We start from the raw sequence: 141,972 nt of genomic DNA, 5'->3' as shown, positions 1-141,972 counted from the left end.
TCCTGCAAACTTATTTAACTCCCTTATTATTTCTAGTAGCTTTTTTAGGCGGTGTAAGATTTTCTACATAAACGATCATGTCATCTGTGAATAAAGAAGTTTAACTTCTTCTTTTCTAGTCTGTCAGCATTTTATTTCTTTTTCTTTCCTTATCATACTGGCTAATACCTCCACGATAATACTTAACAAAAGTGATAGAGAGGTCATCCTTGCCTTGTTCCTGATCTTAGAAGGATTCTGCTTTCTTAGAAATCACTCAGACTTTTGCCATTACGTATGATATCGGCTGAAGGTTTTTTGTGGATGCCTTTCATATCAGGTTGAGAAAATTGCTGTCTGTCCTTAGCTTGCATGAGAGCACGAGCAGAGACTAGATTTTGTCAAAACATTTTTCTTGTATTAAGATGGTCATATATTTTTCTTTTTTAGTCTGTTACTCTGTTAAACTCTCCTTATATTCCTAGGATCGACTCCACTTAGTCATGACGTTAACCTTTTTTTATATATTGCTGGATTGTTAAGAATTTTGCAACCACGGCTGGTGAGGAACACGAATGGTTCCCTATTGTACATGAGGAACATCAAGTCCCCTGCTCCTTGTGGGTGGCTCTTTCCCTAGACTTGGGTTGTTCCTATACCACAAGCCCTGGTCGGTTCTCAGCTGAAAGCATGAGTGAAACAGATTTCCAGAACTTTCTCTCTGGACATCTCTCCTCTGGCGCCAGTGGACATTAGTGTCACAACTCTCTAGACTTTGTCTCCTCAGCTCCGGGGGGCCCAGGCTCTGCCTGGATTCCTTTAACTGTACTGCGGCCTGAGCACACTTTCCAGACAGGAATGCTGAGGTAAGAAAGGCTCACTCTTCAGGGCAGTTCTTCTCTCAGAAATCCATTGTTTCATATATTCTACCAGCACCGGTCAGGTGGAAGGGTAAATCAGGTTCTCGCTCTTCTGTCTCAATTGGACACAAAGTTCCTCTTTTCAGGGAGAACTGGTTTTGGGTAGTCCAGATTCTCTGTTTTTCTTACTCAGCATTTTAACATAAGCATTTTCATGGGACCATAAACTGTCCACAGATGTCACTGTGAGGGAGACAAAAATCTCCTGTCAAGGGCATGGCCAAGTTTCATCGATCTTGTCCCTGAGTCTGGATAATCCCCAGCCCCCGCCAAGTAGAAAAGGCGTGACCCTTCCCACAGCAGGGACTCTGCCTTCCCTCCTCAGACTTTGCCCATCATTCTGACGCACTTCCTAACAGAACACATTCTGTGCCACGAACTTCAATGAGGTGGTGATTAAAGACTGCAGAAGAAGCGTTTTTCAATTTAAACCTATTTTTTTCCTGAATGGAGCAGGTGTCTGGGAGTCACAGTTACACGAATGAAAGGATCACATTATTCACAGTTTTCCTGTAATTAAACTCATCCACTTTCTGAATGAGGCCCTGTGCCCAAAATAATAATAACTGGAGCTCCCACCAGGCAACTTCTTGGGCACCAGAGCTGGGCAGGGGTTTGCTCCAGAGGCTGGTGAACCCCAAGAACGCCTCTCTGGGAGCCTGGAGCAGGCCAAGGCCTGTTGTTAGCCCAACGCCAACACCACTTTTGTTTCCTGTGGCGCTGGTGGAGACCTGGGGGAGAAGATAAAAGGAGCACGTTATGAGGGGGTTGATAAGATAAACTCAGCAGCCAGGCAATACTTAATTACAATCATTTATTGACTCAGTGCTCAGTGTGTAATCCTTACAAAAACGATGTGAGGGTTCGATTGGGAAATTACAGCTCAGGGAAGTGAAGTAACTTGCTCAAGGTCACACAGCGAATTGGTGGAATTCCCCGACGGCCTAACTCCACAAACATTTCTCTGAAGCACTGTGATTTGTTTAGCTAATAGAAGTCTCCCCACACACACTCCCAATTCCCACCCGCCCTTCTCCCCCACAAGAATTCCAGGGGAGCTTAGGTGACTGGGGTAGTCTGAGAAGTACCGAGCCCTAAGAAATCCTGACTGTGAGTGGCCTGAGTAGGTCCTCTGCACAGCGCAGATCTCTCCTGTCCCCGTACCCACAACCTGCCCCCAGGTCCCAGAGCCCTTCAACTGCTCTGAGCTCTAAAAGAACCAGAAAATTCTTTAGTGAAGTCTGTCAATTGTCCTGCTAACCGACACTCCCAGTGTGGTATAGGCTCTCTTAGAATCCTCTGGGTATCATTCTTCCAACTTTACTGATGAGGAAACCAAGCCCAGGGGTGAGGGATAATTTGTCCAAAGAAAGTAAAAGGAAACGGGTTAAATGGAGGCCTGCTGAGGACCCCCTCATACCAGGCTAAGAGACGACCCACCGGTGGCCAGACTTTGTATTTATCGTCTCCTGTGTGACTCTACACATACTTACCGAGTGGAAAACAGAAGGCGCTCTGTCCCTCCTGGGGGGAGAGGGGATATGGAGGATCAGACAGATAACGGATATTATACTCTTAATCCAAGGCTGCCCTGACCACACAAATTGATTCTGAGGCTTCTTCTAAACCACTCTGTGGATTAATTATGACATGTACCCTTCAGGGTCCTTGGTCAGGACAACAAAAATAGACTTGAGCTGCTGGAGCAGGAAAGGGGTTTGTTAGAAGGATATTCTATAGTAATAGCTGACCTCACTGAGCCCTCACCGGGGGCTCCAGGCACATACCAAATGCTTGATCCGAGTAATTCATTTCATAGATCAGGAAACCAAAACATGGTGAGGCGAAGCAAGTTGCCCACGATTAACAGCTCGTACACGGAAGAGCCAGGATTCCATCTGGCAGGCTTGTTCTGAAGCCCACACTCTTCATAACCACAGTTGGCTTTCTGGCTATTATCTCTGATGGTCTTCCTGCTTTGGGTCCCTCCTCCAGGAGCCAAGGTCCCAGCAGAGTTTGGAGCTAAGTCCATGTCCCGCCTTTCACGGCAAGGAGAGGAGAGGGGATCATCTGTTCTGCCTGGATTTCCACAGTGGGAGGCATGGCCCTGGGACTGTCTTGATAGTCCCCCACATGTGGAAGATGTTTCAGATACTGGCTAATCAGTGGCCCCTACAGTCCTAATGAAGACTGTCTGCCATGTACGGCCCTCAAAACCTTAGGCCCCCAGGTGGGGAGCTAGGCACACAGACTCTAGGCTCCTTAGCAAATAGGGTCATTTTTGGGTTTTGGGGTAGAGTGGGTAACTTGGAGCTTGGGCTGGTTGTCCTTGGTGGTGACAGTAGAACTGGGTCCCCTCGATGTCCAGGAGCCATTTCCTGGAGCTATTTCCATAGAAGCTGGGAGCCATGGTTCTCAGGATGGTGTCTGCATCCTTTACCCTGTTTTCCTGAGAAGCGGCGGCGGCTGCCTCCCCATCCCTGGAGTCACATCTCAAGGACAGCAGAGCTGCTATCTTTGTTTGGCATTTTTCAATGTCAGCAGCAGAGAAGCAAAATCAGCCCAAAGGGCTGTTTAATTGCAATATAAAAAATCATGCTTTTTCAAGGGAAAAAAGGAGAGTCCCCACCCCTTCGGTTTCCAGCGCAGTACCGTATCTGCTGATTCGGCCTCATTCAAATCCAAACAAGCACATTCATCATCGTAAAAAGTGCCATTCAAGTGAACGCTCTCCACAGGCCTGTGTTTCGCCTCAAATGTTCCCAAGCCCAATTAGGCCTACTGCAAGCTCCTGGACCCCGGCAGAGCGGCGTGGAGGGAGACGTTATGGTAGCTCCCTGGGAAAGGCTGGCTGGCTGCTCTGGGTAACCCCGCCCTCTCACGGGCAGAAGGAAAGTTAGCAGGAGCCCTGGACTGAGTCAGAGGTCTTAGCCCAAATGCCAGCTCGGACCTAGGACACATCCCTTGCCCTCTCCAGGGCGTGGTTCTTTATCTGGAAGATCAGAAGTCAGGCTGGATCAGGAGGAGTGAATTTGGGAAGCTTATACCCCCATATCGCCCTCTCCTGCCTATGTCCACGTCTCTAAGTGCTCAAAGATTTCTATACTGAGCCCAGATTTGGTCTCCGAATCCTCCTCAACATAGCACTTCAGGAAACTGGCACTTGAGATGAAGGGCATTGCTACCGCTGGGCTAGGAGAGGCTCCTGGGTGTCTTCCTTGTCATGCACTTGAACTTTGAGAGTAGTAGCAACAGGCACCAGACCCTCGCTATGTGCTTCCTGGGGGCAGGTCTACATGAATACTGACTTAACCCATAGGACTACGTCATGACTATTACCGCTGCCTCACTTTATGGAGGAGGTCCAGATTGGGGTAGGAACTTGCCCAAGGTTACTCAGGTGGTAGGCAGAGGAGTCGGGATTCAGACTCATGTCATCGGGTTAAGACTCTGAGCTCTAACCCTTTTCGACGAGTTAGGTCAGGCAACAAAGAGCCAGCCTCTGAATGGGGTGGGGGGGGCGGGTGTCCACACCAGATCACCTTGAAGGTCCCAGCATTCTGTACTCAATAAATATTCGTCGAATCAGCAGATGAATGAATGAATGAATGAATGAATGAAGTGAAAACCAGACTGTGAGGAACAAGACAATAATAAGGACAATAAGTGGCTTCCATTTATTAAGTGCTTACTGTTTGCCAGATGGACCCAAGCCCCCCAACTCAGAGGAGCTCACTAAATATTTGTTCAAAAATGATAGTAATACTTGTCTCATCCAATAACCCCACACCTTTCTGAAGTAAGAACCACATGGCCTCAGTTTATCTAAGGGAGAATGTGCCCCCAGTTAGTATCCTGTGTTAGCAAAGAGCAGAGCTGGGTCCTGCCTGCTCTGGACTCAACCTAAGTGGTAGGGGAGGACCCAGGAAGAGGGTAGTTGGAAAACTTAGAGCCGGGTGTGTCCTTGTTAACCTGTTTGGGGAACACCCCCCCCCCAGTAGCTGAGAGAAAAGCCAGTTAGTAGCCTGGGGCCTCCTCCTGGTTTCTGTCATCTGCATCTGGTTCTGGCTCTGCCTGGCCTGGCTGGGGTGCTGATGGGGGGCACAGAGTGTAGCCATGCCCTCGGTGCCCCCACACCTCCCCTCCCACCTCACCAGCAAGAGCCAGCCGCGTGGGGAAGGGAACAGCCTGACCACGTTCAGGCAGCGGCTTTTCAGTCCTTTTGACTGTGACCACAGAAAGAAATTTGTTTTACATAAACACGCTGAAACAACAGTCCTGCAAAACAATATTTACCCTTTCTCATTGCCAAGTATTGTGATGATTTTCTAGTCTGTCCTATCCAAAGACATTGCTAGTAGTGACGCACGAAGTTGATTTCCTGGCCCATAAGTGGGTTGTGTGATTTGAGAAACATCACTGTAAGGTCATACTATAATTAACAGCTAATATTAATTGAGCAGGCAACCACTGTACAGCTAGGAACTCATATGATTCCTACAACAGCCCTATTGCTAGGTCCTTACTATCTCTATTTTTCAGAGGAGGGAACGGAGCCGTGGAGAGCTCCCGTGACTTAGCGGGGCATCCCCAATGTACCTGTCAATGATGGCCATAGAACTCGCCACCTCTCCACCTCAGTGCTGCGGAATAATAAGCATTTACTTTGCCCTCCCCAGTCCATGGGGGATGGCTGCAGCGGCCCCAACCCACGGTCTCATCCTTGGCCTGCGACGTCAGGCCCGCCAGGACATGTCCTCTTCCCAGCCGTGGTGGAGACACGCAAGCCCCATGGCAAAGCACACTTCGAGCTCCTGCTTTCTTCACGTCTGCCGACCTCCGAGTCACGGGGAGGTACCGGTACACTTTGAATTAAGGCTTTGGGGCTCTTCAGAAGAAAACAGCCAGACCCATGCATATCAGCACGGCAGTAACACATGTTCCACTCAGACTGCTTTTGGGGTACAAAGGCGAATAAAGAGGAAAGAAGGGAGGGATGAAGGAAGGGAGGGAGGGAGGATCCAGAGGGTGGACATGTGAGCAAATGGCCTCACATCTCTGAGCTGAAATTTCTTCACCTTTAAAATGATGACACAGATGAATATGTTTTAACATGCTGTTGAGTGACAAAATTAGGTTATGGCACAGCATGGAGAGTGGAATCTCATTTTCACAGCTTTGTATTCATATTTAATTAATATATGCATGTGCATATGTATTTGGGCGCATCTATGTCTGAGAAAGGTTCACCTAAATCTTACCAGCGGTTTGCTAGGAAGTGGGGTGATCTGCGGGTTTTTTTTTTAATTTTTCCTGGTCACTTTATCTACATAAATATTTTTACCGGGAGAATGTATTACATATGTCATCAGAGAAAGCAATGAGAGCAATTATATTTTGCTAACCAAAACCCAGGTCCCCAGTGCTTCTGTCCTGTGCCAGTGGCCTCTGATGGAGGCAGCCCAGGACCTGCTCGATGTCCCTCTTTTGGAGCCCAGGGCTGCTTATCTCTCAGAGAGGGTGCAGACCCATACACACTCCCTCCCTATTCTGGCCTTGTGTCCTTGTTCTTCCTGCTCACTGCCCTGAACACTCTGGACATCTTATCTGGCATACTTCATTTTCCTTCCCTGTTCCCATGATCTTTAGCAAGATGGAGTTAATCTCCACCAATACTCTGCGAGGTGGGAATTCATTCATTCTGTGGCATCAACAAAGGATGATAAATATGTGGCCGATGTAGCATGTCCTCTCCCAGTCCATGACCGTGGCAGACATTCCTGATCAAACAGGCTTTCCCCATCAACCTGGGGTACCTTTGAGTCAATGTCTGCACCGTTCCAAGCAGCCATACCATGCATCTGGAGTTAGTCTGTTCTTTATCAAGTTCAATCCTGGGTTGGGGAATAGAGACTCGGGCTCAGGGGCACTGAAGGTCATTTGACAAGGTAATCTCCTGACTCCTTCCTTCAGGCACAGAGAGCACAGACCTCAGAGGGGTTGAGCCCGGGTGTACTGTGTGCCGTTCCAACCCGCCTCCCTGCATGGACAGGTGAACACTCAGCTTTGTCCATTCCCCGCCCCAGGGCAGGCAGGGAGGAGAGACAATCCCCAACTGTGGAAATCCAGGAGGCGTGACAGGATGGCTTTTTGGCGTACCTGTAGATTGCCAAATGGATTAGGAAGGATACATAAGCCGGAAGATGCCAGTCCCACAGATGGTAACCAGCCCAGCTTGGACGTATTTCTTTTCTGATCACCCTGGAACAGAACAAGAATTACAGACAAATTGCACAAACCCAAGCAGTCATGCTTGATAATTTACTCTTCTCACTGTCATTTTTAATGTGCCCTGTCTGCTCTCTCCAACCCGGAAAACACTAAACCCAGGCTCTTAGAGAACCTTGGTATGCCAAGAGTCTTTCTCAAGATTTGGCATGGTTCCCATGGCTGCTTCCCTAACCTGTGACCCTACTGTGGGGACTAAACACGAGGACAAGTCTGGCAGGGGGAGGTGGAGCACTTGACATATGGTCTGTAAGTTAATATCAAGCACACACACATGCCCATATCCACACTCCTTTCTCCAAAGCCCCATCACATTTTAGGCATAAGAATGTGTTGGGAGCATAGGCTTTGGGGTCATGCGGACTTGAACTGGAATACTAACCCCAACACCTACAAATGGTGGGAGTTTGGAGGAGGCACTTCATCTCTCTCAGTCTCTGTGTTCTTATTTGTAAATGGACTAAAGACATGTACCTCGTGGGGTTGTTGTGTCCATGCTGAGAACATGTGTCTGACACTTAGCAAAGTTCATGGTATCCAATTAAGACTTTAAGCATGACAGTTATGATCATGGCTTTGTCCAGACACAGGGTGATGGACCAGTCCACTGGGGCCTGCAGAGATGCCTCCAGGCTGAGGTTCACAGAGCCCATGACTGGACACAGGATAGACTCTGAATATATTGGATAGGTGGATGGATATGGATGAAGGGACAGTTGGGTAGATGAATGGTTGGATGGATGGAGATGGATTGGTAGATGGTTGTATGGTTGGATAGATGGATGAATGGATGGATGGATGGATGGATGGATGGAAGGATGGGTAGGTAGACGAGTGGACAGGTGAAGGGCTAGATGGAAGGATGTCTGACTAGGTTCTATTTTGGGAAAGCATCAAAGCAGGGGTTTGAGAAGGCTCAAGTGTGTTCTTACTGACATCAATCTCAAAAGGGACATTTCCTGCTTCCCTCAGTAACCCATCATTCATCCACCATTAGAGAATTTCCCCAAACTCTTCCCAAACTCGTCAGCAGCACTACACGGATTCAGGTACATCTCTCACTTTGTTCTGCCTCATACAGTCCCAAATCCTTACCCTAGCACTCAGGCCCATTCAAGCCTGTCACCCACCCCCTGAGTCGGGCACAGCAGCGGCCTCCATGGAGGGTGGGGATGGCTCTGGGAGGTGCCAGGAGTCCTGCTTTGCAGTTCAACTGAGGCAGATTTGGGAGGGGGGGGAGGTTCTGCTAGCAAGTGTGAGTGGGGTGAGGTTCTGGGCCCCTTCGAATCTGCAGAGCTGTTCAGAGTCTCTGGTTCTCATCTCAGCTGGGCCCGTGGGCACCATTCCTTTCCAAATTTAATCAAAGGCTGCAAGTCGCCCTGCTTGGCAGCCCACCGTCTCAGCAAGATGCCCAAGGCGGCGCAGGGCGGGGCCTTCCGTGTAACTCCTGCGGTCACTTGACACACAGTAAATTGCTTTTCACGAACTCAGGCAGGAGGCAGTCCAGGGGGAGCCACTGTCTTGTGACGAGTGACATTCGGAAGGTGCAATCTTTATTCCAGGCAGGCAAGGCTGGGGCTGACTGGCACGGAGAGCCCACGGCGGCAGCTGGCTGCTATTCCCAGCACTGGCCCAGGGCCGAGGCCATCAGCCCGGGGGGCTCCACGAGGGAGACATGAACAAAGACGCAGGTGGAGGTAGGTGAGGTGCCCTGCAGGAACCAGTGCTGGCTGCCCGCTGCTAGCTCCGAGCTTTGGCTTCCCTCTCTTGCAAACAAGTGCAATGGCTTCTCTCATTTCACTGCAGAATTCCGGGGATCGCACAAGCAGATGCCATGATGATCGGAACAACGCTTGCATTCGTACAGCATCCTACAGTTTACCAAGGCCCTTTCCTTGCCAGGAATCTGATTCAGTGAATAGTCTCCCCCCACCTGTGAGCGGCTGCCTTGGATTCCACTGTGAAACTCAACTTGCTCCAGCTGTTACTGCTCCCCTCCTGCCCCTTCCCAGAGGCAGCGCTTTCCATGCCCCGGAACAGAACATCGGGGAGGAGAAGCTGAAGCAGCAGCTGGTGTCTCCCTAGCCGGTCACTTTCCATCGGGGCTATAGGCAGGTTTGATGAGGAGCCGGGGGCGGGGGGGGGGGGGGTTGAGGGCCTCCCTCTGGGGGAAGAGGGTCAGGACAGGGGTTCTGGGATGCCACAGAGGAAGCTGGCTCTTCTACCCCAGGGAGGATGACAGAGACGGAAACATCTCTCAAAGGCCAGCTGTTCCCAGGTATGTGTGGGATGTTTCACCAAGTTTCATGTGAAGCTCCCAACAACCAGTCCCAGGTAGATACGGATGAATAGCCCCATTTTACAGAGGCAGAAACTGAGTCCCAGAGAGGCCAGGGAGCATGTCCCCACCAGAGGCTGGGAGGTGGCCACACCAGTATTTAGATCTGCTCTGTCTGAGGTGGGGGTGGGTCTTGGAAACATGAATGGGCATGTGAGATGAGAACGGAAGGGCAGTGGACCACGAAGGCCCCAATGTGGAAGGTGCAGCTTAAGCCATGAGTTAATGGTGGAAGACTGGGTTAGGCCTCACACCCCAGCATCATGTTCTCTGGACTTCTCCAGTCTGGGCTCCGAGGGGCCTCTAGTCCAGGGCAGGAGAGGTCCTTCCCTGGGCACGGTCTCCAGGAAGCTTGGGGGGCCCCAAGGGAGGTGGGAGGGGTGGGGGCAAGAACAGTAGAGGGGGTTGACTTCTTTCCAGTCCAACCAAAACTGGAAAGGTCTCCCCCTCCTCCTACCTCCTGTCCCCAGAGATGTGAGGGTACATACAGGTAGAGGGACTGGTGGGCGGGAATGCTGTAGTGGGAAATTCCTCCTGGGTAGAAGTCATATTAAAAGGATTCTGGTCTTCTAGAACATTCTCAGCCTTGCTCTTGCTAGAATAGAGGATGCCTGCCTAAGGGGGAAGGGGTCCTCTGGGAGTCCTGGACCGATCCAGCTCAGAACTATTTCCACCCTGGCGGCCTGCAGCCTCTTCCACATCTCCTCAGGCTGGCTGGCCCCCCACAACCACATGCCCCTGGGTCAGTCTTCCCCTGGCTCCTTTCACCCTGGGAGACTCTCACATCCAACGCTTCTCTCTCTCTCCTCCCTCCTCTGCTTCCTCTTCTCTTCATCCTACCTGCAGGATTTTCCTCCCAGTGGCCTAGGCTAGACGTTGGGATCATCCTGGAAGATTCTGTCCTTCCCATTCACATCCAGTGGGTCAGATCTGTGGCTCCTTCAGGTCCCAGTATTTCTCCCCACTCCCACCACGGCTCAGCCCCACACCTGGGCCCAGATACTCACCCTAGCTGCCCATTGGTCTCTCTGCTTCTTCCCTGTCCCCTGCAGTCTCTTCTCAGATTAGTGTCAAGAACAAGCCGGATCAAATCCACATCAGATCACCGTCCCCCCTGGGCTCAGAACCCTGAGGGGCTCCCAGCTCATTCAAGCAAAAACCAAAATCCTTCCCATGGCCCCTGGGCCCCACATGACACGGTCCTATCCCCTCACTGGTTCCCCCTTGCCTGCCCCTTGCTCACTCTGCTCTCATGTCCCTGGCCTCCCATTCGTTCCTGGTGCTCTCCAGGCACATGTCCCCCCCCTTTAGGTCTTCACCCTGGCTCTGCCTGGAACGCCCACCACCCTCTTCGATAATGTAACCCGCCCGCCACCCCCGCCTCCCCCGGCCCAACACAACACACCCAATCTCCTTCACCTGCTCTCCTCTTCCTCTTAGCACCTTCTAACAGCTACATCATTTACTTACTGACTGTGTCTATTTTGCATGGTTCTCCTGGTCAGGTAAGGCAGAGGCCAGGGGCTTTGTCTGTCTCATTCATTCGTTTTATCTCCAAGCCTAGAAGAGGGTTTGGCACACTGTAGGCTCTCAATAAATATCTGTTGAATAAATAAAAGTCATTAGAAATGTACTCACTGTATAAGTAATCAACTGTGTTATAAAAAGTATGAAAAATGGCAAAGAAAGAAGAAAATTAAAATTACTCATCATTTTACCACTTAAACACAGCTTTGTCATTAATATTTTGGGATACTATCTTCTAGTCGTTTTACTAAACTGTTTATGGTAAGACCCATGAATTACTTGTCTCCTACAGACACTATCCTAAACCATATCCAGAGATAATCTTGTTTTTTTTTTTTAAAGATTCGGACTGAGGGCTTGATCCCAGGACCCTGGGATCATGACCTGAGCTGACGGTGGACACTTAACCAACTGAGCCACCCAGGTAGCCCAAGATCATCTCATTCTTTTTTCACAATAAGCCATGTGATAGGTATTGCTCCTATTTTTCAGAGGAGGAAAGAGAAGCTGGAAGAGATGAAGAACTCTGCCCCCAACTTTAAACATTATCTTAACGATTGTGTTAGTACTGGATACAGCATTTTTTACTCTGTCCTTTTCACTTTACGATGTCATGATCATGTTCCCTGTCACTAACACTATTTGTAAACCTAATTATCAATGACTACAAAATATTCTTCCCAGAGGACATGCTATCATTTCCCTAACTACTCCTTCGCTGTTTAGAATTTTGGCTATTTCTAACTTTTTATTACTTTAAATAAAAAAGCATTAAGCCTTTCCCACATTTCCTTGTTGTTGTTGTTAATTTAGATTTCAGGAGAGGAAAACCCAGGGGTCAAGTCATATAAACTTTTTAGAGAGTCTCTGGCTGGCTGTCACTGAACGCTATGTTGACATCTCTGATGGAAGGTTCCGAATGTGTGAATTTGTGTGTGCGGTGGTCATCTCAGATGTCTTACTGTGGTGTCTTTGTCCTACGCACAGGCCAGAACGGCTCGTGTTTCTCTGGGCGAGGACCTCGTTCATTATTGAAGCCCCAGCCCTCAGCATGGCTCCAGCCCCAGCCAAGGCCTCTGACCAGCCACATTAATATTGCAGGCAGGGCTCCCGAGGTCCTAAATATTTGATCAGAGAGTGTGTTTGGGCTGTCAGTGAGCCACACTTGGAGCAAATGAGACCCTCCTCCCCTCGCGCGGTACCCAAGTGGCGTGAGGCCTGGCCACCATCGGACAGTGTGGCCAGCTGTCGGTGGAAAGCGACTTGCTGTGGGGAAGGCAGGTTAACAATAATTACACGCATCACAGCCGCCTCCACGTTTGCTCTTTGATTCCACATCCCACAGCTGGCAACAGCGTCCCGCCCTTCGGGTGGGAAGGAAAGGCAGGGTCCGTGACACCCAGCGCGGGAGGCCCCGTGTGTGATCGTCTGAGGGTATATGGCTTATCTTCGGAAAATGGGAATGTTCATTCGGTTCAGTTACTCGCTGCTTATTAAGCACCTACTGAGTACCACGCTCCATGCTCTGCACTTGGCAGTGATTATTTTAATGGCTTTTAGAAGGGGGACTAGCATGCAGTGTTTTAAAAGGGTTAGTTATTATAATAATAACACATAAATACTATTATTTGTTACTCTTATTTAGTATCTCAGTTCTACGAAGGAGGCATGATTGTTATGCCCAGTTTACAGATGAGGAAACAGAGGCTCAGGGACTTAGCTAAGGAGCCGGAAGGCTGACCAGAGATCCCGACCATTTGTTCTAGATCTAGAACTGGGCATGAATGCCGTGGCCCTGGCTCCAGCCTCACGACCCCAGCACCTGCTCCTTGCCCAGCCTTGGCTACAGGGAAAGAGAAGCAGACAAGCCCTGGGGCCGGTGGACCTTCCTCACACGATAGGCATGGTTCTGAGAAAAGCCCCTGTTCTCCCAGAGAAGCACTCACACCTCAAGCAGGCATCTGACTTCTCACCCATTATGGAGCTCCAAGGCCTGGATGACAAGGTCCTGGAAGGCAAGAGTGAGTGGTGGGGATGACTGGGGGGTGATAGAGTACAGAGGTTGGTGATGGAGGAGGCCGAGGCAGAGAGCTGGCCCACATTTGGCCATGTGCTGGGCTGCAGCACGAATACAGGGCCGGCAGCTCCAGATGAGGCCGCCTGGTCCTGAGTCCCAGTGAAGAGTGAACATCTATTCTACAAGTGACCAAGGGGAGAGGCCAGGACTCACTGTCCATCGAAGGGTCACCATCTCGTCACCCTGCACAGCCTCCCGACCCATGTGTCCTACTCCCCATGCTCTCCAGCTCTCTCTGTGACCCCACATGCCCCCCTCATGTCCCCAAAATACCAAGTGGTACTACCATGAACACAGCGGTGTTCGTCATGGTGGGAGTAACGAGATCGCTATAGCCTTACGCCTCTTCTCCCACACACGGTCACTGGCTCTCTCCTTCCCTCCTTCCTTCATCAGACAGGCTAAGAGTTAGCAAAATGTCTCTCCTCTCCTCTGCCTTAAATCCGGGAATGACTTCCTCCACACGTAGAATAAAAATCAAGGGGCACCTGGGCGGCTCAGTCTATTAAGTATCTGCCTTCAGCTCAGGGTCCTGGGATTGAGACCTGCCCCAGGCTTCCTGCTTCTCCCTCTCCCTCGGCCCCTCCCCCTGCTTGTGCACACTCTCTCTTGCTCACTGTCAAATAAATAAATAAATAAAATCTTGGGGGGGATAAAAAGAATAGAAATCAAACTCCTTCCCTGGCCTACCAGGCCATGTGTAATCCGTGCTGGCCCGCCTTCTGCTGTCTTTGTGCACCTCCATTAGCATCAGCCGTTCCCTTTGTCTGAAGCTCCCCTCCCCACTTCCTCAGTAGTTCTCATTCTCAGCCCAGCGCCCCCTCCCTGGCAGGGCTGGTGGAGATGGCCTCCCTGCCCGCCCCCCTGCACTCTACCCCAGTACCCTGTCTTAGTTTCTCTGTAAATCCTTTTTCAGTAATTTACTTGTTTGGTGTCTATGCTGATTTTCAAAGTCCCATGAGCACAGGGCCTAGTCTGGTTCCCTGCTGTACCCCCAGCGTGCGTGCTGCCAACTGGCACTGCAAAAGGCAAAGGGGAAGGAGGGAGGACCCCAGACCAAACAGGTTCTCTGGGAGCCTGCCCTCCAGGGTACAGCTGAGTGTCTAGCCAGCAGAGGCTGTGAGGAAGAGCAGGGAAGGTTGCTGCACGCACCCACCCGTGGTGCCCTGGCCTGTAGGGTCTTTTTCTCCCAAGAGAGGAATGGGACAGGCAAGACTTGGCCCATTCTAGAGAGCCTCGGAAGGAGGAGATGCACAGGTCCTGGCTCCCCCTCCCCCGACATTCCCAACTCCCATCTCCACTGCCAGGTGCTCCCCTGGTTGGAGGAGCGGGCCTGCCCTGCTTGTCATTCCAGCCGCGGCTTCCTTCACTCGCGCGCTTCCCACAGCGCCAGGAGTGGGTTTGTGATAACGTCCGAATAAATTATTTAAGCAACCTTCCGCGAGGCAGGGATGAAACTCCAGGCTGATAACCGAGTGGGGGCTGGAGGGGAAATTCAGGGCTCCTGCGCTGGCCGTGACCATGCGCCCCACGCCCCCTGCAGGTGGATGCAGGGGGTCCCCAGCCTCTGTGTGTTAATTAAACCAGGGCAGGCGGGGTGGGGGAGGTGGTATGGTGATGGTCCCCACTCTTGGGCTCAAGAACCTCGGGCCAGCCACCCGCCAGGGAGAACAAACCGGGGTCACAGGCTGAGAGAACCAGAGGGAGCCCCCCAGAAGCCCCCCAATTGGGAAAAGATTCCTGATACAGGCAGAGCTGGCCTGGGTCCAGAAGACTTGGGGTGGAGAGCCCCTGGGGGAGTGGAGTGCAGGGAGGGGTGGAGAGTGGAGGACCTCCAACAGGGATGTGGTTGTTGCCAGAGAAAACCTCTGAATCAGGGGCAGAAATAGAGCTGGGCCTTGCAGGGCCTGGCCTTGTTACAGTTAGGAACCACGAGTGCCTATGGGATGCTAGCAGTCCTTCTGCGCGACCCGCGGGGGCGCCTAACCAGGAAACAGGCCTGCTGGTGACTTGCTACCTGTCCATGGAGGATAACAGCACAGTCCCCTCGGGTCACCCAGTGCGGGGAGGTGATGTAAAGCCCGGCCTGGGGTCCACTGAGTGGAGCTCGGGCCCAGCCCACATGCCCAGGTGTGTGAGTAGCACCTTCCTGTTTTTTTCCCTAAGAATCAACTTAATCTGCATGAGGTTGTAAGAAGGGCCTTGTGGCTTAGGCTGAAGTATAAGTTGCTCCACACCTGTCACTACCCAGTCCTTCTGTCCCCAGCTCCTGGTGCCAGCTGGCCCCAGGGCTCTGGGCCATGTGGGTCCTCAGGCCTTGAAAGGGGCTAGAACCACGTACCTACTCCTGCCTGAGGTCCTGTGGATTCAGGGCCCACATGTCCCCTCCCGTGAGGGCTGCTCTCTCTTCCCTCTGTGGAAATTCCTTCCTTCCCTCTCCCTACCATTCCCTCACAGCCCACCCCCTGCCAAGCAAAATTTCCCTAGAAGCTTTTGAAATCCAGGCCAGGAAAGGAAATGTCTGGCAGGCCAATTCTGCTTTGGGCCCTGCCACAAACCTCCCCTGAGCCAGAAGAGAGCCTTTGTTCAAAAGACGGAAGGGTGGAGAGAGCAGGGCAAAGACAGACACCAGTACCTCAAGTGCTATTCCTGCCCTCCAGAAGCACCCAGAACAGCATCCTCTGGGGACGGCCCAGACAGCATCCTTCCTCTGCACTGAGGTGGGTGACAGGGCAGCCTGGGGGCTGCAAGGTTGGCCCTGGGCAGAAGTACTGGTGGGAAGAAGAGGATTCTTGGCTAGGGAATGGGCACCTAAGCCCTAGGTTTCTATCTGAGGGTCAGGGGAAGTGGGTGCCTATTTGATGGGCTCTAGTCAAGATATCCTTGAAAAGTTTCCGTTTGGGAGACTGTCTGAGGCAAAAGACTCAAGCCAAATGGGTTTAAACCCTAAGCTGTCATGAGCCAGCTGTGTGACCTTGGACTAGCGTTCTGATCTCTCTGAGCCTCCACCACCTCGTATGTGACTTTTATGTAAGCCACTGTCACACTCCTCCTCCTGTGGGCCTAGACCTGCCCAGTTGGGCTGTGTGAGTCTTTCCAATGCTCAGCACCCTGGAGGTGCTGTTGAGTCCCAGAGGACGGTGAGGTAGAGAGCTGGTGTGGTGGTCGATGTGCTTCTAGAAAATGAGGAGGCCAGGAATGTGTGGTGTGGTGATCTTAGGAAGCTGTTGCCCCTGTCTGGGCCTCAGTTTTCCTTCTGTTAGCAGGGATCGCAGTCCTTGCCCTGCCCACTCACAGGACACAGAATAGTAACAACTCCTCCTCAAGCTGGAGGCTCCTCGGCCCTGAGCACCATACACGTGGGACGCATTTAGTCCACAGACAGCCCTTTGACGTAGGTGCCAGCATCCCACTTTACAGCCGAGAGCTCAGACACAGAGGGTGAAATAATTTGCCCAAAGGCGCAGCCAACAGTGGCTGACGGTGGCCCAGGCTGGCTTCAGAGTCAACCCTGAACCATCACAGTGTGCCCTGGGAGCAGGGGAAGAAGGGAAAGGATTTGCTTTCCAAGTTCCTGGGTTGTCAGAGAGGGCGCTGGACACCCCCTGAGACCCAGAGACTGGCAGGAATTGCCAAGGTCCCAAAACCTGGTGGTGAGCTCTGCTTGGCCCCCTCGAAGTGGACCTGGGTGAGCTGAACGCAGGGACTGAGGCAGCTGGGGTGGTGGGTGGGGCTGAGGGAGGAGTAAGGAGGGGAGGTCTTGGTGGGGGGGAGGACAGACTGTCAGCAGGCAGCCCCCTCATCTCCACCCCCCCGTCAAGGCGCAGATCTGTGTCGAAGGCAGGGCCTCCCACCTCCTGTCAGAACCCAACAATTGCTCCCTGGTGAAGAGGGGTGGCTGCCTTAGGAGGCAGGCCTGCGGCTGGTGCCACGTGGGAGGCCGGGGCATCAGGGCCCGCCTGGCTTCTGCTGGCAGGGTGAAAAGAAGGAAGCACCACTCCCACCGAACCTCTGCTGGGCCAGGCCCCAGCACGCATGGCTCATTTTGCTCATTTACTCCCAACAACCACCTGCAGCCTGCGACTTTGATGACAGCCCATTTAGCAGAACAGAAACTGAAGGCTAGCGAGCGTGGGAAGAAAAGACACAATAGGGGCGCCTGGGTGGCTCAGTCATTGGGCATCTGCCTTCGGCTCAGGTCATGGTCCCGGGGTCTTGGGATCAAGCCCTACATCGGGCTCCTTTCTCCGTGGGAAGCCTGCTTCTCCCTCTCCCACTCTCCCTCCTTGTATTCCCTCTCTCAATGTCTCTCTCTCTGTCAAATAAATAAATAAAATCTTGGAAAAAAAAAAAAAAGACACAACGGACAGCAAAGGGGGCAGCTGAACGTGCATGTTTTGAAGTCCCCGCGGGTGGTACAAGGTGGCAATGTGGTGAACGGCTCAGCACTCGCAGTTAGCGAGCGCCTACTGTGTGCCTGGCAACGCCCGGGGGCCATTAGCTCCACTTTACAGTTGAGCAAACTGAGGTTCAGAAAGAGGAAGTAGCTGCCCCTCCCCACCCCTAGTTGCACTGCTGACTGCTGACAGCTAACTTGAAGCTGTCCTCTGCCCTCCTGGAAGTTTGAATCAGCTGGGGGAGACATTCATACCAGAACCAAGGCAACTGAGCTGTGATGGAGATATAAACTGATTCCTTTGGGAGAATGGGCCTGTCGGGGTGCCTGTCAAAAGCACTTCATGGGGGGCGCCTGGGTGGCTCAGTGGGTTAAGCCGCTGCCTTCGGCTCAGGTCATGATCTCAGGGTCCCGGGATCGAGTCCCGCATCGGGCTCTCTGCTCAGCAGGGAGTCTGCTTCCTCCTCTCTCTCTCTCTCTCTCTGCCTGCCTCTCTGCCTACTTGTGATCTCTCTCTGTCAAATAAATAAATAAAATCTTAAAAAAAAAAAAAAAAAAGCACTTCATGGGAACGCCTGGGTGGCTCAGTTGGTTAAGCAGATGCTTTCGGCTCAGGTCATGATCCCAGCGTCTTGGGATCGAGTCCCACATCGGGCTCCTTGCTCGGCAGGGAGCCTGCTTCTCCCTCTCCCTCTGCCTGCCTTTCTGTCTGCCTGTGCTTGCTCTCTCCCGCTCTCTCTCTCTGATAAATAAATAAAATCTTTAAATAAAAAAAAAAGCACTTCATGAAGAAGGAGAAGGAGGTGTCTGACTGGGACATCTGGGCTGCCATGTTTGTTTGTTTGTTTGTTTACTTTAAAGAATTTGTAATTTTTATTGTAATTTTTTAAAGTAAACTCTACCGTTAAGGCGGGACTCATAACCCTGAAATCACACTGTACTGACTGAGCCAGCCAGGCCAGGCACCCCTCCCCTGCCTTTTTTACAAAGAATTTGTGATATTTTATTTTATTTTATTTATTTAATGCTATGCACCAGCTTAAAAAGCAAGGTGGGGGGTCCGTTTCAAGTATGGCAACAGCAGGAACAAAGCACGGAGGCAGAGCAGGTCAAGGCAGGGCTCTGAGAAATGTGCAGTGTCCAGGGAGGCTGGAGCACCCGCCATTGTTGGGGGTCCCACAGAGAGTGGAGAACCTGTCTGAGGTTTGAAGCCAGGGAAGGCCAATGGGACATTGCTGCAAGGAAGAGGAGCAGGGCACAAACCACAGAGAAGTGAGAGCTGGGCACACAGGCAGGCACCCATGGGACTCTGGGGTCAGCTGGGCCAGTTGTCTGGGGCTTACGCTCTGGCACCCAGTACATCTGGGTTTGAGTCCTGGCTCTGCCCCTACTGCTGGGTGGCTTCAGGGAAGTTACTTGCCTTCTCTGAGCCTTGGCTTCCCTCTGTGTGAAGAACAGCCTCCCTGGGGCCATTGTAGATGGCCGCTGTGAACCCACGGCTTTCCATTTAATCCTCCCGACCAAGGAGGTAGGTGGTCGCATCACCCCCATGTCATGGACGGGCAAACCCATGCCTGGTCATGGCTAGGACATAAAGGTCCAGAATTTTGACCCACAAGGAGATGACATAGAGGGGCTGGATAGGGGTGGCTGAAGCCCTCTGCTGGGCCAGCACTGCCCTTCAACTTCTCTTCTATCTAATCTCGCTTCTGTCTCCTCCCTTCCCTGGGTGCTGGCACCAATAAAGAGCCTCCGCATCAAAGCCCTTCTTGGGGTCTGCTCCTGGACAACCACACCTGCCGCCGGTCTCACTGATATTCCAGCCTGCATGACAATCCTAAACCCTGGGTGGGGCGCAGGCACTGCGTTTGTGAACAGTGTGGCTTCAGAGGCCAGTGCTAAGATGTCCTCCCTCCCACCACAAGGAGGAGCAAGGACCGATCTATGGAAATTCAGACCCAGCTGAGCCAGGAAGGGGTCTTTGGAGCCAGCCACTTTGGGTCTTGTTGTGGGCTGAATGGTAACTCCCCAAAAGATTGGTCCATAACCTAATCCCAGGAGCTATCAATTTTACCTTATTTGGAAAGAGGGTCTTGGTAGATATATAAAGATTTTGAGATAGAGATCACCCTGGATTATTCAAGTGGACCTTAAATCCAATGAGAGTGGGATGGAAGGAGAAAGACATGCATTGAGAAGAAGGGGCTATGGAGATGGGAGCGATGGGGCCACAAGCTGTGAAACTGGCAACCCCCAGAAGAGGCAAAGGGAAACCATGTCAAAGCCCCGGAGGGAGGCAGCCCTGCCATCACTTGGATTTCTGAACTTCTGGCCTCCCAAACTGAGAGGGAACATATTGTTGTTTCAGGCCACGCGGTTTTTGGTCCTTTGCTACAGCAGCCACAGGCAAGGATACAGGCCCCGCATTCATTTCCCATCCCACTCCCTTGGGAGGCTTTCCAGGGAATCCCCAGAGGCCCCTGGGGTCAGGCACTATGCTAGCCCCAGGCTGGGGGGCAGGAGAGAGACACTGGCTCTTCAGAGGAAGTCTTCTTGACCTGGAATTTTGACTTTGAGTAGGAAGTACTCATCAGGAAGAGAAGGGAGAAGAATATCCAGGGAGACGGGTATCGTTTGCCTGAAAGAATTGATCATGGTGCTTTCTAGCAAATTCGACTTGGAGATATGATGGGAGCAGAATGTACCAGGAGGAGAGAGGAGGGAGACAGAACAGAGGACAAGGGCCTGATCTCAGAAGTCACTTGACACTCACACAAGGCTTGTATTTCTAAACTATGTTTTAGAACAGTTTTAAATTTCCAGAAAAACTGTGAAGGTAATACAGAGAGTTCCTTCATGCCCAGTTTCTCCAATTATGATTTTCTTAGTATGGTACATTTGCTATAACTAACAAACCGGTATCAGTATATTATTAAGTCCATACTTTATTCAGATGTCCTTAGTTTTTGCCTCATGTCGTCTTTCTGCCACAAGATCCTATCCAGGCTATCCTGGTTGTCCCAGTCCATCTAGGCACGCCTTGGCTGTGATGGTTTCTTAGTCCTTCCTTGTTTTTGATGACAGTTTTGAGGAGAACTCGTCAGGTATTTTGTAGAATGTCCCTCAATTAGGACTTGTCTGATGCTTTTCTCATGATTCGTCAGGGGTTATGGGTTTTGGGGAGAAAGAGCACAGAGATAAAAGGCCATTTTCATGACTGTGTAACAAGAGTCCTTACTCTCCGTCCGACTTCTATTCTCTTGATGTTGACCATCATCTGGCTGCGGCCATGCTCATCAGGTTTTCCTACAGTCACTGAGAAGAGACCCTCCCCTCCTTCCCGGACTGTACTTTTTAGAAGGCGGCTAGGATGCCCAGACCACACCTGTGACCTTTTTCAGAAGTGAGGGGTTTCAAGCAAGAAATTCACACGGCTAGGTTTTCTTCTTTAAACCCAGTTTTGGGGCGCCTGGGTGGCTCAGTGCGTTAAGCCTCTGCCTTCGGCTTGGGTCATGATCTCAGGGTCCTGGGATTGAGCCCCACATGGGACTCTCTGCTCAGCGGGGAGCCTGCTTCCCCCTCTCTGCCTGCCTCTCTGCCTACTTGTGATCTCTCTCTCTCTCTGTCAAATAAATAAAATCTTTAAAAAATAATAAATAAATAAACCCAGTTTTGACAAAGATGTGGGGAAACAGACCCCATCACCTTCTGCTGGTGGGAGTGTAGATTGGACCGTGTTTGGCAGGACAATTGGACACATCTGTCCAAGCACACATACTCTCTGACCTAGCAAGTCAGCCCTCCAGAAATGCGCACTCATGAGCACAGCAGTATCTGGACAAGAAAGCCCGTGCCAGCAATATCGGTAGCCATCAAAAATGTGAAATTATCAGACACCCACGGACGGGGAAATAGATGCAAAAGTCATGGTAGATTCTTGTCACACAAGACTAAGCAACCAGCTAAAAAGAAAGAGGTAATCTATGCATGTGATGTGCGACGTTCTCCAAGATGCGTTAGAAATGAAAAATACTGGCAGGCTCTTATTTATGGTATGATTCCATTTGCATGAGTAAAAAAGACGTGCTTTTATATATGCATGTATGAGTAGAAAACGTGTGCCAGGAACCACAGGAACCCTCAAGCATGGTGGCTCTGAGGTTAGGGGATGCCGTGGGGGCCAGAGAAGGAGGGCGATTTTTACTTTTCACTTTATAACTCTCTTTGACATTTTGCATGGTAAGCAAGTCCTGCTTTCATGAGAAAATGTTTTCAATATTCAAAATATCTTCTTTGAGATTTGCGTTTTAAGACTCCACTGTGGCTGCTGGGAAAGGACGAGTCGGGGGAACCAGAATGGGGTGGAGAATCCAGTTTGCAGATGACAAGTGGGGGAGACGAGAGAAGGGGGTGGGTTTGGGAGTGATGGAGTATAATGGGGAAGCCTGGTGACTGTTGGGGGGGGGGGTGAGGGTGTTTCCAGCATTGGCTTGGCTAGAAGCAGAGGGCATGCTCAACAAGGGGGAGGGGAGCATAACAAAGTGGCTGCTTACAAGTCTACAGAACCCCTCAAGGGGTGACACAGCACCCAGGTGAGCTGCATCTGGGAGCCATCATCACCCCTCGGCCTGGAGGTAGTGGGAGGGCAAGCCTGCTGGAACAGGACAGGGCAACTGTGGGAGAAGGTGCCTGGCCAGAGCTGCAGCTCCAAGGAGCCTGGTGGGGAGGAAGCCTGGGGACCAAACACCCCAACCTCACCTCCTTCCTCAGATGGTACCTCCCATTGGCCAAACACACCTGGAAGCCAGAGGGCAAGTACAGAACAGGGTAGAGAAGCGTGGGAGGGGGCCTAGGTGCCTGATAGATGGATGCTTCCCCTTGGAGAAGGGGGGCCCAGAAAGAGGAACAGGGTTTCAGAAGGATGAAGAATTCAATTTATCGTCCAGTTCAGGCAGTATAAGTTACCTGCTTAACAGCCGCTGAATGAGATGCTGGGCTAGAGCTTAGATGCCAAACGGTCTAGCTTCCTGTGGTGGTCCCTGGCCCCTTGGAGATCACCCATCTTTCACCTCTACCTGCCTGGAGCTCTGCCTGGCACGCAGGGTTGGAATCTAGAGGACTTCTGTTGGGGGGCTCACACCAGAGCCGTTGGGTCTCCCCTAGTACTATAGGGTCAAGTACTGTACCTAGTACTGTAGGTCTGGCCGGGCCTTGTGAAGGCAGCCTAGGGCTCGAGGGCTCCAAGCTGAGTTAAGTTGGGGAGTGGGGCTTACCCAAAGCTCGCTCAGACCAGCCTTGGCTTGGGCTGGGAGGTCTTGGGTCACCCCATTATTCCCAGATGGGAAAGATCTTTAAAGACAGTTTGGTTTTCTGCGGAGTGGTTGACTGCAGAGAGTGGGGGAGGGGCACAGTCACCTAAGCCTCTAAGGGATCGAGTGGCCACCAAGCCCTGGGAGGAGGACAATCCCAGAACAGTGCAAACAGGGTGTTTGTCCGTAGAACCGGAACCCGCTGGCACCAATAGCACATTCCACAGAATTCTATAATCAGATTAGCTAGCTCCCAGGCGGGTCCGGGAGGACTGAGAAGACAGGTGGGGAGAGAAAGTGGGCCAGGAGAAGGCCTTCCCTCGGAACTTTCCTACTCTGCCTCCCCACCACCCCCTTCTAAATCTTCACATCTCACCAAATTGCCCTCCTCAACATTCATGTGGGGAAACTGAGACCCAGTGGGGGGGGGTGGACTTGTCCAGGGTCTCACAGTGTCAGAGATAAGTCACGCCCTCAATTCTGCCCTCTCTCTGTGGGATGCTGTTTCCTGGCCCCTTGGGGAACAGGCTCATCCCCATTCCATACGGGCCTGGTACCTAATTTGCAGGGCCTGGTGCAAATTGAAAATGTAGGGCCCCTCATTCAAACGTCGTTAAGAATTTCAAGGGGCAGGGATGCCTGGGTGGCTCAGTGGATTAAGCCTCTGCCTTCAGCTCAGGTCATGATCTCAGTGTGCTGGGATCAAGTCCCGCATCGGGCTCTCTGCTCAGCAGGAAGCCTGCTTCCTCCTCTCTCTCTCTCTCTCTCTCTCCCTGCTTCTCTGCCTACTTGTGATCTCTCTCTGTCCATGAATAAATAAAAATCTTTAAAAAAAGAAAAAAAATTTCAAGGGGCACTTGGGTAGCACAGTCCATTAAGCCTCCTGCTCTTGGTTTCAGTTCAGGTCATCGTGAAATCAAGCCGCGAGTCAGGCTCGACACTGGGCATGGCATCTGCTACAGATTTTCTCTTCCTCTGTGCCTCATTGCCTCTCTCTCTTTCTCTCTCAGATAAATAAATAAACCTTTAAAAAAAGAAAAAGAATTTCATGATTGACTACAGAGTCCTAACCCCTCTGACTTGAGGGCAGAAAATGTAGGAAGCAGGCCCTCACCCCACACCCAGCTCAACAGCTTAGCGCTGCTACTCCTCTCCCCTTCCTCATGGTGCATATCATCCTGCGTGGTCCCGTAGGTCCCAACCCCTGGGGGGTCCTTCAGCAGTGCTGGGGGAAGAGGCATCCTCATTGGCTGTCTGGAGGCTTCTTGAGGGGGCTACTCCAGAGTCCCCATGCCCAGCACAGGCCTGTGGGTATTTGTAAGTGATGAAGTGCATGTCTTCCCGTGAGGACACGTTGGGGGAGAGCCTGAAAGCCCTCTCCCACTCTGGCTCCCGTGAGGCACAGCAGGGAGAGATCTCAGACACAGCGCTTCCTGCGAGGCTCACCCAGGACCAAGACAAGGCAGGCTTCCCTCCTTCTCTGGGTGAGCGCATGTGTGTATGTGTGTGTGTGGAGAATGGGAATGAATGGGAAGGGCAGAGGGAATGGTAGACTAAGGAAGATTAAGGTGATAAGGAGATTTCACAGAGAACAGCTGTAAAGCTCTATGACAGGGGTAAGGATTATTAGATTACTATCTGGGGCCAGGCCCCTGGCTCCAGGCTCTAAACCCAAATCTTTGCTAAGTGTGGCTGAAGTTCAAGGAGTTCACAGAGTACAATCCCTCCAGACAATCAATCTGGGACAGATCATTGGTATTATTCCCATTGTACAGATGAGAACCCGAGGCTCAGAGAGGCCAAAACTCTTTAAAATTGGCTGAGATGCAGATTAAAACTAGTTCTGGCCCAAACTGCCTCCCTGAGACTGCCCCCACCTCGGAGTGAATCAGGGCCTATTACCAGCCTTGTGGCACTCACTGTCTGATGGCTGAGACCTACAGGGAACTCAGAGGAAGGAGAGGTCACCAGGGGCTAGCGTAGTAAGATGAGGCTTCCTGGAGGCAGTGGAAGAGAGACGTGTAAGCTGTCTTTGAAAGCTTCACACCACTCTCTCCAGGAGACAGTGTCACCTGTGCACAGAGCAGTCTGAGCAAAAGGGTGGAAGAGGACCAGTCGTGGCGGGTCGGTCTCTCCACAGGGCCTGGTAGAATTGAGGTTCTAGCAGGGATCCCCAGGTGGGCAGCAGCCAGGCTGAAGAGTTTTGCCTCAGCCATCTTGGCCAGGAAAGCTCTAGATGGGGGCAGGCTGGAGCCCCTGGGGGGAGGCTAGGACCAGGCAGAAGGCTCCACTCTGGGCTGCAAGGATCAGGACCAGCCCAGCTGCAGAAAAGCTATGGGGTCAGATGTAGGTCATCTGCAAGTGGCCAAAGGAGATCATCAAGGGCCTGTTTCTGCAGAGTTCACCCTGCCAATTAATTCCTGGCGCTGGATCAGGAGTCTGCAGAAATCTCATTCCTCAACAGATTCAGGTGGGAGCAGACCCAGAAGTCCCTGGGTCTGTCCTCTTTAGCTTGGGTGCCTCGAACTTGCCAGGCCCCAGGATGGAGTTACAGAGAGGAAGATAGCGACCAGCATGCCCTCAGGAATGCCCATTTGGCAGATGCGATCACTGAGGCTGGCAGTAGGCAAGGACATACCCCAGGCTGTACAACAAATGAGAGGAGTGGCGGGCCAAAAACCTTGATCTAGGATGGGCATTTTCATTCCCGTTGGGGAGAAGAACAGTTATCAGCGAGCAGGCACACGTCAGGGGCCCATGGAGCAGGCATTATTGTCCATCCTGACTACTTACAGTGACATCCAAGCTCAGAGAAGCTAAGGCCCCTGCCCAAAGGCACACAGGTAGAAAGTGGGCAGGTGACTTCGTTGTTGAGCCTGTTTCCTCATCTGTACAAGGTGGGGGGATCAGGCTGGAAGACGGTCCCAAGGAGCAAAGAGGGCTTTGGAAACCTCTCCACATTGTCTATGAGAACAGCCTCTTGGAAAGCAGAGTTCCAGTGGTACCAGGCCCTGGCACCCAGCCAGAATCTCCCTGTCCCTGGGACAGAGGCAGGGAACAGCCTCTTCCCTCCTACATAGACTCTTGCTCCTTTAAAGTCACCCCCAGCACTCAGTGGCTGCCCTTGGGGCTGTAGTTGATAGCCTCTATAAGAAGGCCTATGCTTCCCAGTCATCCCTGTTCCCTGATGTAAAACACTCATGGGGGCCGGGAAACACTCATGCAGGCCCTGAAACCAATACCATGTTTAAACCAATGGGAGGAGTCCCAGTCCTAAGGAACTCACTGTGTGTGGGGTAGGGGAGGGGGAGGTGTTGCAGGGTTTCAGGAGTGGAAGAAGGATTCTCCAGGAGAAAAACATGAAGTGAGGTGAAAGTTTATTAAGTGGAGGTGAGAACAGAAAGGAAAAAAAGAAACCTCTCTAGAGTGAGAGAACTGGTTGCCACCAAGGGCTTTTATGCTGTCTTTTATAGGAAACTGACCAGGGAACTTGGTAATTTTCTTGTCAATATCATGGCAGAATTGTAAATATCATGTCTATATTTAGAACTAAAGTGGTAGACTTGTAACAGTCATGAGAACAAACAAGATGTTCTCTTCTCTCTGGTTAGTATCTCCTCTATAACATTTCTCCACATCTGGGATTTCTGTGAGCCTAGTCAGAACCCCCACTACCTGTCTCTCCCGCCCTAGCCTGGCCTGTCCCTTACTCCTGGTGAAGGGGACACATGTGTGCATGTAGATGGAGGTGGGGAGAGACGGGGATCAGAGAGTGGAGGAGAGAGGAAGAGCAAAGATACCCATGGTCACTACAAAAGTCAGTCAGCACCAGGAAACAGAGGTAAGGAAGCTGGGAGGAGGCAAACTTCCCAGCTTGGAGATAAGGGAAGTCTTCTTGGAGGAGGAGACTCTGGAGGAGGAGACAAAAAGCAGGGGAAGAGCATCAATAGCAAAGGGAAGAAAGGTTGGGGTTTGAGGACTAGCCTGCTGTGTCTGGGGAACAGTGGTGAGTTTGGTGGAAGCTCTAGGCTGAAAGGGGGTAGGGAGGAGGCAAAGATGTGGAATGAAAAAGGGTCAGACAGTTGGAGTTTAGTCAGCAAGTAGGAAGCCTCTAAGGAGTAGTGTGTTTTAAAAAACAAAAGTTTCGTTATAGACAATTTCAAATATATATATACAAGTAAAGAGAATGGGATAATTAGCCCCTATGTGCCCATCTTTCACCTTCCAACAGTTACCTGCTCATAGCCAAGTTTGTTTTTTACCTCTACAGCCACCCTCCTCTGCAGACTGGACTCTTTTTTTTTTTTTAAGATTTTTCATTTATGGGCACCTGGGTGGCTCAGTTCATGATCCCAGGGTCCTGGGATGGAGCCCCACATCAGGCTATCTGCTCGGCGGGGAGCCTGCTTCTCCCTCCTTCTCTGCCTGCCTCTCTGCCTAGTTGTGATCTCTGTCTGTCAAATAAATAAAATCTTTAGAAAAAAAATTTTCATTTATTTCTTGGACAGAGAGAAATCACAAGTAGGCAGAGAGGCAGGCAGAGAGAGAGGGGGAAGCAGGCTCCCCGCCGAGCAGAGAGCCTGATGAGGGTCTCCATCCCAGGACCCTGAGACCATGACCTGAGCTGAAGGCAGAGGCTTAACCCACTGAGCCACCCAGGCGCCCCTGCACACTGGATTCTTTAAAAGCAACCCCTGGATAGCATATCAACGAATACATTATAATGTTAGTGTAAAGCTTTAAAAATAAGGATTCCTTAAAAAGAAACCCAATCACAGTGGTTACAGGCTGAATTCATATGTTGAAGTTCTAACCCCAGTGCCTTAGACTGTGACTATTTGGCAATAGGGTCTTGAAAGGGGTCATTAAGTTAAACTGAGGATTACAGCAGCTTTAGTCCAGTGTGACTGCTGTCCTTCCAAAGAGAGAAGATGCACACAGATGGAAAAAGATAGGAAGACACAGGGAGAAAATGACCATCTACAAGCCAATGAAAGAGTCCTCAGAAGAAAACAATCCTGCTGGCACCTTAATCTTGGATGTCTAGCCTCCAGGACTATGAGAAAATAAATTTTTGATGCTTAAACCACTTGGTCCATCTGGCATTTTTCTGTGGCAGCCGGGCAAACTATGGAAGATTTCTGTTTATTTATTTAGGTGTTACATGGTTATACTATTACAACACCTTAAATATTAATCAGAATCCCTTAATATTGTCAAGAATCCAATCCCAGTTATCTCATAGTTTTAGCAGTTGGTTTGAAGATCCGAATAAAGCCCATACATGGCATTAGATTACTGGATCTCATAAATCTCTTGATCTGAGGGTTTCCCCTTTTTATCCCCTCACCTCACCATCTGGAGTTTTCTTATTTGCATTCCAGTTACATTATTTAACATGTTCCTCTGTCCCCTGCATTTCCTGTAAATTGATGATTAGTTATAGCTCCTTGATCAACTTCATGCTGATTTTTCTAGAAAGAATAATTCATACGTAGTATTGTGAGTTTCCATCAGGAAGAATAAAATGTCTGGTTGTCATTTTGTGATATTAACAGTCACTGATGAACATTAACCCAAACTGTTATTTCATTAGGGCTTGGAAAATAAAGATACTCTGATTCCATTATTCTTTTTTTTTTGCTAGAATATTTCTACCAAGAGGAACTTCCCGTTATCAGCTATTAGGTTACCCTGAGGAACAGTCACTGAAAGTGTTAGAGTTGAAACAGGTGTGGGATAGGATGAAATCTGCCTTTCCTAAAAAAATTTTAAAAGACCAAATAGCACAGAATAAACCAAAGACATTGTTAAAGAGTTATTCTCCAAGACCACCATCCTCTAAATGTTTTTATTACTTATTTAAAATATGTTTATTTTAAAGTAAGTGTTGGGGTGCCTGCATGGCTCAATTGGTTAAACATCTGCCTTCAGTTCAGGTCATGGTCCTGGAGTCCTGGGATGGAGCCCCAAGTCAGACTCTCTGCTTTGTGAGGAACCTGCTTCTCTATCTCCCTGCCACCCCCCACTCCTTGTGCACGTGTGCTCTCTCTCTGTCATATAAATAAATAAAATCTTTAAAAAATAATAAAGTAAGTGCTATAACCAACACGGGGCTTGAACTCACGACAAGATCAAGAGTCACACATGCTCCCAAATGTTTGGCTTCAAATGAGCCAGACAGGCTCCCCTAAACATTTAAAGATGGGTTTTTTCTCAACTTTTAAGGAATAGATTGCTAATGCCAGGTAGACTGTTCTGGAACATAGAGGAAGGAGACCTTCCAGTTATTTTCGTGAAGGCAATTTAATACTGACAACCCAGCAAAACACAACATAGAAAATAAGAATCAGTCTCACATAAATATTGGGGGTGCAACTATCCTAAATAAAATGGATTTTAAGAATTGTGGTGGTTTGTTTTACATGTCAGATTGGGCCACGGATATATAGTGGAACATGATTGTGGGTGTGTCTATGAGGGTGTTTCTGGATGAGATTGACATTTGAATCAGTGGCCTGAGTAGAGCAGATTGCCCTCCCCAATGTGGGTAGGCCTCATCCTATCCACTGATAGCCTTTATAGAACAAAGGCTGAGAAAGGGAGAATTCTTTCGGTCTGTCTTCCAGTGTCTGGGACACTGATCTGCCTTCACGCTGAGACTAGAACTGAAACTTAAACCATCAGCTTTCCTATTCACAGGCCTTCAGACTCAGACTAGAACTACACCATCCGCTCTCCTGGTTCCAGAATTTCTGCCTCCATAACTGCATGAGTTAATTCTTTATAATAAATCTCTATCTACACACACGCAAGTGCACACACATCCTGTTCTGTGCTCTGCTTCTCTGGAGAATCCTAATAGGGGAATATAGTTTAGAATCTGGAGCATAGTAAGAAAACGGTAGGTGTGTATAACAAATCTTTGCATGGTTCAATTTTAGAAAAACCTATTAATGTAGATGAATATCAAGAATATAATATTATAAAATGTCATCATTAATAGATCAAAAGAGGAAGAAAAGTATATTATTCTCTATCTAAATGCTGAAAAGGCATTTGTTAAAATGCAACATTAATTCCTGATTTTTAAAAACCTCTTGATAAAATAGAAATAGAAGACTACTTCCTTAATAGGATAATACATATATAAGGGCAAAAGCATCACTATGTATAATTGAACAGCTTGAAACATGGCCAATAAATTCATGAGCTAGACAAGGATGTTCCTTCTCACCAGGCTTGTTTACCATCACTCTGAAGATACGAGCCACTGTAATTTCTTAGGAAATAGGGGGCATAATATCAGAAAGAAAGAAAGAAAGAAAGAGGAAAAAAGGGACAAAAATATTGTTTCTGTGTAGGATTGATTCTGTGTAGGAATCAGTAAGAAAAAACTGGTACAAAATTAAGACATAAAAAATAATAACTCTCAGGGTGCCTGGGTGGCTCAGCAGGTTAAAGCCTCTGCCTTCAGCTCAGGTCATGATCCCAGGGTCCTGTGATCGAGCCCCACATTGGGCTCTCTGCTTGGCAGGGAGCCTGCTTCCCCATCCTACCCCCCACTCTTTCTCTGCCTGTCTTTCTGCCTACTGATCTCTCTCTGTCAAATAAATAAATAAGATCTTTAAAAAAAAAAAACCTTCTTATATATGAACAGTGAATTATAAAATTTAAAGAAAAATAGCAATTACAAAAATAGCAAAGAAGACAAGATAAAAAAGATAAAATATCTAGTCATACATTTAATAAGAAAAACACAAGATCTAGAAGAAAAAAAAATGCAAATGTTACTGGACACCTGAAACAAAATAGAAGTAAATGGAAAGTGATACTTAGTTCTTGGATGGGAAGACAGTAAAAAGAAATCAGTTTTTCCCATATTGATACACACATATATATTTATATATATTATAATATTATAATATATAATATATTTTTATATATTTGAAAGATTCCAGTAAAAATAAAGATAGGATTTTTAGTTTTGTATATTAATTAGTGTAAGCCAATTGCTTGAACAAATAAACCCAAGTATATAATAGCTAGAAAATGATGGATGTTTATTTGAAACAAAATAGATCTTCCTGTTGGTGGATGTATATGTGTGTGTGTGTGTGTGTGTGTGTGTGTGTGTCTTTCTCTCAATCAGAATTCTTTAATTTTTCATTCTGCTATTTTCATCACATAGTTTCTAAGGTGACTGTACTCATGTGCCTGAAGCTGGCAGAGAAACATGAATGCTTAAGCATGGGATTTTTTTTTAAACATGGAAAACTTTCATGGGCCAGTCTTAGAAGTGGTACTCACCTCTTCCACTCACATGCCATTGGCTAGACCTCCGTTGTATGACCACGTTTAATTTCAACCAAGTCTAGCCTATATAGTCTGTCTGAGTGCCAGGAAATAGAAGAATTGAGTTCAAAGTACTTTTTGTCACAGAAAAATTCTAAAGTTCACATGAAAAACATGCAAGAATAACAGAACATTAGAAACAAGTTTATGCAAAGCTCAACAACTTTGATGAAATGGACAAGTCTTTAAAAATGCAATTCTAGCAAAACTGACAAAAGAAGAAACAAAACCTAAACAGACCCATTACCTGTTAAAGAAATGGAATTTGTAGAGGTGCCTGGATGGCTCAGTTGGAAGAGCATGAGACTCTTGATCTCAGGGTCATGAGCTCAAGCTCCACATTGGGTGTAGAGATCACTTAAATAAATAAATGTTTTTTGAAGAAAAGAAATGAAATTTGTAGTACAAATCCTTCCCACAAAGAAAACTCAAAACCCAGACGGGGCTCACTGGTGAATTTTTTCAAACATTTAAAGAAGAAATAACACCAACTCTACACAAACACCTTTGGGAAATAGAGCTTTAAAATCAGCAATAAATTATGAATTTTATCACCTATGGAGAAAATAGTATGAGCCCTTCCCAGCTTGTTATATGGGACCAACATAATGCTGATACAAAAGCTTGATGAAGATATTATGAGAAAAGAAAATGCAGACAATGAATACAGATGTGAAAATCTTTAACAAAATATTAGTGAGTAGAATCCAATAATACAGTAAAAGAATAATATATCATAACCAAGTGAGATTTGTTCCACAAATGCAAGGCTAGTTTAACATTCAGAAATCAATTAATATCATTCATCATATTAACAAAGGAGAAAACATGACCATTCCAATAGTTGCAGAAAAATCATTTGAAAAAATTCAAAAAAACTGCTCATGATAAAAACTGTCAGCAATGGTGAAACACTAAGTTTTTCCCAAGTACAGGAATGAAGCAAGGATGTCTACTCTCACCACTTCTATTTGATATTGAACTGGAATTTCAAGATGGTGCAATAAAAGAAGAAAAAGAAACAAAAGTCATAAAGACTAGAAAGGAATAATCTAAACTTAGAATCGGCAGATGATATGGTATTTACATAGAAAATTCTATGGAATCTATAAAGAATTAAAGCAACTAATAAGTAAATTTTCAAGGTTATGGGATTTGAGGTAAGTTGATAAAAATCAATGTTACATCTATATGTTAGCCAAAAAATTGGAAAATGAAATTTTAAAAATACCATTTGCATTGTCATCAGAAAACATCAAATACTAGGAATATATCCAACAAAGTCTATGTAAATCTGTATCTGAAAACAGCAAAATATTACAAATCAAAACCACAATGAGATACCACCTCACACCAGTCAGAATGGCTAAAATTAACAAGTCAGGAAATGACAGATGCTGGCGAGGATGCGGAGAAGGGGGAACACTCCTACACTGCTGGTGGGAATGCAAGCTGGTGCAGCCACTCTGGAAAACAGTGTGGAGGTTCCTCAAAAAACTGAAAATAGAGCTACCCTATGACCCAGCGACTGCACTGCTGGGTATATATCCTAAAGATACAAACGTGGTGCTCTGAAGGGGCACGTGCACCCAAATGTTTATGGCAGCAATGTCCACAATAGCCAAACTATGGAAAAAACCTAGATGTCCATCAACAGATGAATGGATAAAGAAGATGTGGTGTACTTATGTGTGTGTGTATATATATATTATAGATATGTATATATAATATATATACAATGGAATACTATGCAGCCATCAAAAGAAATGAAATCTTGCCATTTGTGACGATGTGGATGGGACTAGAGAGTATCATGCTTAGCGAAGTGAGTCAGTCAGAGAAAGACAACTATCATATGATCTCCCTCATATGAGGAAGTGGAGATGCAACATAGGGGGTTTGGAGGGGTAAGAAAAGAAAAAATGAAAGAAGATGGGATCAGGAGGGTGAAAAACCATAAAAGATTCAATCTCAAAAAACAGACTGAGGGTTGCTGGGGGGAGTGGGGATGGGATAGGGTGGTGGGGATATGGACATTGGGGAGAGTATGTGCTATGATGAGTATTGTAAAATGTGTAAACCTGGCAAGTCACAGACCTATACCCGGGGATAAAAACACATTATATGTTTATTTAAAAAATTTACAAATAAAAAATTTTTAAAAACAGCAAACTATGACTGAGAGAAATTAAAGTGTAACAAAATGAATAGAGACATGACCGTGGATTGGAAGATCTGATATATTTAAGATGTCCATTCTCCCCGTTGACAGATTCAGCACCACCTCAATCATAATCACAGTAAGCTTTTATGAAGAGGTTGACAAACTGATTCTAAAATTCATATGAGAATTTAAGAGTCTAGAATAGCTAAAACAATATTAAAATGAAGAAGTCTGAAGAATTAATACACCTTAAAGACTTACTTTAAAACTGTAGTAATTAAGACAATGCAGTATCAATGTAAGTGTAGACAAATAGATCAAAGGAACAGAATAGAAAATCCAAGTCGACTTTGCATATATGGTTATCTGAGTTCCAGTCAAGGCACCAAAACAATTCATTGGAGCAGGAAGTTGTTTTTTAACAAATGATGTTGGAACAACTGGATATTTACATGAGAAAAAGCTAAACTCAGCCTTACTTTTATGCCACACATGAACATTAGTTTGATATGGATTATAGACCTAAGTGAAAATATCAAAATTATAAAGCTTCTAGAAGAAAACATAGAATATTTGGGGGGACTGTACAGGTAAGCCAAGATTTCTTGGACAGGACATAAAATAATCATAAGGCAAAAAATTGATATAGACTTGGGAATTAAAAGCTTCTGCCATTGTAAGACATCATTGAGAAAATTAATAGGCAAGCTACAAATTGGTAAAAAAAAAAAAATGTGCAAACATATACATCTGAAAAAAAGGTTGGTATCCAGGAAATATAAAGAACTCCTACAACTCAATAAATAAAAAGACAGTCCAATTTTTAAAATAAGCAGAAAATTTGAACAGATACTTCACAAAGAAAGATTCATAGATGGGCAAAAAGCAAATGAAAAAGAACTTGACACCATCAGTCATTAGTCATTATTAGTCATTGACACCATCAAACCACAATAAAATAACAACCACACACCCACCAGAATAATTAACATTTTTAAAAATTGGCAACACCAACAATTAGCAAGGTTGTGGAGCTCCTGAAAAAAATTTTTTTTCCTTTGGTAAGCTCTACACCCAACGTGGAGCTTGAATTTGTGATCCTGAGATCTAGAGTCACATGCTTTACTGACTGAGCCAGCCAGGCTCCCCTGACATTCTTACACACTATTGGTGGGAATGTAAAATGGCACAACCACTTTTGAAAAAAAGTCTGATAGCTTCTTATAAACTAAACATACATCAACCCTCTGACCCAGCAATTCTGTTGAAGAGAGATGAAAAAAATGTCTTCATAAAAAGGATTTCATAAGAATGTTTATAACAGCGGGGAGCCTGGGTGGTTTAGTTGGTTAAGGGGCTGCCTTTGGCTCAGGTCATGATCTTGAGGTTCTGGGATCGAGCCCCACATGGAGCTCTCCACTCAGCAGGGAGTCTGCTTCTCCCTCTCCCTCTGCTTCCATGCCCCGTCCTGCTTGTGCTCTGCCTCTCTCTCAATCAAATAAATAAAATCTTTAAAAAATATAAAGAATATTTTTAACAGCTCTATTCATAGTAGGTCCCAAGCTAGAAATAGCCCTGGTGTCTACTGATAGATTGACTAAACAAACTGGAATACCCATATAGTACAACAGCAGAGCAATAAAAAGATCAAACTATGGATAACCCCAACAACTTGGATAAATTTCAGAAACATTATACTGAATGAAAGAAGGTGTGCATAAACATGTGCATACCACTTAATCCCATTTATGTGACACTTTAGAACAAGCAAAACAAATCCACAATGAAAAAAACTCAAAAGTTGTGGCCTCTGGAGTGGTGGGGGTGGAGACTGGGACGGAACATGAGGGAATCTTCTGGGATGATGGAAATGTTGTCTTATTCTAGGTGGTAGTCACATATGTAGGCAATTGCCAAAATGTATAATCTGAACACTAGAAATCTGTGTATTGGGGTGCCTGGGTGGCCTCAGTGGGTTAAAGCCTCTGCCTTCGGCCCAGGTCATGATCCCAGGACCCTGGGATAGAGCCCCACATCAGGCTCTCTGCTCAGCAGGGAGCCTGCTTCCTCCTCTCACTCTGCCTGCCTCTCTGCCTACTTGTGATCTCTGTCTTGTCAAATAAATAAATAAAATCTTAAAAATAAAAAAGGGAAAGGAAAATAAATCTGTGTATTTTATTATATTTAAATTATACCACCAAGGGGCACCTGGGTGGCTCAGCGGGTTAAAGCCTCTGCCTTCGGCCCAGGTCATGATCCCAGGACCCTGGGATAGAGCCCCACATCGGGCTCTCTGCTCAGTGCAGAGCCTGCTTCTCTCTCTATCTCTCTGCCTGCCTCTCTGCCTACTTGTGTTCTCTGTCAACTAAATAAATAAAATATTTTAAAAAAATTTTGCCACCAAAAAAACCCCCAAATCAAAAAACGAACAAAGAAACAAACAAACAAACAAAAGAACAAAACCAACCCAAAAAGAAAAGCTGGGAAGAAGATAAAAAAGAATCCAGAATTAGACAGAAACACATATGAAACTTTAATTTGATAAAGATGTCATTGCAAGTAAGTGGGTGAAAATGGATTATTAAATAAATGATATTGAGGTAACTGGGGAAAAAGCAGGTTGGAAGCAGCTGTCACTGCTGACACCAACACCAGTTGTGGATGGATCAAAGACTTAAAGGTAAATAAATGAAACCGGGAAAGTACTGAAGCAAACATGGGTAATTCATGATTCTGACTCTGGAACTTTCTCTAAGTGATTCACACGCAGAAGCTGTGAACGAAAATATGAACATGGCCTCTAAAATCGAGCAGGTCTGATTGGAAACAAATTCTGCAAATACAATTAGAAGAAAATAATCACACATTTCTGTACATATGAGCCCACAGGTCAATTTTTTAAAAAGTTTTCCAAAAGGAAAATGGGCACAGGACGTGGACAGATTGCTCACAGAGTGTATATACAATGGCTTCTAAGTCCATGTTCAAGGATGGCTCAAGAAATGCCAGTAAAAATCACGTCAAGGGGTGCCTGGGTGGCTCAGTCATTAGGCATCTGCCTTCGGTTCGGGTCACGATCCAGGGGTCCTGGGATTGAGCCCCACATTGGGCTCCCTGCTCAGCGGGAAGCCTGCTTCTCCCTCTCCCGCTCCCTTTGCTTGTGTTCCCTCTCCCCCTGTGTCTCTCTCTGTCAAATAAACAAATAAAATGTTAAAAAAAAAAAAAAAGTCAAGTTACCATTTGCCCCTATTGGATGATCTAGGCCACATTTTTTTTTTTTTTTTGGTAACATCCCACGCAAGTAAGAGTGTAGGGCAGCAAGCTCTCTCATGCATTGTTGACGATGGTATAAATTGTTACAGTTCTTGGAAAGACAATCTGGAGAGATCTATCAAATATAAAACTGCACATACCCTGTGACCAAGCCATTCAACTTCCAGGAATTAATTCAACAGATACACTTCCACATGTCCAGAAAGACGAATGACAGAGATATACAGTGCAGCCTTGTTCGCAGTGGCAAATAATGGACATCGAAAGGAGGCTGGTTGAATAAATGACCATGTCTGGATATAATGGAATCCATGAAACTGCCTGAAGTGCACCCAAGTGGATTAATGTGGTCCCTCCGAATGCGGACTCTGCAGCCAGAATGCCTGGTCCCAGCCCCAGCTCTTCCACTTACTGGCTATGTGACCTGGAGCCAGTTATCCGACCTAGCCTGTCTGTGCCTCTGTTTCCATATCTCTAAAGTGGAATTAGTAATTAGCATTAATAACAACAACAACAACAATAATAATAATAATGCCACCTACCTCAAAAGGTTATGCTGAGGGTAAATGAGTAAAAAACAAGTTTTAAGACATTTAGACCAGTGCCTGACGCATGGTAAGTAGGTATAGACTATAATTATTACAAATATGAAACAATCTCAAAAACAAAGTGCAAAAAAACCAAGATGCTGTCCCAGTTGTATAAAACTGGGGTGTGCAAAATAGTTCTAAATATTCATACTCGTGTATGCATAGGAAATCTCTAGAAGAAGGAACCGGAAACTGGAGGTTGTCTCTGAGGAGTGATCAGGAATGGGAGGCAATTCTTACTGAGTAACTTTTATACTTTTAAACACATTTTTAATAGAGTGTACACATGATCTATTCCAAAATTTTAAAATTAAAGAAATACATATATTGAAAAGAAAGTCCCTTAGGGTGATGGAACTGTGTCCTCGTTTGGGGTGTGGTTAGATAAATCTATATGTGTGTTAAAATTCATGGAACTGTACATTAAAAGAAAAAAGCAAATTTTACTGTCAAATTGTTTTGTTTTTAAAAAGTCCCTTTGGCTCCAATGCATGATACAGAGAGAGCCTGGAGGCCAGGAGGCTGGTGAGGAGGTGATCGCATTTTGGAAGAAAAGAAACTCTTCGAGCCCAGGGAAGGAGCAACAGTAGTGGAGACAGATAGAAGAGAATTCAGAACTGTACAGGAGAAAAGCGTGTACTTCATTCTTTCCCGAAACACAGCCTAACTTAGGGCACACTGTTTGCTGGGCACTGGGCACACACCCACTCAACGTCATCCCCTTCCCAAATGAGGTTTAAGGAAATTGTCCAAGTTGTAAGTGGCAGGGCCTTTGAACCAGGCCTGTCTGACTCCAATATCTACACTCTTTTCAGCACAAAAGACTCCTTTTTCCTAATAAGTTAGATCCAGGGAAGTCTGGGAAGGCTTCACGGAGGAGGTGATGTTTGAACCGGGGCCTTGAAGAGCTTATCCAGGGTTCTGTCCTGCACAACCCCAAACACTGCCATTCACAAGGTAATCTCTGGGACTGGCTTCCCCGGCCATTGTGCTGTGCCTGGGCCACGGCTCTGGGTTCTTCACACAGAAATGGAGAAGATGCTACAATTAGATTTTGCTGTATAACAAACCACCTCTCAAATTTAGCAGGTGGTTTAAAACAATAAACATTTACAGGTTGGCTGGCGACTTCTTCTAACCCCAGGTGGGCTTATTCTTCTACTTATTCCTCTATTCCTTATCCCAGTCAGCTGCCGAGAGAGCTGTGGACTGAGCAACCATGCTGATTTGCTAGAACTGTCCCAGGAACAGCACTTCTGGACTTGCATGCCGGGAAACCTGTTAGCTCTGGGCAAACTGAAACAGTCAGCCGCCCTGGTTTAGGGCAGTCAGGTCTTGACTGGTTTGGGCCAAGATGTCTCCCTCCATCGTGTCTTTCAATCTCCAGCAGGCTAGCCAAGGCTCATGGCAGCTGTGATGGGGGCCCAGAGAGAACAGAAGCATGCAAGGCTCCCTAAGGCCCTTTCAAGCTCAGAAGTGGCCCATCATCACTTCTGCCCACATTCTGTTCATCAAAACAAGTCATAAGACCAGGCTGGATTAATGAGGTAGGGAACACCTCTCTTACTTGATGGGATGAATTGTAAGGTCCTATTGCAAAGGACACAGAAATGGGGGCAAGGGTGGAGAACGGGGGCCAATTTTGTGATCAGTCTGCCACAGTCTGCTTGTTGTGTTAAACCAACTACTCAATTTGGGAGATGGTTTGTTATACAGCAAAACCTGACCAATACACCTTCTCCATCACATGGGCCCTATTTGGGGAGTGGCAGGGAGTTCCATGTGGCTGCAGCATGGTAGGCTGTCAAAAGATGGGGAGAGACATAAGAATGGCTGGGTCGACATGCTTTCTCGTCTCCTGGACTGGAAGGATGGGGACAACAGGAGAGGGATCATTATACAGATGAGAAAGACTGGGGCCCTGAGAAGGCAGGAATGCACCCAAGGGCACACAGCCAGTTTGCCCAGGCAGGGATTGGAACCAGGGCTTTCCCTGCTGGGCCCAGAAAAGCCGGGGGAGGAAGAGGGGCTCAAAGGTCCTTTCATGGTCTCTATACTTAAGACCCAAAGGCCATCACACATCCATAAGAACGGGGAGGGGGGTGGCCTGCTGGACACAGGTGGGTGCTAAGATCACCAAAACTCCCCTTGGCACTTACACTCCTACAGGACTATACTTATTTATTCTTTCAATTTGAACGATTATTTTCTTTCCTCCAAAAACTCCCTGGGGCTCCCTCTATATCATTAGCAGCAAATGCATTTGCAGGTGTTTAATTAGGCTAGAAAATTATAGACAGCCAGGAGCCTTGACCAGGACTCTTTCGCCTCCTGAGGAGGCCCTCAGGCCAGGAAATCAGGCCAGTTTCAGGGAAAGGAAAGGACATCCCTGCCGATGTCCTGGCCAACTGGGTCCCTGTAAAGCCACTCAGCTGCCACTAACCTTGTGGCTTTGGACTAGCTGCTCACCTTGCCGGGCCTCGAGCTCCTGGTCCGCACCCTGAAGGGTAGACAAAGTAAGAAGCGGTGTGGTGGGATCTGAGACAGCAAGGAGACTGTGTGGACAAACTGGCACTGGCCATGGACAGACCCACCATGGCTCTGCCAAGTGCACTGCAGCCTCAGAGGTGGGGAGGTGGCTGTGAGAAGCAGGCAGGGCACGCAGAGCAGGGAGGACATGGGAGGGGCTCTATCCTCTTAGAAAAGCAGATGATCTTCTGGTTGCCCAGCAATCCTACGTGTGCCGGTGGCCCTTAGTCAGCACTGACTCACTTTAGCTTCTTGGCACTCCTGGGGGAACGTCTGCTACCCCCGTGGATGGAGGGGAGTGACTGTTCTGTACGGCACAGCAGGTGTGAGGCACAGGTCTTCAGGCCTGGGTCTCCAGGATCTTTCCACAAACCTGCTGAATATTGGTGGCAGGCCTTCCACTGCCAACCGCCCAGGACTGCACGTTCTGGATTTGCCCCTGCTCTCTGCTCCAGCAGCTACATCCCGGGGGCACCCATGCCCTCTGGCTTCTGGTTGGTTCTGAGGGTGGGAAGCAGCAGCAGTTGCTGGGAGGGTGGGAGGAGAGAGAGGCTGGGGATTTGTAGCTGGGTTCCCTTCCTGTTGGACTAGCTTGCTCCCTCCAGCAAAGCTGGCTGATCAGACTGGCTCCCCGAAAAGCTGTTTCCCACCCGTCAGTCTCTGTAAATCTCTAGAGCCAGTATCTTGCATTTTCTCTTGCATTTTCCCTTAATCAGTTCAATTTTCTGTAAAATCTTGTCTTTAAAAAACTTGAATCTGGTTTTTTAAAATAAAATTTCTATTTTAGGGCAGTTTTAGATTTACAGAAATCGTGTGAAGGTACATCAGAGACCCACTCACTTCTTAAACTTCATTTTAAAGGGGAACTTTTCATGATTCCTGCAAATGGAAAAGCAGCACAACTTGCCTCACATTGACTTTAATCTTAAAAATGAACAGTGAAAACAAAACGTTATTAAATTTTAAAAATTGGAATAAAAAATCAACAGTGCCAGAGGAATACTAATAAATCTTATTGATTTATTAAAATGCATTGTTGTGCATAATTGGACAGAATCTCTATGCACATGTAGACAAAAGTAGAGGCAGGCTATGAAGCCCTTCACGGTGCAAGGCCATGGCCAGGCATCAGGTGGTTTTCGACCCAGACCCACTCAATGGCCCTGCTGAGAGTTCCTGGGAGGAATGAGCCAGCCCATAGAACAGCCAGCGTTGATGGAACACCTGCCTCTGGGGGTGGGGTGGGGTGGGGTGGGGGCGGATAATGCTCTGAGGACTTGTATCCATTAGATCATCAGAGCCTCAGGGCAATCTGATGAGGTGTTCGGTAATATCATTATCTCACTTTTCAGATGGAGAGATGGAAGCAGGTCGAAGAGCCGGTTCAAGGCCACAGGCAGAAGCAACGCTGGAGCATGGGGAGGGGGGGACGTGGAGGCAAGCTCACACTTGCAACAGCTGTGCCCTATTCCTGAAAACAGAGAAGGCAGGGACTGTCTTTAAAAGGGGATTCCTGGGGTGCCTGGGTGGCTCAGTGGAGTAAGCCTCTGCTTTCGGCTCAGGTCATGATCTCAGGGTCCTGGGATCAAGTCCTGCATTGGGCTCTCTGCTCAGCAGGGAGCCTGCTTCCTCCTCTCTCTCTGCCTGCCTCTCTGCCTACTTGTGATCTATGTCTGTCAAGTAAATAAATAAAATCTTTAAAAATAATAATAATAATAAAATAAAATGGGATTCCAGGAGGATCTCCTTAGCTTTATTTCCACCAACTTTGTACTCTGAAATTCCTTGATTATATGGAAAGGGGAAAGCCTAGAAATGAGCACCCTAAATCCTTCCCCAAGATTCAACGATTATTAACATGCTCTGTATCTCCGTATGTGTTTTTCCATTTTGAATTGAGATAACAAAGCTTCTCTGTCACGTGGCCTTGGCGATAATACCAGGTTTGGCGTGCTTGTGATTTTTTTTTCTAAATGCATTCAAGAATAAATACCTTACTGTGAAAACAAGGAGCTATTTGCTCATGCATCTCCTAAAAGCATCTCATGTGCTCCTACAGGTATGACTGCCATATCCTGGGAAAACTGGGCCTTGAAATAGGAGGGATGGCCAGGGATCTCCATGGTTATTTTCAACACAGGCGCCACCCAAGCCCACCAGCTCCCTCAGGGACGGGGCTGGGGACTGCATGGGGAGGATAGTGTGGGTTCTGGGCGGAGAAGGCCAGGGGAGGGATGTGAGCAGTGCAGAGGTGGCTTTGCACTGGCTGTTCCCTGTGCCTGCACACTCTTCCTGATTATGTGCAGGCCCCCTCCCTCCCTTTAGTTGGGTAGCTGCTTGGATGTCACTCTCAGAGAGGCCAGCCGCAGTGCTCCCCACCCCTTCACTGGCTTCATTCTTCAAGGTGCTTCAGACGGTTATGCTGTTTCCTACATGAGGCTGTCGGCTCCACACAGGTGGGGACATGTGCCTCCTTACTCAGCACTGTGTCGCCAGCCTGGTGCAGACCCGACACCAGCACGTGTTAAATAAACGATTGCTGGAGGAACAGGTGAAGGAACCTCTGGCCTGAAGTTCAGATTCAGACTCGAAGCCTGGTGCCAACACCAGGGGCCACTTAGCCCTTGTCTGCAGAATTTCTGCGGTGGGGAGCTCGGTCCCTACACTCCTGAAAGGTGATTGCATTTGAGGGTTTCTTTCTAGACTTTTCTCTGTAGATATGATTTTTTTTATGCCACTTCAAAAGCTGAGACTTAGATTTATTCCCTGAGGAACATAAGAGGGAGTTTTTGCCTAGTACAGACAGCCTGGCAGGGACTCGGGGAGGGCAAGGACCCTCTGCTTTCTCCTGACCCCCATTCTGCATATTTCTGAGCAGAAGTCCAGTTTCCCAGCAGGCTTGAGGCCTGTGGGTTCCTCATGTCCCCCACAGCTTGCTCCTCCTCCCCACACTTCTCTACTGGTGAGGAGATGGGAATGTCCTCCTCTCGGCTTAGAGGCCTCATTAACAAAATCCTGGGCTGGGTGGGGCAGTGGAAAGCGCTCCAGCTGAGAACAGCTGTCCCAGGTTCTTCGCCTCTGTGAGTCACTGTGTAACCTTGGGCCTTGCCTTCCACACCTGTAAAATGGGGACAGTGAACTTGTTCTGAGCCCAGGGATAAGAAAACATTCTAGGTCAGGTTTCCAAGCCCAGGGACTTTCTGCAAATAGCAGCCAAACCACCCCATCCCCAATGGCCTCTGGCGCAGATCAGCAGCAGAGAAACACCACAGCCTGGTTCACCTGAGCACAGACAGAATTCCGGCCAAGGAACTAGGCGAGGGGCCCCACAGCAGCCCAATTCCGAGCTGTCCATGTGATGCAGAGAACAAATCAAGTTGATATAGTCAGAGAGGGCTGTGGCAACTCGACTGCAAACCACTCCTTGGCCACCTGAAGCAGGGGCTAGCAGGGCAACCCCTTGAAAGGCCCAGTCCAGTGTCTGCCGTGTCCACCTGACCTTCCCACAGGCCACACGGAGCCTGGGCACCAGGCTTTTGCTGACATCATGCTCCTGCCTGACATGCTTTCCTTGAGTGGCTTAGCCCTACGGTTTCTAATCCAGGAGAATGGGGTCTGGCTGGGAGTCGAGGCGTTCTTGGAGGTGAGGTACCCAAGCCAGTAGTCTAGGCTCAAAGCCCAGACTTGGGGTGAAAACGGTCCTTGACATCCAAAATTCAGGAGAGAATTAATTCCCAGGCTCCATCAAGAATCTCTCCTATTGGGACTCTCACACCTGCACAATAACCACTCAGCCTTCAAGGTCAGTGTCAGGACACTTCTTCCAGGAAGCCCTGCTGGAATTGCTGGGATTCAGCTCCCTGGTTCCTCCAAGATCTTCAGTGGCCACCCCGTGTGAAACTCTGGCACCCCCCTGGCCTCAGCACGCCCGGCCCCCAGTACCCCCTTCTGTTTCAAAGCACAGTCCCTATCGCCATCTGCTGCACTTTCAGTTTGCTTATTTGTTTATTTTCTGGCTCTCCCGCTAATGCAAGCTCTGTGAGGGGAGGGGCGTTGTCTGTTTGTATCTCTGTGCCTAAGCAGCGCCCAGGAGCAGTAGCCTCAAATATTAGTTAAACAGAGAATGGATCGAAGGAAGGCACACAGCATACACCAAGACTTGGAGGTATGAAGGGGCAGGGAAGTAAGAAGGTGCTTCAGAGTATAAAATGGCAAAAGTGAGATCTTCGAGAGGCAGGGGGTGCGGGGGGATGGTAGTAAGACCTGAACTGAAAGGGTTGTGAATGCCAGACCCAAGGTTGGTGTGGGGGGCTTGGCAGTGTGTTAGATGGGGGAGCAACAGGTCTGCTCTGGGTTTGGAAAGACCCTTCTGGCTGAGTAAGAGGAAATACTATGGGGGAGAAGAGTAGAAGCAGATAGAACAGTGAGGAGGCCATGGAATTTGCCAGGTGAGGGAAGGTGGGCACCTAGCCCACAGTGGGCAACATGGGGGGAGAGTCGTGGTGGAATAGGGAGAGGGAAGAGGAGGCCAGGGCCAGGCTGAGGACAGACCAGTGGACAGTCTGTTGGACTGCTGTCCACCTGGCAAGCCTCACCCATAGGCTGCCCCTACGGGGCCCAGGGAGCTGGAGGCCCCATCCTGGACTCCAGGGAGGCCCAGAACCTTCTGTGAATGGCAAGAAACTGGATCCACCATTGCCCACCTCGTGTCTGCTATGTCAAGCGTGGGACAGGCAAATTAAACCAGTGGGGGAAGCTCAGCTGACTCAAAGGGCCATGTGAGGGGCAAATGAGGTCACGGAAGAGCCTTACTTCGCGCGGGCTGAGCCCTGTTAAGAGCTACGTACGTATTTGTTGTTATTATTATTCCCAGAACCTCAAAGTTTGTTTTACTTTTTTTTTAAGATGTATTTATTTTAGAGAGAAAGAGAAAGCTTGAGTAGGGGGAGGGGCAGAGGGAGTGAACCCTCAAGCAGACTCTCTGCCCAGCAAGGAGCCAGTGTGAGGCTCCATCCCAGGAACCTGAGACCATGACATGAGCCGAAATCAGGAGTCGGCTGCCCAACTGATGGGGCCACCCAGGTGCCCCCTAGAACTCAAAGTTTATTAAATACTAGGCCCCTCCTCACAGGGCCTTAGGAGGTGGGGCCTCTTCTTCCCCAGGGAGGAGGGCTAACAGGAAACTGGATGCCACTTCCAGGGCTGGTGGAGGATTAATTAAATGCAGGTGAAGTGCTGGAAGAGCCTGGTGCCCAGCGGGTGCACGCCGAGTGGTAGTCATCAACACACAAGTCAGGCACTTCTACCAGCAATGAGCTCCCCCAATGAAAAACGAGCCCACCGAAGCCCTCAGAGAGATTGAGACTTGCCCAAGGTCACAGGGCAAATGGCTTGGAGATGATTCTTGAGATGGGATACAGGTGACTTCTGGTAGCTGGGACAACGCCATGATGTAGGTTCTGGTGAAGGGGCTGGGTTCAGGAGAGGGTCTCCAGGGAGGGGCAGGGAGACAGCAGGACAGAGGGCTGAGGCCATGGTTTGGGCTTTGGCAATTTGGGCTTCCCCCACTCCTTTCCAGCTTTGCAGCCTGAACCCAGTGCCCTCCATCCCTGCTTACCCACCCAGCGGGCCCCTCCCAGTCCAGCTCTTTGCCTTACAGATGGGGAAACCAAGGCCCCGACAGGGTGGCAGGAGGTGCCTGTGTTCTGATCAGACCCACCATATTCTCAACCCAGCCCTGCCCACCTTCCTAGCTCTGAGATCCTGGCCAAGCCTGTTACCTACCCTGATTCTCCCTTTCCTCATTTTCTAGGATCTGTCAAAGGTGTTTACCCTGTACAAGGCACCGAGCTGAAGGCTTTGGATGTACCAGTGCATCTGTTCCTGACAACAATCCCATTTCCTGGATGCGGAGATGGAAGCTCAATCTTTCCCCAGGTCACACAGTGTGTGTGTTGGAGGGTTGGATTTGGAGTGAGGATTCAGACTCAGGTCTGGGTGATTCCAAAGACTGCATTCTTGAAATGAAGAAAATCTGGACCTCATCCAGTCCTTGTGAGAACATAGAGATAATAAAACGTAAAACAGTAGTTATGGCTTCCCTAGCCTTTAATGGCTGGGCCAGGTACTGTTCTAAGTACTTCACTTATATAATTCAATTAATCCATGCATCAACGCTCTCAGGAGACACCAATTTTACTATTACCATTTCCCTGTTACAGGTCAGGAAACTGAGGCACGGAGTCTAAGTGACATACTCAAAGTCACAAACTAGTGAGTGGTAGAGTCAGGATTGGAATCCAAGTCCTTTGGCTGCAGACTCCTTGCCTCTACCCCCTTCCCTAAACACATCCAGCACCACACAGGATGGGACATGCTGGATCCTAAAGCCACATGGGCTCTTCCCAGCAAGGTAGACACAGGGCTCGGGACTGTTTTCAGCCACCCTCACTGCAGCCCCATCCCAGGGTCTGGCCGGTGCACAGGCCACAACCACCAGGACAGAGAGTTAACAAGCTGAGAACAGCACAGGAGACACGCCATCCATCTCCCTAGAAACCACCTGGGGCAGGGCTGGCCCAGCTTCCTTACCCAGGGACCCCCCTCCCTCTCAGGTCTCTAAGGCCAGACCTGTAACCCTACAGCAGGCCCCATGGCAACCACAGCCATACCCTTTGCCTTCTCCTGTCCCATAACCCACCCCTCTAAGTCCTCTTTAAAGGTGAAGACACCTTTAATACATTATTTCAACACGTCCTCTCCAAATCTGAGTCTTGGCTCAAACTATCTCCTTTGCCTAAAGACTCTCCCTCTGGAAAGACTTTCTTTTGCTGTGAGCAGAGTTTCTCTCAACTGCCTCTGAAATCCATGGCCCCCATGGCCTCCATCATGCCCCCCATCACACACCACTGTAGTTGTGTGTCTGGCTATCTCAAACTCTGGTCTGAGTACCCAACCGTTTTCGTTTTTGTTTTAATAGATCGATTTATCTATTTTAGAGTGAGCAAGCAGCAGGGAGGGGCAGGGGGAGAGGGAGAAAGAATCCCAAGCAGACACCACCCCCAGACGTGGAGCCCAATGTGGGGCTTGATCCTGCAGTCCTGAGATCATGACCCCAGCCAAAACCAAGAGTCAGATGCTTAACCAACTGAGCTACCCAGGTGCCCCTACCTATAAGTTCTTTTTTTTTTTTTTTTAAGATTTTATTTATTTATTTCACAGAGATCACAAGTAGGCAGAGAAGCAGGCAGAGAGAAAGGAGGAAGCAGGCTCCCCGCTGAACAGAGAGTCCAATGTGGGGCTCGATCCCAGGACCCTAGGATCATGACCTGAGCTGAAGGCAGAGGCTTTAACCCACTGAGCCACCCAGGCGCCCCTACCTATGAGTTCTATGCAAGCACACAATCCCCTCCTAACACGTAGCAACAGTCTCAGAAACACACAGCCACACAGAAATGCACCACAGCTCTCTTCTCATGGGTACACACAGGCACCTAAACCCCAGTTACCACAGGCATGTCTGACCCGCTAACCAGGGCCCCCAGGCTCACACGTACACTCAAGCCAGCCACAAGGTAAGGTCCGAGAATGGACACACACTCACACACACCCACACAGACGCACCACAGCATGCGTCCAAGTGCACAGGGGTAAAGCTCCCCTTGCAGGATCACGTCTTTGCATAAGTTGCCTCCACAGCCTACGCTCTACACCCAAGCACACAGAGCAGTATACAGTCATGCAGAAATGCGCCCCGCCCCCCAGCAGTGGGCTCACTCACAGTCGTGCAGAAGCGCAGTCATTCCTGGGGTGGGCTGGCCTTCTCTGGCTGAGGCTGGGAGGACATCTCCCCGAAGACAGGCTGGAGGCCCCCGGCAGGGCCTGAGAAAGCAGGCCACCATCCCCCGCCAGAGCTCGGGACTAGAGGGGAAGAGAAATGATGTGTCTACTGGGGTCCTGGGTGGAGGGTCCTGGGCGGGAGAGGTCCTCTTGGGCTGATTCCCGGCTCCCATTTTCTTCTTGCTGCTGTGCCTTCAGACCACCGAGCCCCACCCCCACCCCGTATACCACACATGGCCCCCATGCCAGGCCCCAGCTGTTGCTCCAGCCACCCTTGGCAGTCTTGTCCTTAAATACTAAGAACATGCATTGACCAGCATCTGCTGAACACAAGGCCAGATGGGGAGAATTCCATGCCAGGGGCCCCCCAGGCCTCACTGTGGTCCTGGCCCTGTCAGCACTGATGGCATCCCAGGGGATCCTCCTGTCACCTCTGGCATGAAGGATCATTCTGCTCATTTTAAAGGGGTGGAAATGGAGGCTCAGAGAGATGAAGGGACTTGTCCGAGGTGACACAGCCAGTGAGTGATGGGGCAAATATGGACCCGCTTTCCCAAGGTAGCTCCTGGTCTCCAGGCCCCCAGGCCCCCAGGTCGGCACTGGGTCCTCTCAGCCCTCCCCTGCCACCCGGAGAAGCAGCAGGTGCAGGGAGATGTTGGGTGGGGTGGAGTCTTTCTTTGGGTCCGGGAAGGCAGCAGGGTAGATTTTGCTGGGGAACAGCCCGGCCTTCCTGGCTCTGGGACACCACCTCCTTGCACACCAGGATAGGGCCTTCAGGTGGGCAAGCTGTAGACATCAGTGAACAGCTCGTCTCCCAGCCCCACTTCAGCCCCAGTCCTGGAAGGCTGTGGTCCTAAATGTTCCCCATTTAGGGAGCAGGGTTGGGTGGAGCCGTGCCAGCTACGCGGGGCCCTAGGATTCCTCTTCGGCCTAACAACCACGGGCTCACCAGCCTTATTTCTTCTTCCTGGGCGTTCAGGAAGATTGAATTTCTTACCTAACTTGCCAATGTGACAAAAACCGGGAACTGGGATTTTTGGAAAGGGTGTAGGCAGAAGGAGCACACGCTGCTTTAAGGCCCCCGGGGTGGCACTCTGCTCTCTCCTTCTCCTTCTTCCATGGCAGTGTGGCAGATTTACCTTACAGATGGTGGCACTCTAAGATGGGAGGAACTTGGGTCCCTGAGTCATCACGTGGAAAAGAGATGCTCAGGAGAGCCACTGACCCACATTGTGAGAGCAAGAAATAAACTTTTATAGTGTTACCCTCTGAGATTTCAGGGGCTGTTACCCTAGAAGAACCCAGACTAGCATGACTAATATATTCCTCTTGGAGAGACTTCACATCTCGAGGTTTCCTGCAGATTTTTATTTTTTAGTTTTAATTTGATTTTTTTTTAAGTGGGCTCTATGCCCAATGTGGGGCTCAAACTCACCACCCCAAGATCAAGAGCTCTATGCTCTACGGACTGAGTCAGCCGGACGGCCCCCAGATTTTTATTGAGGAAAGAAGTCTGTGACTAAAACCCCACATCCAGGATGTCCTGTCTCCAGGTCCCCTGCTCTGATGTTTTGAGAGTCTGTATTCAGACAGCTGTGGGGCAGTGGGAGCCAAGAGTGTGGAGCATGCTCACGGACCCTGGCTGTGTAGCCTTGGGCAGGTGACGTACTTCTCTGAGATGCAGTGTCCTCACCTGTAAAGTAGAGGCCGTGATGCTTCATCTTCAGGGGTGTGGGGAGGATCCAAAAGGAACTGTAAACTGTGGAGGGGGGAGATGGTGCTTCAGGGAATGCACTTCACCTCTTTATGCACATTCCCTCCCAACCACCCCCCCCCCGCCAAGGCAAGGGCAGGGAGAGACTTTAGGGCTTTATTTCTAAGTGGGGTATCTGGGCTCCTGAAATTTCCTTCATCTAGTCACTGAATAAGCCACTGCTCTAGCTGCCAAGGGCCCAGCAGCAACACACGGGAAGTCCTTGCACCCAGGTGGGGACGCGTCCTGCTCTGTGCTGCATCCTGGGCCGCAAGTCTAGTGTCTGCAGTCAAACTGTCTCTGCTCCGTTAACAAGGATGAGAATTCACTATGTTCCAGGCCCTTTGTGAGTCCATTAGGCCTCCACGAGGTAGAGGCATCCCCCATCCAAATTTTAGAGTAGGAACCTGGAGTCACAGTGAGACTGAGTCCCTCGCTCAAGGTTACAGAAGTAGGATGCATGGTAAGGCTTGTGTGTGACCCCAGGAAGCCCTACAGCAGGGCCCAGGCACAGGATTACTGAGCATTTCTGTAGCTACTGCCTCTGTAGCGTGTGTCTGCGTGGATGTGCACTGGCCACAAGGATGGGGGAGGGGAGGCTGGCATGTGCTGGGGATCCAAGGCTTAGCACAATAGTAAAATTTCTCTGTTGCTTTGTCTCCTTCTGTCTCTCTGACTCTCCCCAGTTTTCTTCTTAACTTATTTGGAACAATGCTCCGTAGCTTCACAGTTCTCTGTACCTCACTGATTCTTTCCGTGCCCTTCACTGCCTGGACTTGGCATTCAAGGTTCCCAGGAGGTACTCTTTGCAGTCTTGCTTCCTGCCCCAAGTGCTGCCCTGTGCTCTGAGCTCCACTTAGTGACCTGTGCGAACTGTCCTTTCTGAGTCTGGCTGGCTCTTTCCCAACCAGTGTTCTCTATCTGTCATCTTCTCTACTGAGACTGTTCTTCCCCACTTGTTCCCCCCCATCTTCCAGCAGCCTTCCTGTGTCTTGGGGTTGGACTATGTTCTCACCCTTGCAGGACCACACCACAGGCTATGTGACTGCCATGATATGCTGGCTTGTCACAGCCTTTACCTCCCCCTGAACCTTGACAGCTCCTCAAAGGCAAGACCCAGGCTGGGTCCCCACCACTGCCCCACAGGGTCTGGCACCGAGGGGATGTCAGACATCCTGGGTAGGCTTGCATTGTGAGTGAAATTCCAGGGATCCCTAGAGGATGACCCCACATTGAATGACAGGTGGACAAGGGGGCAAGGTGGGACCTGGTGTAGGGTGGGGTGTGAGGACCAAGGAATAGGGAAGTCAGAATGGCCAGAGGGGTTCCTCTGAGGTCCCGAGGACAGATATCCAGACTGGTTCAGAAGAATGCCAGGGCCAAACCACAAATACCCTATTAGACTATGGCCAGACCGTGGCCCTGACATTAAAACTGCATATATTATGTAATAATCGATACATACAAACTGGATGTATGTTGCATTCTTATAAGAAATAAATAGACTAAGGGCGTCTGGGTCGCTCAGTCAGTTAAGTATCTGACTTCAGTTTAGGTCATGATCCCAGGGTCCTGGGATCGAGCTCTGCATCGGGTTCTCTGCTCAGTGCGGACTGGAGCCTACTTATCCCTCTCCCTCTGCCCCTACCCATACTCTCTCTCTCTCCAATAAATAAATAATCTTTAAAAAGAAGTAAATAGGCTAGTCATATAATTTATTATCCATATCAGGACCTCTATGAGAAAGAGGTTGTGATAAATAATTATGTTGGGACAACAAGTGCAAATCAGGACTGTCCTGGGAATACAGGATATACGACCATCTTGGATATGAAGCATAATAAGGGAAACCTTTGAACCCAATGAAATGATGAAAGCATGACTAAAATATGGGCTTCAACCTTATCCCATCCCCCTGCCTTCCCTACAGAAGTAACTGCTCTCTAGAATTTTGTGTGAATTATTTCTTCAGTGGGGAAAAAAAAAAAAAAAACTTGTATTACAGATCACATGTATATGAAAACCTGAAAAATATAATTTATTTTTGTTTGTTTGGGGGCTTTACAACTGTCGGATCATGTTGTATGCAGTCTTCTGCAACAAGCTTTTTTCACTCAGTATTATGTTTCTAAGATTCCTTTGCAAAGCTGGCTGCGGCCATGCTTGATTCATCTGCATGGCCGCATAGGATTTCATTATATGGACATAGCAAGTAATTTATTAATTTATGAGTTCACTTTCCTGCTAAGGGCATTACCTTGGTTTCTAAGTTTTTGCCATTCTCAGCGGCACTACTGCAAACGCCCTGGTACCGTTCTCCTGGTGCTTGGATGAGTGAGTTTCTCTAGGGTTTACACTCAGTAAATCAGTAATCGAAGGTTCCAAAGCGGTTGCAGTTTTCACTGCATTAGGAGCATAAATGAATCCCTGTTTGCTTCAAGCCTTCATCAACACTTGTCACTGTCACTACTTACTCTTCTGTAGAAAATCTCATTGTGGTATTAATTTGCATTTTCCTAATGATTACAGTGTTGAGCATCTTTCCTTCCGGTTTATGTCGCATTCATATTTCCTGCTGTGAAATGCTTGCTTGTAGCTTTCTTTTCTTTAATTGAGTTGTTTGTCTTCTCTTATTAAATTTAAGAATTCTTGGGACGCCTGGGTGGCTCAGTGGGTTAAGCCTCTGCCTTCAGCTCAGGTCATGGTCTCAGGGTGCTGGGTTGAGCCCCACATTGGGCTCTCTGCTCATTGGGAAGCCTGCTTCCCCCTCTCCCTCTGCCCGTTTCTCTGCCTATTTGTGATCTCTCTCTCTCTCTGTCAAATAAATAAATAAAATCTTAAAATTAATTAATTAATTAATTAATCAAAGGATTCTTTATGTATTCGGGGTAGTGCTGTTTGTTTGTTGTTGTGGGATGTCATATATTCTCCTGATTTCTAACTAGTCTTTTCAATAGTCAGAAAAAAGTTAAGTTGAAGGAAGCAGAGACTGTGCATGCTGATAAACACCTTAACCAAAACAAAAACAAACATTGTTAATATTAACATCCTCAAAGAAATAGGAAAAAATACTGCACCCCGACAAGATACTATAAAGAAGGAGCAGTCAGAGAACAAATAAGGAGCTCTTGGAATTATTATAAGAAAAGAAAGAGCAACTCTGTAGGGGGTTGAAGAAAATTTTTCAGAATAGAAAACATAAAGAGGTAGAAAAAAACATATATATATATATATGTATATATATATATACATATATATATATACATATATATATATATAAAGAATTTGAGGGGTCCTGGCTGGGTCAGTTAGCAGAGTCTGCGAATCTTGATCTCAGGGTTGTGAGTTCAAGTCCCACATTCACTGTAGAGATTACTTAAAAACATAAAAAAATAAAAAAGAATGTAGAAGACCAGTCCAAGAGGACCAATATTGAAATAATTTAGGAGAATCAGAAAAAGAAGAAAAACCAACAATACTAACAGAGAAAATAGAGCTAAGGAAATCATCATAGAGGTAGTTCTAGAAAATTGTCTCCAAATTGAAGATGAGTTTCCGGAATGAGAAGGCCCACTTTATGCTCGGCACAATGGATGGAAATGGATTTACTCCAAGACATATCGAGGATACTGGAGACTAAAAGCTTCCAGAGAGAAAGAACAGGGTTCCTATAAAAGATTAAGAAACAGAATGACGTTGAACTTTTCAACAGGGACTAGAAGACAATAGAGCAAGCCTTCAAAATTCAGAAGGAAAATTATTTCCAACTTAGAATTCTTTACCTAGTCAAACTATCAATTAAATGTGAGGCACTGTTAGAAATGCAAGGTCTCCAAAAATATACCTCAAATATTTCCTTCTAGAAAGCTATGATGTTCCTCCAAATCCAACAGTGAGTATAAAAAAAAGAAGATGTGGGATCTGGGAAGCAAGAGATTCAACATAGAAGAAGTGCAGAGAAGCTTCCAGGTGACAGTGAAGGGACAGTCCAGGATGAGAGCTGAGCAGCTGGCCTTGCCATCCACCTGTCTGGGCAGAGCAGTCACAGATCTGCAGGGACTTATTCTGCATGAGTAAGTCAGTAAATACTTAATTGTGAAGAATAAAACAATAAAACCAAAAAATCAATCATTAATTCCAGGAAAGACACAAAGTTGTGCAAGACAAAAATTCATCATGGCACACTGGGAATAGCATTTGTTGTTCTGATCACATCAAAATCCTTCCAGCATATGCCACCAAAAGCACATGGAACAAAGAAAACATAGAGAAATTGGGCTATATAAAAAATAAAAACTCAACAGAGTGAATAAGCTACAGATGGAATGGGAGAAAATATTCACAAATTATACATACGATAAGGGGCTAATACCCAGAATATACAAAGAATGCCTACAGTGCAACAACAACAACAAAAAAACCCAAACAACTTGATTTTAAAATGGGCAAAGGACTTGAATAGACATTTTTTCCTAACAAAATATACAATAGCTAATAAGCACATGAAATGATGCTCTACATCACTAATCATCAAGGAAATACAAATCAGAACCACAATGAGAGACCACTGCATACCCATTAGAATGGCTACTATCAAAAAAAGTAAAAACAAAAGCAGACAATAGTGTGTTGGAGAGGATGTGGAGAACTCAGAACTCTGTGCACTGTCGGTGAGAATATAAAATGGTACAGTCACTGTAGAAAACAGTGCGGCAGTGCCTAAAAAAATTAAAAGTAGAATCATCACGTGATCCAGCAATTCCACTTTTGGGTATATACCCAAATTAATTGAAAAACGGGGACCGGAAGAGATACTTGTACACCCATGTTCATAGCAGAATTATTTACAAGAGCCAAGAGATGGAAGACACCCAAATGTCCATCAATGGATAAATGGACAAAATATGGAATACGCACACAATGAAATATTATTCAGCCTTATAAAGGAAGGAGATGCTGCAGTATGTTACACACAGATGAACACTGAGGACAATATGCCAAATGAAATAAGCCAGTCCTAAAGGAGCAAATACTATGGGCACCTGGCTGGTTCCTTGGGTGGAGCGGGAGACTTCTAATCTCAGGGTCGTGAGGTTGAGTCCCATGGTGGGTGTAGAGATTATTAAAAATAATAATAACAACAACAAAAATAATAACAACAATACTAATAAACTTTTTTAAAAGGACCAAATACTTTTTAATTCCACTTACATGAGGTACCTGGAGTTGTCAAATTCATAGAGCCAGAAAGTAGAATGTGGCTGTCAGGGGCCGGGGAGAAAGGAGAATGAGGAGCTGCTGTTTTATGGGTACTGAACTTTAGTTTTGCAAGATGGAAAGGGGTCTGGATGCACAGCGGTGATGGTAAAAAACAGTGTGAGTGTACTTAATGCCACTTAACAAACTGTACACTTGAAAATGGTTAAGGTTGTACATTTTGCAGCCAAGTGTATTTTATCGCAATTAAAAGTAATTTACAAATAAAAAAAACTTTTAAAACCACATAATCGTAATGATATTGGAAGGATGGCCAGGGGTTGACTCAGAGAGTGAGTGCACAGGTGTCTATATGGCTGGTTTGGGGGTGCTGGTGTGTGTGAGAGAGCCAAATCCCTATCTTCACAGTGGGAAGTCAAAGAGAATGCCTGAAACTGAGAGACCAAGACATAGAAATACGTGTGTTATTTAATGATAGGAGGTAAATAGCAAAAGAGTCAGCTGGAAGGGCTGGAAACGTTTGCCCCGGGGTTCAGGGCGGGGACTCGGGGAGAAGAAAAAGGAGGTCGGGAGAGAAGACATAAGACTTTTCATGATTAGTCTTGCAAAACTGTTTGATACTTGAAACTATGGAAAGTAAAACTTTGATAGGAAAAAATAAAATAATAACAAAACCCAAAAGCACATGGAAAATTGCTGAGCCTCCCCTAGAAAGCCCTGTGACTCAGGCAGTGGGCACCCAGGTCCTGGGTGGCCTCCAGGTCACCTTGAGAAACTCATTGTCATGGACAGAGCGGTCAGAGCTCCCGCCCTCCACCCTTTTCCCCACATTAAATGAAGGACCCAGAGCAGGGGACCATTAAAGAAGCAAGAACCATCTGGATGGACAGACAGAGGAGCACTGTTTATTGGAATAGCCATGAGGTTCTTTAATGTGTATTGGAAAAATATAATTAGCATCCCAAAGCTATGATTTCATGGAGGTTGTTGCTTAGTATGAAGCTAAGTTTATTAAGTGAGAGGATTTAAAGGAAAATCGAGGCTGGCAGGAGAGAGAAGTGAAAGGGAGGAAGTCATTTGGGGAGGGTGAGAAGGAGCGGTCATGGAAAATTCTGACTTGTCGGTATGTGAGGGACGGGGATGCCAAGCCCAGAGAGGAAAAGGTACCTGCTCAGTGTCCAACAGCAAGGCAGCAAAGGAGGGAGAAGTGACTCCAGCTCTCCTAAAAGCACATGGCCAGGAGGTAAGAAACCCAGGCTGGGCTGGTCCTGCTCGGCCTGTGGTCTGCTGTGAAACCCTGAAATGCCTTCATCCTCTCAGGTCCTGGGTGTCTTCGTCTGCATAACGAAGGGGTTCTGTGGCTAATAGCAACGAAGTTCCTGGTAAATAGATAATCATTATGCAGTGTGTACTCTGTACTCTTACTCACAGAAGCAACAACAACAATAACAACAGCAAACACTCACGTAGGACGTGCTATGTACTGAAAACTCTTCCAAGCACTTTATATATGGTAACTTAGTTCATCCTCACTAACTCTTTGAGGTAGTGTAGAACCTGTCTCCAGGAGCCTCCATGTCCTGCTTACAGAACTGCTAGGGGCCCAGCCCACACCCACTCCACTCCCTTACCCTACCCCCCTCAAAACCGGAGTTTTAGGCTTTTGACAGTCTGTACCCTCTGTCTAGAACACTTGTGCACTGACTGACTTCTATTTCATCCTTTGGGCCTGAGTTCAAATGCTTCTTCCTCCAAGAAGCCTTCCAGCCTCTTCTAAAGAGGTCCCAGTCAGGGCTTTCTATACCTCCGGAGACTCCCTTGACTGGCCTTATGCTAGGTGAGGGGCATGGATAAACAAGACTACGTCCTTGCCTTTGAGGATCTCTGATCTTGGGGCCAGACGGTGAGTGTGCAGGGTAATGGGAACCTCCGATAGGGCTACTTAGGGATGTCAGATTCCCACACCCAGGTACCCAAGGCTAGGTCCCCCACCCAGCTAGGGTAAACACACGGGCGACCTGAGTTAATCACAGCTGAACTGTAAGGGCACCAGGGCTCTCCCACTGTCCGTCACCTTCACTTCACAGAAGTCTAGCCCCAGTCCTTCATATTGGCCTGAGCCAACTGAGCATTTCTCTTTGCCCCTGTCTCTCTGTATTTCTTTCTAATTCTCTCTCTTTTTGACTAGACAGAATATCTTCATTCCTGTGAAAAAGAGATTCTAATTCATTACATGAACTTTATATAGATCCAAACTGCTAGAGTTTAAATCCCTTGCTAACTGTGTGACATGGGTCAAGTTGTATGAACCCTCAATATCCTAATCTGTGAAATGGGGGCCACAATGTTACTTAATATTATTAATTATCTATTGCTACATAACAAAATATACGCAAAATGAGCAACTTAGAACAACAGATATTTATTATCTCTCTCAGTGTCTGTGGGTCAGAAATTTGGGAGGAGCTCAGTTGGGTCAGAGTGTTAGCGGGACTGTGATCTTCTGAAGGTTTAACTGAGGCTGGAGGCTTGGGGTCGTCTCACTCACATGGCTGGGAAGTTCATGTTGGCTGTTGGCAGGATGACTCAGTTTTTCACCACACAAATTTCTCCATGGGGCTGCTTGAGTATTCTCAACATGGCGGCCAGCTTCCCCAGAGTTAGTGATACAAGAGAGAGACAGAGAAAACAAGGAGGTATGATCTAACTATGGAAGGTGCACCACATCATTTCTGGAATGCCCTACTGGTTACCAGATGCGCTCTCGTCCCTGTGGGAAGGGTATAAACAGGAGTATGATGGCCAGAAGACAAAAATCACCATGGGGCTCCTGGAGACAGGTTCTACACTACCTCAAAGAGTTAGTGAGGATGAACTAAGTTACCATATATAAAGTGCTTGGGAGAGTTTTCAGTACATAGCACGTCCTACGTGAGTGTTTGCTGTTGTTATTGTTGTTGTTGCTTCTGTGAGTAAGAGTACAGAGTACACACTGCATAATGATTATCTATTTACCAGGAACTTCGTTGCTATTAGCCGCAGAACCCCTTCATTATGCAGACGAAGACACCCAGGACCTGAGAGGATGAAGGCATTTCAGGGTTTCACAGCAGACCAGCCTGGGTTTCTTACCTCCTGGCCATGTGCTTTTAGGAGAGCTGGAGTCACTTCTCCCTCCTTTGCTGCCTTGCTGTTGGACACTGAGCAGGTACCTTTTCCTCTCTGGGCTCGGCATCCCCGTCCCTCACATACCGACAAGTCAGAATTTTCCATGACCGCTCCTTCTCACCCTCCCCAAATGACTTCCTCCCTTTCACTTACTTCTCTCTCCTGCCAGCCTCGATTTTCCTTTAAATCCTCTCACTTAATAAACTTAGCTTCATACTAAGCAACAACCTCCATGAAATCATAGCTTTGAGATACTAATTATATTTTTCCAATACACATTAAAGAACCTCATGGCTATTCCAATAAACAGTGCTCCTCTATCTGTCCATCCAGATGGTTCTTGCTTCTTTAATGGTCCCCTGCTCTGGGTCCTTCATTTAATGTGGGGAAAAGGGAGCTCTGATGAGGGGCTGTTGAGAAACAAGGGGTTGTCCATCTAGACAACTGGATCTGGGGGAGACCATATGAGCAAAGGTCCTCCTTTGGAGGGGAGGTCAGTGACCGCCTGTGCTCAATCTTTATTCTTTGAGTATTGGGAAGTCATCAGGGGTTTCGAACAGGGAATTCTGTTTGAATAATAGTAACATACCTAAGTTATAATGTACCAGCTTTATGCTTCATGCTGTCCATGCATAATCTCTCCATTGACTATAATCCTCACAGCCCTGTGAGAGGAATTCTGTCATCATTCCCATTTTGGATGAAGAAACTGAACCAGAGGTAGGAACTGATTTCTTTAGATGATCCTATCACCCTGTTTTATTTTTTCTCATAGCAGTTATGATTATCTGAAATTATGCTTTTTTGTTTTCTTGCTTTCATGTCTGTGTCTCCCAAGTAAGTTGTAAGCTGCAAGAGAGCAAAGAGGGACCTCCTGTATTTCTACACTCTACCCCTGGGCCGCAGATAATGCTGGGCACGAAGGGGGGCTCCCTAAGTTTTTGTTGAAAGTGTGATGTCCTTCGTTGCCTGCGTGTGGATGGTTGGTCTCCCTTCCAGTCAGGGACTTCACCATCCTGGTACCGTGTCAACCCATGAAGTGTTGGCACAGAGCAGGGCTGAATATGCTTGTTAAATGACTGAATGAACAAAAGCTAGAAGGGCTAATGGCAAGAATGCCTGCTGGGCTCTCTGGGGTCTGTGCCCCTCTCATATGAGGTAGTCGCAGCCATTGCCAAAGGGCTGTCCTTTGTGGGAAGGAATAGGGCTCAGGAACAGGGCTGCTGGCAGACAGTGGCTTCCAGGACTGGGACGAACAGCTCCCAAAGCTCCTTTTTCTGCACCTCTGCCATGGAGGTGAAATGGCAGGAGGAGATGGGAGGGTGGACCTACACTGGGCCCAGACACCTGCCAGTCTGTCTCTGTTAGTGGCCAATGCCCTCAAACCTCATTCTCCAAAGAAGGTTGTGTGGGATCAGCCTCACTGACCAGCAGGCAGGGAAAATCTAGTCCCAGGCCGGCTCTCTGCACCGTGGCCTGGGGGGTGGGGGGTGGGGGTTGGGGATGTGACCTTCTAGAGAAGGGGAATTCTCCTTTATACAAATGGTGAACAAAGGCCCTGGATCTGAGTTCCCTATAAGCAGGGATAACACATCCCTTTTGTAGAGTGCCCCAGTCCCCTCCCTTCCCTATCACAGCAAACCCTGCGTGTTGCCCTGCAGGTGACCCTCATCACCCCTTTGCCTGACGGAGAATGCTAAAGACGATGAATGTATAAAGTATGTGTGCCAGGACCAAGCCACCTGCCTCACGTCCTCAGCCGTGGTCACATGAGCACATAACATGCACAGAGGCACATGGGCACACGAACCTGCTACACGCATGCATCGTATCTGGGGGGCAGCGGATGAGGGGTGCAGAGGGCCAGTGCAGCTCCCAGAGCTTCTCTCTGATCTCACACGTCCCGGTATGCTAACCTTTATCCACGACCATCACCTCTGCCCCATGTGCACATTGCACAGCCTGCGCACCAGGGAGCATCTCGCCTCCCACCGAGATTTACTCCTACGCACCCCTTAGCCTTCTCTTAGCCTCCAGGCACCCAGTGGTGCTTCCCCTGGCCTGTCTGCTTCCTCTGGGCCAGGGACCTCGCCCGGCTCATCCCAGCATCTGCGGCGCCTAGCGGGTCCTCAGCTAGGTCCCCGCGCACCAGCTGAGGGAGGAGTGGACCTAGGACTAGAGGGAGGAGGGAGAGGCGGCTGCCGCGGGAGGAGCGTGGGGGCGGAGGCGGCAGCGGGAGGGGGCGCGCGCGCCAGCGGCGGCCGCCCAGGGCCGGGGCCGCGCGCCCAGCCTGAGCCCGCCCCGCCGCCGAGCGTCACGGAACCTGCTTGAAATGCAGCCGAGGAGCCGGGGCGGGCGGCAGCGGTGGCGGCGGCGGCGGGGGCAGCGGCAGCCCCGGCGCCGCGGCGAGGACTCGGCGGGCTGAGGCGCAGCGGCGGCAGCCGCACGGGGTGCGCGGGGCGCGGCGGCCGGAGCACGGGGCCCGCCATGGGCCGCCCCGAGCGGGGCGCGCTCCGGCCCATGGGCCGCCCCGAGCGGGGCGCGCTCCGGCCGCTGGCGCCGCTGCTGCTTCTGCTGCTGCTGCTGCCGCTGCGGCTCCCACAGCTCGCGGCGGCGGCGGCGGCTGATCCACAGCGCGGCGGCCAAGGTGCGTGAGGCTGGTTCCCCCGCCCCGCTCTGCGCCGCCGGAGCCGCCAACAAAGCGCGGCCCGGCGACCGGGCTGCGGGTTGCGCTGGGCTCCGTGAGCCCGGGCCTGGGGTGGGGATAGGTTTCTCGGGACCCAGCTATCCTTTAATTTGCTCTCGACCTCCGCCCCCCACGGCTCCCGGAGTCGTTGGCTCTGCCTTCTGGCACCTGCTACTGGGGGATGGGCCCAGTGGGGGCCAGGCGGGCCGGGAACTTTGTGAGGGGGCGGGGGTGGTTATTGATGGTTTCGGGTGGGCTGCATGATTCCAGCCAGCGGGATTGATTTGACACGCGCGCTCCGCGGCGGCGATGAGCTGAGCCGGGCGACTTCCCAGCCTGACAATGCGTTTCCGGCGACCCTTGCGCGCGGCGGAGAAAGAGGGGCTGCATGCTAAGGGGTTGAGCCCGCAGCGCCCATTGCGTGTGTCGCGGCGTGTGCGGGGGCTCCCTGTGAGTCTGTGTCTGCGTAGATCTCTGACTGTGGGCCGTGAGTGCGGGTGAGTGTTCTCAATGGGGGGTATACCCAAGTCGTGTGACACCGACTGTATCTGGCCTCGTAATGCCACGGAGCAGCCCGCCATCCCATTACCATTCTGCCCTCCTTCCGGATCCAGGGCGCCCGAGGCCCCCCGAGGTCGTCGGCTCCATTATCGCCTCCTTTCTTTCGCCCCAGTAGACCCCTCCCTGCGGCCAGGACTGCACTGTCCGTGCATACGGCTCACGCCCCCCTCTCCCCCGAGCAGGGCCGGTCAAAGAGTGTGAAGAGGACCAATTCCGGTGCCGGAATGAGCGCTGCATCCCCTCCGTGTGGAGATGCGACGAGGACGACGACTGCTCTGACAACAGCGACGAAGATGACTGCCGTGAGTTGGGCGGCTGGGGAGGAAGGGAACGGGGCGGGGATGGGGGGCCGCCGGCCACCTGCTTGGACCTCACTGCCGGGAAGCTGCCCTGGCGCCGCCTTCTTCGGGGGTTGGGTGGCTTGGCCGGCGTGTCCTAATGGGGTCCAGGGCGGGGCCCGGCGCTGGTGTGGCCCAAGAGGAGGGCGCGCCACGCCCGGGTTGCCGGGCCGGAACTGTGGGCAGGGACACAACCGTCCCTGCAAGCGTCTAGCTTCCTGCGTCTAGCCCTCCTGGACTCCTGCGTTGGCCCCTCGGAACGCGCCGGTGTTTCAAAGTTCTAGGCAATTCCGGGCCTCGTCTTGCTGTTTTTTTTGTGAATGAATGGGCTCCCCGGGGCCCCTGATTGGCCAGGCGAGGACCACCCCATAGGCCCCCGTGGCCAGAGCGGCCAATCGTGGAGCGGGCGGGTGTGCCGTTTTCAGGCGCCGGGGGTGCAAGGGCCCTGCCCTGGCCCCGCCCCGGCCACACCCCCGCGCGCATCTCCTGGGAAGTTAAGTGCCTGTGAGGCCCGGGAGTTGGCTGGCACCCGCTGCTTTTCTGCCTAGTCATGGTGTAGAGGTTTTTGTGCCACCCTGGCGAGCGGACCACGCTCTCCTGCTAGCTGGGCGCGGACATGAGTCAATGGGGCAAACCAGGAAGGAGGGGGCCGGGAGAAAGAGTTTGCTTCCTGGAGAGGGCCCGAGGATTCTGAGACTGCACGTGAGCGCTCAGTTGTTGACGGGTGTGCACGTGGCGGGCCACCTTTGGTGATGGGCTGCTTGTACACCTGGGCGCTATAGCTTTGCAGGTTCTTTCTTGCGATGCTTGTGGTTTCTGATGTTTGTGGTGGCAGAAGTGAGCTAGCAGGCATTGATTGCCATGAAGTGAGGCTCCAGGAGCTGAAAGAAAAACAGGACTCTTTAGAAACAGAGGCAGGGGGTGGTACATTCATGGTCCTGGAATGCCTGCTCGGTGCCAGCCCCAGGGCACTTTGGAGCAGGGGCCCACTCCATAGGGCAGGGAGGCCCCACAGGGTCTTCGGGAGGGCAACAGGTGGACCGATCCACAGCACCACACAGTGGCAGGAGCGGAAGAGGGAGGAACACCTGGACAGGCATTGTGGAGTGTTTGAGGTTTTCTGTGGGCTTGCTGGTCAGCCTCCGGATGCATTCTCAGCTGCAGTCCGGAGTTGGCTCTGTTTCTTGGGCTCATCGTCTCCTCCTGTCTTCATTTCCTCACCTGACCGCTTTGGCTCATGATCCTTGGCCTGTTTCTGAGGACCAGTTCTAGTAATGTAGTTGGAAGTCAGGCAACTGACACATGCTGACTGTTCACCATGTGCCAGCTCTGCGATGAGTGCTTATCTCCGGTGAACTCCTCCACTCTTCTCAGCAGGCCTGTTTCACAGGCTAAAGAAACTGAGGCACTGAGAGGTTAAGTTACTTGCTCCACAGTTCCTGAGTTGATAAGTAGGAGCTTGAATTTAACGATTTCAGAAGCCTAATCATAACCTCACCATTGGTTCCCCAGTGCTACTGAAACGGTGAAAATGGCAGTGCTGGGGTAAAATATTATAGAGTCTCCCCCCTGGGAGTTGCCTGACCTTGGGAGTGCCAAGGATGAGGCAGGAAACTTGAAACTGCAGTTCTGGGTTGGTTTCACCTTATCTTCCTGGCTCTATAGAACAACAGTCTTGTGCGGGTTTTTCTTGTCACGCCTGTTTGTAGATAGGGATGCTATCTCAGAGACGTGGGGCGATTTGCCCAAGGTCACACAGCTGAGAGTGACAGAACTTGGTCAGGATGTTCGTGTGCCTCCTAGCTTGGGTACTGTCTGTCGCAGTGGGGAGTGTGGCACAGAAGGACCCAAGAATGTGATCCAGGAGCTGGAAAGCCATGATCTGTGTGTTGGGCCTGTTGCTTCTCATCTCCATGGGAGGCTCTGGGGAAGATGGACCAGGGGATCTTTCCTGGCCAATCTGGGCTCCTGCTTTCCTTCTGAGGTAGATGGCTTGGAGTGGAAAAGGTGGGAGCTCTGGCCAGTACCAGTCCTACATGGCTTAATTTTTCTGAGCTTGTTTCCTCATCTGCCAAATAGGGCTGTTGTTCTTCCATCATAGGTTAATGTGTGGAAAGTCTTCAGACAGGGTGGGCGAAGAGAAGGGAATGGATGAGCCCCTTAGAAAGGGACCCTAGGAGCCACAAAGAAATCTTGAAGAATTTGGGTGGGGGCTTTGGGTAGCTAAGTTGGGCTATGTGTTTGAGAGTGGTCTTTCCTCATCCCCTCCTTCCCCATGTGGGGAGATTCCTGCTCCCCACCTCTGCCCCATGCTGGGCTGCCTGCCCAAACTGAATTTCCTTGAACTACCCTTCCCTCAAGTCTCTTGCTTCCTCCCTGAGCAGCCTCTCTGCCTTATATCAGATCCTCTCCTTTGGCACTCCAACCCCTCTACCCTATGAGAGAGCCGGAACCACCCCACCTCTCTACCTCTATAGGCCTGCAAAATGGGCATTCCAATTCTAAGTGAAGTCTGGGTGAGGCAAAATGAGTATAAGCTCCCAAACGGGCCATAATGCAGCCCAAGAATATCAAAAGCTGATGGAGGCTAGAGGGAGGAAGGTTTTATGTTGAGGAAGCCAAGGAGGACTTCCTGGAGGAGGAAATAGCTAAGCCAGGCCTTGAAAGATGATAACTGATATCATTCCCACAAGGCTTACCATTTAAAAATAGGTGGTATGGTCCCTATAGTATGGAGAAGGAAACAGGAGTTCACAGAAGTGAAATGATTCCCCCCAAAGTCACATAGCTCCTCAGGGTTGGAGCAAAAACTCAAACTAAGGGCCACTAAGTCCTGATATTCATCCACAGTGGTTAGCACTTGGCACTTACCAGAGACACTGATAGAGCTGGGAGGATGGGGAAGTGAAATGCTTGTGGGGCTTCAGTTCCAGTCTCAGAAGACCTTCAAAGTGGAGGAAAAGGCTGGGAGCCTGAGGCCCAGGCTCAAGGAAGCCCAACGGCGGCCCAGCCAGGCTAAGTGAGGTGAGATCCTGGGGTGTGGACCTGGTCACGTAGGCCAGTTGGCTCCTTGGCTGGTTTCCTGTTGCTTCTTAGTGTCTGGGGGCAGAGACAGGGGTTCTGGTCTCTGGCCAGCCCTTTGCTCCCAGAGTAACAACAACAGCAGCGACCACTTACTAAGCACTTGTATTGGCCCCGGCCTCCTGAGATGTGTCACCTTGAGCTCCTCACGTCTATAAAATGGGGCAAGTCTCCAAACTGCCCGCATTAGCTCCATTTTACAAAGGGACAGAGTGGTTAAGTAACTAGCCTAAGGGCATCTGATTTTTTTTTTTTTAAGATTTTGTTTATTTATTTATTTGAGAAAGAGAGAGTGTGAGTGGGAGCACAAGCAGGGAGGAGTGGGAGAAGCAGGCTGCCTGCTGAGCAGGGAGCCCGATGCGGGCCTTGATCCCAGGACTCTGGGATCGTGACCTGAGCCAAAGGCAGACACCTAAATGACTGAGCCACCCAGGTGCCCTGGGTATATGATTTTAAGTGAGATTGCTGGGGTGTGAATGCAGGCGCCCAACTACAGCACCTGTGCTGTCTCCAGCAAGTCCTCACAGTTTCTCTCTCTTGAGATGACGTCAACCCCCCTCCCTGCTTCGGGCCCCCCAGCTCCGGGAAGATCTCTGTGCTTCTCTATGGCTGGGCTGGGGATACCCATAGACTGCTTTTGTGCTCAAATTCCTCCACTTAGTTCAGGCTACTTTAGGTCGCCCTTGTTCTCCCAGCCCCCATCAGCCCTCCATCCCAGGTCTAATAAAGAGTGGGCACAGCGAAGTCTCCCATGGCTGAGAGTTCATTATCTGGGCAAGGCCAGGCTGCAGGAGGGCCGGGGCTTTCTGGGAAGCAGGCTTGTAAATAATTAAAGCTTGGCCACAGCTCCCAGCTGGGGCTTATAGCTGGCATCTGGCCTTCAGAGCGCTGCCTGGCCTTAGGCCCCATTCTCACATTCCTGACCCCAGGCCCAGCTTCATCTTCTTTTTGGATCGAGGCATTGGACAGACAGTATTACTCCTCTCTGAACTGTGATTTCCTATCTGTCCAGGCAACTCCACCACTCAGAGTCTTCCTGAGCCTCCCACATACCCATGGGGTAAAAGCAACTCTGTGACCAGCTCCTGTGGCCACTCCCCTCCAGCCTCTTCCTATGAACCTGCAACACTGAACTGTAGCTTCTATCTCACTCTGGCCTTCCTACTGCTTCTCACTTCCGGGCCTTTGCACACGTCACCCCATCGACCTGGGACACTCTTTTTGTTCCCTCTGCTGACTACCATCTTATCCCCTTCTTAGAAGATTCAGTGCAGGTATCGCCGCTTCCAGGAAGCCCTCCCTGCTACCCTCTAGCCCAAGGCCAAGATACAGGAGTTGAGAGAGAGAAAGGACATAGGGAGCCATGTTGAAATCATAACTCATTGAGGCTCTCAGTCAGACACAGAAGACATTCTATCCCAGCTGTATCCTTTGGCTGATAGGTCCTTGGGGGGATAATAATCTCTCCCTTCCAAAGATACTGTGAGGATTAAAGGAGAGAATGTGCCTGATGAGCAGTAGGTGTTCAATGAATGGTAATGGGTGTGATCGTTCTCAGAGGGAGGAGCTTCACTGAGGTCTCGAGGTACCTGACTGTCGGGGGGCCTCTGCAGGCCACCCAAGAGCCCCCTGCTGCCCCTGACCCCATTTGCTTAGCCAGATGTCTGAAGGGCCCTGCAGTTGGTTGCCCACCCATGGTAGATATGGCCCCAAGGCCACTTAGAGGGACCTGAAAGTGACAGAGGGGTGCCCAGGGAGCGGCTGAGGGAAGAAATGAATCAAACAGGCCTGACTGGTCTCAGTGGATGAGTGGCCTGGGGCCCTGAGAGGGGCAGAGGATGGCTTCCCTCAGGCCCTGTGTTCATCCTGAGGCTGGTTTCTGTCTTCTCTGGCTCTTGTGGCTGTGCCTGGGAAGGGAAGGAAGCCATTTAGCCTCCAGGGCTCTGCCCAGCAGGCCCCAAGCTTCCCTCTCTTCTAGATCCAGGGCTGGCCCCCCGGGGCTGGCGCCTGTAGGCCTTGGGAATGTTTGCCATAGACTCTCCTGTGGGTCTTCCCACAGGCACTCCTGGGACAGAGTTCTGCCCCAAGAGCTCCTTGGCTTTCTCAGGCCTGTGGAGATGCAAGTGCAGTAGGCCTTAGGAGGGTTGGCCCTGTCCTCCCTAGGAGTCAGCAGGTAGCTGGCTTGACAGTTTTTCCCTCCTTGGGGAAATAGCAGCAGCAGGTGAAGCTGAGAGAAGCGCCCTGGGGGGAAGATAAGGAACAGGAGGGTGTATGGAGTTGGTTGTGTCCCCCTCAAGGGATGTAACCAAGCAGACTGCTCTCCTGGCTCCAGGGCTAACAGTCAGAGCCCTTGGCCCGCTCTGCCCCCAGGAAGGCAGACCTGGGGCCCTACAGATCTTGCTTATCCGATCACCCCATGTTTGAAGGCCTGGTGGAGATGCCACCTCCCTCTGATTGCCTTCCCTGACCCCTTGTTCCTGAGCTCCCACAACATGTCCTTGGGCTTCCCTCAGTCTTGGATTCTCCTCCGCATTGTCTGCTCCTCCAGCCCTGTGCCAGGAGGTTCTAAAAGAAGTGGTTCCCTGGAAGGAAGGAATTACTCGTAACAGATATTGGCTACTTAACCCATGCCTGGCACCACATTGCAAATTTGCTCTCATTAGCTTTGCTACTCACAGCCCTGGGAGAGCTGGTTTTTTATTATTCCCATTTTACAGATGATGAAACTGAGGCTCAGAGAGAAGTGACTTGGCAATGTCTGAGGCTTACATGGTGGAGCCAGGATTTGACTGAACTCTCTTTGCTCTGAAGCCTGGACTCTTCCTCACACTCTTCCTCTCTGAGTACTCGTCTACTCTGTTGGGGTCAGAGGACCCGGGGTTTAGAGGATGTAGAGAAAGTGGGGATGTGGTGACAATGTCCAGCAGTGCCTCCCCGGGCTGCAAGTGTCTGGCTTGGGAGGGACTCTCCTCTCTGGAGACCCCATGGAACCACCAGAATAAGGTGCCCCATGTGCAGCCTCCCATGGGTATGACCCTCCACAGTTTCCAAGGCCTCTCTTGGCCACTGCCTATGAGGTGGGGGATTACTGTTCTACGCATACAGATAGGGAAACTGAGGACTGGCAAATTGTTGCTGATACAGGTAAGTCACTCTAGGAGAGGAAGGATGCTTCCTCTAGGAAAGTTCGAGAGCCCAAGCCATCAGAACCATCCCCTGAGGCCACCAGGCTGTGGTTTTCATTTCTCTGAACCTCCCATGCATGCCCCTGATTCTAGATCTCTGCACTTACTGATTACTACTACCCAGCCTTCAAAACCTAGCTCATTGCCACCTCCATGGAGCCTTCCCCAGCTTTCTTAACCTCTGCTGGGTCTGGATGCCCATGGCTTTGTGCATCCGTGTCATAGGAGCTCCAGGTTGTTTGGAGCACCTGAGTGATTTGCAGTGAACCACAAGGCCTGGCACAGAGGAGGCATTTGGGGGATGGCACATGAATGAATAAACATGACTGAGGAAATGTCACCTACTTTAAGAGGGTGAGAAGCTGATACTGGTCAGATTGGGGGTCCTTAAGGCCCAAGAAGGGATCTGTGTATCTTGTAGGGACCTTAGTCAGACTCTGTCTTGTGAGTTGGGTCCCTTGGAGACCGGAGAGCACAGGTGGTTTCTTGGCAGTTATGCAGGGCCCAGGCTGCCTTATGGCACCAGCACAGGGGCTCCTCAGTGCTCACCCTGCAAGCCTGGGAGATTTCCAGATCAGCCTTCAGAAGCTGCAACTCAGGCGCTGGTATCTAGAAATCGGCCCTAGATGTCATCAGGGACATGTTCTCAGAATCAGAGTGTCCTTAGTTCCTGCACTGGACTGAGTTGGGACAGCATGCTCCCCACTCCCGCCGGCCACCCCTGTCCTCTCTCTTCCCTTGCTGGATCAGGGAACAAGGTGATCTCAGGATAAAGGCTAGGCACAGGCTCCTGCACAGGAAGAGGCTTTGGGCTCCCATGCTGGACTCTGTCTGGCTTCCCCTGGATTGCGGGAACTCCTCTAAAATCCGGATGTTAACTGTAACAGGTGTAAGGAGTATGCTTGCCACTGAGGACTTTGTGAGGCAGGACCTCCTCATCGCTGCCCTTCACAAAGACCTCTTGGTGGGGTCGCTTGCTCCAGGTGACCTGGCAGGTCAGTGGCAGGACTGGGCCACGCCTGTCTGGCCACAGTCTATCACAAGTGAAAGGAAGTGATAGGTGCTCACACATCCAGTCACAACAACGAGAGTGGCCTGAGGACCTTGCTTCCTTTCCAGGCACCCCAGGCATCCCTCTTGCCAGCCCCTGGGTGCCCTCAAGCATGAGGTGGGGCCCTGAGCCATAGTTTTAACCCCCAGCCATGTTGCCTGGGACCTCCCACAAGACCCCAGGAATCACCATGTAGCTTGAGTGGTTCAGGAAGGGGGCCCCCCTGTGAGCTCCCCATCTGCTGTGCCTGGTCTGTCCTCTGTGTCCCTGGCAGGGCCCAACCCAGATGCCCACAAGCTGGCTGCTTTTAGGCTGCAGAACTCATCCTACCATCAGGCCCCACGGAATGCCCTCTGGTGACTAGAAGACTCACGGAGAGAGGAAGGGCCATGAGGCTCCCGGTTCCCATGATCCCTCATGCCCTCCACACACCAGCCCCTTGGAATATGGCAGGACAGATGGCCCAAAGCCTCTCTGGAAGACTACCAGTCTGTGTCCATGGGAGCGGTCATGTGGCCAAGATCCCCTGGTCACTGGCCCTGTGGTACTACAAGAAACTTTATCCCAGCCTCTGTGGAGATGATTTCAGCATCTGCCCTCTCGCCCTGTGAGAACCACACAGTATGGCCTTTTTCATTTTGTGCCTCATGGCTATCCTCGGAAGAAGATGGTACAGGAGTTAATTATCATCCCCATTATCCTGATGAGGAAACTGAGGCTTAGGGAAGACCTGGGGCTCCCCCCCACCGGGCCACACAGCTAGCTGCTGGCAGTGCCGAAGCTAAAACCCACTTCAACTGATTTTATTTTTCCAATGGAAATAGCTTTGATTATGGGGGCCCTTGGGTGCCTCAGTCAGTTAAGTGCCTACCTTCAGCTCAGGTCATGACCTCGGGGTCCTGAGATGGAGCCCCCCCAGTGTTGGGCTCCCTGTTCAACAGGGAGTCTGCTTCTTTTTCAGCCTCTGCCCCTCCCCCACTGCCTGTATGTACTCTCTCTCTCAAATAAATGAATAAAATCTTTTAAAAAAACAAAGAAAGAACTTCAATTATGTAAAGGTAATTTCATACTTAGAATTTTAAGAAAACCACCAGCAATACAGAAAAGCAAAAAGAGGACGGTAAGAGCCCCTCTCAGCTCTGCCTTCGTGGAAGCGGCATCTCCTGCTAGAGGTGTTTCCCAGTATGGGAGCTGGCATGCATGGACACATGTATTTTTTTCCTTTTAACAAAAATGAGGCTGTGTTAATGTCCGTTGTTTTCACCCCACACCAAACATGGCTTTTCTTGTCAATTACAGTAGAATCCCGTCATCGTTTTCAAGGGCTAGGGAGTCACCCATTGCCAGAATTTTCTATAACTTAATGACACAGTCTCCTATGGATTGCCATGTGTTTAGTTGCTTCTGTTTTTTCTCCTAATCTGCAGTGTTGGTGTATGGAACCTCCACTATATACCTTTGTGCATTCATTCTTAGGATGAATTCCTAGGAAAGATACTGCTGAATGTGTCCATTTTCACCCTTGCCATATTGCTCTCTCTGGGTGACGCTTTCCCACCTCACCACCACACCCCTAACTCCCCAAGGTCCTTCCCAGCCAGGCTGGCAGCCCGCAGGACCTCCCTCTTCCTTGAGCATAGGGTCCCCTCATCTTGGCCTCATGGGGCAGACAAAGTAGAAAGATCTAGGCCACAGAAAGCATAGCAAGGAGAAAGGACAACTGTGTTCTGGCCCCAAGGACTCCCCACCCCCAACAAGGAAAACAAAAGGGAACAAAACTGGTCTTCATTCTTCTCCAGATATTTGTAGAATCCATCCCCCTAGCATTGTAACAGTTGTTCCGTTTCTGCCTGTCACATGCTGAGTGACCCTGCACAAGTGTCTCTCCCTCTCTGAACTTTAGTTCCCCTTTTCCCATCAGTCCTTGCTCCACCTGCACTGCAGCCAGCCCTCTGAGCAGACTCCTTCTCCCTGGAGTTGGCTCAGGGCCCCGTCCTGGCCTGGGGGTGGGGAACCTACAGCCCTCAAGCTCCTCACTTCCTGGTAAGGGTTAGCGGGAGCACAACTGGCTCCATGGGTGGATTCTGAGCAGGCAGATGGAAGTTAGCTGGACTTTTAGGGTCTACTTCCAGAACTCAGCCCTGAGGCCCAGGTTCCTTGGGCCACTTTCCTTTCTGCTTCTTCCTGCACCCATGATCGGGTCGGATGCACTGGAGTAATGGAGAGTAACAGGCTCACCAGCCCCGTGACTAGCTGGGGTTCCTGGTTTGGGTCTTCTGAGCTTCAGGTCCTTGGTCTTTGAAACAGGGATAATAAGCCCACCTTTCAGACCTGTGCAGGCTGATGTTCAGCCCAGAACCTGGCCCTGACAATGAGCATCCCTGTTCCCCTTCCCTGGGATCCCTGCACAGGGAGCAGCCCCACCGAAGGCACTGTCAGCAGCTTCCCTCCTTCTCCACCAAGGACACAAGAGGGGCAGCTGCTCAAATGGCAGCAAGGAGATGTAGGTCAACTGGCCGGTGGGGAGTTGCTGTAGGTCAACTGGCCGGTGGGGAGAACTGAACTGCCTGGGACGACAGCAGCTCTGTGGATCGGGAGAGTATGTATGAACCCTCTCACTCTGCTCCTGTCTGCCTCAGGGGCCCCAGGGTGACAGCTTTCTGGGTGGCCTGGGGGTGCTGGCCATGCAGACGAGGCCACGGAGACTGGTTTACTGCGGGCCTGGCAGTTCGTTATCCAGACAGGGTCTTACTCCGCCAGCAAGTCTAGGTTAACATCAGAGAGTTGGCGATAGATGAGAGGCAGAAAGGCCCGGTCAGGGCCAGGTTAAGCTGCTCAAGTGAATAGCTGGAGACCAAGGGTGGGCTTTCCTGGCGGCCTGATGCCAGGTACATTCAGGCCAGCGCTGGTCCCTCCCTCTTCTACTTCCTGGACCGCAGGCTGCCCTCTGTGGCCCCCATCACCCTCAGAGGCCTCCCTTAGCCTTGTGCACCAGCATGTGTGTGTGTGTGTGTGTGTGTGTGTGTGTGTGTGTGTGTAGGTAGGGTGTGTGTGCTCCAGGACCGGGTGTGTCTCAGGAGGCAGGTGACTATTCCGGACGCACTAAAAGCTGCAGGGTCAAGGTGACGTTCTTCCTCCCACGCCCGCCAGGGCAGCCCAGCGGAGTCAAAGCCAAAGCCCCCTGCTGGGTGTTTGTGGCAGGGAATTCTTTGTAGCTGGAGAGGCGCCAGCAGCCTCTGTTCCCAGCCTGCCCCCTGCCATGCCACAGCAGCCTCTCCCCACTAAGCCCCAGCCTGCAGCCCTCTGTCTGGTCCCCACCTGCCCCCATCCAGAGAGTTGCGGTGGATATAAACCCGTGACCCAGACGATGGGCCCACCTCTGCCTCACCCCAGCTCCCATCTCCCCAAGTGACAGTGGAGATACAAGACACAAGACAGGTCCCTGCCCTTCTTGGGGTCTCTGCTCATTGGGAGTAGGGCACTCCTCTTGGACCCACTTCTCTCCCTTAAGAACCAGTGTGTTCACAGGAGCTGGAGTCTGCTATGGCCAGGCCCAAGGTGTTGGGGGACAAGGGGATGGGTACAAGGAACTGCCCCTGTTCCCTGAGGCCAAGAGTTCAAGAGCAGGGCCTGTGAAATCCAGCCTCTCCCACAGGGCATGTAGCCTAAACCATGTACACAAAGCCTGAGCTGACTGGCTATCAGCAAACCCTACATCCCCTTGGGGGTTTCTGCCTGTTTATTTTCTTGCTGAGTCTGACTGCACTGATTCTTTAATACCCGTGAGCTAGCTGGAACCGACTGTTTCTATGGCATGGCTGATGGTCTCCTGTCCCCATCCCTGCCTGCTTCTCAAGGGTGCAGAGTGTGTACCCCACTCTCCAGAGTCCCCCCAGACCTGGCTTTCGTTTGTAGTTCTTCCACATCCTAGTTGGGGGCCCTTAAACCTGTCCCTCCAAACTGAACCTCACATTTCCGTACAGTGAGTGCTAAGTAATTCCTGGCCTTTGTGTCGTGCCTGAAACCTTGTGGGTCCCACAGCGCCAGGAGCTGGGCTGCACCAGGGGACAGAGGTCTGCCAGCTGCTGTGGTTGCTGCTCCCGTGTTTTGCCACTTCCTCTCCCAGCCCCTTGCACTCCCCCTCCCTGGCCTTTGGCCTCACCCACACTTGCAGGTTCTCTGTTGAGAGCAGAGGGCTCTGCTGGTTAACTGAACCCCATTGAGAGCCAGTCCCTCCAGGCTCTCATGCAACCACACCAGGAACCAGGTAGCCTCTCCTTGTCACCGACTCGCTGAGTGATGGGGGGACGTCTCTGCCCTCCCCTGCGCCTCAGTCTCCCCATCTATACTGGGAGGGAGTTAGGGTTGGATCTGGAGTTTGAATCCCTTTGGGCAGCTTTTAAAATTCAGATTCCCTGTCTCGGTCCAAAGCTTTGCTGTCTGTGCAGATGGGGGGGAGCACCAGATGTGAAGACCCCTCAGGCCCTCCTACCTCTGACCGCCCCTGCGTGTGTTGTGTCATCCGTGCGAGGCTTCACTGTGACACGGATGACAGCAGAGCCTTAAGCCAGGCAGTTTGAGGGCAAGTTCATACTTCATGTCTTCCTAGCTGGGGGACCTCAGGCAAGTTACTTCACCTCTCTGATCCCTTGTCTCATCCGTCAAATGAAGGCATCAATACCAAACGGACAAGGTGGTTGGAGGACCATGTGAGTTAATTTAGGAAGAGCAGTGCCAGGCCATGGTCAGTGCTCAATTTGCTTGGTTGGTGTTGACCTCCTTCTCTGAGCCTCCATCTCCCATTGGTCCTTTAGGATCCCCTCCTGGGCTGGGCTGCTGCACTGCCTTGTGGAATGGGAGGAGTCAGGGAGCCCCCAAAAAGGCTCCTTTGTCCCTGCTTCTTCCCTGTGGCCCCAGGCCAGAACTTACTGTCCTAGTTTAATTAGGAAGAGCTCTTCCAGGGACTTCATTAGGAAATGAGTCCAGAGCCTCGGGGACCTCTGGGGAGGGGTGGGGCGCAGGAGGAGGCTGCATTGTGTCTGACCCTGCCCAGCCCTTGGCCCTATGCTCCAGATGTGCCCAGGGAGATACGGGTGCTGGGTCTGTTGGGGTGGGCGGGCTGGGGGGTGGGCACAGATCCATGATGTGGAGGGCAGGCCGCCAGGGCCTCCATCCTCTGTCCCCTGCCCAGCTCCAGCCTCGCCCTCCCCGCCAACTCCACATGGGGGTGGAAAAGGTTGAAAGAGGAAGTTTCCCTGGTTCTGCTCTGGCCACTTCTGGTGCCCGTTGTCCCCAGCCTCGCACAGAGCAGGCCTTGTTAGTATGTGTTCAGTGAATGAATGAGTGAGCTCTGGCTCCTGGGGTGGAGCTACAGCCTCATTTGGTCAAAGGAGCCTTCCCACCCCATCCCAGTACAGGAATTTCCTCAGCAGCCTTGCAAGTTGGAGTGGGTGATGTCCAACTTCTGCTTAAACACCTCCAGGGACAGGGATCTCACAACTGACCAGAGAGCTTTTTCTGTTTCTGGATAGCTCTTTCTGTTAGGAAATGTGTCTTCCTTTACAGGAAGACCAGGCCTGCGTCTTGTGACCTGCTCTGTTTCTGGGGCCTCTGCTCAGAGAGATTGCCTTCCCCTTTCACCCCCAAGCCTGCTCAGCATCCTTTCCCAGCTATGACACTGACATCCTAGGAGGCCTCGGAGGAGGCCCGGTCCCCTCTCGGGCCGCTGCTTCTCCGGGCCTGGCAGGCTGCATGCTCTCAGTCTCTATATGCCACCTCCTGTCACTGTGACCTGCTTCCCAGGGAAGTAAAGAGCGAAGACAGATGTGCCATGCCTAGAGGTCAAGTGACAGCTCCACAGACCCCTCGGTCTTCTAGTTAGCAGGGCAGCAGTTCCCAGACCCCACAATGACCTGCAGCCCAGCACACAGGCCCTCGGGGCTGTGGATGGGCCTCTTCTGCCCTTGAGACCAAGTTCTCAGCGTAGCACAGGCACCTCTCCGGCCTCAGTTAGGAACCTGAGAATTGTCGCTGCCCCTGCCTCCCTCACTTGTAGAGGGTGCTAGCTCCTTACTTTCCTCCGCTGCCACCGGCCAGTCCAAGCCCTTCCCCATCCCACTGTGGCCACTAGAGGGGTGCCAGCCTCATCTCTGCCCTTCCCCTCCAGACCGTTCTCTGCAGCCAAAGGCTGTCAAGCATGCAGACCTTTGTCCTGTCCCCGCTCAGCATCCCACAGGGACATCCACCACGCAGAGGATGGAATCTGTTTGACTGACATTCAGGGCCTTCGAGACCTAACCTGCACCTACACCTCTCCGGCCCCAGACCTCATCTCTACTCGCCTCCCGAACGCCATGACTGTATTCTCTAGCAGGAACCAAAACAAGGAGGAGTTTCCCAGGGGCATCGTACTCTCACATGTGGTTCCTCTCCCTGGAAGGTTCTTCCTCTGCTTGTCCAATGACTCTTTATGTCAGGAGTCACCATTTCCAGAGTGTCCATCCCTGTGTTTCTCTCTGCCCTGGGCTGGTCCACTGAAGCGTCTGGTTCATACCAGACAACAGGCCTCAGGGCTTGGGGCCCGGGCCTGAGGAGGGGAGACGGGGAGGCAGCAGGCGTGGGGCTCTGTCTGGCCTGCACATGCCGAGAGCCCCTCCCACCCTGTTTCCACTCCTCACGCGGCACGTGCCAGGCCGGGGTGTTTCTTTGAGTCCCGGGGAAGTGCCTGGTGTGCGGCCTTTGAGAATGAGCTCCAGCGTTCCCTGAAGGCCTGTTCTGTGCCCGTGCCCTGCCGGGACCTGGGGGAATCTACAGATGGAAAGCAGGCCCTGACTTCTGAATGTTGGCCACCTAACTCAATGTGTGACCTTGAGTAATCGGCTCCCCGCCTCGGAGCCTTGGCTGTGAAAGGGGTGGTGGGCCCGAGGCACTTCCTCCTACCCTTGGGCCTAGCTGTGCTCTGTCTGGGGTCAGACGGGCCCTGCAGGGCCCCGAAACTGCAGCGAGACCAGAACTTCCTTTCCATCTGGTCTCTGGGGCTGTGGGCCAGGCCACAGAGGGCAAGAGTGAGCATAGGGTTTACTATCTTTTCGGGAGAATGCCCACGCCTGCATTTGCCCAGCAGTTTGGTGTTGCCAAGGGCTGACTCCTACCCACCGTGACTAACTGGTCCTGGAGTGCTCACTACTGTCCTGGTTTTCCAGCTGAAAGTCCCAGCCTCCCTGCATCCTGCAGTCTCCCTCCACGTCTGCAGTGGGACCACGCCCAGACCTGTGGGTTCTGCTGCCCCACTTGGGCACAGCTCACTTGAGAATAAGGAAAAAGCTGATCCTTCTCCACATTTTGGGAGAATTCAGGAGACACAGAGACCCCTTGGAAGGTGTGGAGAAGCTAGGAACAGCCCGCTCGGGGTGCCGAGATGGACTAGGCCTGGGCTCCTGGCCATCGCTCTGATCCTCCCTCTAACTCAGCTTTGCGACTGCCCTCTCTGGGCCTCAGTCTCCATAGCTCTTCCCAGTTCCCCTTCCAGCAGGTGAGGATCCTTGCCTTGATGACCCCGTCTTGCCTTTCTGTTGCCGTTCATATCCTTCCAGGCATTTTTCTGTTTGTCTACATCCCATTTGGCCTTGCTACTCCCAAGAGGAGTGGCCCCACGTTAAATAGAAACGAGGTGAGACCACAAGGCCCTACAGTTTACAGGGCCCATCCCGTGTGGGGATTGCCTCGGGACTCCTGGCATCCCCCAGAAGGTGGACCCGGCAGGATTTACTACACAGAGGGAGACACGGAGCCCAGAGGCCCACCCACAGGATGGAGGGATAAAAGCAAGTGGTTGGCTGAGACGGGACCATGGTGTGTGGGGGGGACAAATAAGTGGGGTCACCAGCTGGATGGCCTTCTTCCCTCTCCATTCCCACTTCGTCAGTGTCTTCATCAGTAGGAAAAGATGGAGACAGATGGAAGGGAAAGGAAGACACAGGGAGGAGGGGGGAAACGAAAGGACCGCCGTGGGGTAGGGGGGTAGGGGGAGAGCGCTGGGGAGGCAGGGAAGGGGGAGGGGTCCAAATAGAGCTGCTACTTCCTCTTGTGGTTCTCACAGTCTGTCTGCACCAATTCCTGACAGATGGAGGGAAGGGGAGAGCTGGTGCCAAGAGGCTGTCACCGCAGGCGGGCAGAGCTGGGGGGAGGGTGCTTTGTGGCCAGGGTTTGCATGGGGGGGGGCAGCAGCTGGTGGTCTGGCTGCTGGGCTTCCTTGGAGCCAGCTCCCCAGGAACTGCGGTGCTAGAGGGGTGTGAATGCTGCTAGGCAGGAAAATGGACAAGGGGTGAAGCCATCACCTGCCTGGGAATGGCTGTGCCCTTGCCCCTGCCCAAGTATAGATGGCCCAAGTATAGAGTAGAAGTCCTTCCTTTTCCATACCCTGTGTCAGCAGGGCCCTCCCTCAAAGGATGCCTCTTACTGGGCCCTCACTGGCTGTTGGACTGGGCAGGTGCTGTGGGCCAGGAGGGAGGGTGGCTAGGGCTGAGCTGTGATCATGGTGAATCAGGACCCGGAATTCCTTGGGATCATGGCCATGGGGGGCTCAGAGCAGGTGGGGCCCAGCCTCATATCTGCAGGGCCAGAACTCACCCCCTCTTTGGGCTGCCCAGAGATTTTGCAAGGTTTCTTGATTTTTCTCTAGGCTTTGACTGGGGAAGGGAGGTTGCCTCTAGAGTGGGTTTGGGACCTCTGGCATCCCTTTCTAGGGTGTGGGTTTCCCCAGGCGGGGTTAGGTCCCACGCTGTCTGTTCTAGCACACCACCCGCTCCCCCACCCCGGTCCCACGCAGGGCCCAGCACAGAGGAAGGGGTCCAGGGAGTGCCTGTTGAATGAATGTATGGGGGTGAAGGAGACCTCACTTCCTTATATGGCAGCTTTTCCCACTTGAACAGAGTTCTTTCAGACTCTATTCTGAGAGGCCTCATGGGTCCTAGGCCTATTACTGGGGCCACAGAGCCCCTTGCTGATCCTGCTGCCTTAGAGCAGTCTTAGACCAGAAACACCCCAAGCCCACCCCTCTCCTCCATGGCATCTGACAGGTCTGGGTCTCCACTGGACTCATCTCTGGGTCATCAGTAATCAGAGCTGATGTCCAAGTCAGGAGGTAAGGGTTTGGCCCAGTGGGCCAGGAAGGCCTCCTGGAGCAGGGGGCTGTCGCAGACCCCTGTCCCAGCTTCTGCCCCTCCTTTCCTCCCCACACTATTCTCAGGCAGATCCTTGACACACTACTTCAACTGGGCAGTCCTTCAGGAGAGACCCAGGGACCTGAGGCCCAGAGCCCATCCTCAGCTAGAGACCAGGCTCACCATGAGCCCAAGGATGTATCTTACCATGGGCCGTCCTGGTCAGTGCCCTGAGACATGTGTAGTGATGGCTAGGGCCCGAGCTGGCAGGTAGGTGGGTGGGAGCTGGGCCTCCTGCTGCTCCCTAAAGTTGTTCCTGGTCAGAATTATCCTCCCTGTTAATATTAAAAATGGCAGTCATTAATGATAAATTATGGTGTGTGTCTTCTGTGCCAGACCTCAGTTGGGTGCTCTGGGGGAAAGCCAAGAGGAGATGGTGGTGTCTATCCTGAGAGCAGGACATGCACCTTCTCTCTTCCCCAGAGCATGTCACAGGCTGGGCACTTGGCGGAGGGAGGGGGGCAACTTAATAAGTCTTAGTGGTTGAGAAACACGTTCCTGGGCCCCTCTGGTGGGACACACTTCTCCCCTTTCTCTGTCATTCACAGACTGATTCCACAAACATTACTGCCAGGCCCTGTGCCCACCCCAGCATGTCCCTACTTCCTGAACTTTCCCTCACCTCAGCACTCTGATCCCCACGGGCTCCCCAGTGAGTATAGTGGGAGCTGTGGTTCCCTTTACCCCCCACCCCAGACTCTCGGCATGACCTGGGGCAAATCACTGCCTCTCTTAATACTTCGAGTCCTTCATCTGTACAATGGGGCAATAGCAGTCTTGTCCTCAAAGGACTATGGGAGCATTAGAAGAGGTGACGGCCACAGGGCCCAGTAGTCAGTTGCTCAGGAGGGAAGGGCAGAAATGAAGATCCCAGAATACCTCTGTTCTCTACGTGTGACCCATGAATCCCCTGACACCCTTGTCCCTCTACTAACAGGGATGGCAAGGTGCTAAGGGGTGGGGTGACTCAGCTTGTGAGTGGCAGGCTCGAGCCCTGGCTGCTCAGGCTCTGAGGTCTGTGTGTTTGCCACTGCACCAGGCAGGGACGAAGGACTTAGCCCAAAATCTCCTTTGGAATTGGAATTGCAAAGGCTTCGGGCTTCCCATGCTGATCTCCTGCAAGCCTCCAGCTCCCAGATCCCAAATCCGTCCTAATCCTAGGAAAGAGGTAGTCTCCCACCCCCAGCACGTCCATCAGCAGCTCCCAGAGCCCTCTCTGGGCCTGTCACCTCCCACAGGAGCCCGGAAGCGGCAGGCAAGGGCCTGGGCTGCGGGGATGAGGGATTTCCGTGTAGGGTTGAGATCTGTCACAACATTAATGTTAATTAAGCTTCGTTAATTCAGTCCTCTGCTTACGCAGAGCTCCTGACAGCAAATTACTCATAAGTGAGGCAGTAAATTTATTGCTTCGTTTTCCCAAACACCCAGCAGCAAAGCACGTGCCCCTGGGAAAGTCAGAGGAGAGCCCGGGGATGAGTCCTCTACGATTCCCGCCAACCTGACCCACCTGGGCCCTGTAGCCCAGAGAACAGCCAGGGCTCAAGGGGAGACCCTGGAGAGGACAGACACTGAGCCCATCTGAGCAGGCTGCTGAGAGATGTGGTGAGCTCCCCCTCCCTGGAGGCATGTAAGCAGGAGGGCCCGGAGCACTGCCAATCCCTTCGGACCTGCCCATCATCTTTCCACCTCATCCATCTTACACCGCAGACTGCAGTGGCTCTGTGCTTTGTGTCATCCCGTGATGTCCTGAAGTCACACAGTAGGGCCCCTAAAGACTGAGTGTGGATCTGGACATGAGCCCCAGAACTGCAGGGTGGTTTGACAGCCTCCGCAGGGACTGTGCTCCCGGTCTACTGAGGCTGGACAGCCCTGCCGGGGATGCCATGAAGGGATCTGTCTCTGTCCTGGATCATGGGGCGTTCTTGGAACCAGGACCAGGCCTGCATCTGGGCAGATGGCCCTTGAGCCCAGCCCCCTTGCCAGGCTAGGCATCAGCCCTCCAGATAAGGGTAGAGCATCTCTTGAGTTCAGTGCGAGCCCTTCCCACTCTCTGGTCTCACAGTCCCTCCCCCTAGGACCTGCTTCCCTCCTTGGCTTTGAGCTTTGCCATGCCTGAGACATTTGGAACAAATCCAGGCTCTGGGTACCTAGACTTTTTTTTAATTAATTAGAGCATTAAATGGTAGCCCTCTGGGAGAATCCCACCATCTGGCTGTCACAAGAGAAGCAGAAAAATCTATGCATATTTGTCTGTAGTGTACAAATGTTCTACGAAGCCACCTGTGTGTGTGTGGCTGTGTCGTCCGGGTGCTGTGGCATGGGCACAGTGTGGCATGCGTGTGAGTGTATTTGGCATCTGGCGCACATCTGAGTGTGTAGGTGGACAGTGTGTGTCCTTCTGTGTGCACGTGTGCTCCTGTGCAAGGACACATTCTGGGTGCATGACCCCGAGGGTCTACACGCCTGTCTCACACTTCTGGGCCTCACTGCTAGGGGCAGCGAGTCAAGCTGGGCTGTGTGCCGAGAGGGGCAACCTCTTGACCCCTCCTGGCTGGGATGCTGATCACAGATGGGGGGTGGGGGAGATGCGTTCACGGGTGGGCTAAGGGGAGCTCTGGCAAGTATATACACGGCCTGCAGGGGGCAGGCAGTGTGGGATTCATATCCACCCCCCCCCCACCCACCCCGCCTTTTGATAGATGGGGAAACCCAGGCCTGTGCAAGCACAGAGCCAAAGTGTGGAGGGGCCTGGACTGAAGCTGAGGCTCTGGGACTCCCTGTGCTGTATTCTTTCCACTCCACTGGTCAGCGTTTTCTTGCCTGTGGCATCTGTAATGCTGTCAGATTTTCATAGTGGTTTGGAGATGTTCTTGAGAGAGAACTGGCCCCATTTCTCAGGGCTGCTTGGGTGGGAGCAGGGTAGGGCCAGGGGCAAGGTCAGGACTTGCACTGTAGCCCCTGCATCCTTCCCATTTTGTGGAGGAGGTGGCCAGGCTGCTGGACTGGCAGAACACTGGGCAGATAGAAAGCTGTTTAACCCAGGCCCAGCCTGTCCCTCTCTGAGCCTCGTAGGATGGTTGTAAGAACTGAATGAGGAGGTGTGGGTGAAGAGCTTTGTAAACTCCAAGGTGCTCTGGAGAGATGAGGGTCTGGACCAGAAGTGGCTATCACACTGCAATCAGGGTCACATGTCCCCAGGGCCCCCTGAGGAGAAGGCTGGGAGGCAGCATCCTAGATGGAGGCCAGTGCCCTCCCTAGCTTTACAGATTGTGAGCCTTTCCAGAACCATCCGCCTGGGTTCTAGCACTGTCCTCCAGCTCTGGCCTCCCACTGTGGCTCATACAATGAAGTAGAGCGAGAACAGGGCTCGAAGAACAACAGATGGTGGCATGATGGCCCAGAGATGGTGAGTGCCTTGTTCAAGGCTGCATGACCCTTCAGCTGGGACCAGAACCCAGACCTCCCGACCCACAGCTCTTTGTCTTTAGAAAGGGCAAAAAGGGACCTGGAGGAGTTTTTTGTGGCGGGGGAAGGATCTGAGAGCGCCAACTCACAGGAGAGAACTTGTTATCCCCTGAAGCCCCGGGTCATTATGCATGAATGAAGGACTTTCAAAACAATGGTTTACCGACTATTGTTTTGACTGTGTATACAGAATGCCCTATGGTGCATATGGTTGTTCCTCGACCTGTAAATTCTATATAAATAGAAAAGACCCAGCCTTGAGACTGCTTGTGCTCATTTGCTCGTTCATCCCACACACATTTCCCACGTGTCCCCTTGGTGCCCGCCAAGTAGGCCTGTCCCATCCCCAGTGAGCTGCGAGTCTGATGGGGAAAGATAGTCAAATGACAATACATCATAGTGAATCTGTGACCAAAAGAAGCCTTGGATCCTATGTGGGGATGTGGAAGACTTCACAGGAGAGTGGGGGAACTTGCAAAGAATGAGGAAGATATGCCTGCATGACCCCCTGGCCTCCCAGCTTCCCTTGGGCTTGACCTTGGACAAGCTCATCATTCACCCAGAAATGGGCAACAGAGCACTTTCCAGCTGCCCTCCGCTATGCAGCTCTCCAAGGCCTAGCCTTTCTACTTATACATGGAAAAACCCAAGTAAGGAGGAACCAGGAGACCTAGGTTGACAAGAGGCCAGGCCTCCTGAGGCCCCCTTAAGAACTGTAACAAGAACTCCTTGAGGGCCTACTGTGTACAAATCCTGGGAGTGGGGGAGCAGCTGAGAAAAGCTAGAAGTTCCATCTAACATTTTCTAATATTCCTATTTTCTGAAATACTAGAATATTCTGAGTATCTTTTAAGTGCCAGGCCCTATGTCAATTAATAGACATAGCTCACCAACTACCCTGCAAGTCAGGATTCAACATTGCAATTTTAGATTAGGAAAACGCAGGCTCTGAGAGGTCAAGTAAGCTGCCAGTGGTCACACAGCTACTCAGGGGGAGAAAGCTAGGATTTGAGCCGCCATTCCTTAACCTGTTCCTGGTGGGAGGAGGTGCGTAGTGGGCAGCAGACTAGTGTCTGCCAAACCCCTGTACTTGGAAAAACTGTCTACTTGAAGAAAAGACAGAAGTGGGTGGAAATCCTGGGGCCGTGGGCATGCTCAGGGAGCAGGGTCTTCCAGAAGTGTCTTCCCCTACACACAGGCTGTGTTGGGACCTATCTTGTTGGGGGTTCCCATCCTGGCTCAGAACTTCAGGGTAAGGGGTTTTGAGAAGAGGCAGAGGCGGCCAAGGTCTGGGCCAGTGTGCCACTGGGATCTGAGGATCTACTGGGCACCTGCCCCACTCCCTCTCTCTACTTGCCTCCCATGGCCCTGTCTGTCTTCTTCTGCCCAGATCTGGCCTAGAGAACTTACGGCTCTCCTGTGGGGCCCCTGGCCAGAGACACTGAGCTGTGGCCCATGGCCATTAACTCTGCCCACGCTGCATCCCCCATGGCCGGCCTCAGAATAGGTGGGTGGTCTCGGCCAGAGCTCTGAGCCCCTGCTCTGCAGGACTGGCACCCTGAGACACGGCCAACTCCGAAGGTCTTAACCAAACTGCAGGGCTTGCCAGTAGCTAGCAGGACACCTGTATGCCATAGGCCCCCTGCTTGATTCTTTTGGCTTCCAGCAGCAGAGATCTAAGAGTTTCCAGTTAGAAAGGGGGATCATCAGACTCTGCCTTGGTCCCTTCCAGAACAGGGTATGTCTAAGGGTATGTGCTGGACATGGGGAGGCCCTGGGGTCCCTTGCACCAAACTCTCCCCAAAGGGTGCCTGGGGATCCCCTCTGCCCTGAGCTCTTTGCCAAGCGGTCCAGTGGCAACGCGTGGGCCTGCCTTTCCTCCCCGACTCTGGCCCAGCCGTCTCCCGGGAAACGGGGAATTTTCCTTCATTCCCATCATTAGGGTGCCAGGGCAAACAAACAGCCTAATCCAGATGAGCCCTGAGCCACAATCACATTCTCTTTTGGGGTTTTCTCTTTATTTCTAGCAATTTTGAGAAGACTGAAGTAATTGGTATTCCGTACAGGTTAATAGATTTGCTGCCTTCTCAGTATTATGCCTTAATTTCCTTTATCGCGTAGCAAGTTGGAATTAATCGCCCCTCTCCTTCCTCTTTTCCCACCGAAACCTATTACCAGCCTGTCTGGTGGTTAAAGTCATTTTGTGGCAGCTCTTGGCTCCTTTCCACTGCCCTAGGAATCTTTCCGACCAGAGCCAAAAAACAAGGAGGGGTGAAAAACCCATTTGTACAAAGTGGGGATCCCCTGTTGAGAACTTATTTCCCTCTCTGTTCAAGAGGAAGGAACGCGTCCAGCCTCCAGCCGGCACAGCTGACTGAGTCCCCTGTCGCTGAGAGCATTCAAGAGGGCAGAATAGCCATATGTCAGCGCTGGGAACAGAGGATTCCTGTACGGACTGGGGGAAGGGGCAGGCCTTTGCCACTCCTGGCACCTGGATTAGAACCTTCTAGGGTTCTGTTCTCTGTCTGGGAGTTTAAGATTCTCTCTGTGATTTCAAAGTGGGACAGATTCTGTGCATCCGTAGTCCTGAAATGGGGCCGTTTGGGTTTAAGTACTTTTAGATTGTGTGTGTTGAGATTCTAAGGTCCTCTTCTGGAATTAAAGATTCTGTTCAGTGATTCTAAGTCTATTTCATGACTCTTATGAGCCTCGGAAGCTGCAGTTTTGCTCCATGACTGCGTCTTGGGAAGGAGTGTAATTGCTTTCCTGAGGTTGCCTTGGGAGTGTGATCGCCAGGTAGCCTAAGCCCGCTCTCGTCTCATTTTCCCCCGTTACAAATGTAAGTGTTAGACCACATGGCCTCGAGGGTATGACTTCCAGGTATGTTCTGCCTGTAGTCCTAGTTGGTTCCTGGTGAGCCTAACCACCACCACCACCTCCCCAACCCCCCATTGCTCCCAGCACTTCAGGTGACCCAGAATGTTCTCCCTTCTGAACCAAGCTTCTTGTCTACTTGCCCCTAGCCCTCTCCCCTTCCAGCAGGAAGGCAACCCAAGCTCTCCTCCAGAATCCCAGCAGGAAAGTCCACAGAGGAGATGATGAGACACAAGACCATCATTGACCAGAGCTCCGTGGCCTTTGTGGGCTGTAGGCGTCACCATATAATTTCCACATCTACAGTGTCCCATGATGTGTGCCCCCCCCCCAAGGGGTGTAACTCCCCTTACCCCCATTTCATAGGTGAGGAAATGGAGGCTCAGAGGTTAAGTAACTCACCCATAGTCATACTGGGGGTTCCGGGGTGCTGGGTGGCCTGCTGTTGGTGCAGCGCAGGCTCCCCGCCAGCTGAAGCCGAATGGGATGTCAGCAGCCCGCGGTGGGCAGTGTGATGATGGAGCTTGGAGACCCAGGGGCCATCTCCCCCAGGAAGCTGCTGGACAGGGTTGTTTGTGGCTTCCTCCTTCCCCCTTCCCGCTAGACCCAGCCCCTGGGATGCTGAAGGCCTTCTGAGAGTGAACCCCATTTCCTTCCAACTGCACAAAGAAGTCAAAACAGAAACCTCCTTCTCCATCTGCTTTTAGAATCTGTCTTTTACTTCTGGATCAAATTCTGGAAATTCTGGATTTCCCAGAATGGGCTTCCCCAGCTGCTGCCAGCCGAAATCACCCCTTCTTAGAACTCCAGCTCTGGGCTCCCAGCTCTGCCCTCTGCTCTGCCAACAGCCCCCATGCGCAGAGGGGGGCGCTGGTGAGGGCTGAGACCCCCAAGTTCAGTGTCCTTGTGTTAGGCAGCAGCACTGAGACTCAGCAAAGGGGGATGGCTGTCTGAGGCCACACAGCAACCTTACCACCCTTGATTTCCTTGTACATTATCAGGGATAAAACCGCTGGGTTCCAGTCCTGCTCAAGCCCTGTGACCTTGGCACAATCCATTGCCCTTCAAGCATTTTGCTGCCTCATCTCTCGAAGGGAGTGATGCCTTGGCCACCCTCTACCCACCTCCTAAGCGCTGCTGTGGAGAGCCAGGTCCAGGAGAGAGCTGGGGGCAGGGGACGGGGAGGGGGTGAATGTGCCCAAGGAGAGAGCTGGGGGCAGGGGTGGGGGGGGGCATGATAGTGCCCCAGGAGAGAGCTGGAGGCAGGGGGAGGACATGAACATACCCCAGGAGAGAGCTGGGTGGGAGGTCATGAAAGTGCCCCAAGAGAGCCTAGGGGGGAAGGGGGCGAGGGGGGCATGAAAGTGCCCTAGGAGAGAGCTGGGGGTGGGAGGGGGAATGTGCCCCAGGAGAGAGCTGCGGGTAGGGGGTGGGGGACATGAACATGCCCTTCAGGATCTTAGTGCTGCAGATTCCCTTTGGACTCTGCTGAGTTTCCAACCAGACAGTCTCCTTGTTCCTGGAACAGTGCCCCGGTCCACCCTCCCAGGGCTGCTGCTCCTTTGTGGCCCCTACTTTCAGGGCCCTTCCCCTCTCTCCGTGGAGTACCTGCCCAGAGCCATGCACGTCTTCTGCTGTCCTTGTCACCCAGCAACAGCCCTGCCGACCCTTCTGGAAGCAGGTGCTAACTGTGCTCAGCCCTCCCCCAGGTCTGGAGAGACCTTCATCTGTGCCTCCCACTCTGGACCTGTGGAGGTGCCTAAGGCAGGCGCATGAATCACACACGTGGAAAACCTGCCTCCCTTCTCTTCCCGTGTCTAGATGAGGAGCCTGAGATGGCGGGAGGGTCCGGGGTTTGTCCAAGGTCACTATAGGGGAAGCCTGCTGTAGTGTGTCCAGGGCTCCAACCCAGGCCACTCAGAGGCTGCTCCCCCACACCCCCAGTCCAGGTCTGGGTTTGTGGAACTTCTCCCCCAGGGAGGCCCTGTGACAGGCTTTCCTACAGCCAAGGGCACCGCTATAATGAGGCCTGCGGGGCGGGTTTAGCTTCTCCCTGAGGCTGGCTGCATGGTGGTTGCTGAGCCACATCTCGTGGGCGGACGGAGTCATTGGGATGACTTCCTGAGTTCGCTGTGCTCCGGTCCAGTGGAGGGAAGGCCTCTCCGGGCCAAGGGAGATGCCTGCTGTCCAGCAAGGCTGCAGATCTTCCTGGTGTTGCTGACGGCCAGGGTGGGTGTAGCCTGGAGGGCCTTGCTACGGCACTGCCCACATGTGGACTGCCAAAAACACAGCAGCAAAATAAGCGGCCTGTGGGGAGGGAGTTTGTGAATGCTCTCCCTTAGTGCTCTAGGCCCAGTGAGCCCCAGGCTGGGCCTCCACTCCTTTCTGCCTTGTTGGAGGTGGAGGGCATCGTCAGACATCATAGATCAGTAGTAGATGCATGGGGTAACCCATGTGGCTCAGACCGTTGAGCGTCCGACTCTTGATTTCGGCTAGGGTTGTGATCTCAGGGTCATGGGATGGAGCCCCGTGTCAGGCTCTGCCCTCAGCTTGGAGTTGGCTTGGGATTCTCCCTCTCCCTCTGCCCCTCCCCCTGCTTTCTCTCTGTCGCTCTCTCAAATAAATAAACACATCTTTAAAGAAAAATAATAGTAGGAGCTCGTCCTGAGGGGTGGGGAGAGTTTGCCCAGTGGAGACAGAAGAAGCACGTCCTGCCTGGTGTTGCTGGTGGGAAAGCCCCCGGTCTGCCCGTGACCTCTGAGTACATGTGCAAGCCCACAGGAGCCAGGGACGGCCCGAGCAGGGAGCAGTGGTGCTTAAGGTCTTCATGAGGATTCTGCTGAGACAGTGGGTCGTCTTCTAGGGGAGATGGGAGCCTGGCAGGGGGAGGCCGCCAGTGGAGCCGTGGCTGTCAGCTCTGGTTCATGGCTCCCCACCTGAGCCTCGCTGTGGGTGGGGAGCCCCTGGGGACAGAGCTGCGAGTCCCTCTGTCTAGTGACCTTGCTTGGGACCTTGTGGCAGGTAATCCCGTGCCTCTGAAGGAAAGGCATGCAGGGATCCTCTATCCAACCCAGCCATGCCGTGGAGGAAGGGAGAAGGCACTGAGGATACAGGAGTTCCGCCAGGACTCCCAGGCCGGAGGTGAGGAGATATGCTGCCTGGTGGTCACCGGGATGGCCCAGTGGGGCACCTCTCAGGAAGGGTTTCCCCTAGCAGCCTAATCGGTGAAAGTGTTGGCATTTGCTCCTTAGCCAGGGCCACCTCCTGGTAGGTAGAGGACGCTTCATCAATGTGACTGGTGGGGGGGGGTTGCCCTGACTGCCCCCCACCACAGACAGGCCAGCGTCCAAATTCCGTCATGCACTGCCTGACTACCAGCAAGCCCAGGCTGCTTCCCTGGGCAGCGGCAGCCCCTTCTGCGTTCTTAGACCCCTCTGGCTTGGCTTTCTTGACTCTGGCTGCAAGAGTTCTGCCCAGGGAGTCCTGGGTTCCCAACTTGAAATCTGTGTGGGTGAAGGTAGTGGAGCCCAGAGCGGTCTGTTGGGTGTCACTCCAGCAGAGCCTGGCTGGAGACAGATCTGGAGTCTTCAGCAGCAGAGGAAGACCCAGAAGAACTGCCCCTTCTATCAGGGGGGCTGGTGGTAGGAGAACAGGGCCCGAAAGGTGGGAGTCCTTGGTGGGCTCCAAGGTCTCCTCGAGGGAGGGAGACCCATGGACCTCCAGCTCAGGAGGCCTGCCTGGGGCTAGACCCGAAAGCCCCCTGCTGTGAGGAGGTGGAGCCCCCACTCTCGGCTCTGCACCTGCACGGAGGGGCAGTGCGCAGCTGGGAGCCAGGCTGGACTCGCCTGGAGGTCAGAGAGAGTTTCCCAGCATGCCACCTACCCTCTGGAGGCTTCTACTCTGGGGGTGCCATGAGTTTCCCTCTAGCTCTTTCCTTGGCCCTAAAATCTCAGTGCCAAATGGGTGGCCCAAATCCAGGGTGGGAGCGGCCTGAGCTTATCACCTAAGCAGCCCCTTCTTGTGATGTTTAGTCCTTTTGCAGGCACCAGCCCGGGACCCCTGTGGATCCCATTCACCTCTCCCCCACACCCATCTTCCCCCACCCCCTACAGCTGTCACCAGCTCAATACCTCCTATGTCCACAAATCACTGTGACAGTTAGACCCCTTTGTCGTCTGTCCCTCGGAGACGCTCATCTTCCCCGTGGCGACAGGGAGTCCCACATACCCCAGCAAGGGCTTGGACCTCCCTTGGTGACAGTGGAGCTGGAGACCGGCAGTGTCTGAAAGCAGCTATGGTGTGCTGGGGCCCAGAGGAGGGACCAGGCTGTGGAAGGCTGCAGGTGACCCTGCTGGAGGGATAGCAACACCTCTGTCATAGAGCCACAGACCCACAGTTTCAGCTGGAGGGCGTCATTAAAGATTGGTTCCCATGAGGAAACTGAGGCACAGGGTGGGAGGAGGTCACAGGGCCCATCAGAGGAGCGGGGCCGTAGATTCGCTCTGAGCACCTAGTTGGCATCAGACCTGATGTGAGCGGGACACTGGGATGAAGGAAAAGATGGGAATGATGGGGAAACACTGGTGTGCAGCCAGGTGAACGCCCAGGCTGAGGACATTGAGGAATGAGCCCTGGGCCAGGGGAGACAGGGCTAGGTTCAAGTCTGGCCAGGAAATCTTGCTCAAGCCCCTCCCCCTGTCTGGGGCTCCTTCTTCATCCTCACCAAGTGGATGGCATGTCCCTCCAAAGACCCCCAGCAGAGGGTAAAACAGAGACCCCGTCTCTTCATTTAGAACAAGGGCGCCTGGGTGGCTCAGTGGGTTAAAGCCTCTGGCTTTGGCTCGGGTCATGATCCCAGGGTCCTGGGATTGAGCCCCACATCAGGCTCTCTGCTCAGCAGGGAGCCTGCTTCCCTCTCTCTGCCTGCCTTTCTGCCTGTTTGAGATCTCTGTCAAATAAATAAATCTTTAATTAAAAAAAAAAAAAAGAACAAGGGGCAGCTCATGAGCGACTCAGAGCACCATCTGTGTCCTCTGCCACGGCCGACTGTGGGATACTGTGCTGACCCTGACACTTCCCTCACCCGCCCCGCCTCCAGCCAGGGAATCTGGCCCAGCCCAAATGCCACCTCCTCCAGGAAGACCTCTCTGTGGCGGCCTCCCTTCCAGTCCCCCTCCAGACCTCATTGCCACACTGTGTGTTTGTTTTTGTTTTGGTTTGGTTTTACCATCTGGACAGGTTAAAAAATGTGTAGCTCTTTAGTGGAGTGGATTGGAAGAGGAGGAGAGAACCTGGAAAATTTTGAGGGAAACTGCCCAGTTTAAAAAAGCAAAGATGCCGTCGCCAGAGAGTGGTCGTCTGGGGCTCACTGCTTCATTCTTCTCCCTCAGACCCTTCGGGAGTCCGCCCCTCCGCTCCCAGCCCCCACCCCAGGCACCTGCTGCTGCTTCATTTCCTCTTTCTCCCCAGGTGGGATGAGAGGGTGGGGGAGAAAGCACACTCAGATGTCACCTGCTGATGGATGGTGGTGGCCTGAGGCCCCAGGAGCCTGCTGGGCCACACAAAGCGGGTAGCCAAGCCCCCCCGCCCCCCCGCACCACTCTTTGTGGGTGTGGGGACCCTGTGGGAACCGTTCCCCTTTCCTGCATCTCCAAGAGCTTTGAGTCTGCTTGTCAGCATGTGGGGACACTTGGCTTCAGAGACACAGCGCTTTGCAGGGATGGAATCGGAGGCCATCCCCAGGCTTATGGGCATGTGTGACTCCTGCAGTGACTGTCCTAGAGTCCTGTCCCTGGGGCTGAGGGTGAGCAGATCAGAGTGTGCTTAGAACCTTGGCGTCTTAGAGAGTTAGAATCTTAAATCCTCCGAAGCTGTTCTGTATGTTTGATCGGACCCATGGGGTCTTTATTTTTATTTTTTTTAAGACTTTATTCTTAAGTAATCTCTACATACAACATAGGCCTCGAACTTAAAACCCCGAGATAAAGACCGACTAACTCACCAGGTGCCTAGACCCACCGGAATCTTTACACAGAGGATTCTGAGGAACTTCACAAATCCGGAGAGGGGTTGGGGCTTGAACCCAGTGCTGCTGGGCCCCAAAGCTGCTGGGGATGGGCTTTGAGCCCAGGGCCCCCCTCCCCCACCCCAGGGCCTGTTGCAGAACTGTTCAGGGGATAATGGGGAAAGGTCAGAGGGCTCTGCCCTTACCGTTTCTGATAAGCAGTGCAGCTTCATGTTTGCCTGTTTTATATGTTGGGTTTTTACTTGGAAAAAGGGTTCCTCTGCTTAAAAATAAAGAATAAATTGTTCCAGGCCCTGCACTGCCAGCTGCTCCCATGCCAGGGCCCGCCACAGCCTGAGAGGGTGGCTCTGGCCAGCGGGTGACCAGGCAGGCAGACGGGGGGCCTCCCAGGAGAGGGCTGTGGGTTGCTCTAGGCCACAGTCTCCTCCCCCTCTCACTCCTGCTGTGTTGTTGCTGCCGCCCAAGAACACTCCGGGTCTGTCGGGTCTGTCGTCCCATCGGCTGGGGTGACAGTTTAATAGTAGCTTCCTGGACTGTCATTTAAATCTGCCTGCCAGGTTAGTAGGCGAGGGGCGGGCCAGCACGCCCCCTGCCCCCACCCCGGATCTTCGTTCTGCTGGCAGCCGTTGGTTGTCTTGGCAATGCCAGGGCCTGGCGAGTTCTGCAGTGGGGTAACAGGGCGGGGGGGGGGCGGGGATGGGGGAAGGAGGCCTTTCATCTCCCCGACCCTGGTACAAGTGGCCCAGCTGCCTTAGGGCTGGGCTGCAGGGCCAGAGCCAAGCCAGCCAGTGCTGGTCCAGGCTTGGGAGAGGAATTGGGAGCACACTAGTCCCTCCGTGCCCTGGGAGGGGAAGGGACCTACCCAGGAGCCTCAGCAACTGCATTGAGCCAGAATCCACCTTGCCTATGGGTCTCTGCTCTGCTCTCAAAGGTCAGGCCCTCAAGGTTGGGGCTCCCAACCTGTCTGCAGAAACCTAAGGGCCTGCATTCCTGATATCTCTCCTGTCTCCCTGTCCCATGTGGCCTGATACCAGTCTCCCCTGCTCTTCTCTGCACTAGTTGCTACTCTGAGGACTGGGGTCTCCTTTTAGCTTCACCCTGGGCCAAGTGCCCTGTGAATACCTCCATTTTTCATGGCTTGGTAGAGCTGGCCCGGAGACGGAAGACTGGGTAGTAGCTTCGGCTGTGGGACCATAGACCTATCCTTCCCCTCCCTGGGCCTCATCTCCTTACCTACAGGATGAGGGACTTGCATGACATTGTATTTCCTCAGGTGTGGTTCATTGGCCCACTTGTTTCTTGGGAAATTAATAGACATGGCATCTAAAAAGGAAGTTTCTTGGCCATAAGTAGGTTAGGGAAATGCGGGAAGAAACAAAGTGAATCTGATTTCTGCAGACCTTCTCGGACCTTTTGTAAGCCGGCAGGCATCGTGAATCTACAAAGGAGGAAAATAGCAAGTCTTCTCTGAGACCTCTGGGTGGATGGCTGCCCCTGCTCTCTGTCCCACCGTTTGCCTCTCTCTTCTCTGCTAGCGGTCAGTCATCCGTCTCACACAGTCTCGCCAAATCCTAAAGGAAGCCCAGGGAGCTTACAGACATGGGTTTTGTTGGCTGCTAAGCAGCAGCCCTTGTACTTAGCAGAAGCTGGCTGAGCTCAGGGAAAGGGGACCTCTGAGGGGCAGCTTGGTGCCAGGCGAGGTCAGGTGGCCGCCAGCCTAGAGGAGCTCCTAGGTCCCTTGCCACTTGCCTCCTTACCAGCCCCAAATTGCCATCCTGCCTCCACAACCCCAGGCCCTGTTATCCCACTTCCTGGGATGCCTTTGTTGCTTGTGCCCTCATCACTCCCATGGTCTGGCTGACTCCTTTTCCCTGAACACGGTCCCTTCCTTCAGGAAGCCTTCCTTGATTCCTGGGCTGGGTCAGGTGACCCTCCCCGGCTTCCTGGCCGCACAGTGGGACTGAGCCTCAGAATGGCAGCCCTCCTCAGTCACCCAGAGAGAATGGCAGTGGCAGCCCTCCTGCAGACATGTGCTGTTCTCTCTGGCCCCTGGTCCTTTGGCTGACAGAGTGAGAGACCTGCCCAGGGACCGTCAAGCCCCTGGGCTGTGACGTGACAGAGATGTGGTTGCCAGAAGGACTCCACACCAGGCAGCTCCACCTGGCAGCCCAACTGATCTTTGTTTCGAAACCTTCCATCTGCCCCAGGGCTGCTGGCTGAGCGTGGGTGGGATGGGGAAACAGCAGCTGAAGGATGCATATTGTCTCAGGAAGGGGGCCTCTGGGGGTGGAGAAGCTGGGAGGTGCTGAGGAATCATAATAATTTCTCAAGATCATAGACTCTGAGTGTTGAGCGGGACTTAAGATTCAATGGGCACCACACCTTCATCTCCCAAGGAGGAGCTAGGCCCTATGTGACCAGTGGGCCCAAGGTCACACGCACAGCGGCTAGGGCTGCTGACTTCCCTTGCCACAAACTTGCACCTTTATGCTTTCTAGTTTATAAAGCCCTGACACCAACCTTAGCCCATGTGCTGCCCACAACCTTGTGTGTTTGGGGAAGCAGCGATATGACCTCTGAAGATAGGTAAAGAAAATGAGGCTCAGAGAAGTTGTGTAACTTGCAAAAGGTCATACAGCCCCTATATAGCAGAGCAGAGTTTGCCCACGAGTGTCGGAGGCTTTCCTCTGCCTGTGTTCTTGTTATAAGCAGCAACACCTACCTCCTCTGTTCCAGATTTCCCATTCTCCCCAACTCTGCCCTGGGGGTGGGCTCCTCCCCACCACCCTCTGGAATCCCAAATCCTCCATGATGGCCCATCTGTTGCCGTGGTAGCAGATTATGATGTCACAGATCCTGGATGACTATGCCCAGCTCTTGGGCTATGGGGTCCAGGGGCTCACAGAGGTGGGCATTGTCTAAGGGGCAGATGGGCATGGGAGGAGAGAAATCCCTGGAGAGAATCCCTAGGGAATTGCCCTGGGAGTAAGAGCCAAGGCCAGGAATGGGGTCTGGCATGGCTAGCTCTGATGGGGTTGAAAGACTGCTTGGCTCTCTGCCTTGGTGGGCTCACCCAACACGGTGACCAACCCAACACAGGGGGTGCCCACTGGGATCCCTTGGGAGAGCCCTTTTGCCTTTTGTCCTTGTATCGGCAGTGCACGAGAAAGCCAGCATCACCACTTGCCCAGAGAGGGAAGGAACTTGCCTGAAGTCACTCAGGAGGCGACTGTGCCAGGATTCAGTCTCACCTCCTCCAGATCTTTCCTTGGGGTTACACTCTCAGACATAGCCCCTTAAGGTGATTGAATCTGGTGCCCAACCTGAAAGTGAGCATGCTGCCTCAGTTTCCCCAGAGTGGTCCATTAGCAGACACAAGTGACAGGCCTGTGTTTATTCTAGCACGCAGTCCGGGCACATTCCAGGGGAATACTTGATGTGATCCTTCTGAACAATGTGGCTGATCTGCCCCATTTCCTGGTCCTGTGGCCCTGGGGACCCGCGAGGTGTTTCGGTGGTCACACACTGCATTTACTTTTCTGGGGTCCTCTTAGCCTGACAATACGGAAGTGGCTGAGGGCCTCCGTGGAAAGAACCCAAACTTTAGCAGCTGCCACATGGAATTAAAATCCTACTTCTGCTGCCTACCACCCCCAGATTCCTCTTCTGTAATAAGATGGGCTTCACAGCACTGCCAGGATGGATGTGAGGAGTCACTGGAATATCGGGTTTTCACCTGGCCAGAGCCAGGGTGGAACATGTCCAAACCCGGTCATGACCATGAACAGACGTCTCCTCCAGAATACTGCCATGGGACATCCATCCCTGAGGCTGCCACTTCCTGAGCCTGGGTGGCCTCGAGGCTGCCCTTCAAGACCGCAGTGGTGCTTTTGGCTGCCCTGGCCTCCTTGCCTGGTGCGAGCAGGGCTTGACACGCTGCAGAAGGCCAAGCTCACTCCCAGGCTCCCAGAATGCCAGGGAGGAAGGACTCTTTCAATAGTGTCTGGCTGGTCAAGACTAGTGACAGAGCCCCCTGATCACCTTCTTCATCAAGCTGGCCTGGCTCTTTGTGGTTCTTTCTGTTCTTCACTCGCCGCAAGTCCCTGAGGGGCAGGTTGGGTGGATCTCTTCCGTGTGCTCTGTGCAGAGCCCGGCACAGATGCAGGCTCATTGAATTTTTCTCTTCTTCTGTGTCTGAGGCTGCTGAGTGTACTATTTGGGAAGCCTTGGTGGGGTGGCAGGGGATCTGACTGTGAAGTCAATTCGTTGACCTGCTCCCACCCACGTGTGACCTTGGGCATGTACTTAACACTTCTGGGCTGGAATTTCCTCGTTTGTCAAGTTGGGACATGCATGGCCCTTTGTCGTGGGGTTTTCTGGTAAAATGCCTAGCATGGAAACTGGCACACACAGTGTGCTTGGAGGAAGTTAGAACATGGTAAAGAAGACATTGGGATATACACTTCCTCTTTTCTGTGGACACAGAGCTTCTCGTGGAAGGAATGCTCTGGTCCTTGTGTCAGAAGGTGCCCCAGGTACTGTGGTTTGTAACTGTGCTTAATTTCAGAGGATTATAGGTGGTGATTTACCAAAAAGTGCTATTGGTGCCTGTTACCCACACCAGCTGCTCATGCTGAGCTCAGGGAGGGCTGCTGGGGGGCCTGGGTTGGGAGGCAGCAGAAGTGGTTCTGATCTCCGCCTTGCTGTGTTTCCCTGGGCTAACCCCTTTCCCTCTCTGGGCCTCAGAACCTCCCCCCCCAACCAACTGTGTAGCTAGATGGATTCCTCTCATTTCTTCTAGCCCTGCATAGACAGAGGTATTCTTCTAAAGAAAACATGAAGAGAACTCACCTTAGAATGCAGATGTCCTGCAAGGATTCCACTGAAAGGCAAAAATAGATTGATTGGATTCAGGAGACCCAGCGTCTGTCCCCATATCCCAACCAGGCTGTTCAAGCCAGAGAGAGTAGTCACATGGCCCCTCAAGCCTGAGGGCCCGTGGGAGGAGTTACATAATCCAAGGCTTCCCTGGGAGAAGCTGAGCCCAGCCCTAGAGGTGTGGGAGCAGAGGCTGGCCAGCCACGCCCCCTTTTGGTCCAGTGTCCCCACGGAGATCCACCCTGAGTTGAGCCTGTGCTGAATCTGACAGTGTTCCTACCCCAGAAAAGCCTCAGGCCAGTGGTGGGACTGGGAGAAAAGCAAACCATGTCACCTGTGCCTTATCACCCCCAATTTTGTTACCAGCTGTGAGATCTCAGTCTGCTACATAGGTCCCCTGTGAAGGCACAGAAACCTGTGCTGAGGTGTTTGCTTCTGGCTAAGGCTCAGACCATCCAAACAGCAGTAGCTATTGCTGACTGCATCTTCATCTTCGTCTTAGGTGCCAGGACCTTTGTTCATGTTCTTCATACATTGTAACTTGTTACTCCCCCTCAGAGCCCTTGTTTTCTTCTTCCCATTATATAGATAAGAAAACAGAGGCTTGGTGGTTAAGTAGCACCCCCAAGGGTCTCTCAGACTGAGAGAGGCAGAGCTGGGATTCAGAGCCCCCCGAGAAGCCTCCCTTCCAGGCTATAAGTGCCTCGAGAGCATTTTCTCTCCAGAGACTGATTGGGTATCTCACCCAGCAGACGCTCTTTTCATCACTCCAAACAGAATTTACCTCATTAATCTTGTCTCAGAGTAATCGTTGGCTTTTAGGATTCGTTAGCAACAGCTCCCTGGTGCTTCCAGAAAGGCCTGGTGTTGGGGAGCAGGACAGGCCAGTAAAGGAACTGAGAACTGGCCAAAGGGGCTAAAGTAACTGCCGTAGGTGATCAGGGAAGGCTTCCCGGGGGCGGTGGCTGTGGAACTGGGCTTTGGGGGAAGAGGAGTAAGACAGAAGAATAGGCATTCCCTTGGAGCATGGATCCTGGTACCCTTGTTGGACCTGAGCTCCTGAACTTGGAGGCAGGGTCAGGAGTCACCTGTCTCCAACAGTGCTCAGCAGAGGAAGGAATAAGCACATCTCTCCTGTCCTCTCCCCCTGTGGCCCGGTGGGGGTAGTGGGTGGTCCCACAGTCCTGCTTTCCGACAGTGCTCATCCTGGTCACCACAGTGCCACCTGACCGTAGCCTAGAAAAGCTGCCTTGGCCCGCCAGGCCCCCTCATGCTCTTCTCCTTGCCCCACAGCCAAGAAGACTTGTGCGGACAGCGACTTCACCTGTGGCAACGGCCACTGCATCCCAGAGCGGTGGAAGTGTGACGGCGAGGAGGAGTGTCCTGACGGCTCTGATGAGTCCGAGACCACATGCAGTGAGTCTGAAGCTAGGGCCAGGCCGGGATGCGGGGGTTCAGCTTCTTCATCAGATCCTTCTTTGGAGGTTGGGAAGCCCAAGGGGTTGCAATCTGTCAGACACAGCTCCAGACCCACCTTGGGCCACACTGTCAGGAGCTCCCAGGCATATCCAGTCCTGGTTTCTGCTGACTTCCTCACAGGCCTCTTGCAGCTCGGGCCCTGCTCCTGGAGCACCAGGAGCTAGAAAAAGCCCTTCTGCCCAGAAGCAGCCAGAGCGTATCCTCTGGGTCTCCCTGCGGCTTCCCCAACTATTTTTCTGGAGGATTCTGATCATAATTCTAGCAGTACTGCTAACAGTGGGTGCCTATTAAGTGTATACTCTGGGCCAGACAGAGTGCTAGGCTCTTTGCACGCACTAATTCATCTTCCTACAGCAGCCTCATGAGGCAGGTCCTGTCACTTTCTAAATTTTGCAAAGCAGGACACTGAGGCTCAGAGAGACAGAGTGACTTGCCCAAGACCACCCAGCCAGGACTCTGAGGCCCCAGCTCTTTCCCCTGCCCTGAGCCAGCTGAGCCCAGGAGCCCCGGCATCCATGGCAGGCTGGATGACAGCAGAGGCAGCCAGGGGTGAGGCCCAGGGCCCGAGCCAGAGCCCCAGGCCCGCCTCCTACACTCTGGGCTTTGTCTCTCCTTGATTTCTTTTCCAGGCCCTAATCCTCAAAGCAAACTTACACCCAGCGGGTCATTCCGTGACATTTGTTAAATTAAAAAGGAGATGAGAAAGGGGTGGGGAAGGCCCCAGCAGGTCCCGAGGCAGAGCCTCAGCTGAGTGAGACCGAGAGGGCTGCTGAGGACCCACAAGTCACCATCACCCTCCTCCTTGTCCTCCTCGTTAGGGGTCACACTCAGCCCACAGGCAGAGGCGGGGACAATGGAGGCCCATAGCCCATCTAGGGCTGTGGCTGGTGATAACTGGGTTTCTTCGTCTCCTAGCAACAGAGCCACCAGTCTCCCCGTGAAAGAGAGAAAGGGGGAGAGAAAGGGGGAGCAGGAGCGACCCCGGCCCCAGACAGGAGGCCCCCTTGTCTCCTTGCACAGCTGCCTCTGCCCCCCCTGGCCAGGCCACAGGCCCTGTCCTTTTCTTAGCCACAGGCAGCCAACCTGTCCCGGGGGCGGTCCAGAGCTTTGTCCTGAGCTGCAGAAGGCACAAGCCTAGCCACGCCCACTGGGATTCTCATCCTCAGGGCCAGTTTGGATCTCTGTTTAGCCAGAAGGAAACTGAGGCCATGGGTTTGGCCACTTGCCCAAGGCTACCCAGCTAAGGAGGGGCAGAGCTGTGGACAGCCAGGAGTGGGTGTTTGGGGAGGGGGCTGTAGCCATAGGGAGCCGAGCAGGGAGACATGCAGTCAGCCAGCTGGGCTGCCCCAATCCCACTCTAGCCGTTCCCCTGGACACTGGGGGCAGCAGGGGAACAAGGGGAGCCTCAGCACAGTTATTACTGGGGTATGTCCTACTGCCTGAGAGCTGGGCTCCCCCTTCTCCCTGTATCTCTGTCTCTCTGTGTTGATGTCCCTTTTCATCTTCCTGGCTCCAACTCCAGGGCTCTGCCCACCCTGCTCTCTTGGACGGCCACCCCCTGCCTGTGCCCCTGCCCAGCCTCCCTCTTACCAGCCCTCTTCTCCATGCCATGCCCCATATTTCCCTCTGTCTTTCTCCCTCTCGTTTTTCCTAGCAGTTGCTGCCTTCCCATCCCCTAGCGGGGCAGGGCCCTCCAGCCTCACCCCTCCTACCTCCCAGGACTGCTTTGTACCCACTGTAAGGCACTGTTATTTGACATTTGAGTAACTGGAGAAGTCAAGGGCCTTGCTTACAAGACACACAGGTTGTTTGTGACTGATCGGCATTCTGTGATAAAAGGCAGGCTCATCAGGCTCTCCCTGAGGCTTGACGGAATGCCCTTGGGAACAGGAGTCAAGATGGCACCCTGGGAGTCAGAAAACCCAGCCCTGCCCTGGGCTCTCCCAGTGAGTTTGCTATGAGATCCTGCACACTTTCCTGTCTGTCTCTGGACCCCAGTTTCTAACATTACAGAGTTCCTGTACACTTAGGACCTTCTTTCTTCCAGCTAGGGCATAAGGCCCAGGATCCCACTTTTTGTGCAAAGTTACACTGCTCAGAGGTGGGCAAGGCCTGTGGGGGACAGGGGACTGCCTGGAGGAGGTGGGTCAGAATGGGACCTCAAGGGTCTGGCAAAATTTGGGGCAGCAGGACCTGGCAACAGGCCGGGAAGCTGGTAGCCAACCCACTGCCCATTTAACTAGCGTTGCCATAGCAACCCCCATAGTCTACCAGGTTCACCTGTATAGCCTACCAGGTTCCTAGGACATCTGCCAGCTCAAAGATTACAGGAAGCAGTAAAGTGTAGTGGGTTTGGTGGGTATGTGATCTGTTTGGGTCCAGGTCCCATGAGACCTCAGGCAGTTTGCCCAGTCTCCCTGAGCCTCCATTTGCTCATCTGTAAAACGGAGTGATGGCACCTGCCTTGCAGGGGTTACGGGGATGAAATGGAAAAAATATGGCAAACAGTCAGGGCACAAGTAACTGGCAGTGTTACTCTCATTGCTGTATTTTGATTCCAGGCCCTCTCTTCCACATACAGCAATTTAAAATTTTAGAATAAGGGAGGGGGTCTGCATGGAGACGGCAAGGGGTCTGGGAGGATGTTCCATTTTTGTGCTTCCCCACTGTGAAGTCTGCCCCTAGCTAGCTGGGGTTTCTCCAGGCTCAGTTTCCTTCTGGTTCTGGGATTTGTGTCTGTCAGATACAGCCAGGAGTCACAGTAGGAAAGCCTGGGACATTTGCCTAATGAAAGTGGCATTTCAGGTCTAATTATAGCTCCCTTGATTGGGGACGGCTTCTGACCCAACTTCACGCAACCGATGGGAGGGGTACGGTGTAGGGGAGGGGAGGTTGGTTCAAGGTGAGTGAGTGGCAACTTTGGGCACTGTTCATTGGCAATGGGAATTTATTCATCATCTCTGAGCCTTTCCACTGGAAAGGGGACCTTACTGATGAACCAAGTGGAGGTCCAGAGGTTTTCTGAGGCCCAGAGGCAAGTTAGAGGCTTACCAGTTAGGAGTACTTTGCCCGAGCCCGCAGGAAGGAGCTGTGTGTGACTGAGGCGGCCCCATGCCATGCTTCCTGGACAGCAGCCGGACACTGGGAGCCCCACCGCCTGGCTCCCTGGTCCTCCTGGAGCTGGCCGTCCCCATCTGCAGGTCGTCTGCCCTTCAGCCTCGCATGTCCCGTCCCTGCAGACGAGCCCGCTCCCTAAGCAGCCGGCAGACACTTCAATTCTTTTACTCGACAGACATTTCTCTTTTTATTAATTTGTGAACTCATAAATTAGAGAACGCCGGTGGACTGGATTTCTGGGGCAGGATTCTCCCGGAACGGGTAATGCCTCCAGCCACTCTGGCATGCCGTTCCAGGACATCGCCAACCGACCCTGGAGGATTCCTGGAGTCTGAGAGGCCGCAGGGTTCTTCACGCCTGCCTCTCAGAACCTCGGGGACACTTGACAGCAGGCCAGGGCATTCCTCGGGGCGTCTGTCTCGGAGAAAGGCTCCGGGGGGGGGGTGCCCTGTGAACTGTGGTCACATGCATCCCCGAGGCCAAGGCCGAGCCCCTTCCAGCCCCTTGCGTTTTCATTTCATGAGATGAAACAGGGGCAACTGTTTCTGAGTTTGTTCCAGGCCCCGTGTGTTGAGATTTCCATGTCTCCTCATTTAAACCTCCTAGAGGAGGTTCTGGAGGTTCTGTAGCCCCATTCTCAGAGGGAGCCTTGGTGCAGAGAGATTAAGTGACTGGCCGAGGAACCTGCGTGCTAGTGGATGGGCACAGGCCCGGTGGGCCCAACTCCAGAACTCACTAATGCTCTTTCTCCTGCATCACGCTGCCTGAGGGGACTTCGGCTTCAGTTGTCCTCAACGTGGACATTAGGCAGCCATGTTGCAGACCCTACTTGAGTAGAGGCCCAGTGAGCCTCCTTCCTCTGGTGACCCCTCTCCAGCCCAGAGGTCCTGGGAGCACCAACAGGGCCTGCTTTTCTCATGGGCAGTGGTTACATGGGGGTAAGTTAAACAGTGCGTTTATACATCAGAGATCTAGGCTGGAAGTCCAGCTTGGCCTCTCTCCACAGGACTTTCAGCAAACACCTTACCCTCTCTGGGCTTTGCTGGCCTCATCTGTAAAATGGAGGTAGTCATGGCTCTCTCCTCCCTCATGAGGAGACACAGCATATCAGCACTTACCCGGGTCAGCTTTCCAGAGGCAGGCAGTGAGAAGGCCTCACCCCACAGCCTGCAGAGTGAGGTTGCCATCCTAGCTTCAGGGAAGAGCTGTGTGACAGCAGAGACGGTCAGGTTCTAGGAGAGAGAGGAGGTTGGAACACTGGGCATCCAGTAGCTTGGGCGGTCCCTTCCCCTCTTTGGGCCTCTGTTTCCTATCACTTTAGTGGGGACTCCTCGATGTGACCTCTGTGTCCTGGCCTTCCAGGACAGTGCCTTGGCTCTGTGAGGGTAGGAGAGGCTGCTGTCAGGCATTGCGGAATCCTCCAGAGCCTGTAATTAGAGCTGTCTATTTAAGGACACAGCAAATGTCTTATTAATAATAAAGAAAGGAAGCAGACGGATTGTTTAATCATTGTCCTTGCTGAAAGGTTATGCAATTAACTATATAAATATTCATTAAAAGTTCAAGCGGCTGCCTGCTGCACTGGGGTCCGCAGAAGTAGGCCCCAAGAGGTGGGGAGGATGGTCAAGGGCCTTTTCGGTCACCTGGGCATTTGGGTGTAGAGTTTGGGGCTGGTTCAGGCTACTCCTCTACCCACAGGAGCATGTCGGTTTTGATGAAAGAGCACCACCATCAGAGGAACCTGGACTCTGCCTTTCACCTGCTGTGCATCTTTGGACCAGTTCCTTGGTCTCTCTGAGCCTGTTTCCTCCTCTGTCAAATGGAGTGCTTACCTGAAGGGCACCCCTGGAGTTGGCACACATAGCCTGAAGGGTCTGCTCACCTGGGAGGTGGTGGGCCGCATGGGAAATGGAGTCGCCTGACACAGCGTGGGTGTTCAGCAAACATGGCTTCCTTCCAACTCCGCTGCGAAGTTCTGTTTCCTGCGGTCTGGCTCAGGGGGAGATGGTCACCTTGTCCTTCTGTCTCGTTCCTCTCTCAGGAGTTTGCAGACATGCAGGAAGCCTCTGTTGCTTATATGGCAATGAATTTAAAGGAGACAAAATATTCTGTATCTTTTAGACTTGCAGAATGTTAACCCAGTGATTCTCAGAGGGGGTGCATGGGAATCTCCCAGGGGTAGAGGGGAGTTACTGAAATGCAGATTCCTGGGCTCTGCCCTCAAAGTCTGGATTCTGTCTGCTATTAACCGGGCCCAGGAACCTGCACTTCCGGCAGCCCCCACGGCCCCCCAGTCAGGAGTCTGGGCAACACTGGCCGACTTCAGCTCCCTCCTGTGCTTCCAGGGGTCCTGTGGTGTGCGGGTGATGGAGGGGCTCTGGAAGGGCCCCACCTCCCAGCTGCCAGACCTCCTTTACCACCCTGCACTATGGCCCCAAGGCAGCCTTTGTAAAAGATCTTTGTGTGTCTGCGCTCTCTAGGGCCCTACACACCAGTTATTTGTGAAGGGGAATTTCTAGAAAATGAATCCCATGAATCCTGTATTCTTGGCGAGTTGCCTCATATTTCACAAAATGTATTCCTAGGGAGAAGTCTGGGGTCCCAGGTACACCTCTCCCTTCGCATAGTAGTGTCTGAGGGCCCTGCCTCCAATGCCTGCCCCCTCCCCCGACTTAGCCTTTTCTCTGTCTCTGGTGCCCTGTCATCCCAGCTGTGAAAGAAAAGGGGAAACTGGTCCGAGTTGAGGGGGAGACACGAGTGACCCCCCCACCAGCAGGTGCAACAGACTATGCCAAGTGTGAGGCGTCAGACACAGCTGACTTAGAACCCTCACTCAGTCTTAGCAGCTGTGTGACTACACCCCAGTGCTTACCACAAGGGCTTGTACACGGCCGCACTAGGTAGAAACTCACTGAGTGGACAAACAAGTCTTCATCTGTTCATCTGGGGAATTATAGTGGCTAACCCTTAGTGAGCCCTGGGCTGGGCGTTCTAAGTGCCTTACAGACATTCACTTGGGACTCCTAACAATCCCACGTGCTAGGGAATAGTATCATTGCCACTCTGTTGGCACCGAGGTGAGGGCTGTTGACTGAGGTCACGTAGCCAGTGAGTGACCTGATTGATGCCCAGGAAGCCAGGTTCCAGAGCCCCTGCCCTCTCGACCTCCAGGATGGAGGCCTCGACATTATCCTCATCCTGCCAGGGGCTGTTGTGCGGATTAAGTAAGTGAGCCTCTCGCTCCGGGCCTGGCAGCTCCGGGCGACGACAGAGTTCACACCCTGGCAAGTAGCAGGGAGCCAGCCCCGCCTTCCACAGCTGGGTCTGTCACGTGGGTCATCCTGGGACTCTCAGGATGAGAGCCATCCCCAGCCCTGATCAGGGTTCTCATTCTTTCTTCCAAATTGAGAATCAGCCCTGGGGCTCCAGGCCCCTGATTGAGTCAGCCTCTGATTGCTGCTGGAGTAATTATAGCTGTGTGGTCCCGCTGGGCCCTGCCGCACGCACAGCCCTGCTCTCCACAGCCGGCACTGTTGCTGGGGGAGGGGAAGGGGGACGGGGCATACCGAGGCTGCTCTTGGGGCCTTGGCAAGGCCTCCAAATCCTCAGGTTCAGATCACTGAGGCACTGATGTGGAAGCCGAACCGAGGCCCAACTGGGGCATGTTCCACCCCGAGGCACATGGCGGGAAAATGGCAGAGAGGCATGCAGGGCATGGCAGTTTCATGTTACTGGAGCTCAAAAGGGATGTTTGGAGGATGGGAGGTGGATGGAGGAGGGACTTGCCTGCCAGGGGCCAGGGGCCCGTACAAGGGTGTTAGACAGGAAGTGGTGGGATCCGATGTAGGATTCCAAGGGCCTTAGGGCTAGATAGTAACTGCTTCTCAGATGAAGAAACTGGGACCCTGAACAGAGAGGCCTGACGGATTCCCAGGGCCTCGGGCCAGGCGGCTTGAGGCAGGCAGGAGGACTGGTTGGCGCAATGCCCTGTGTCCCCCCTTGGCTAAGCCATGTGCGTGTGTCTGTCTCCACAGCCAAGCAGGTGTGTCCTGCAGAGAAGCTGAGCTGTGGACCCGCCAGCCACAAGTGTGTGCCCGCCTCGTGGCGCTGCGATGGGGAGAAGGACTGTGAAAGCGGAGCAGACGAGGCCGGCTGTGCCACCTGTGAGTCGGGTTAGGTCCCAGGGCCTGCAAGGTGGCTGGGCAGCCTCGGGGAGCAGCAGGCACTTTGGGGAGGGGCCTTCTCTCGGGGCTTGGTGGGTGGACAGCAAAGAGTAATGATCAGGACACTAGTAATGGCCAGGCGCTCTAGAAAGATGTTTCCTGCTTTCATCCTCACAATCACCGCACGAGCAGCCATTGTCATCCCCATTTTATGGGTGAGGAAACTGAGGCTCAGACAAGCGAGGAAAAGCACCCAAAGCTGAGTTGTGGAACCGAGATTCAAATCCGGCTATGGACAGCCAAGTCCAGGAGTATTTTTATCATATCTGACATCTGCTCATCCATTCCATCCGTCTCCACCGACCTCTGAGCCAAGGCAGGGGGCGAGGGCTCAGGCGTGGGGGGTACTGGTGGGGCTGGGGGCGAGGGAGGGGCAGACTCCTGAAGTGTGAAGGACATCTGATGCTGAAATCTCAGACTCCAGCACGAATGTCACAGGGCGGGAAGACATCCCCAGCAGCCTCAGCAGGAACAGATGGAAGTGGTCACCGGGGCAGTTCCACATCACTGAGCTTCAAACACAGGATTATCTCCTTCCCAGGGAGCAGGCCAGCGGGTCCTGGGCCAGTGGGGCTATGCTTGTGTCAATTGGATGGACACCTACTGTGTGCCAGGCCTGGAGCCAGGCTCTGGAAGGGATGATGAGGTGAATCTTACACGCTTCTTCCTCCGGGAGCCCATGATTAATAGGGGAGACAGACTGGCTGCCGATAACTAAGCTGCAAGGCTGGGCTGAGATGTGGGTGGTTTGGGGTATGATAGGGGCTTTTGCCAGGAACTCAACCACTGCTGCCTCGCACCCCCCTCCCTCTCCCAGCCTCTATATTTACATCCTACCCATCCTCCCTGGCCCAGGGGAAATGCCATCTCTCTGGAGCCTTCTGAGTCACACAGCACTCTAGATTCCAAGTCTGGAGTTCTGACGTGTCTGAAGCAGGAAGCATCTGGGTATGGGGGAGATCCTGGCTTCGGCCAGCAGCTCCAAAGCCCTAGCGATGGCACTGGCTTGTCTCCTCAGCTGTGATAATTTTGCGGGGCTTCGCTGGCCAATAAGAATCCTCTTCCCTACTTAGCCCCTCCCCATAATCAGATGTTTCCTCATTTCTAAGGGCCATCAGCTGCTATTGCACGGGCAGGAGTATCTCTAACTAGGCCATGTGGTGGCAGGCATGGTCCTCATTAATTACGGGTGACGGGAGGGTGGTTCGAAGGTCCTACCGGACACCTCTGCTACAGATCCCAACCACCCAGGCAGAGGAGAAAGAATTCTTCCTTCTTTCCCTGACCCAGAGCTGCTTCCATTTCTGAGAGCTGGGAGTGTCCTCTCTAGATGCAGGTCTGAGAATAGGACTCTTGAAGCCGTTAACTTTCAGACCTCAGGGAGAGCTCAGTATAAGGAAACGACTTAGTGAGCCCTTCCCCCCCAGACACGTGCAAGCCGAGTCTGGCAGGGAAGAGGGGAGCTAATCTGGGCATGCATCTGCGTAATCTTGGGGGCAGACACCACAAGGCAGTGTGTGCTTTCCCCACCAGTGCCCCAACATCCCAAAAGCCCAGAAGGGGGAAAAAATGCAGCTGTCAGAAACTTGATAGAGCTGTCGGCAACACATGACGAGCTGCGTACATTGCGAAGCTGAAGACATCATTCTATTTTATGTCCAATAACAATGAAAAATGACATAGTTCTATCAGCAAATAAAAACAGACTCTTGGCGCCCCCACGTGGAAAGATCCAGTGCTGCCGCCACGGGGGCCCTACCCAAGGCTGCAGCCCCCTTCCCAACCACACCCCCCATCCCCCAGCCACAGCCTCTGTGTGAGGAACCAAGCAGAGAGATGAGGAGGTCGCTGCTCTGAAAATGGCCTACCCTCCAGGAAAGGAGGAGCAAACCAGAAAGCTGAGAGTAGTCAGAGTAGGAGGGAAGAGCTCCAAACCAGGGTTCTGGTTAAGTGTGACCCTGGACAAATTGCTCCTCTCTGGGCCTCAGTTTTCCCATCTATAAACTAGCAGTTGGGCTGGTGGTCTCCAAAGCCCTCAGCCTCTGAGCTGGGCAGCTCACTAGAGAGAGGAAGCCCAGGGCCCCAGGCAGGGCCAGCAACCTGTGTCCTTACCTACTGCCCATCCCTACTTATTCCTCAACATCCCGCCTGTCTGGCATCCATCTACTTCACACCCGCCCCCCACAGGGAGCTCTGTGCCAGGCCCTCCAGACCAAGTGGGATCAGTCTTGGAGCCGGTCCCCGTGAGGGAGACAGAAGGATGTGAACCCAGATGTTTGAACGTGCTGTGAAGGGCACGCAGAACAGAGGTAGAGGGAGGCTTGCCAAGTAGGAAAGCATAAGTGTGTTATGAAAGAGGTGGGCTTTGGGCCCCTGGAGGATGAGAACTGGTCACTGTGATATACGGAGATAGTGCTGGGCAGGAGGAGAGCACCCAGCAGAGGGGAGAGCTTGAACGAAGGCCTGGAAGTGAAGAGGGGGGCCAGTGGTCTAGTATGGCAGACACCAGGGCACCAGGAGCTCGGGTGGAGCAGTGGCTCTGTGCCAGTGGCTTGGATGCCAGGCCAGGGGACTGAGCCTGGCTGGTGCGGGCCCATGGGGATGGGGAGGCAGCTGAGTCATGACATCAGGAAACAGCTCCAGATCTTGTTCCTTGGGATGGGTCGGGGTCACGTTGGGTATTATTTCCTGGGAACATCACAAGGCCCTTGGAGACAGGCAGCACCCCGCAGCAGGAGCACTCCCAGCCCCATTGCATTGCTGGCCGTGGGGGGACGGGAATTCTCGCTCCCAGTGAGGCTGCGAGGCTCAGGGTGGACAGGCGCGATGCCCTGAGTCCCCCTGCATGGCCCCGGATCGGAAGCCTCCTGTGCTGTCGGGCGCCCCTCCCCCCGCAGGACGCCCGCGGTGGGTGGGCAAGGGTCAGCCCCCCCCCCCCCGCAGCAGCAGCAGGGCCGACCGGCTCTCTGTCCCGCGCAGTGTGCGCCCCGCACGAGTTCCAGTGCAGCAACCGCACCTGCTTGGCCGCCGTGTTCGTGTGCGACGGCGACGACGACTGCGGCGACGGCAGCGACGAGCGCGGCTGCGCCGACCCGGCCTGCGGTCCCCGCGAGTTCCGATGCAGCGGCGGCGGCGGCGCCTGCATCCCCGAGCGCTGGGTCTGCGACCGCCAGTTCGACTGCGAGGACCGCTCGGACGAGGCGGCCGAGCTGTGCGGCCGTGCGGGCCCCGGGGCCACCGCCGCGCCCGCCGCCTGCGCCGCGGCCTCCCAGTTCGCCTGCCGCAGCGGCGAGTGCGTGCACCTGGGTTGGCGCTGCGACGGCGACCGCGACTGCAAGGACAAGTCGGACGAGGCCGACTGCCGTAAGCCTCCGCCCCCCACCCCCGTACCGCGTGGCCCCGCTGCTCTTCCCCGGCCGGCCTGAGGCGCCGGCTGCCAGGACCCACCTGTCCTGCCCGCCCGGGTTACCTGGGTTAAGGTGGGGCACGGACTTGAGGAAGGTGGAGTCCCTAGGTTGGAGGTCCCCAGGCTCCTAAATTGCCCAGCTCAGGTCTGACCCCAGAGGCCCAGGGTCTTCCCTGGTCCTGCTTTCCCAGTCCTGCCTCCCGCCCCCTGCCCTTCCCCATTTCAGGCATTCACCCACTGGCTCCAGTGCCCCAGACCTTGGTACTCTCAGGAGCTGCCCCTGTGCCCCGCCCCTGCCAGCCCGCTTGTCCTTCAAGGCCTCAACCCTGGGCTGGGTACACCCCCCCCCCCCACCTGGAGCAGCCCTTTCCTACAGCACAGACTACACTGTAATGTCACCTGTTCATTCCTCAGTCTCCCTCCTGCCCCTTGAGCTCCTAGAGGATGGGGAGCTTCCCAGTGTCTGGGTTCCCCATGTCCCACCTAGTCCCCGTCATGCAGAGGGTGCTCAGGAAGGGTTTGGGGAAGGGATGAAGTCATTAAGACATGAGCACCGATTCTGAAAAGAAGGCAGTGGTGTGCTGTGGGTGGGTGGCCCTGGGGAGAGGCGGTGGATGAGAAAACAGCAGACCTGAGTTTCAGTCCTGGCTCTGTCAGCCAGAGTGCTGTGTGATCCTGGGTGAGGCCTTCCCCCCTCTCTGAGCTTCAGTCTCCCCATCTGTACACTGCAAGTGCCTTGGCCAGGTGTCCTCTGAGGACTCCCAAGTTCAGCCCCTGGTTCTCTTGCCGAGCGTGGATATGGGCTGGGGCTGGGGTCTGTGGGAGGAGGGCTGTTCCAATACCACATTGGCCCTGACCCTCCTGCTTTGCCTTCTCCTGGCAGCCCTGGGGACCTGCCGTGGGGACGAGTTCCAGTGTGGGGAAGGGACTTGTGTCCCTACAATCAAGCGCTGCAACCAGGAACAGGACTGTCCAGATGGAAGTGATGAAGCCGGCTGCCTGCAGGGTGCGTGAGGTTGGAGGCAAAGGGGTGACACCCTCCCCGAAGAAGAGCCCTGAACTCTCCCAACTCCAGAGAGAGCAGAATTCAGAGAGGTCTCCCTTTGGTGCCTGAGATGTGTGTACCCCCAAAGCATCATTTGCCACTAAATTACCCAGATTTACTCCCTGCAGGTCCTGCTGGCCCCAGAACAGGATTTTAAAGGACTTTGCAAAAGCTCAAAGAGGCCTGGGGGGGGTGGGGCATGAGAAGGCACTGCAGGAAGTCCACCCGCACCATTTGTCCACGCCCCAGCCTCCACGTGGCTTTCTTCTAGCGTAAGCATAACCTCCGTCCCCAGGGAGCTCCCTTCATTCTCTGTGCACTTCAGAGGACTTGTGCACTGTCCTCTGGCGGGACACTGCCTCTGTTCATCACTCCCCACCTGTAGGAACCAGGACCTTGACCACAAGTCATCTGGGAAAATGGATAAAGGGTTAGGCAGTGAGGCAGCCTCCCCTATACAGGGCCTCTAGGACACAGGTCCCCCTCAGATGGTCAGTCCAGTCCCCAGGGTCTCTCTAGGGTTTCTACTTTCCTCTCAGGGCCCAGAACTGCCAGATCAGGCATATCGCCCCCTCCCCTCCACCAGCCTTGCCCAGCTAAATGATACATGGGCATCCTGACTTTATTCCTGGGGTTCTGCCCTTCTGAGAGCAGAACTCCCACCAGCCCCGTGTCCCACTGTCTATCCTGGGTCCTTTAGAGACCTATGGGGACTGGGGCTGGAGCTTCGCTCAGCTCCCACGGACCTAGACCAGCCTAGCCCTCCCTGCCCAAGGTCTCACAGGCCTTGTCCACTCTCTTGTCCGGCCCGACAGAATCAACATGTGAGGGCCCCCGCAGATTTCAGTGTAAGAGTGGCGAGTGCGTGGACGGCGGGAAAGTGTGTGACGCTCAGAGAGACTGCCGGGACTGGTCGGATGAACCTCTGAAAGAGTGTGGTACAGTACCTGTCTCCTTCTGCCTGCTGGACTCAGCCCCACCATGCCCCCTCCTGGCATCCAGGCCAAGGCCCACACCTGCCCCTCTGCACACGTTCTGCTCTGACCCTCTCTCTCTGGAATTGTGCACTGTCCTCTGGCGGGACTCTGCCTTGTGGCCTCATTCTGCATCTCTACAAATCAAGCTGCCTTTCCTTTCCAACCCAGATGCTCAGTTATGCTTCCTCTCACAAACTCGGCCTCTCCTCCTCTCCTTCCCCATTGAGACCTTTGCTAACCTAGCCAGGGTCCTGGCCTCTGAGGCCTTCTAGTCTCTGCAGGAATCCAGGAAGAGAGGGAGAGGTAGGGGACAGCAGACAGTAGCCAACTGAGGTACATTCCAAAGCCACCTGGCTTGGGCTAGGCCGAATGAGGGTAAGGCAGACCCAGCAGCAGAAGGTGACAAGAAGGCGACACCATCCTGAGCCCCAAGGAGCTTGGGCTTTCTGAGAGAGAAGACTTACAGGATGGACATGAGTAAAGGGCGGGATGAGGCAGCTGTTCTAGAGCTAGAGCTGTGAGGGAGGGTTCCAGGCTGAAAAGAACAGGAGAGTCTGGGCTGTAGGTGAGGTGAGCAGCCCACAGAATATGCTAGAAACCCACTGTGGGCTCCAGGAAGGTTCATGTCTGAGCTCAGAGCTTTGGGCCCAGAATTCCTGGGAGGACGGAGCCTATATCCAACCCTACCTTTCTGGCAGACCAGGCTGCCAGTCTGAAGATTCCGGGGAGTTTCGTTCTCTTGAACTCCCCAGGAACAGCATGTTTTCACCCCTGTTGGAGATTTAAAAATTGGTTTTGGAAGGCAGCGTGGTCGGTTGCAGGTCACTTAGCCTGCACCGAAGCTGGCGGGAACGCGCTCATCTTAGGCCTTCCTGCTCCCTCAGACGCCCTGCCAGGAAAAGTCCTAGAGGAAGGAACGTGAGCAAAAGATAATAGGGAAGTGGGAACAACGGAGCCCAGCCTCCACCACCAACAACCCCCTCACCCCTCACAGGTCTGGAGTTAGCCAGGGGCTGCTAACCTACTAAATCTCTTCTTTCTGGTCTTTTGCACGACACATCTAAGAGAAGTATGTACGCATGTATTTGTGTCTGTGTGCTGGAGAGCCCAGTGTCTGTGTCCACGGCTCCTCCTTGGAGTAAGGCAAGGGGACTGCATCTTGTGTCTCTGTGTGTCCCTGCATCCGTGGGAATTTGTCTGTGGGGTCTGTGCGCCCACCAGTGTGTGGGAGCATGTACGCAGGGACACGCATGTGTTGGGGAGAGTGACTCTGCCCCTCCCTTCCATGGTAGCTTCTGGACCACCCCCACCTCCCCTGTAGGCACCCAGCAGAATCGCTTCCAGCATAGATAGCACTGGGAAGGCCCAGGGAAGCCCCTCCAGGCGCTGCTTTGGCACTGGCCTTCCAATGCACGGTCAACGAGGACCCACTACTCATTCTCTCACCCCGAAGGGACTCTGTGCTTTCCTCTATCAGAGAAACCTGAGCCACTTCGAGCTTTCCCTCTTCCCTTTTCAGAACCATCCTACACATGCTAGTCTGTCAAGGGTTTGGTAAATACAGCTGTGGAGTTGCTGCTACCTACAGAGGGAGGGGGTCGGCGAACAGAGGGAGGGGGCAGCGAGTGGGTGCGTGAATGAGGCAGTGAGCGAGCGGTGAGCAGAGCAGACAGATGGACGGCACTGAGGGAATAATACAGTGTGGGAGAGGTCAGGGGAGGCGTGGAGTGACCGAAGATTCCCAGAGGTGGTGCCCCACAGAGTGCCCCTCAAAGCTGCCGTGGCTCAGCCCACCCCAGGGGACTGGGCCTTTTCCCAGGGCTGGACCCAGCTGAGTACCCCCAACCCCCCAGAACTTCCAGTCATGGGGTTGCTGTGATCTTGTTCTTTCAGTGCTACCAACATCCCGGGGAAACAGGAGGCGGCCCAGGGGTAAAGGGGAGTCATCCGTACGCATGGCTTGGGCTGGAGGTGGGCACCCGCCGCTGTGCATGGCCTGGGGCGGACCACTCAGACCAGCTGTGTGCATGGCCACAACTGGCTTGGCTCAGCTGTGCTTGGCTTGGCTGCAGTGGTGGTGCATGAACCTGGGGGGGTAGAAGGGTGGCAGGGCACCTTCTCTTGGCCTGCAGAATTAACCTGTGATCCCAAAGCTCAGAAGATGCTGTGAGGACATGGTGAGCTTTGGTGCCGGCCTCCCTAACCTCCCCTAGGACTCTGCCACAGGGGGCGAGGAAGCAGAGGGTGGGGAGACCCGATGAGCTTCTGGCTTCCTTCAGCCCCTGAAGCAATGGGACCAGACCTGTGATTGAGTATAAAAGGAGGGATAGGAGCTGAGAAGGGAGAAGGTGGAAATAATCCATCATATTTCACGGTAGGAGAGAAGTGCCAGAGCGGCAGCTCTGTGTAGAAAGCACCTGGGGTCTTAGATAACCACAAGCTCGGTGGGGTCAGTCTCTGTTGTTCAGACTCCCTCTGGGCGGCAGTGAACTAGCCCTGGGCCCTGTCCTAGTCGGGACATGGACAGATGGGATGTGTCCGGAGGAAGGCACTTGGATAGCAGGGCGTCAGAAATCAGCGCTTCAAGGAGACTCAGAGGGAACCATCAGACTCTGGCCAGCCCCAGCCAGTAGAGCTGGAGTGGGAGCAAAAGCTTCAGGAAGGCCAGTCCAGTGAGGAAGGCTTCCCTGGGAGGGAAGGGGCTCCTTGAGGCTGGAGATGTTTAAGCAAGGGCAGAAGGGGTTCTTGAGGTATCCTGAGGGTGAGAGGTGGTCCCTGCACAATGAGGTCACGAGGAAGGAGGAGCTGTGAGACCTGTGTTTGTGAAAGGAGAGACCTCAGGCGGCCTAACTGCCTCTGGCCTCCGGGTACACAGAGCCCTGGCCTGGGAGGCAAAGGACCTGAGTTCCACTCTGTCCCTGTCTTTGGGTCCAGCCTGGAGCAAGGACCTGCACCTCTCTCTGAGCCTCCTCTGCGCAGTCACCTGGTTAACAAGGCTGCGGCTCAGTGCAGCTGGAGAGCATCCTGGCCCCATGGGGGTCCTGCCGCCCGGAGTCTCTGCTTCAGCTCTAGGCCCTACCCCTGTCCTGCCCCCACCTCCCCAGCCAGGACTCCTGAACCCCCAGGAGCCTGTGTCCTTCCCCAGGGCTGAATGAGTGTCTGCACAACAATGGTGGCTGCTCCCACATCTGCACGGACCTCAAGATTGGTTTTGAGTGCACGTGCCCAGCAGGCTACCAACTCCTGGACCAGAAGACCTGTGGCGGTGAGACCCTCCCCACCCTCCCCCTCCCCCAGACAGAGGCAGAGCACCCTATAGGTTCTGACCTGTGCTCATCCCTGCAGACATCGACGAGTGTGAGGACCCTGATGCCTGCAGCCAGATCTGTGTCAATTACAAGGGCTACTTCAAGTGCGAGTGCCACCCCGGCTACGAGATGGACACACTGACCAAGAACTGCAAGGCTGTCGGTATGGGCACCTCAAGGTGGGGGTACGGGGACAGCTCCATGGGGTTGCAGAGAGCCGGCTGCCGCCACCTCTGTGAGGAGCAGATGGGTATGCAGGTACACACACATACACACGGAGCAGGGGGCACATGCGTTGCTTGGATTATAAGTGTACCTTGCACACAAACACCTGCACAGACCCTGCCCAGAGCCACCCAGTATATCACAGACACGGCACTCACAGTCACACCATGTATGGACACATGCTTGACCGTGCAGGCCACGCATACAGCACAGGCATTCCCAGGAGAGCGCATGACATGCACGGACCCATACATCGTTCTAGGCACTGGGGATTCGGCAGTAAGCAAAGCAGACACAGATCCCTGCGTGCTCTTTGGGACTTACATCCTGGTGCATGGGACAGACAAGAAATCTGATTTTAAAAAAAAAAAAAAAAGAAATCTGATAAATAAGTGAACTAGCATGGCAGATGGTGGTCATGGTTAAGGAGGAATACAACCCGGGGAAGGGGAGAGGGAAGTCCAGAAGGGCAGAGAGGAGTACAGTTTCAGACAGAGTGGTCAGGGAATGACCTCTGTGAGAAAGTAACATTTGAGTCAAGACCTGGAGGTGGTGAAGGAAGGAGACATGCAGCTATCAGTAGGAACCACATTTCAGGCCAAAGGAACAGAAAGTGCAAAGGCCCTAAAGCAGGAGCGTGCGGGGTGTGTTCCGATGACAGCGTGGAAGCCGGCGTAGCTGGAGCAAAGAGCACAGGAGATGAAGTCATCGAGGGGACTCTGGGCAGATCACAGAGTCTTCTAGACCATCATAAGGGCTGTCATCCCACGTCAGGGGGAAGCCTTGGAGGGCTTTGAGTAGAGGAGGGGTGTGCTGTGCCTTTCATTTCCAAAGGCTTCCTCTGGCTGCCGTGCTGGGAGGGGACTGTAGGGGACAGACAAGAAGCAGGGAAACCATTTAAGAGGTTTTTGTGTCATGCAGAAGAGGTGATGGTGGCTAGGACCATCGTGCTGCAGTGTGAATGATACAAAGCAGGCAGACTGGACGTACTTTGCAGGTTAAGACTTATTTTGAAGCAACAGGATTCACATACCCATTGAATGTAAGATGTGAGAGTTAAAAAAAGAGAGTCGAAGATGACGGCAAGGGTTTTGGCCAAACACCTGGGAAAACAGGATTGCTATCTACGGAGCTGGGAAAGATGGTGCAAGAAGCAGGGTCGGGGGAACAGTAGCTTGATTTGAGCATGTCGAGTTTTCAAGAAAGCTGTGTTGACATCCAAGCGGGGGTTGTGAGGAGGCCCTCGGACGCACAAGCAGAGCTCAGACGCACACACACGATGCATGGTGTGCAGCCACAGTAAGGGACACAAAGCCTGCAAACCCAAAGCCTACTGCCCCTACTGTGCCCCATGCCACATGTACCTTAGCGCGTCATGCATCCCATGCTGCCTGTTCTCGCTGCCCCCCCATCCCCCCAAGGGACGCGTGTCCTCCATGCACGGACTGTGAACGTGCAGCAGAGACAACACATGACTGCCGCGTCATCACAAGGCCCCGCAGAGGAACATCTGAAGCGCAGTCACACTAAATCCCAGCCACCTGCACACTGGGTTCCTAGCACCTCGAGATACCCTGTAACCCAGCTCCTGCCTTCAGAGGATCGTGTTGCTGCTCTCGTTTTGGGACAAAGAAAAGGGAACCGTCAGGGGAAGGGCTTTGACCTCGGCTCTCCTTCTTTCTCCTTCCTACACCCAGAGTTCTCCTTTCTCTGGACTCTCTTTGGGTACCAGATCCTCTCTTTCCCTGCCCCTGCCCCATCACCACACGCAGGTCACAGGCCGAGGCCACACAGGACTCTGTGTTGGTCCTCCCTGGTCCCCAGGGAACTCGTTAGCCTGACACAGATGCACAGTGACAGGGACCAGGCGGCCTGCAGAAATGTCTGCTGGAAAACAGGGGGAGAAGGCCCAGGTAGCTCCAAGTGCAGGGGCTGGGACGTGAGAGTAGAACCAGGTCACAGGAGGGAAACCTGGAATTCAGTGCTGGCCCCTCACAGGCCTCTGGGGTAGTGACCTTCGTGCTGAGTAGCCAGGAATGTCTCGGTCACTAGTGAACTTCCTAAAATAGCCTCCTAAGTTTAAAAATGGCTTTTCGTGTGCATGGGTTGTCGTGTGTTGTCTCCATTGCACGTATATGACCCGTGCTGTATATTACACACACCCCACCCCTGCTACTGTTTCAGAGTCCAGTGCAAATGACACCCAGCTCACAGGAACCCTCCTGATCCCTGCCAGCCCCTAAAACGCCATCTCTGGTCATGTCCCTGAAACATCATCTCTAGTCATGTCCCCAAACACGTTCTGCGTAAACTAAAGTCTGAGTCTTCAGGGAGAGGAGTCTCACACTGCATCTCCTCTTTTAAACCTCACCCTAGTTCTGATGTTCATCCTCACACTCCAACCTCAGTCCCCTTCCTAAAACACCTGATGCTCACATTGCCCTGTTGTGAGCTATTGCAGTGGGGCCCTAAGCAGGGGAGCTGGGGAGCCATGCGTTCTAGGCAGAGGGGACCACTTGAGCAAAGGCCCGAGGCAGCCAGGCTCTGCCTGGTCATCATACTGGTCTGGTGGCTGGGGTCAAGGTGTGTTGGTGATGAGTGATGAGGCTAGATGGGGCTTAGGGTCACATCCCAGAAGGTGTAAGCCTAAGGAGGAAATGGGGAGTCGTAAAAGATTTGGGGCGAGTTTATGTCTAATACAAAGAATATAGATCTTCCGTTACACAGGGCACCTTGCACCTTAAGCCTCCCCATACACCGACCCCCCCCCACCCCACCCCTTGCACTGACCATTTCTCTCACCCTTCCTGCACCGCAGCTGGCAGAAGCCCATCGCTGATCTTCACGAACCGGCACGAAGTGCGGAGGATAGACCTGGTGAAGCGGGACTACTCCCGCCTCATCCCCATGCTCAAGAATGTCGTGGCACTGGATGTCGAAGTGGCCACCAATCGTATCTTCTGGTGTGACCTCTCCTACCGCAAGATCTACAGGTGAGTGGAGGCAGGTGTTCCACAGCCAGGCTGGGGCAGGGGTGGGGGGCCTGACAGGCGGAGAGGAAGGGGGACCTCTTTACCCACTCCGCCTCCAGAATCCGCTGGGGACAGATAGGGACTTGGGCAGAAACACAGGGTCACAACGGATATGGAACTCCCAGACCATCTCCTTCCCCGGGGCTGGCCAGGCAGATAGGTCTGTGGGGAGAGCCCCTCTGAGCCCACACCCCTGGGCTTTGACTGACCTCTGGTGGTCTGGGGGGCAGCACCAGACCTGAGAACCAGTCCACCAGACCAGGAGGTATGACACTCCAGCCTCTGTGAAGACTGTAAGGCAGCTTACCTGTCTGTGGGTCAGATCTTGTGGATAACTCAGTCCAACATGACTGAGACCTGGTCCTGCCTGGAGGACAGCACTCATAACACAGTGATGTCTATTACACTGCTCCCAAGAGGAAAGTACAGAGGGGGCCCCTTACCCAATCTGGGGTGTCAGGGAACTCTTCCTGGATGGCACTACCCCCAGCCCAGCCCTTTCCTTTGTCCAACGCCATAGTCAGTGGACTTCCACTCTCCAGAAGGCCCCTCACACACACCAGGAGGTCCTCTGGTAGGTCTTTCTCAAATCCCACAAGCCTGTCTCCCTGTGTGTCCGGGCCCCTTTTTGGACGTCATAACCTTTCTTTGTCCTGAGATGTGTGTGGCAGGACTGCCAATGACCAGGCCCAGGGTAGACTGTTGAAAGAACAATGGGGTGGATGGGTGGATGGATGGATGGATGGATGAAGATATACCAAGTGCTGTTCACAGACAGCTAGATACGTACCACACCCCGAACGCACAGACACATACTCAGTTTAGACTCACACACAGAAGCAGCTAGGGCCATGTCTGCCCCACAGGTATGCCTGGAAGAAGCAGGATTTGATGACAGACTGGGTATGGGGCTGAAGGAGGTGCATTCTGGGAGGTTCGGATTTCTGGCTCAGAAGCCTGCCATTTTCTGATATGGGAGCAGTGGGTGGGGTGGGGTGTTGGCCATTCTGGCTGGCTGAGGGGAAAGGAATGGGGGGCAGTTTGAGATGTGTTGAGTTCAAGGTCCATGGAACATCCCAGGGGTGCTAGTCGGCTTTACAGTCTGGAGCTTCAGAGAGTGGTCAGGATGGGAGAATCAGAGTTATGGGTGGCAGTGGGCACTGTGGATCTAATCAGCCAGAGGGAAGACGTGGGGGAGGAGAGAGCATTAGGGAAAAACAGCATTTGGGAGACAGAGTCCTGGTAGCGTTGCCGCCTGCGTGTCTGCTGTGTTCTCAGCCCCTTCTCTTCATTCTCACTGACACAGCCTTTCTGCAGATTCTCTTCGCCTCTCACCCAGCTGCGGTAGTGGCCCCCTAGCTGGCCTCCCTGCCTTCCTCCCCTCCCCTTCCATGCATCAACGCCACAGTGACCCAACATGCCTATCTGACCCTGACCTACCTCTCACCTGCTCAGTTACTCCCTCCTGAATAAAATCCCGACTGCCTGGCCTGGCCTGCAGGGCCCTGCCTACACTCACTTCCAGTCTGTGTCCCGCATGCTCAGCTCTACCCCCATCGAATGCCTCGCTGTTCCAGAACACACAGCTCTGGGTGCCCGCACATACCATTCCTTGTGCTTTCTGTTCCTTGTGCTCCTGGTGAGCTAATCTTTCAGGACTCAACTACAGAGCCTTCTCCAGTTCTCCAAGATAATGGAGTCTCCGTTTCTTGACTTCTTGACTGCTAGAGTCCCTGATGCTTTCCATAATCACGTTGTACTGTGATTACCTGGCTAGAAATTCCTGTCCCCCACTAAACTGAGCTCCTCCAGGCCAGGGACTATGGCTGACTCAAGCCTGTATACTTGCTCCTGGTAGCCTAGGAAATGGGAAGAATAGAAACTAGCCAAGTTCCTCTAAAATCCACTGCCATGGTCTAGAGGGGAAAGAGAGAGGGGAGGGGTGCCCGGGCAGCACCAGATGGACCCCTGGGTGGAACCCCTGCCCCATGACCAGCTCTGGTTGTCCCTAGCGCCTACATGGACAAGGCCAGTGACCCGGCAGAGCAGGAGGTCCTCATTGACGAGCAGCTGCACTCTCCAGAGGGCCTGGCAGTGGACTGGGTCCACAAGCACATCTACTGGACTGACTCAGGCAACAAGACCATCTCTGTGGCCACAATTGATGGTGGCCGCCGCTGCACTCTCTTCAGCCAGGACCTCAGCGAACCCCGGGCCATCGCGGTCGACCCCCTGAGAGGGTGAGTATCCCCACCCAAACTTCCCATTTTCCCTGAGGAGGCACTCGGTCCTCCTGTGTCTATCATTAAGAGTTATCTTGGGGACTTTGGAAGGCCATGGGCCACTCAGACAGCCCAAGGGAAGAAAGTCTGTGTGGGGCCCTCAGACTATTAACCCCTGACCAAGGGTTCTCTGGGCAGTGGTCATCAGGGTTCTCCTTACTTTGCCACTAACTCATATCCCAGAATCAGTGCATCGCAGAGCATAGTTGGGCTCTAAGGATGGCCCTCGTGGAAGCTTCTGGGGCAGGAAGTCTTTCCTCAGGTTGCTGCATGCTGCTGGTGGCAGCTCCCACACTCCCAGAGACAGAAAGCTCATTATTTCCCACAGGGGCCATTTCATTTCAAGGCAGCTCTGCCCATTAGAGAGTGTTTAGGATTTTATTTTTTTTCTCATATCCCCAAATCTGCCCAACTTTGACTTTCTCCATGGGCCTCTGGAGTTACATCAGACGCATCTACTCCCTGCCCTACAGGACAGCCAGCAAGATAACGAGGACTGAGACCACTGACTAGGTCTGGTGCACCCCTGGGTGCACAGCCTCTGGGCCCCTAACCACCCAGGCTGCCCTGGCTGTGGCCACACTTCCATTTTGGGGGTAGTGATTCTGAACAGAGCAAGACTCTTCCCTCCCTTCCCCAATAGGGATGTCCCAGGAAGGCATGGTTTCTCAGCAGCAGTAGCCATATTAAGTTTCCCAGGATCACTAGCTTCTTCCTGTTACTGTTTTCTTAATTGTAAACAAGGATAAAAAAACCCTCTTCTTCCAGTGAGGGTGGCTGGGGGCCACACTGGCCCCTGACAGAACGTGTGAGGCCTTGGGCAGGGACTGACCACTGTGCTTTACTGGGCACGCTTAGGAACAACCAGGCACCTGACCAATGATGAGTCATCTCACTTAATCCCCACTTCAGCCCTGCTCCCTGTGTGTAGTGACACCCAGCCCAGCTCCAGTCCAGTGTGGATGGGCCCGAGTCCCGGCAGGAAACCCGCCGCACACCTGAATCCAGATGACTTGGGGAGGGCTTAACAGGGGGTCTCTTTACAGAGGAGTGGGTGAGATCTGATGCACTGTTCCTAACACTGTGCCCTTAGCAGCACTAGGCCCGAGGGGCAAGAGCAGGGTTGGGTACTCGGGCTGGGAAGGAAAGAGCAGTAGCCACCTTCAGAGCAGTAGCCAGCCAGGGGCAACTTTGAAGAGAGGAATCTGGAACAAATACCCTGAGCTCAGTCTCTCGTCCTCCTGCTCCGACATGTCACTGAATGCAGCAGGAAGCCAGAAGACTAGAGAGCCAAGCCCACTGATGTGGTTCGCACACGGGTCAGATTTTTGGGTACAGAGCAGAATGGGGATGGGTAGAGAGTGACTCCAAAGCCACTAACAGAATCACTCAGCCCCCCAGCTGAAGGGGGCCCCCAGGCCAAGGCAGCCTTGGCCTGACACCAGATTCCAGCAGAGGCGGTTTTGGGGAGAAGGAAACCTTCAGGCTTTAGAGTTGGGCTTGTGTTTTATATAAAGTACAATGCTGGCTCCGCCGCTTATTAAAAGCGTGAATTGAGGGAAGTCAACCACTGTGAACCACAGTGTGCTCATTTATAAACCAGGACTAATAATTATACTCTCCAGGGGCTCTGGTGGGGCTGGGACGGACACATTTCTTTGTCCAACAAATATTAAAGAAGAGCCTGTTCCGGGTCCCACATGAGCAACCTACAGGTACACAACGAGGGGCAAGATGGACAAGCCTGCCCTCAGGGGACCTTACAGACTAGTGGGGGAAATAGATAGGAAAATACACCTCACCACCCAGATGCCCAAAGAAATAACCATTTTTTAAGTGCCAGGAAGGCAAGAACTAGTGCTTTCAGAGGTAATAACAGGGTGGCCCTATTACAGAGAATGATTCTGTACAGCAAAGATATTCACGCTGAGAAGGAGCCGGGGGACGGGTGGAGGCCTGAGGCTCTCAACTAACAAAGCTTGGTGCCTGCAGCCCCGTGGGATTGGGAAGGGTTGGGGTGGTGGTGGGAGAGAGGCCTGAGCAGGCAGAGCTCTGTCAGCCGTGGGAAGGATTTGGGATTTTGTTTTAAGGGCAATAGGAGAAGCCACTGTAAAGTTTAAAAACCAGAGAGTGATGATTTATTTCTGCTTCTGAGAGTTCCTTTGCCTGCTCTAGAGGGATGGGGTTAGAGGGGCAGTGATGGCTGTGTTTATAAGTACGTGAGGCAAAACCTCTCAGTTCATTGCCTGGCACACAGTAGGTACTCATTAATGTTCAAGAATGAAGCGAGGGAAACCCCAGGCTGAGTTCCTGCTGTGTGACCCTGGGGAAGCCGTCTACTTTTCCCTTTGCAGACCAGGAAAGTAAGAGAGGGTTGATGAGGGCCTTTCCTGCTCTGGCCTCCGGGACTCCGGTTAGAGCTGCCAGAGTGGCAGAGAGGGGCTCTGAGGCTGGTTGGCTGAAGCTGGGGGGACTCTTGGGGAACGCAATCTTCCCAGGGCTCTCAGATGAGGGGAAACTAATGCAACTGCTAACTCTTAAGATTCGATGGTTCCAATGGATTTCAGAGGCCTTCCCAGCCCCCACCAAACATAATATTCAGTGGCTCATTGAGCCCTCTGACCCACACCACCCCAACCCCATCCCCTGACTAAAATTCCAATTGAGTTCTTCTCTCTTTTAGGTTCATGTATTGGTCTGACTGGGGATACCAGGCCAAGATCGAGAAGTCTGGGCTCAATGGTGTGGACCGGCAAACACTGGTATCAGACAACATTGAATGGCCCAATGGAATCACCCTGGGTGAGGCCTGCCTTCCCTGGATTGGGGCCCTGTTCCACTACCCAGTGCTGACTACCATCTGGAGCCCCACGGGTCTTGTGTTTATATCCCCCAGAGAGTACCCGTGCCTGTATTTCTGGATGGTTGCCCCAGGCTCGCCTCCATGGGAGGCCTGGCCTAGAAATGTGGGTAGGGGAAGTAGGCACAGAGGAGCTGAGACCCTGGTTGGGATCCCAAATTCAAGACCTGATCCCCTGTCCCCAGATTTGCTGAACCAGCGCTTGTACTGGGTGGACTCCAAGCTTCACCAGCTCTCCAGCATTGACCTCAACGGAGGCAACAGGAAGATGCTGATTTCCTCCCCCGACTTCCTCAGCCACCCTTTCGGAATAGCTGTATTTGAGGTGAGCTCCGGGAGGGGAGACATGTCCCTAGCAGGACGCTAAAGCCTAGAAAAGGCTTTTCAAATAGGATGGCTCTCTGAGACGTGTCCAAACAGAAACAAAGGAAGAGGGAAGCCAGCTGACTTGTGCGTACACAGAGGCCTCGCAGCCTACTGTCCTGTGCTTCCTCCCCAAGACCCCTCTCAGAGCACTTGTCACAGGGAGGTTACTAGACCACGTGTGTTCCCTTTCTGTGCCCTCAGCGCCTGGCACTGTACCCCTATACAGAAGGTACACAATAAAGGGAGGGAGGGAAGAAGAAATATACATTTCCTTAGACTCTGCTATTCGAAATAGCCTGAGAGATGCTATTCAGCTCAGCACACTTTGGCTGACCTTTGCTGGACCCTGGGGTCATTGAAGTGAATCAGATGTTAACTCAGTCCTCACGAAGCTCCCCGGAGGGTGGAGCGTCCCACCCATCCTGTGCCTGTATTCGGCCCTAACAACCTTTCTTCTTGGGGAATGAGTAATCCAGAACCAACCCAGGTCTTACCATATCGATCTTTGCCCCCAAGGGGAGGGAAAGCAAGGGGACCGTGGTCTGTGGTGGCTATTGGGCCATATTTGCTTGGAGTGACATCACTCAGCACTGCTCTGAAATTCTGGGCAGAACCCCACCTCCAAGTCCAGCGCCCGCTTGGAAAGACAGGTGTGTGCAGACACATGTAGGTGCTTGTGCGTGTGTGTAGCATTGCACACACAAATAGTGTAAAGTGTATGCGTGTGTCTCCAGAAATCCAGCCATTTACAAGCGTGCTTTTCTGGTATGTGCTGGTGCTTGTGAATATGTAAGTACTTACACCAAGACTTGGCCAAGTGTCTGTTCTGGTCCAAGTGTGCTTTTGTGGGTAGGTGTCCAGATCTGTGCATGGAGATGCATGGTTGCACCTGTTGTTGTGGACTTGCCTGCAGGTGCACCTGTAGGCTTATGTGGACAGAATGTTGGATGCATACAGATCCATGTGTACCAGGAAGCTGTAGGAGGACATACCAGGGAATAGTCCCCTCCAATCTTGGTCCCAGGCCCCGGTAGGTGTAGAAGCCATTGAGACCAGACCTTGGGCTTCTCCTCGGCTCCAGGAAGCAGGCCTAGCTCAGCATGAATGAACAGTCTTCAGGCCAAAGCACAGATCCAACAAATAATCCTCCATGATAGAGGGGAACAAGAGTATGTGCCACAGATTAGTGGCTGAGAGCCTATCCCCCGGGCCCCCTGTGAATCTGTGGGCAGGAAAGCTCAGGGGAGAGGTCAGGGCAGTTTTTGTGATGATGGTTTGGGCCAAGCCCTGAGACTAAGGTCACGGGTTTAGGCCCTAGGCCTCCCATCCTGTGCATCTGTACCCCCACAGGACAAGGTGTTCTGGACAGACCTGGAGAATGAGGCAATTTTCAGTGCAAATCGGCTCAATGGTCTGGAAATCTCTGTCCTCGCTGAGAACCTCAATAACCCACATGATATTGTCATCTTCCATGAGCTGAAGCAGCCAAGAGGTGAGCCTTGCCTGGCCCCACAGCCCCTGCCCACACCCTCTCCCTGCACTAGTTGGGCTGTGTGGTTCCCCTAACGCCATGTCCCAGCATTCCCAGGACACGTGGAGACAGCCACTCTCGTTGGGAGTATGCTTTGCTGTCACACATTTTACCTCATTTCCTTCAGCTCTTGGTGAAATAAGGCTGGGTATAAAAACTATAATATAAAGTTCCATGTGTGCCTACAAGAAGTGGGTGTTACTTTTCTCATTTAGAAAGCTGGGGCTCAAAAAGGTAAAACAACAGAACTAAAACCCAAACTCAGGTCTGTCTGATTCCAAGAACTGCTTCTGCCGGGAGGGAGCACATCGCCTCTCATTTATGATGTGTACCCATTTTGCCGCTATATAAGCTAATATATCCCCGGGCCATGGAGCAATCCAGCTCATTGGGACCAGAAGCCAAGAATCCTGCTCGTCGGGCTCCCGGGCTCTCTTGCTAGGATATAGTGATCAGGCTACCTGTAACTCAGCTGTGGCCACCAGGGTGACAGTGGAAGGTACAGGGGAAAGAGGGGATGAGCATGGTGCCTGATTCTAGACCTGAAAGTTTAAATAAGAAGGAGACATGGCACATGGCATAGAGGGAGAAACATGGACTTTGGAATCCAACAGACCTCAGTTTAAATTCCAACTGTAAAATTACTAGAACTGTAACTTGTACCAGTTTGTCAGTGAGCCCAGACGTCTGGTACCTGTCATTCCGGGCCATGCACCCACCTCTCACATTGTCGTCAAGATTGAAGGGAAGTGGGGGGTGAGGGGAGGAACACCAGGTCCAAGGCTGGGATATGCCCAAAAAGAGTAGGAGAGAAAGCTTTTGGAGCAAGCCGACTGGGAAGGGCCTCATCCTTGGAAGAAGGGAGGACTTGGCATGTCTTGTCTTTGCTCCAACTCTCTCTCTCTCCCTCTCTCTCTCTGTGCCATTAGCTGCAGATGCCTGCGAGCTGAGTGCCCAGCCCAATGGCGGCTGTGAGTACCTGTGCCTTCCTGCTCCTCAGATCTCCAGCCCCTCTCCCAAGTACACGTGTGCCTGTCCTGACACAATGTGGCTGGGCCCAGACATGAAGAGGTGCTACCGAGGTAAGCAGACCTACGGGGTGGTGGGGGGGGCAGGCCCCCAGCAAAGTGAGATCCCCTCCTGCTAAACTCCTCCCTTGGCTTCCGGGACGCCATATGCTCCCGGTTTCTGTCTGTCTTTTCTGGCTGCGTGTTGCCTTCTTTACCATCCTTGAATGCTGGTGTCCCACAGGGTCCTTCCAAGGCTTTCTCTTCTCACTTCCAAGAAAAAATGCACATTTACAGACAACATTTTAAACTCAGTTTCAGGGGCTTTCTGGAGGCCCTTGAAGACCTGAAATTAAGAACCCTTTTCCCTATGGCTTCAGTTCCTATTTCTATGCAGGTGACTGTGAGCTTGCCCATTCCTTACCTAGAACTGGACACATGACACAGAAGCCCTTCTGTGATATGATTAGGACTAATAGTTAATACTTGGGCCGTGTAAGCCTCTATTCATTGTCCAGTGTTGATACAGGGCCAAGGCCTTTGGCGTAAGCACAGATCTGCTACATCAGATTTATGAATTATGATTTCCAGGTCCAGTTCTTTAAAGTGGAGTGAGAATTTAAATTTAGTAGTGTAACAATATGCATGCAAAATTCTTCTAGATTTATGTATCCCCCCCCCCAGTCTTTTACAGTGGTCTTGCCCACACCTAATTCTATAGCCTTGTTTTAATGACTTGTCTTAATCAAATCAATGTGCGGTTTAAACACAAAGTACTTGGGATTCAGCTAGAGGAAAGGTCAGAGCCCATTCAGGAGGTTTAGGGAAGGCTTCCTGGAAGTGGCATTTGAGCTGAGCCTTGAGAATGACTTCATAAGTATAATTTATAGAGGCAGTGAGTTAGGCCTTTAGCAAGAGAATTCTCTGTGCAAGTGACTCCGTGGCATTTCCCCTCCAGCACCTCAATCTACCTCAACTACGACGTTAGCTCCTACCACAGCGAGGACACCAGCGGAAAACACGAGAGCCCCTGGGACCACTGTCCACAGCCTCACGTACCAGAACCACAGCACAGAGACACCAAGCCTGGCAGCTGTGGTCCCAAGCTCAGTTGGCGTCCCCAGGGCTCCCAGCATCAAGCCATCTGCCCCAAGCCCTGCGACCAGCAACCACTCCCAGCACTGTAAGGAAATGAGCTCTGCATTCTTTGGTGACAGGGGAGGGGCCTTCGGGAAGCCTGGGCGGGTGGGGAGGTGCTGGGGAGGGCTGAGAGGGTTTGCGGGGGGGAGATATGTGGAAGAAGAGATCACACCAGAGCAGAATCTCGGATCTCTCTGAGGGAGCTGGTAGAAGTGCCCACCTATGATTTAGGAGTCTGAGGTGCCCCTGACTTGTAGAGGGTCTTGTGGGAAGCCACTTCCTATCTCTGAGCCTCAGTTTCTTCACCTACAAAGTGGGACTGATAACTGCCCTTCCCTCACTGGCTTCACAAGCTTGCCTAGAGAGACAAAGGAGGTGGTGTAAACAGAAACGGCTCGTGCGCACAGCTTCTGCTGCTGCTGGGCATGGGCCTGGGTTCACTACTGACGCAGGGATGAGGGAGTGTCCCTCTGATCTGGAAACCTCAGAAGCTCTGGTCTCTTTTCTTAGCTCTCTTAGCCTGTTCCCCAGCCAGTAACACCCATCACTATGGTCTGCTTGTGCCTCTTTCCAAACCCTGGCATGAAAATAATTAAGTTCAGCACTTATGAAATCATCGGAAGCAATACTTGTCATGGCTAGAAATGTTCTGTCTCATGAGTCAGCAAATACCTTTTTAATTAAGTCACCTGCCAGGGCAAGTTCACTTAAGAAGATAAACCATCTTTAAAACATCTTCCCATATGTGGCCCAGAAACCAAGCAGCCCGGTAGCACCTTTCTCATCGGGCCCATCTTGCCGGCAGAAGCTGGCTTTGCAGAGCTGACCGCTCACCCCGACTTTTGGAGGTTTAGCTCAGTGAGTTCCAGGCCCTCTCCAGCGGGGCAGAGCCTCTGATCCAGGTCTCTGCACCCGCCTCCTGCTGCTCAGGGTGTGCTCATGCGCAGTGAGGGCACTGCGGCCACAGACTTCCCCAGCAGTGCCTCACTCTGAAGCCTGCAAGGCTGTGCCAGGCACCGGGCGTAGTGAGCGCTCTGCCTAAATTACCTCACTTAACCGTCACAGTGACCCTTGGAGGTAGGTAACTGGCCCACACAGGTAGGGAATAGGAGAGCTGGGATTTGAACCCAGGATGTCTGACCCCAGAAGCCTGTGCTGTTGGTTCCACTACTTATAGTGCCTCCCATTTTAATTACTTATTGAAAATAAGCTGATAGTGCAGACGGACAGAGAGACCACCCAAGCAACAGAGACAAAGCAATAGGTACGGGCTGGAAAAGGCAGTTGCCTTAGTCAACAACGTAGAGACCTAAGTGTTCACTCTGCCAAGCACCCCACCACCACCACCCAGCTTCCTATCACTGTGGTCCTGTGGGATGGCCAAGGGACATGGGGCACACATCCTGGGTTTGGATACCAGCTCTGCAGCTTCTCTGTGAACCCGCAGAATGCCAGTAAGACTGTGTTTTCCCATGTGTGAAATGAAGATAACCGTTGTTGTGCTCACGTCGGGGGAGTTTTGATAGGAACTGGAGAGACTGAATTGTTAGGCATTAGTCAGGCGCCTTACTATGGAATGAGAGCAAGAAGCAGCTGGCAGTTCTTACAGCTTGAGGCAAGCAAGGACTTGGGCTCACGGCGATGGAGCATCGTTAGGCACGTTTGTGTTTTGCAGATGGGAATGAAGGCAGCAAGATGGACTCAACCGTCACCGCTGCGGTCATTGGGATACTCGTGCCCATGGGTGAGTGTGGCCCCAAGTCTCCAGGGAGACCAGAGCAACCGTGCTCAGGCTCTGGGGAAAAGCACTAGCCTTAGCCCTGAGCACACTGACCTGTCGCATTGAGGAGACTGTGGCTCAGAGAACTTTTCTGCCCCAGGAGATTTCCAGCCCACTTCCCAGTGTGATCATTTGGTATCTTAGCTTGGCACGTAAGACCCTTCAGGACCTGGCCCCCGGCAGCTGTCCTAATGCCTCACTGTACCCCAGCGTTCACCCTTCGCCTGCCTGAAGGCAAACTTTTGGCTCCACGGACACAGGGCTGGGGCCTCTCTTGTTTGCCACTCTCCCCAGCTCCTCGCAGTGGCTGCCACATGGTAGGATATAAAATATTTGTTGAATTAATGAGGAGCGCTGCTTGCTGTGACTTTAGGAAATCATGCTATCTTGCTTCCTTTCGGTTTGGCTGCGATGTACCAGACTCTGTGATAAGCGGAGAGAAGGTGATTAAAAATGAAGAAGACATGGTTCCTGTCCTCAGAAAGTTTAGTATTGTCGGAGAGACCCACATAGCAGATAATTTGACCATGACATGGGAAGTCTAAGCCATGGGCGGTCTGGGGAAGTGCCAAGGAAGTACTTAACTTGGAATCGGAAGAGAAGGGAAGTGAGCAGGGAAGGTTTCCGAGTGGAAATGATAGGAAATGACTCACGCCGAGTCAGCCCAATGAAGAAGAATCCAGAGCTGTCCAAGCAGTGGAAACAGCATGAAGCAAAGCCAGGAAGGGGAACAAGCATGGGAGGGCAAGGTGGGGGTGGGCTTGGGACCAGAAGTCCAATATGGCCAAAATATAACACTGAGTTCAACCTCTCGGAGAACCACGGAGGCTGATTTAGTCTCTCCTACCCCGCGGTTCGCACGGTATCCTGAATATGCTGTCTTGTTCTAGTCTCATCTCTTGGTGGGGTGACTGCCCATTCATAGGCTGATCCCCCTTGCTTGCCCACGGGCACCTCAGGGACCAGCACTTTGCCCATTTATCCTGGAAATCCCCAGTGTAGTGGTGAGCTAATGAGTGAATGTTTTCAAAACTCCTACACCGTGCAAGGGACTGTGCTGGATGCCAAGGGTCCAGGGAAGAGAAAGATAAAAAAGACTTTTTAAGAGCTTTCAGTCTTTACTCAGACTTGGTCCTAAAATGTGATGCAAGAGAGGTGTTACCACATACTACATACATACAGCTACGTGGGGCCCTGCAGAGGAGAGGGAATGATCCTTCCGGAGAAGGGGCCCTCTGAATTGGCCTTGTAAGGCTTTAACCATAAAGATGATGGGGAGACTATGGCAGGCTGAGTTTGAGTAGAGTGAATGGAAAATACTCTGATCATTGTTTAGTAAAAGAGAAACCAAGCCCTTTCCTGCCATCCTCTACTCGATAGAAGGAAGGGCGTGTGTAGTCTGTTTCCCTGATAGAATCCACTCCAATGTAATTAATATTTTTTAAATTTCTGCTCTTCTGAGGGGTGAAAGATGAGTATTCTTTCCCTGGCATTTCCCTATGAGATAGAGTATCATTTCATATGCTTGATGGCCAATTACATTGCCTCCTAATGCATTGCTCACTCCCAGTCTTGTCTTGATTTTCTCTTGGTTCTTGATCTTATTCTTATTTGTAGAAATATTTATGCATAAGGAATATTAAACCTTTGTAATATACATTACAGATATTCTCTTCCTTACTCCCACTTGATTTTTAAATGTTTGTGGTTTTTTGCTACACACAAATTTGAAAATTTGAAGTGTCCGATCTTTTCCTCTTTCGTGTTAGGATTTCTGGGTTTCGTGTTTTCCTTAGGAAGGTCTGTCTCAATGTAAATTGTTAAAATATCTTCACATATATTTTTCTACTAAACATTATTTTATATTTAGACAGAAATCCATTTGGAATTTATTTAGAGTATGCTGTGAGAGATTTAATTATTTTTTTTTTCTACAGGCCTTTTTCATTTTCCCAAGACCATTATTGAATAATCCATCCCTCTGACTTGAATTGTCGTCTGTATTATAAACTACATGCCTGGGGCGCCTGGGTGGCTCAGTGGGTTAAAGCCTCTGCCTTCAGTTCAGGTCATGATCCCAGGGTCCTGGGATCGAGTCCCGCATCGGGCTCTCTGCTCCGCAGCGAAGCCTGCTTCCCTTCCTCTCTCTCTGCCTGCCTCTCTGCCTGCTTGTGACCTCTGTCTGTCAAACAAATTAAAAAAATAAAAAAAAATCTTTAAAAAAAAATAATAAAAAAATTTAAAAAAATAAACTACATGCCTATCCATACTTTGATCTTCTTCTGGGCTGTTCATTGTCCTTCACCGGTTACCTGTCCATTCCTTTATATGGCAAGAACAACTTCACACTAGATTTTAATACCTAGTAGGGCATTATTGTGCTTGCAATATTAGATTTTGTTCAACTTCTCTTCTAGATAAACTTTAAAATCATCGTAATTCTTTAAAAATCATGATGGAATCTTTTAAAAAGAGGATTTCTCTTTCTTTTATTTTGTTTTAGTTTATTTATTTATTTATTTTGGTAGACAGGGATCACAAGTAGGCAGAGAGAGAGGAAGGGAAGCAGGCTCACTGCTGAGCAGAGAGCCCAGTGCGGGGCTTGATCCCAGGACCCTGGGATCATGACCTGAGCTAAAGGCAGAGGGTTTAACCCACTGAGCCACCCAGGTGCCCCAAATCATGATGGAATCTTTTTTCATGATGGAATCTTATGCTTCGGATACATAAGTTGATGTGGGGAGAAGTCACATTTTTATAATACTGAAGCTTCCCATCCAGGAACATGACACATCTCCCAGTTTTTTTGAGTCTTCTTTTATATCCTTCTGTAAAATTGTATAGATCAAATAGGACTTGAGCATTTCTTGTTAGGTTATCAAGGTATTTTGTAGTTTTCCATTGGGCTGGTATGAATGTTCCATTTTCTAATTGGTTATTGCTCATTGATAAGAAAGCTATTGATTTTTTTACATTAATTCTTGATGAACTGAAGTTATTTCGAATAGTTTTTAATCTGCTTTTTTCAGATTTTTCTTTAACATACAGAACTGATGATATTAACACTTTGGTTCCTCGCACTCCCCTGTGTGTCTTCTTCCATTCCTGCTCTGGTCTCACAGCAGAGCTAGGTCTCTGGAACCATAAAATGGTGGTGACGGTTGTCCTGGCCTTGTCCCCATCTTTAATGAGTATTGATGATCACAGTCCTACCAAAGTAAAACACTCCCTCTCAAGCAGCCTGGATATCTGTCAGTAGCCTTCACTTGAAAGCTCACAGTGACCACCTACTATCTCATGAAGCCTCAGGCCCCATTTTTGCCCGACTGTGTTAGAGAACTTACTTCTTTATTCATTAATACGTTCATTGGTTGCCCCTTAGAGCCAGGGTCTCCCTCCTGTGTCCCCTTCCAGAGATGCGCCTCTCCTTGCAGAGCCCCTGCTTTGGAAAGAAACACCCCACCCCGCCATCCACCCTCCATTTGGGGTAAGAACGGTTTTCTCAGAGAATTAAAAGGTGGCAGCAGCGTTAGGACAAAGGTGTGGTGAGGAAATTCAGTCATTCACTCCGTACATGTTACTGAGCTGGACAGAGAGGTGAAGACACAGTCTGTGCCCACAAAGAGCTCAGTCTAGTTGGGGCTACACACATATAAAGGACAGGACCGCAGGCTGGGAACACACAGGAGGGAGCAACAGACTGGTCCAAGGAAGAGATAGGAGAAGGGCTTCCAAGCAGCAGAAAAAGGACACACAGAACCACCTGAGGAACCAGGGGCAGGAAAGTTGGAGAGGGGGCGTGAAATGCACTGACATCTGAACAATGGACTCGAGCCTCCTGGAAGTTCAGCATGCTGTGTCCCTTTCTCCAGCGGTAATAGCCCTGCTGTGCATGAGTGGCTACCTGATTTGGAGAAACTGGAAGCGGAAGAACACCAAAAGCATGAATTTTGACAACCCAGTGTACAGGAAAACAACGGAAGAGGAGGACGAAGATGAGCTCCACATAGGGAGAACTGCTCAGATTGGCCATGTCTATCCTGCAGTAAGTATCCCTTGTTTGGAGAATTCCTTCTTTCCTTCCACCTTTCCTTCCTTCCTCCTCCCTCCCTCCCTCCCTTCCTTTTTTTTCCCTCCCTTTCTTCCTTCCTCTCTTCCTTCCTCCTTCCCTCCTTCCCAAATTATTCAAGTGTGCCAGGCACTATCCTAGGCCCTGGGGACACAGACACTCTAGGGCAGGTGGTTGGGGTGGAAATGGATCAGGGACCCCCCCCACACACACACAGCTAGAGGCTATTCCTAGAGTAAAGAAGCCAATGTCTTTGTTTCTACTGAGTAAGTTTTCAGAACCTTCGGCCTGGAAGGGTAACTGTGGCCATGCAGTTCACATGCATTCATCGCACACGAGCCAAGCACAGTCCCAGATACGCTGTGTTCACAAGGTGGGAAGGAAGGTTCCCACTTCTGAGGAGCTGGTTGGGGGGAGAGTCATTTGCTGTTGTACAGCTGTGCGTGGAGTGCCTTGGTGGAGCTCAGGAGTCTCTTCCAGGAAGCTTTCCCCAGTTTCTCTGTTCTTCCACAGCCTCTCTCCGTCCCAGCACCTGTCACACTGTAGTCAACTTGTCTTTTTGCTCATTGGTCTCCCCACTAGACTATGAACTCCTTGAGGGCGGGCTCGTTCGATTCATTGGTTTCCCTGGGGCCTAGGTCTGCCTAGCTGGCTCCCGGTGATATTAGCTGAACAGACGCTGTGGGACCATCCATGGAGCTGTGAATTCTATTTGGGAAGCCAGGCAGGGAATGTCTCACAGAGGCTGTGATAGATGAACTGTAGCCTTGAAAGGTTCATAGCAGTTTTTCGGCAAGAGGAGGGAAATGGCATTCCAGAAAGAAGCACGTGCCAAGGCTGAGGGGCACAATAGGGCCTGGCCTGTTGGGGGAGCAGATGTCATGGGTCTATAGCAGAGTCAGGGGGCTGAGTGTGACCTCATAGGTCATCCAGTCCATCCCCCTGTCAGGCAATCAGCAGCTTTGATCACCCACTGTGGGCAGAGCCCTGTCTTGGGGAGACCAGAGAACTGGAAGACCCAGCCCCTGCCCTCAAGGAGCTTTTTGTCTTGCCGGGGGAACCAAGGTCACAGCTGCACCAACTCCCGAAGAACTCTCTTTCCGAGCTGCCTGTCGTCAAGTGCAAGGTAGGGCAGTGCCACTTTGAGTCTGAGGGGCTGGTGAGTGAGGGCATGAGCCTAGGCAGGTGCAGCCAATCCTAGACGGCATTCTGGTCCTGGAAGGCTGCCCATTGTAAGCTGGGTGTTGGGGCAAAGAGGAAAGATGAGCTTGGTGTAGACCGAGGAAATGGCGCGTGGAAGAAATGATCGAGTATGGGGCAGAGCAGACTGCCTTGCTGCTGAAGCACTATTCACGAAGGGGAAGCAGGGGACATGAAGTGGAGCAGGTGAGGAGGGCTGGCAGAGGGCCTTGAGACTTAACCTTGGCCAATCACGGAAGAAGGGGCTTGACCAGGTTTTACAGCCTGGCGGGGGTGGGGGGTTGCCCAGTGGAAGAAGGGTGGAGCTCAGCTTACAGAGGTGGCTCCCAGTTTCACTGCTCCATAGCCTTGTGGTCTTAGTCACTTCTCTCTGCTCACTTCTATGTGTAAAATAAGAATGATAACCCCCATTCTATCCGCCTCCTGAATTCATAGCGTTCAGGCGGGACAGCGTAGGTGAGAGAGCTTTTGTGAGTTAGAAAGCACTCTACAGGTGTCATGCGGCGTTGTATCCCAAGGGGCCAGTAACCCCTCTGGAGAGGCTATTCCTGAGGCATCTAGGCCCAAGGAGTAAGCTCCTGTCAGCTGCAGGGAAATAGAGCAGGAGAGGGAGGAAATCGACATTTAGTGAGAACCTCCTGTGTGTCAGACACGACTCAGTGTTTTATGTACATTTCCTCGTATAGTCTTTACAGTAACTTGATAGAGTTGAGATGATTAACCCCATTTTGCAGATGAGGAAACTGAGACTAGAGAATTTGAATAATTTGCCTAGGGTCACAACGAAGAAGTAGCAGAACCAGGACAAAAATTCCAGTCTGTATGCACACAAAAAGTCTGTGCTCTTTCCACTTACATCATGGGGTAAATAGCCTGGGAGTTCTGAGAATCAGATTCCTCGACAGCCTGTTGTCCCCCCTTGTCCTTTTCTCAGATCACTCCACCGTCCCTGCCTTTGGTGTAGAGATTGGTCTTGGAGAGAGTGGGAGGGCACCTGGACAAAAGAAGAGGGTCTCAAGTGTCTTTGCTAGTAGAGCAAGGCCATGGCCTTCACCCAAACCACAAATAACCCAAAGATGATTTGAAAGGCAGTGGAGTCACTTGATAATGTCTGTAGGCTGTCCATGGATGGGAAGTGATAGTCTGATTCTATTGTATTATGCTGGTCAGGCTGATCTAGAATACTGTGCCCCCCCCCCCTCTACGGAGATGATCTCATTTGGTTTCTCAGCAACTCTCTGTGGTAGGTCCTATTCTTACTCCCATGTGACAGATGGTAAAACCAAGGCTCAGAGAGGTAAAGTGGTTACCCCAGTTCACTTAGCTAGGAGAAAGATATTGAAACATGGGTCTGCCCAAAGGAGTGTACTCAGGAAATGGAAGAGTGGGAAGACAGGATTACGACAGACCCAGTTGGGGAAAGCTAGAGAGGTAGCCTGGAGGAGAAAACACTCAGAAGGAAAGGAAGGGAACTGAGACACTGTCTGCAGATTCAAGGGTGGTCTGTATAGAACTCTGAGTCTAAGAGAATCGGGGAACATTGGAATAGTTAGAGAAAGAGATTTCTTGTCAGTAGAGGAAAGAGGTTAAGTCCACTGTCTGCTCTTCCAGTGGAATAAACCAGCTCAGGGCTTAATGGGCTCAGCCCACTAACAGTCAGCCATTTGTGACAGGGGAATTCTAGCATCTAATGACTAGAAAGTAGGCTTGAGAAAAAGAGGGATTGAATTTAATTGACCTGTACCGCCTTCCGACTCTGTATGATCAGTTGAGGGGTGCAGCAGATCGCCTGCCTACTGGTGACTCAAAAGCTAGAGACAAGTAGCTAATGGCCTGGGATTAAACATTGGCCAGAGCTAACCCACTGATGTTGAACAAACTTAAAATCCTATAAGGAAGGACTGAGAAAGTTGTGACCTCTGCAGCACTCCTTTACCATGAGGCAGTAAAGAATGTTGGAGAAAGCGACAGCTGTAGATTCACCCAGGTCTGGGTTCAAATGTTAGTTCACCCACTTGCTATGTGATCCAGGACAAATGTTGTTAAAGCTCATTGAGTCTCCGTTTCCTCATCTGTAAAATAAATACGACAAACCTGTCTCCTGGGGTAGTGTGAAGATTATGTGGGCTGATGCCTGTCTGCTGTCTTGTGGGGACTCAGTAAACAGCTCCTGTGGGTCTAATGGTGATGTCTTTGCTCTGTCTCCCCAGCGAGTGGCATTAAGCCTTGAAGATGATGGACTGCCCTGAGGATGGGACCACTCCCTTCGTGCCTCATGGAATTCAGTCCCATCCACTACACTTTCTGGATGGTGTATGCCTGCATGAAGGGGTTTCTGTATATGGGTCTGTGTGAGTGAATGAGTGTGTGTGTGTCCGCGCGTGTGTGATTTCTTTTTAATTTATGTTGCGGAAAGGTAACCACAAAGTTATGATGAACTGCAAACATCCAAAGGATGTGAGAGTTTTTATATGTATAATGTTTTATACACTTTTTAACCGGTTGCACTGCCCATGGGGACTTCATGGAATGGCTACTGCCGAGTGACTGACACGATGTACATAACCAAATGGGGCTGATGGTACAGTAGCTTACTCATCATTTTAAAACTATATTTACAGAGGGTGTTTGGTTTGGGGGTCTTTTTTAGGTTTTGGAGTTTGGGGTTGATTTTTTTTTTCAAGTATATAGAACGATGATGCTTTGTGGCTTCCATCAACATAAGTAAAAAAAAGAAGAAAACACTTCAACTCCCTCCCCCACTTAGATTATTTATTAACATATTTCAGAAATAAGATTAGTTCTATAAATAATTTAGAGACATGAGAGTATTTATTTTTGGTATGACTGGCCCACCATGCAGACTCCGCGTGCATTGATATTCCTATGTGTATGTGTGTGAGAGAGACAGATCTGTAGAAAAAGGCGTGCCTGGGGCTGTTCGAATCCATACAGAGAAATACATGGGAAAACAGTCCACGGAGGGGCATCTGTAGTTTTCAGAGAAGCCTCTGGAAATTTGGCTCAAAAAAATGGATGCCATGGTTTGGTAAACACGTGGTGGAAGAGGCAGGTCTTCCCCACCTCTGGCAACTCCTGGGACCCCAGTCAGTCAGGCAAAGCCTTTCAGTTCACCCATGCCTGCCATGACTCCCACTTGGGCTTTCTCTTCTGTGGCTGAGGCCAGTGCACAGACGTCACACGGTGCCAGTTCTCGTGAGCTCAGGCGAGAACATGCCCGAACCTTGGCTACTGCTTATTTTAAAGTTTGACATTTCAAGTAACTTCCTTTTCCTTCAGGATGCTTGGGTTGAATTCGTTATGTTTCCTCTGACGCAGGTAGAGTGCCATCCTTACTCATAGAGAGCTAAGTGGAGGCATTTCTAGAACAGCCCAAGTTTCCTGTAAAGACTGGCTCAGGCACTGAACCTCTGAGACATGCAGTGGGTGAGGATAAGGACAGCGGAGTGGGTTCTGTTACATCTCTGTTTCTCCCTTTCCCTTATTCTCTGCCATTTCCTGTAAGTGGGGGAAACAACACAGGCTTGCTACCATCATGTGTTCATATAGAGGAAAGTAGCTTTAGGCAGAAGTCAGAAAAAGTGGCCAAACTTGAAGTCCTACAAGAGGGAAATGGCATACACAACGTTATAGCCTATTGGATATATATGTTCACACAGGGATTTGGTTTACTACTTTGTAAATAAAAAAACTCTGGGTATATGTATAGATTTTTTTTCATTATGGACACTTTTCGTTGTTTTTCCTGGGTGTTGGGAGAGGTGGGAGAAGTGCTTTTTTCTCTTTGTGGGATCTACCATTGAAAACATGGTCCCAGAAGGAACTCTGGCCCCGCCAGCTCTCTCATCCATGATCTGAGCTTTTCTTAACTCTGCTGTTCTGCCACTTCCCTCCCACCAGACAGCCAGGGACAAGACATGTGAACAAACTGAACAAATTCTGACACCCCTCCCCGCAGCAGCCCCCAACTCAGTGAAGCTTGGATATCTCACCAGCTTGATACCCTTCGCATTCCCAGGCAGGTATTCAGGAGTTCTAATACCCTGCTCCTAGAACCTTTCTCCACGTCACTCGTGAGCTCCTCACTTCTGAGAAAATCAACTGTGTTCTGGAGCCTCGGCCCTATGCTCTGCGTAAACAAGCAATTTCCTCACAATATGCATGTGTTGTGGTCCTGAAACACTCATTGAGAGGCAACTGACCTAGAGACCAATACCAAATAGAATTTTAAGAACAGGTGGCCAACTCCTATGGAGCTTATTCACTTACTACTATTCTTTCAAGAATGGAAAGTAAAATTATTTTTGACTGAAGAAAAATGACAAAAAAAAAAAAGTCATTGAGATTTACAGAAAACAGGCAACTTTTTCTATGACCTGTCTCCAAAGAAATAGAATTTCCTGGGGAAATGAGAACAGTGACTAATGTGTAGTTTCTAAACTTTGAATCAGATCTTGGCCTTCCCAGAAAAAACAAACAAACAAACAAAGCAAAACAAACACAAACAGAAATGGAGTCAGGATGGTTCAGCCTGAGATCTCAAAATGATGATGAAACACAGCTTTCTCAGAGACGTCCATGTTTCCTGAATATGCTACAAGTGCAGTTTGGAAGAGGCGGCTCTGGGAGCGGCTACAGAAGACAAATTGCAGAGTCCTCACGTGTCCGTAGGATGGTAGTCCGTAGGATGAAATCTGAGGAGGTCAGGTCCATCCTCCCTCTCTAGTCTTGGAGGCTCCTGAACCTCATTTTGAGGTGTAATTGCATTTCTGTTGCCTTTTGCCTCTGTGCTCTCATGTATCTACAGCCAATATCAGATCATAGAGTCATTGGACTGTAGAGCTGGAAGGAAATCTAGACATAAGGCCTGGAGGGTAGAAGATTTATCAGAAATTTATTTTCCCCTCTGTTTCAGAGAAACTGGTCCCAGACCTTTTCCTCCCTTTCCTTCTCCAAGAGACTACTTTGGGCTGCCTGAGCATTGTACCAAACCTGCTACCTATCTAATGGCCTATCTTTCTAGTGGAATTATGAAGACGCTGGTAGAAATAGCCTGCCAGAAACAGAAAACTAAAATTTTATTTATATACTCTTGATGGCATGATTATTTATAAAATAGGTTGAGGAAATGTCTAATCTTAAGATGAGATCGGAATTAAATTTATGGCAATAAGTACTATGATCCTTCTAATTTTCTCTGCGGTTGCGGTATATCCATTCATTGAAACCATTTGCCAGGTACCAGCTAAGTGCCGGGCACTGCACTCAAGTGTTTACTGTCCTTACAGAGTTCACAGTAACAGTAGAGGAAGACCCACGGAAACAAAAAAGGAACAGATTCTTTTCAGAGTACTATTAAGGCACAAAGGAGAGAGAGGTCATTTCTATGTATGGAGATGAGGAATGGGGTCAAGAAAGGCATTGTGGAAGTGACCTTATGCTAAGTCTTAAAAACTTCAGTCGGGGTGTCCGGGCTGCTTCAGGCCGTGGAGGACACAGAGGCATGAAACAGCATGGGGACTGTAGGGAACTGCATGTAATTCATTGTAATGAGCGAAAGGCTCAAGGGGACTTAGCAAGAAATGAGGCTGAATGGAAAGACAGGCTCAATGTAAGCACTTTATAGAATACTTTTGTTTAATTTCTGACTCCATTATGCAAACATTTCTTAGTCATTTATTGCATACGAGGCACGGAGTGCATCGTGGAGGGTTCATCAGGATGCATCGCCAGCACTTTGCAGACACGACAGTCTTTAGCCTCCAGCTTTCCAGTGGCCAAAGGGAAGTAGTGACTGCGTTTCATATGTTTGAGTTTATCTTTTTTTTTAATATAAGGGTAATGGAATTTCACAGAAGCACTCTGTGTTGTCAAGAGCCTCTGAGATTTTTCTCAACATAGAGAAAATGAAATTTTGGAGATGGGTAGTCTGCAGAGGGAACCCCAAGCACTGTCTAGTCAGATGCTAGTAGGAGTCGGGAGAGAGCACAGGAATGTGAGCCTCCCTCCTTTTCCTAACTCCAGCTGGACTGTTTGACAGAATATAAATGAGTTAGCAATTAAACATTCAGAATAAATAACTTCCTTTCCCATCAATGCATGATGATAGAGTATCGGAGTCTTCTCACACTGTATTTTTAGGGTATTGGGGATTTTCAGGATACAGAGAACTTAGAGGTGGAAGAATTATAGCTTCAAATTTTCAGTTAATATAATAAATCAGGAAGCTCTGTTCATTCAGGCTATGCACCATGTGCATAGTCAAGAATCAGCAGAAACCCTCTGCATTTGCAAACACGTTGTGCTATAAAAAGTAATTTTAAAAAAGCCACCTGTATATGTATATATATATTTAAAAACATGGAGGTTTTGATACTTTTTTACAAAAACTACAAGAGAAAACATACCTGTACAAACCATGTGTTTTAAAATAGCATTTTGTTCTAAACAGCTCTTGTTCATTTGGGGGTGAAGTACTGGTTTGCAGACTCCATCACCTTGTACCCAAATGAATTTTCCTCGTTTGTCTTCTCCCCACACCCTCAAATGACCATATTTGATGTAACAGGCATGTTAGAATGTTGGGTCACACTAACAGTTTCTGCCCTCTTTGTCTTGTCATTCCGAGTTTCATTAGCTTGTGTACTCAGTGCCCTTTGCAGTCTGGTTTCTGTTCCAGAAGGAGAGGGTGGTGTGCTGCATCTCACTAGCTGTACTGACATCATCTTGGTGAACAAAAAACCAAATGTGAACATTTGTAAAATCAGTGCACTGTTTCTAGAGAGAGATTAAATTCATTTTTTAAAATCTGAAAGTGTTGTTCCATTGTGATGCTTTAATGAGGGGTGGGGGTGTGGTGAGCTATCATTGATTGAGTCCCTAATGTGTATCCAGTAATTATTTTAGCCTTCAACTGTCCTATGGGATAAATACTATCAATATCAATATTATTGGGGCACCTGGGTGGCTCAGTGGGTTAAAGCCTCTGCCTTCAGCTCAGGTCATGATCCCAGGGTCCTGGAATTGAGCCCCATATCGGGCTCTCTGCTCTGCAGGGAGCCAGCTTCCTCCCCTCTGTCTGCCTCTCTGCCTACTTGTATGTAATCTCTGCCTGTCAAATAAGTAAATAAAATCTTAAAAAATATATATCAATATTATTGTCCCCATTACGTAGATGAGGAAATGGGTGAAGGGACTACCCAGAGTCCCACAATTACATTTAGTATCCCCAAAGTGCCTGTAGCACATGCTACATGTGGCATTCTCTGCCTAGATTGTCCTCTGGCTCTTCATCTGGCTGACTCCTGCTTGTCCTGGATACTCCACTAGGACTCTTCCACAAATCTCTGTTCTCTTAGACCTAACTCCCAGCGTTAGGTAGTTTCTACTTCCACAGCAAATTTTGCCTATTTGCATACCAATACTTCTGCCCCTTCCCCCATCCCTGCTTCCGGGCTGCTGAGGTTGTTTTTACCAAGGACCTCCTTGATTATAAATCTTATAAATATTTTCAGTCTTTTATCTCCCTTGACCTGGAAGCAGTTGGCACTGTTGGCACTCCTTGGAAGGAGTTTTGGCTCATGACGCCATATTCCTGGTTTTTCCCTACTTCTCTGGCCATATCATAATCTCCTTCACCTATCCCTTACATTATGGTGTCTTGTCTCAAATCCATCCACATTTATCATCTCCATCGCCACTACCCAAGTACAGGTTACCATTATTTTGGACAATCGTCATCGTAGATTAGCAACTACATATCTGAACTTCATACTTTTCAATCTTTCCATTTTCCAATCTGTTCTACAGTATTGCAGCCAGAGTGATTTTGTCTAGAATGCAACAGGTCATGTCACTACTATCCTTTCTACTTTCCTGCTTAAAGCTCTTCATCTGTTTCTCTTGCATTAAAATCCAATACCATTCTGATTTAGCCCACACTCCTCTTAATATGGCCCCTTCTCCAACCTCATTACTATATGCAAAACCTCATTCTGTATTCTAACCCCGTGGTTCTGGGCCCTCTGTTTGGACCATTTCCATCAGGAAGACTTCCCTTAGGCCCCTCGACTGGATTATGAACCATCCCCTGTGCTTCTATAGTATTCTGTGTTTCCCCTATTTGCAACCTTTATCTTTACATTATAATTGCTTGTGTGCTCCCTAATGGCCTCCTCTGCAAGTTCTGTAAAGGTCTGTATTGCTTACCAACATGTTCCCAGCATATCGCACAGTAAATGCACAGTAAATCATGCTGAATTCAGACAAATCAAATACACAGACCATGTTCTTTCAACTATACCATGTAATCTCATGCCCCCAAACCTGGATCACTTTACAGCCTGACGAATCCAGTGTCCTTTACATTTACTCAAAACTTTTGTTATTTGCCACATCTGCAGATGCTCAGATTCAGCAGTTACCATATAATTTTTATAATTTCATTCTTGGAAAATAACCTCAGCATTTGCCTGATGAATCTATATACTTAATTGCAATTACCATCTTGATTGTTGTGAGGATTCAAAGAACAGCATTTGTAAATGGATTCACATTTATTAGGTGCTTAATACCTAGTGGTTCCCTTCTCTTTTTTATATAGTTCCCTTATTACCACCCATACCAGTGCATTTTTTAAAAAGATTTATTCATTTATTAGAGAGGGAGGGAGGGAGAGAGAGAGAGAATCCCAAGCTGACTCCCCTCTGAGCAGAGAGCCCGATTCAGGGCTTGATCCCAGGACCTCAAGATCATGACCAGAGCCCAAATTAAGAGTTTGATGCTCAACTGACTGAGCCACTTAGGCCTCCCCGAGTATTTTTTTTTTTAATAAAATACCTTATGGCTTAATAGCAATTTACAGTTTGCAAAGTATTTTCACAATTTCCAAGATATTGCTTCCTATCCTTACAACAGCCCTTCCAGATGTATGACATTATTTTTCTCATTTTAAAGATAAACTTGAGGTCCAAAAAGTTAATCAGTTCATCTTTAGTCACAGTGAATCAAGTTGCACAAGGATTATTTTAACACAAGCTTCCCATGATTTTTCCCCCCGTCACACCTACTCTACACTGTGCTACCAATTATTTTGGGGAGGGGGAGAAGAGGAGTACTGGTAAGAATGGGAGTGAGAATCAAGAGACCACTGACCTCTATACAGAACAGTATACAGTTTGAGTAGCCAGGCCCCAAGAATGATGCCATCTCAGCCCTGTCTCTAGAACTGATTTCATTCCCCGCTCTGGCTGGAACTTCAATGAGCTAAAGCAGTCTTCTAATAATTAGAATTTTGATTGTCCTTTGCCTACTCAAGGAGGAAAAATTTTCCACAGCCAGAAAGACTTCATAGAGGTCAACCACTTTGGCCTGAAAAGACAAGGGCCTCTTGGGCATCAGTCCTCAACTGCAGCTCATCTGGGTGCTTTGCAAAAACATACCAACGCCTAGGTTCACTGCAAGAGAACTTGCTTAATTGGTTTGAGGTATGGCCCAAGCATCAGGTTTTTTTTGTTGTTGTTTTTTGTGGTTTTTTTTTTTGTTTGTTTGTTTTGTTTTGGTTTTTGTTTTTATAAATTTATTTGAAAGAGAGAGAGAGCACAAGTGGGGGGAGTGGAAGGCAGAGGGAGAAGAAGCAGACTCCCCCCTGAGCAGGGAGCCAGATGAGGGGCTCAATCCCAGGACCCTGGGATCGCTATGCAGCAGAAGGCAGACGCTTAACCAACTGAGCTACCCAGGGTCCCTCAAGCATCAGTATTTTTAAGATGTTCCCAAACAATTCCATTGTGCAGCCAGGACTCTGAATCACTGCTTGGTA

The 141,972-nt window shown here is 51.4% G+C and overlaps 1 protein-coding gene and 1 long non-coding RNA gene across 17 annotated transcripts; one reads left to right on the top strand and one right to left on the bottom strand.

Annotated features, from left to right (window-relative positions):
• Nucleotides 1–60,128: 60,128 nt before the first annotated feature.
• Nucleotides 60,129–138,969, top strand: LRP8 (LDL receptor related protein 8). Of its 16 annotated transcripts, none has more exons than XM_045064540.1 (21): nt 60,130–60,369; nt 61,152–61,271; nt 96,381–96,503; nt 103,718–103,846; nt 106,886–107,269; nt 108,196–108,318; nt 109,173–109,295; nt 111,228–111,305; nt 112,480–112,599; nt 112,680–112,805; nt 115,686–115,860; nt 117,912–118,139; nt 120,865–120,983; nt 121,227–121,366; nt 122,758–122,899; nt 123,868–124,020; nt 124,904–125,128; nt 126,761–126,829; nt 130,738–130,910; nt 131,918–132,060; nt 134,345–138,969. In XM_045064540.1, the coding sequence occupies exons 1-21, from the start codon at nt 60,210–60,212 to the stop codon at nt 134,355–134,357; spliced, it is 3,066 nt and encodes a 1,021-aa protein (XP_044920475.1). In that variant the 5' UTR covers nt 60,130–60,209; the 3' UTR covers nt 134,358–138,969. The 16 variants fall into 16 exon arrangements, with proteins under 16 accessions (XP_044920482.1, XP_044920475.1, XP_044920473.1 ...); XM_045064538.1 differs by having other exon boundaries at nt 131,884–132,060; XM_045064539.1 differs by having other exon boundaries at nt 60,131–60,369; nt 111,228–111,266; nt 131,884–132,060.
• On the bottom strand, nt 90,185–93,009 carry LOC106003921. The gene is made up of 4 exons (XR_006601753.1): nt 92,932–93,009; nt 91,620–91,647; nt 91,443–91,532; nt 90,185–90,870 (listed from the first exon to the last, which is right to left on the bottom strand). It is a non-coding gene; the product is annotated as an uncharacterized LOC106003921 (long non-coding RNA).
• Nucleotides 138,970–141,972: the final 3,003 nt, after the last annotated feature.

Source organism: Mustela putorius, unplaced genomic scaffold, assembly GCF_011764305.1.
Source record: "Mustela putorius furo isolate JIRA1106 unplaced genomic scaffold, ASM1176430v1.1 tig00003853_pilon_pilon_pilon, whole genome shotgun sequence".
NCBI lineage: Eukaryota > Metazoa > Chordata > Mammalia > Carnivora > Mustelidae > Mustela > Mustela putorius.
The sequence above is the reverse complement of the archived record's forward strand: the minus strand, read 5'-3'. Positions and strand labels throughout refer to the sequence as shown.

Coding starts and splice junctions, on each gene's coding strand:
- LRP8 (XM_045064538.1), top strand. CDS start 60,210: ATGGGCCGCCCCGAGCGGGGCGCGCTCCGGCCCATGGGCCGCCCCGAG. Junction 61,272..96,380: donor CAGCGACGAAGATGACTGCC/GTGAGTTGGGCG, acceptor CTTGCCCCACAG/CCAAGAAGACTTGTGCGGAC. Junction 132,061..134,344: donor TGCCTGTCGTCAAGTGCAAG/GTAGGGCAGTGC, acceptor CTGTCTCCCCAG/CGAGTGGCATTAAGCCTTGA.